Source organism: Brienomyrus brachyistius, unplaced genomic scaffold, assembly GCF_023856365.1.
Source record: "Brienomyrus brachyistius isolate T26 unplaced genomic scaffold, BBRACH_0.4 scaffold37, whole genome shotgun sequence".
In the NCBI taxonomy this organism is placed as follows: Eukaryota; Metazoa; Chordata; class Actinopteri; order Osteoglossiformes; family Mormyridae; genus Brienomyrus; species Brienomyrus brachyistius.
Window position 1 is genome coordinate 3,213,404 of NW_026042312.1, and position 144,179 is coordinate 3,357,582.

The 144,179-nt window shown below is 46.3% G+C and overlaps 3 protein-coding genes and 2 long non-coding RNA genes across 11 annotated transcripts; 1 reads left to right on the forward strand and 4 right to left on the reverse strand.

The window, feature by feature from the left end:
- Positions 1 to 8,100: 8,100 nt before the first annotated feature.
- On the reverse strand, positions 8,101 to 10,686 carry LOC125722192 (uncharacterized). Its single transcript, XM_048998377.1, has 2 exons — positions 10,577 to 10,686; positions 8,101 to 9,039 (listed from the first exon to the last, which is right to left on the reverse strand). Exons 1-2 carry the CDS (start codon positions 10,582 to 10,584, stop codon positions 8,274 to 8,276), a joined length of 774 nt encoding a protein of 257 aa, XP_048854334.1. The 5' UTR covers positions 10,585 to 10,686; the 3' UTR covers positions 8,101 to 8,273.
- Positions 10,687 to 13,411: 2,725 nt separating this feature from the next.
- On the reverse strand, positions 13,412 to 19,168 carry LOC125722202 (uncharacterized). 2 transcript variants are annotated; one of them, XR_007386195.1, is made up of 6 exons: positions 16,938 to 19,168; positions 16,133 to 16,192; positions 15,272 to 15,404; positions 14,862 to 15,117; positions 14,588 to 14,756; positions 13,412 to 14,084 (listed from the first exon to the last, which is right to left on the reverse strand). XR_007386195.1 is itself a non-coding variant. In XM_048998387.1 (6 exons), exons 4-6 carry the CDS (start codon positions 15,187 to 15,189, stop codon positions 13,958 to 13,960), a joined length of 624 nt encoding a protein of 207 aa, XP_048854344.1. In that variant the 5' UTR covers positions 15,190 to 15,404; positions 16,133 to 16,192; positions 16,938 to 17,181; positions 18,589 to 19,168; the 3' UTR covers positions 13,412 to 13,957. The 2 variants fall into 2 exon arrangements, 1 of the variants encoding a protein (XP_048854344.1); XM_048998387.1 differs by having other exon boundaries at positions 14,862 to 15,404; positions 16,938 to 17,181; positions 18,589 to 19,168.
- Positions 19,169 to 30,221: 11,053 nt separating this feature from the next.
- LOC125722213 (uncharacterized) lies at positions 30,222 to 32,823 on the reverse strand. The gene is made up of 4 exons (XR_007386211.1): positions 32,726 to 32,823; positions 31,989 to 32,179; positions 31,656 to 31,815; positions 30,222 to 30,325 (listed from the first exon to the last, which is right to left on the reverse strand). It is a non-coding gene; the product is annotated as an uncharacterized LOC125722213 (long non-coding RNA).
- A 513-nt stretch (positions 32,824 to 33,336) lies between these two features.
- On the reverse strand, positions 33,337 to 37,600 carry LOC125722216 (uncharacterized). Of its 2 annotated transcripts, XR_007386215.1 has the most exons (8): positions 37,192 to 37,600; positions 36,772 to 36,905; positions 36,504 to 36,572; positions 35,237 to 35,266; positions 34,249 to 34,534; positions 33,894 to 34,136; positions 33,604 to 33,684; positions 33,337 to 33,407 (listed from the first exon to the last, which is right to left on the reverse strand). It is a non-coding gene; the product is annotated as an uncharacterized LOC125722216 (long non-coding RNA). The 2 variants fall into 2 exon arrangements; XR_007386216.1 differs by lacking the exon at positions 35,237 to 35,266.
- Positions 37,601 to 52,073: 14,473 nt separating this feature from the next.
- Positions 52,074 to 121,202, forward strand: LOC125722163 (NACHT, LRR and PYD domains-containing protein 12-like). Of its 5 annotated transcripts, none has more exons than XM_048998324.1 (12): positions 52,074 to 52,316; positions 57,526 to 57,627; positions 58,157 to 58,270; positions 70,689 to 70,752; positions 70,936 to 71,164; positions 71,772 to 73,614; positions 107,736 to 107,909; positions 108,785 to 108,958; positions 109,232 to 109,405; positions 118,279 to 118,452; positions 118,567 to 118,613; positions 120,387 to 121,202. In XM_048998324.1, the coding sequence occupies exons 2-12, from the start codon at positions 57,566 to 57,568 to the stop codon at positions 120,914 to 120,916; spliced, it is 3,585 nt and encodes a 1,194-aa protein (XP_048854281.1). In that variant the 5' UTR covers positions 52,074 to 52,316; positions 57,526 to 57,565; the 3' UTR covers positions 120,917 to 121,202. The 5 variants fall into 5 exon arrangements, with proteins under 5 accessions (XP_048854281.1, XP_048854283.1, XP_048854285.1 ...); XM_048998325.1 differs by lacking the exon at positions 52,074 to 52,316 and adding an exon at positions 53,569 to 53,921; XM_048998326.1 differs by lacking the exon at positions 109,232 to 109,405 and having other exon boundaries at positions 52,075 to 52,316.
- Positions 121,203 to 144,179: the final 22,977 nt, after the last annotated feature.

Below are 144,179 nucleotides of genomic sequence, written 5' to 3' on the forward strand. Positions count from 1 at the left end.
CAGCAGAATATTATACATGGGGTCAGAAGATTGGCAACAGGAACCGTAAGTAGAAAACCAACATTAGTTTGAAGGTCAGAGGAAATACAGAGGATCTGGCAATACTAGGGCCTGCTACAGTAAGTGAGGGAGCTGGCCAGCTTACAGATGCGTTTCCAAGAGGGGAGCAAAGAAAATAACATGAGAGGTGGAGCAGATATTTTCAGTAGAACCTCCAGGAAGCTTCAATTTTGACAGGCCAAGCAGCTGGACTTAGTGCCTATGATGCTTTGAGTGATTTCGAGGAGCTTCAGGAATATCTGAACGGACTGAGGAAGACCATTCAACTCGCTGCTGTACATGACTGGGGAGAAAAGCAATGACACGCTGGTTTTGTCTGACGAACAGAAATAGTTTGCAGAGACATTTACATTTACATTTACAGTATTTGGCAGACGCCCTTAGCCAGAGCGACTTACATAAGTGCTTTAAGACGCTGCGATGAATTTTTCCAATACTAGCTCAATAAGGACCCAGGCTATGAATACCATCTATCTGAACACTGTTGAGAAAGTGCAACAATAATAATTTTTTTTTTTGTACACATACACACACACGGAAAAGAGCTGAGTAAGAATACAGAGTACTACTTCAGGTATTTCTGAAAAAGGAAAGCTTTGAGTTGTCGCTTGAAGACAGCCAAGGTTTCTGCTGTTCGGACATCAAGGGGGAGTTCATTCCACCAACTGGGTGCCAGGACAGAGAAGAGCCGAGATGTGTGTCGTCCTTGTGCCTTGAGGGGTGGTGGGACCAGTCTAACACTGCTGGAGGATCAGAGAGATGGGGGTGCAGTACGGGGTGTGATGAGGTCTTTTAGGTAGGATGGTGCCAGACCATTTTTGGCTTTGTATGTTTGCATCAGTGTTTTGAATTTGATGCGGGCAGCTACAGGAAGCCAGTGGAGAGAGCGTAGCAAAGGAATGGTGTGGGAACTTTGGAAGGTTGAAAACAAGTCGAGCAGCTGCATTCTGAAGCAGTTGGAGGGGACAGATGGCACGCAGTGGTAAACCCGCTAGAAGCGAGTTGCAGTAGTCCAGGCGTGAGATGACGAGGGACTGGACGAGTGTCTGGGTAGCCTGAGTGGAAAGAAATGGACGTATCCAAAACCAAAAGCCCTGGCTGAGTATTTTATTATTAAACACATTATAATATATGAGAGAGCAAATTTTAACAGCCAAAATCAACAGGCAGGTGAATCAGCAGGAAGTTGTATTATAAGACAGAGTTAGCTGAGGTGGCATCACCATATGCACTGTCAGCCCCTGGACATGGAGCTCTGTACACATGGAGGTGAGAGTCAGCTTGGCAGCAAAGGGCAGCCACCTGCAGTGGCACCTATGGAGCTGGGAGTTAAGGGCTCTGCTCAAGGGCCCAGAGACATGTGGCTATTCTGCCAAAGCCAGGCTTGATGGAGCAACCTTCCGATCTTCCGAGGCTTAGCCCACTCTGCCACATATTAGGATCTGTGTGGACCTAACAAGACTCAATGGAAGTGTCTGCTGAAAGAGGCACATACTCCCAGCTGTGGATGACACACTTGCCAAATTGGACGGAGCAGTAGTGATCTCCAAACCGGATGCCTGATCGGGATTCTGGCAGATACCCTCATATAAAGACTCCGAGCCCTTGATGACCTTCATTACACTCCTTCAGCAGGTACTGTTTAAACAGACTGCCTTATGGGATCTCCTCGGCACTCGAGCACTTCCAGCTGAGAATCTCTCAGATTGTTTCAGGCACACCTAGAACAATGTGCTATACCGATGACATTTTGGTAGTTGGCAAAGACCAGAGGGAACATGACGATAGGCTCTGCAAAGTTCCCCAGAAGTTTAAGAATGCAGACCTCACTCTAAATGAACACTGTGAGGTCAGAGTGAATGAAGTGAAGTTCCTGGGACATAAAATAAGCGCTAAAGGGACTGAGGTGAATCCCGACAACATTAAAGCCGTTATCAACATGCCCAAACCTCAGAGTACTGAAGGAGTGAGACGCATCGTGGGGATGGTGAACTACATTGGCAGGTTTTCTCCCTGCCTGCCCCCAGCCAGATGGAGAATACAGACCAGTGATGTACATGTCTGTGTAGGAGTCTGACTCCCAGTGAAACCCGATACGCACTGATCAAAAAAGAGGCCCTTGGTGTGACACGGGCCTGTAAGTGAATGATCATATGTCTCTTGGGATTGGACGTCACGGTGCATACAGACCACAAGCTCCTGATCTCCTTCATAGGTTCTTGACCACTTGATGACTTTCCTCGAGGAACTCAGACTCAGACTGAGGATGAAAAGATTCAAATAAAGAATCATACATGTTACAGGATAACAACAGGTGGCAGCTGGTGTGTGACCACAAGCTCCACTTGGATCCGAAAACACGAGGGAGAGTGACACACTGGAAAGGGAGAGTGACACACTGGGAAGGGAGAGTGACACACTGGAAAGGGAGAGTGACACACTGGAAAGGGAGTGTGGAGTCTATATCGATCATGTCATGGAGCACATTCCTGTGACAGAAAGAGGTTTTTGTCTCTTAATTCTTTTTTTACTTAATTCTATTTTACATTTTCTCAGCTCAGTGTTTTTCTTGGGAGGAAACATGTGCTGATTCCAAAGTTTTAATTTTCTGTTCTAGTTCTGTCTCGAGAGCTTTTTCCTTTTTCTTTTTGTATGCTAATTATTCTACCTCGAGTTATAGCCTTTGACGTCTCCCAGAGTCTGTAAGCAGAGATACCAGGCAGGTCATTTGTTTCAATAAATGTTGTCCAATCTTTTTTAATAACTTCTAGAGACTCTGAGTCCGTTAGTAATGATGTATTCAGTCTCCACCGTGTAAAAGGTGGTGCACTAACTTTTACAGTGACCACATTTTTCTTAAGACGCCTTAAGGCGACGGTTGTTGTGCTGAGCAGCAGAACATTTCATAAACATCTACATTAAGTGCTTTTGCAGGCTGGTTCTCAGTGCTGAGATCAGCTAGATTCCACAGACGCTCATCTGCCACGGCTGATCGCTGGTGATTTTTTACAAGTTTCAATGCTGAAAAGCTGCGCTCACAGCCTGCAGTCCTCACTGGCAAAACAACAGCAATCTGACACAGAGGATAAAGTCCAAAGAAGACGTCCTTAAAGGAGCCGGGATCCTCACTGACTCTGTCAGACTGCATGGCTTCACTTTACTATCTGCTCTGTTTCTTTCCAGTCTTTATATCTGCTGTATCTCACTTTCCAAGCCTTGCAGATCAGAGCCACCTGCCTCAGCCACTAACAAAAGCAGCTCCTCCTTTAAGAGTCGTTGTCTGATGGCTTAGTGCTTGTATGCTGCTCATTATGTTACAGCTGGAGTTTGAGAAGCACCTGTCCATCTCCCTCATCATGGACTCCATGCTGGGAATAAACGCTCCTTTTCTGAAGGCGTCTTTGCTGTTAACATGTCTTTGCTGTCCAGGTGTAGATGTGACAAGACGATCATATGGTCTGCTTGAGGTGTGTTTGGTTCTTTTTGGTTTGACAGTGGCAGAAATGCGGCGATCACTGCATGTTTCAGTCACTGTACCCCACAGCTCAGTAAAGCTGTCCTCTTTGCGATGTTCTCCAAAGGTCTGTCTGAGGGTGTCAGTGAGGTCGGCTGCTTAGCTAAGATCAGCCTTAGGTGACTGCAGCACGTCTGGCAGAAACTTTGCTTGACCGAGCACCTTTCTGAACACTACAAGGAGCCCTACAAAACTCAAGTCAATCTGAGACTGCAGTCCTCTGGCTTCTGCAGCTCTCTGGGGATCGGCATCATCTAAAATCTCACCCGGCAGCCTTAGTCCAGCACTCAGCCTCTCCGTAAGGTTTCTACACGCAGCACGGCAGCAGGCCCATCTAGTCTCACTGAGCCTTTGCAGTTCCCCTGGGCCCCACTGAACATATATTTCTGAACATCCAGCCATTTCTTGTGAACATATGAGCCTGACATGAACACATACAGTCTTTCCAGCAAAGAGAAGAAAACATGCAGCTACAGGGACATTTTTCACACAGTCAACAATGACAAGATGCAAACAGTGTGGGCTGCAGTGAACATAAAATGCATATCTGGCAACCTCTCTAACTCCTGTTTGGACCCCAGAGCATCTGCCACTCATGACCTTCACTGCTTTGGCCACCAGCTTCTCTCTGTATTCCAGCCCAAACTTATCCAGACATAGAAAAGAATAGAATAGAATAGAATGGCTACTTCATTGTCATTCAGAACATACACCGGTTAGTTCACATCAGAGCAAAATTACGTTGCATTGACTCATCATCGGCCCAGCAGAGTGAATTAAAAAAGAATATATACTGGAATTAACATAGAATATGCATAAAAATATATCAACAGCACTATAGCAGCAAACACCAGTGTACATCAGCGTTTCAGACATATTGCACTAGACAATTGAAAAAAAGCAGCTCTGGAAAGTGACGTGTGGATGGATGGAGAGAGGCGGAGTCTGGGGTGGGGGGGGCTGCCTTGAGGTATTGAGAGTTCAGGAGTGGCTTGAGGAATGAAACTCTTAGAGAATCTGACTGTCCTGGTCCTGATGCTGCAAAGCCTCTTCCCAGAGGGCAGCAGGGCGAACAGTCCATGGTGGGGGTGGGCGGAGTCTCTGATGATGTCACAGGCTCTGCTGAGACAGTGTTTGTGCGCAATGTCCTGGATGGATGGAAGAGAAGTCCCGATGATCCTCTCTGCAGGCCTCACCACTCTCTGCAGCCATTTCCTGTCTGAGGCTTTCGAGCTGCCAAACCAGATGGAGATACAGCTGGTCAGCACGCTCTCTATGGTGCCTCGGTAGAAGGTGCTGAGGATGGGAGAGGAAAGCTCTCTTCATCCGGAGGAGGAAGTACAAACGCTACTGAGCCCGTTTAACCGGTGATGTTGTGTTTGGTGACCAGTCCAGACTGTCAGTTATCTGCACCCCCAGGAATCTGACGCTGCTGACCACCTCTACAGCACTGTTGTCTGTTTGTCTGAGTTTTCACCAGGCGCTGTAGTTTCCTCCCACGGTCCAAAAGCATTCAAGAGGGGTTGAATGGTGAGTCTAAATTGGTCCTGTAGTTGTGTGTGCACCCTGTGGTGTGTTGGTGATTCCCCAGGGGTGGTTCCCACTTGTGCCCAGTGTTCTTGGGATAGGTTCCAGTCCCCAGGCAACCCCAGTTGGAATTAAGTGGCTTCAGAAAATGGATGGATGGACACTAAACCCCCTGTAGAAGCCCATGTAAACTGATATGGTTACTTTTTCCACGCTACATTTATCATATTGGGAAAAATTCAAATGCATAGCAGCGGCCCTTCTACCTCCGACGAGCTAAAAGGTGTGGCACAAGTCCCCTTATCCTCGGGACACTTTATAACTGTGTCATCAAGAGCATCCTAACTGGATGCGTCGCCGGCTGGTATGATAGCCACACCACCTACCCCAGCAAAGCTCTGCAAGAAGTAGCACGGTGTGGGGAATATCATTATGAGATGAGCTTCCTGTCAGGGTCAGCTCCTGTTGTCCCAGTCTTGCATCCATAGCTTCTGGCTTTGACCTTGAATAGGATAAGTGCTACAGCCAATGGATGGATATTCCATACTTACATGCACTTCACACATTAATGTCAAATGAGAGTATAATTTTCTTTACATGCACTATTAAGTATTAACATGGTCTATATGAGTAATTATGTAACTAATATTAAATAAATTTAAAGAATATATACCATGCAGTGTTGGCCTCCCATCTGCAGGGTAGGCCACACGAATCCCAGCCATAGTCTGTGCCTATGTGTATAGACTTTGCATGTCCTGAATATGTCACATTAGACATGGATTGATATCAAGCTTGGTACTTCATGATTAAAGCTAAATCAATAACGTAAAACATTCCCATTTAAATATTCAATTGCTTGGAAAAAGGCCTATTTACCAATTAAACCAGTAGCAATAGCACATAAATCCATTAAATACACAGCTTAAGTTTAATTTGGTCTCCGATATTACAAAACCTCATGAATAATACACTGACATTAGGTCTATATATTTGTGTGTTGTTTTCCCCATTAGCCTAGCCTACTTTTTGTCTCTGGGGAAAAGGATACGAATGAACTCGCATGTACGCTAAACATGACTTTATACACAAACACGGAATGTAGTGTCCAGTGTTCAAACTCATTGATTTCAGGTCATTTTCACCTGTTGAAATGATTGAAGACAACAAAAAGATCATTTAAAGCATAAATGCATTTATTTTCTAATTAGATGTCAGCAAAACATGAAACATTTGTATGTAGTAATTGCAAGAAAACAAAAAGAAAACAAAATGTACCATTTTAAGTTTCTGGTACTGTGACATAACACTGATATCAGCGCATTTAACAACGTTACACATGACACGCTAAACTATTCCTTCTAAGCTAGGTATCCTAAACTCAGTACGTCCAAACAAAAGCAAAAACAGAAATACTGTCACAGGTCCAGGGCGGATTGAGAGCGACAGCGTGTCATGGAGCAAGCAGAAACAGAGAGTGGACGACTCACTCAGGGATTCAAAGGAGGAAAGGGGAAAAACACTAGAGACACTAATAAAAACAAAAGCAGACCACGAGGGGTCAAAAACAAGACAAGGAACAACAGTAATCAAATAAGAAATCGGTCGGTGGGTCACAAGCTTTTTTTTTTTTTTTTTCCCTCCACCACCCCCCCTCTGCGGAGGACCACTTTATTGTGCCCGAGATGTTATTTCAGGTGGAGTCTAGGACCCAACCTGACACGTGTGTATAGACAAACAGGCACACACATATACAAGCATACGTTCCCACCCTCATGCAGACATAAACAAATATTTACACATTCACCCAACATTTAGACACACAGAAATGAACGCTGTACACATACTCTCACTCCCCATATATACTCTATGTGGACCCCTATTTTTCCTCTGGCGAGGAGACCAGAAGATCACCCCGGATCTCGCAGCAGCCGAGAAGCCCACCAGCCCAGACCCCGACCAGACGGCCAGCTCTTCCTCTCAGCCCCCAGCCCCAAATGGCGAACAGGGAACGGGGGTGTGAAAAGACCCCATGCCCCCCTTTGCCCGCTCAGATGTGGTGTTGGTGTGTGTTGTTCTAAAGTGCTTTTAAAACAGGTGAAGGGCATGGCACTAACCACCCCCTGCCGACCAACAGCTGGTGTTAGCTCCGCCTCTCCCCAGAGCCCTCAATGTCTGTGTGTGATTAAAATTGAGATGTGGGCCCTGGCACCAGAGGTAAGGCTGAATGAACAGACCGCCCTCTGGATGCCATTCTGTGTGCCCATCCCCAACGCCCTAAATGTATGTGTCATGAGAGAGTAAGTAATGAGAGTGTCTACGTTGTAGTGTATGAATGAGGTACAGGTGGTCGCGAAGGGACAGAGGAGGAATACCTACCCTGCATCCCAGCAACGCACCTACACCTCAAAGCCCTACATGTGTGGTGGTGTGATGGAGCGGGAGGAGGGAAGCATTTAGGGATGGGGAGGAAAGGAATGGGGGGGGGCAAAATACCTCCCCCCCCGGAGCCAGCTCCCCCGCTGACCCCCATAAGCACTCCCCGTTCCCCGAAATCCATCCAGGGAGGGGGGCCCAGGCCCATCCAGACCGGGGCCCAAAGCAGCAGCACCACCGGGCCCCACAGAGCCCAAGGCGCCCCACCGGACCCCACTACAAAGGAAAAGCTACCCCCACCCCAGCATTCAGTCAACTCCCAGACTGCACAAGACAAAAGACATCCAAAGACATTGTACCTCTCTGAAAGGTAGAAACGTTTCACCGCTCGTCCAGGCAGCTTTGCATGTGCAAATGCACAACCCCTCACTCAACAGAGGTAGAGGCATTAGGCACAACCTGTCTCCAATTTAACCTGCGGCCCTCTCATCATTTGCCAAAACAAAAATAATTCCCAGGAAAAAAACAGACCCAATTCACACCTCCACCAGGTGGACCACCCTTAACGACCCACTCTATTGGAGTAGGAGGGACTGGTTACATCTACCCGCAACTCCCCCCCCCCGCCACTTTGTTTCACTCAACGAGCCCCCTTATACTACTTACCCAGGAGGATAAATATGTGGACACTTACTACCTCCCTCAGGCTGAAGAAGCTGCTTGGATAAGCAGCGAAACGTTTCTAACTTTCAGAGACAAGTCCAGTTGCCACGAGTCAACCACCAGAGAGTATGGTCTAAGGTTGCCTGGTCTTTCTGTTCCTCTGTGGCGAAGGGTACCTTAAGGGTACCTTCACCACATTGCCATTTGATACTGACACCTTCACATTGCCTGCTTCTAAATCGCCAATGATCAGTTCTTCCAATAATAATTTGTCCACCTTAGTTTCAACAATATCCAAATTTATAGCATTCAGCTGGATTTCACTGTTTATAACTTTTACTGCCACATCCACAATTTCCAATTCAAATGCTTTTTCAAAAGCCTTTTCTCTAGTTTCCTCCACTTCAACTTCTCCAATTTGTACTTGCACAATTTCAAAATTAAATTTACTTTGATCTAAATATTCGAGATCAAACTGGCAGAGGTCTACCAGCACAGCTCCTATCTTCAGACTGTCTTGATGGTTGTCTACAGGCTTTATGGAGATTGTCCTGTTATTTATCACAAAAGCCTCCAACCCATGTACATCTATCCCTTTATCCCTCCCAAGCTGGCTAGTGGGTGGAGTTACTTGGGAGCACTCCTCTTCATCACCCCAGCAGATGATCTCTTCCCATTTGTCCCAGGCTGCCCAATAAGCATCATCCGTCCAGCTAACTGCCTTGGCAATTCGCCTTCGGGAATGTGACTCAGTGGAACTGTCAGCCTGGTCAGAAGGTGATTCTGCTGGGGAGCACAGCTCTTTCTCATCTCCCCAGTCAATCACCTCTCCCCACTTGTCCCAAGTTGCCCAGTATCTGTCGTCGCTCCAGCAAACAGCTTTCTCAAATCGTCTGATTCTGAATGAGGAAAAACAACATACAGGCAATGCAATGGAGCTGTCAGTCACTCCTGACATGTGGACTACACTTCTGCACTGACCCACACCTTCCCAATCAACAACCGCATTACTGCACAGGCAGAGCTGCTATCTTTGGTCAGCTGGCTGGCGTGAGATTCTCAATTCCAGACAAGTCTGCACATTCATCTCCATATGTGTAACAGTCTTACTAGCTTGTAAATAGTCTGGAGGGTTTGCAGACTACCCCAACACTTTTGATGGAGCTAATTTTAGGTTTATAATGGAACAAAACAGATTGACTACAAGACATCTTGAGTGAGGGTTGGCAACCCTGCATATGACACTAACTAACCTGCACATAAAATTTTAATATAATCCAAACAATATACTGAATTTTACACAAACATATTTCAATATACAGTCATACCTCGGCTCACGAACTTAGTTCCTGATGTGAAAAGTGTGTGACCTCAATCAATTTCTCCATTTCAATTAATGTAAATGTGTATTATGTTCAATATGTTTAAACTTCAGAAACGCTGCATTTCCTTCAATTTTTAATATTTTTCCGTGACCAAGAATCCATCCATCCATTTTCCAAACCGCTTATCCTACTGGGCTGCCTATCCCGGAAGCAATGGGCACGAGGCAGGGAAAAATCGAGGATGGGGGGGCCAGCCCATTGCAGGGCACACTCACACACCATTCACTCACACATGCACTCCTACGGGCAATTTAGCAAGTACCCGGAGGAAAGCCCACGACGACATGGGGAGAACGCGACCAAGAATATAGACTTAAATTAAAATAACCTTACCTGTAACAAATAATGCTGTTGGCACGTCAAACTGTCGGTGCAGCGGTAAGAAAATCGGGAGAAGACTAACAATAATAGAGGATTTATAAATGGAAAAATAAGTTCACACAACACGTTATTCACCATGAACTAGGACATATCGCCGTCTTTCTCTTTAGGTCACTCTATACATACATACATACATACACTTCGAGCACGCGCAGTACAACTCAACGCCCCCTACCATACAATCAAATTATGACAGACTGTGCACATATAACTGAGAGCATACATTTACATTTACATGCTAACAAATGCTAAATTAAATAAAACATTAAAACTGAGCATACGCTGGTCGCTCGAAAGACGCCAAAACACGGAAAAGAACCACAAAACATCCCCCCAAAAAACGAAACAATCAACATTAAAAGACTGAGTAACAGTCAAATGCAGTAATTTCGAAAATATGATTTTTTTTTATTATTATACTGGACATTTCTTCGCGTTTCGGGTGGTTCTTTGGGGAGCTTTCATTGGACCCTTTTCGGGACGTTTGTGGGTTCGCGGCCCGAAATACGGTTCGACAACCGGTACAAAACATTTTGGAACATTTGGTTCGTAACCCGATTTATTCGTGATCAGGACTGTTCGTGGGTCGAGGTACCACTGTGCATACAAAGACAGATAATAAATAATAAGATAAGTTATACGATAAAATTGGAGCAGAAATGCAACGTACCTTGCCATCTTGGTGCAGAAAAGCAAGTGAAGCCGCGTCTTTCAAACCGGTAGCTTCCCACGTGCGGAGGCATCAAATGTAACCAAGCAACAACATAACTAAATAATAACATCATAATACGTATAGTTGTTATATAATAATGACAGCTTTATAAGTTTTTTATTTACTTTTAGAAGTAAATAAGAAAAAATTGTGTAAGAACTGCAAAGCAAGAATATAGTAGTAAGCATGAATCACACATTCAGCTCTGGATAATATCAGACAATGACTTAAAGACACGTGAAATGAACTGCACTCTTGGAGTCTGTCTCTCCCCAAAGCACTATGCACGGTAACTTGTTTAATATGGGAATTATAAAATGACACTTTGGTAACATTTCAAACTGTTGTATCGCGATACATAGCGATCAGTATGTCGAACTGTCACGCCCAGCTCGTACGATCCTCATGTGTGCCACGCCCCCCTGATTATCCACGTGTGCTTCCCCATTATACCCAGCTGCGTCCAATTATTTTCGCCCAGTCCTGTCTATTTCAGTCCATGTCTTGCTTTCGTTCCTGGTCCGTCATTGATGTTAGTTAGTCGATGTTCGTGCTTCGTCCCATTTTAAGGCTAATAAATCCCAGTTTCCCCGTGTTCTGCCTGCCTGTTTCCTGCCCGTGCGATCGCGCTCGCAACCAGCCCAAAACCTGACATGAACAAGGTTATACATCACACAAGCTTCCCACAAGAACCTGTAATTAGACTAAGCGCGTACCACACTGGGCCCGGCTGCCTTATACGGCAACCGAGCACGATCGCATCCCGCCCCCCTCCCCAGTTCTGCCCCCCTGTTGCACTTACTGGTCCGGACGCGAGCACGTTTTGTCATCAACCTGCAATTTTTTGTGTGAAAGAAACATAAGAAGCAAAGCTGTGTACCACAGTAGGGTAGAATTCATGGTTAATTTCGTGGCTTATTTGGGGCGGTTTTGAGTATGATGACACACACAGATTTGTCAAGTATACAAAGCAGAGGTTTTTATTTATTCGTGCTGCACGTATAGGAAGATCCACACTTTATGAAATTTCTCAGGCAGACTGATGCTGCGCGGGATACCGGTGCCAAAAAGGTATTGCGGTACCGCATTTTTGAAAGCTGTTCGGTATTACATTACATTACATTTCTTTAGTACTTGTACTAATTACACTATTTTCGCTTCCGCTAACTATGGGATCATGACGATGGACTCTATATAGCAAAACCACTGCCGAAACTAAGTTATACACTAAGTTAGATCTGCACCCATCATGCTATATAAAATACTAAAACGTCAGCTAGTTAAGTATGATGTCCATAGCTTCACGTCAGTGATTTATGTCAGGGATATACATTGACGTCATCAAAGTTTGATGTTTGAATAATAAATAGATAATAAAGCATAATGTGCTGCGTGGGAAGTGTTTTATATGTGATCAGGTCATCAGAGCTGTATTATGGGATGTCACCAAGACAGGTAATGCTAATACTTAAAAGTAAATAGCATAATCATACAATGATAAGAAAGAGAATAAGGCAAAAATATTTCTTGAAATTTGGCCTGAGGGTGGCGCTAGAGTGATGGATGGATTGAACCCAAATTTGGTATGAATAGTTGGAACTGACCTCTATTGATGTGCCAAATTTCAAAAAAGCTGCCAATCAGCTCTATGGGCTGCCATAGACTCCCATGGCAAAAAGCATAATAATAGTGAAAACTACTAAAAACTATAGGTATCATAATAATAATAGACTGTCATCTCTAAATTGCTTAAAGTGTGTGAGTGAGTGCATTCCCTGCAATGGACTGGCATCCCATCCAAAAGTATACCATTGTGTCCTATGCTACCTGGGATAAGCTCCAGGCCCTCGTCTCCAGGATATGCGGTACGAGGATGGATGAATAATAATCATCCATCCACCCATCGATTTTCCAAATCGCTTATCCTATTCGGTCACGGGAGGTCCGGAGCCTATCCCGGAAGCAATGGGCACGAAGCATGGAACAACCCAGGATGGGGGGCCAGCCCATCGCAGGGCACACTCACACACCATTCACTCACATTTAGCAACTCCAATTAGCCTCAGCATGTTTTTGGACTGTGGGGGGAAACCGGAGTACCCGGAGGAAACCCCACGACGACATGGGGAGAACATGCAAACTCCACACACATGTAACCCAGGCGGAGACTCGAACCCACGTCCCAGAGGTGTGAGGCAACAGTGCTGACCACTGCACCACCATGCCGCCCCTACCTTCTTCCAATTTGAAACAAATGAAGCCTTTTCAGGTTACTGTAATCAGTTTTACACCACACATTTACAAATGCACTGTAAAAAAAAGTGCTGTTTTTACAGGAAAACACTGGCAGCTGGGGTTACCAGGGACTTCGTGTAAAAAATACAGCAGCACAATAGATCGCTTTACAGATGCAATATGTAAATTGATTTACAGTAAATGAAAAACACATTAAAAACTGTTAAATCTACAAAAAAAAACTTAATATCACACAATGATGTTATATATAAATAGACTATTTCCTGTATCTTTTACATGTAATAATTGCTTATTGTGGATCCATAAATTGTAAAATTAACAGGGAAATATCAAACAAAAAACTAATTTAAACTGGTAGAACAACGTCAAAACTGTGCATATTAAATGGAGCTGTTCTGTATATTATACATACATACATGCTGTATTTTATGTTTTAATGTAAAATTTTAGTCAAACCTAATTAACAAACTAATTACTGCTATTCCTATAGCTAAACATGCAAAAATACATCTTGAGAAAAGACAAGAGAGGAAAATATCACTTTTGGGAAATTTATTTTGCAGCCAATAAAGCAAATGACAACAGTTGGATGCATTTTTTCCAACTAACATAATATGCAAGGCGCACAGCAACTACACAATTGAATCAAAAGCTATAAAGCTGTTGAACATTCCTGCAAAGCAAGAACCATGTTCATGAAAAAAGCATTTGTACACTCTACCAGAAAAAGTTAAATAACCTGTTAAGATTTTAAAACAAAAATGACATATTGTGCCAAAATGATCATAATCACCATGCAATGCAACACGCACCCTGCTGTCACCACAACCATGGCCTTGGTCAAAGAACACATCAGGAAAACCACCTGTGGTGAAACAAACCTACACAGGTGGTCTAGAAACACTGCAGTAGCAGCATGGTTAAAAAAAACAAAACAAAACTGGAACATTCCTTCAAAGCAAGAACATCTTCATGAATTCATTCATGAATTGGCTTCATGCATTCGACCAGAAAAAGGTTTAAGTACACATTGTGGATTTAACAAAGTAAAACTAACAGTCCACAGAGAGTCAATACTTAGGCTTAGCGCCACTCGTGGTCGACGAGATCCTGAATCAGGGTGAGGACTCGAGGGTTCACACTGAGATGATGCTTCGAGTTTTTGTTCTCTACTTTGGTTCCTTTTTCTGGGTTCATGCAGAAGAAACACCTGTAGAATAAAAAGTATATTAAGCGTTTTGTAATTGATCAGTTAAAATATAAGTACAAAGTAAGTAAGTAAAAATTAAGTATATACGTATATATACACAGTCATGGCCAAACTGCAAACAACAATTGGTTTCACCACGTTCAAGACAAAATATAACCAAAATGCTGTGGGGAAGTGAACAATGCATGGTCAAAAGTATTGGCACCCTTCACGAGTATCTTTTGCAGTGATAAATCACACTTTTGCATTTTAAAATCCAAAGCAAAGGTTATAGGTAGTCAGACGTCAGCTGACCCTTGGTCTAGCCCTGAGTCTCGGCCAGGCTTGGACCCGGATTCAGACTTATTTTATTAAAAAAAAACACTCTGAATCTGGGTCCAAACCGAACCGAGACTCAGTGCCAGACCTGAACTCCAACCACATCAGAGCCAGACTCCAGATCCCAGAGTCTCAGTTATCAGTCCAGGTTATCAGTCCAGAAATAAGAAGCCTTATTTGCTCACCTCTGAAGAAACTCCAGAGTGGAAGCCAGCTCAGATGGATAACGGATGTTAAAATTGTAGTAGCTCCCGAACATGAGGCACAGTGCAGAAACGAAGGAGGATATGTTTGTGCTGACGAGGTTCCGATCAATGCTCAGCATGTATCTTCTTGAGGAATAGCAGGACTGTCCTGTGAACAAATTATTTAACAGGTTATATTAATAAGCACAGCAGTCACATGACTTTCTATAAAAAGTGCAATTAAAAAAAAGAGAGAGCTATGAATCAGACTTACCACACACAATAATAGTGGTTGTCAGAGGCACTTGCTCCAGTTGTACCTCATCTGCCAGACATGCATCTTCAACATGGAAAAGCATGTACTCCTCCTTCTCATCAAAGTAGCTGAGCAGAAGCAGGACCATCTCTTTCACATCATCTGAGCAGCCACTCTGCGGTCCCCATATCCTCTGAAGCCTTGCATAAGTCTGAAGGAACGTCTTGCTTTTGCTGACAGCAACTGTGGTCATGTAGTCCAGAAGCCTTTTCCCCTTCAAATCCAAATTTCGTGTGAATGTCTTTTTGAGGTCAATCCCAGTAAGTTCCTTCAAGTGGACCGACATGCCAAGTTCATCAAACCAAAATGGGATGGCCACTCCTCTGGGATACGTGAAAAGACTGAAGGGTATTGAAGATGGAGTTTACCTTTATTCCTCTAACGTCTTGGATAGTTTCAGCCTGGAGATCAGCAACAGCTGCGTCATATGTCTCCGGAGCGCTTGGAGGACCACAGGCATTCGGATCAGCATAAAACTCACTTCATGTTACTTCACAGTACCTGCAAAAATATTGAGAGCAGCTGAAGTTTTCTGTAAACCCTCCTATGCAATGAGAACCCAAGTTGTCCCCAGCAATACAGTAAAGACCCCCTTTTACTGTTTCTCCGTCTACATCTAATCCATCTGTTTCCAAAGATTTCAGATCTTCCAACAACTCAAAATTTTGGTTATTCCAAAACGCTTGAAGTCATTCTCAACACACAACAAGACTAAAAACATATTATCTGTATTTGAACGCAAATGAATGGGTAAATTTGCTAATGACAGATAGACTGCAAGAAGTTTGTGCATCTTTTTAGCAGAACCCAGGGGATTCACTACCTCAAATGAATCTTGGTACAAAATCAGTTTGAGGCTTTCAGGGTTTTCATTAAAGAACTGGTGACATTTTAAATTTTTATAAATCCTTAAAAATCTCTACATCAGGACCCCCAAACTGTTGTGACAGTGTATTCTTCTATAACTGTGACTCTAAAAAGCTCTTCAGAGTTTCTCCCACTGGTATGTAGTAAGCAAATTTTTCTGTCATGTTTTCATCCATTCCCAATGGCACTTTCTTGGGTTCTGTGTATTTAAACATTTTTTTGAATGTTTGATTTCTGGTGTGTCTTGTTCCTAATTGTCCCTGATGGCAAGCAGAGAACAAATCTGACTCTTTAATGCAGTCACAGATTTTAGTGACGGCTTCATCTGATAGGCTCATTTCATTTTTTAGTAAACAACTTACCTTATTTATTGTGTAGGCTTGACCCAATTCGTGCACATTCTGCATTTCTTCAGCAATAGTCTGTATAGTAGAGGCAGGAATTAGCAGCTGTCCTTGCAGTTTAAGGTAAAAGAGACACAGGTTTCTGAGAAAAGACTGACTATCATTTTCTGGCATATCACTGGCTGAACTAGCAGATGGCATGGCTTCATGTGTGTTTTCTGAATATTCTGTACCGTCACTTAGGGACTGAGGGCGAGATTTCTTGTACATGTCATCAATACCATCTGGGGAACATGCTTTATGCTTCCTACACATGTGAGAAGTAAATGATGACTTTTTTGTAAACACATGCTTACAACCACTTACTGGACATGACACAGACCTGCCCTCTGCAGTATGATCATTTAAGTGGGACACTAGCTCTTTCACTGTTTGAAAATGGCGGGCACATAATGAAACCGCACATTTTAAATCTGCAACAAGAGCTTTAGGAGCAGCTTGAAGTGCAGGTGCATTGTGCACACGATAAAAATGCCCCTTGAAAGCAGAGTAAGTGGTGAATGTTTGACTGCAATTGGCGCCAACACATTTAAAAAGACAAGGTTCATTCCTATGCACTCTGCAATGTAGTACATAGCCTCTTAATGTGACCAATATCTTTTTACAAAAGACGCAGGTGATCATTTTTAGTATTTCAAAAGTTTGCCCGTGCTTTTTCGCTGAACTAGCATGCTAGCGCTAAGTTATCAAGCATTGGTCTAAGTATCAACTGGTGCTTGTGATGTTTTTATCTCGAAAAAAGTCGCCAAAATATAAAACTTACCGTGCAAACTTTCTGATGAACAAACACAGATCATCAAAAGAAAATTCAAATCGTATGTTTGTAATTTGTCCTAAAGACTTCGACGTTTTCTGTCTTCTCCTTCTCCACTCTGCAAATGGTGCGTGCTCCCGCCCTCACGTCATTATCCAATCAGAGACGAGCTTCAGATGCACATTCAAAATTAGGCGCACTCAGTGCAGCAGAGTGACCTACAGCTCTGTGAAGAGGAGGCACCATAGAAATCCTATGGGTGGCATTGTAAGTTTGTTTAGCCTGTAATAATGAGACATTGCTAACATAACCCAAAACAGTAGTCTAGTCTAAGTATCACATTGTCATTAAAAGAAACATAAAGAATACAAGCATTATGACTGAACAGAAGCATTACTTAGGCGTTAAATGATAATTTCTTATAGGTTACTCAACAATAGGCTGCAAATAGCCCGGATGATTAAAAAAAACACATAATGTAAACAATTATAATTGGTATATTTTTATATAGCCTATAAATAGAGAGGCAACCTCTCAGGTTCACATCTTCTGTGAAAACATTTTTATTAGTCCTATACCTGAATTTGCATCATTTCATGATCATGTTAAAAGTAGGCCCCGTAAATGCCTACAGTATAAACTTGAAAAGTGACTTACATATAATTCTTGTATTTTTTAAAAACAACTGACTAAAACTATAATTTTTACAATATTTACACGTCAAATTAACAAAATTGTTTTGTTATAAGTATTAAAGTATTTCACTGTTTTTGTTCCCAGTATTTGTAGTTTTAACAAATAAATTTGATTATAATCACACATTGATGTTGTACATATAACAAAAACATTATATTTAATAGTTTACAAAAGTCCGCTGTGATTGAAGCAGGAAAATTGTGTTTTTGGGTTTACTATACTTTTCTGTAGTGATTTTACATGGTTTTTATGTCAATTTCACTGCCATTTCTTACAGTGTACATATGATCAGTAGCGCAAATAACTGCATGGTGCGCAAGTACGCATTCCCCGTACACGCATGGTAATTCCTTGTTGTACCAGCGCAAATGCGTATTTATTTTATGTGCATTCACGCTATGACAAGAAATTACCCTGCATCTTAACATTTATGTGGCTAATTTGTACTACTTCTGCGACATGAAGGCTAAAATACACAATGATTTCTTGTCCTAACATTGCGAATGCACATAAAATAAACACGTATTTGCGCTGCTACAAGACATTACCGCGCGTATTGGTTTAAACAGCGAATAAGTACTTTCATACCAGTTATGTGCCCCCTGCATATGATCATTTTTGCATATAAAATAAAGGGTCGATTTACGCTGGGTTGCCAACTTTGGTCAGCTGGTTGGCGTGAGATTTTCAATTCGAGACAAGTCTACACACGTATTCACATTTATATAACGGTTTTATTACCTTGTAAATAGTCTTCAGGATTTGCAAACTGCCCAAACACTTTTGATGTAGCCAGTTTTAGATTTTAAATGGATTAATAGAGATTCTCCATAAGATTTATTGCTGTGTGCGTTTGAGTCTGAAAGCCCAAGTCTCGCGCCAGATGCGTCAGAGTTGGCAACCTGCTTACGGCCGAATCGGACCTACGACCGGTCAGTCGGAGCCGAACGCGGCCGAAAGTCACCGACGAGCTGCAGAGGATCGCATCGTCTGTTATGTCGTCCGGTACGAATAGGCGTCCGTGACAACAGCTTGGTTACTTTTGAATCACATGTACTTATCTTCTCAAACTTTTTGAGCATCTGAACGACTGGTTGCATTCTGAAGGGTCTTGACGTCTAAAAAATGGAGAACAAAGAAATCAACGTAGTTAAGATCAAAATTAAAATAACAATTAAGGTTAAAATAACAATGAATGAAGGCGTGATTAAGAAGATGGATGACACGGACAAGCAGCCCCAATCGACACGGAGGGTGTCTGACATGCCGAAGGTAAAGCCCTGGCTTAAGTGACCTTATTAGAACACTTTAATTCGAGCTTAAAATGTGTTATATCAATCATCTTTCCTTGTTTTAACAATCGGCTGTCCCAGACTGGAACCGAAGAAAGTTTCCGTGGCCAGAGGAGTCGTCCATGGAGCGCGAGGGACAGGCCACCCCCCCTGGAGGAAGCAGGAGCGACCAGGAAGAGGCCCCAGCTGAAGTTCCTCCATCGGACAGACAGCAACGGCTCCTGCGCCCTGCGAGCAGAGAGAGGCCAGGGGCAGCGTCAGCCATCGGTGGAGCAGCAACTCCAGACAAGAATACATGGACTTATGGGTTATGGCCAGGGACGGAGGAAGGACAGAGACATTGTTCCTGACGGACTTGTGGGTTATGGCCGGGGTAGGAAGGATAATAGAGATACTGTTTAAGTATTATTATAGATGTCAGATAGGATAGGATAAGATAGGCTAAGTTAACATATGATAAGTTAAAATACAATAAGATAGACAATAAGTTAAAATATCATATGATAGGCTAAGTTAAAATAAGATAAGAGCTTTACAATAAAACATATACTTACTTTTCAAACGGTGTCTTTGTCATCTCTTCAGTGTTGTGTCTGTCTTGGTTTGAAAATTTTGCATCGTTAATTCATATCTGACACTCTCCTAAATATCAATAAGCAGAGACGGAGGAATGGGAGGAAGGTACGGTTAAGTAAAAAAAAAAAGAAAGAATCAAAATCACATACAACCGCATATAAAATAAAGGGCCGACTTACGCAGAGTTGCCAACCTTGGTCAGCTGGTTGGCATGAGATTTTCAATTTGAGACAAGCCTATACATGTATTTACATCTATATAACAGTTTTATAACCTTGTAAATAGCATGTATGGTTTGCAAACTGCCCCAACGCTTTTGATGTAGCTAATTTTAGGTTTAAAATGGATTAATAGCGATTTGCTGTAAGATTTCTTGCTGTGAGCGTTTGAGTCTGAAAGCCCGAGTCTCTCGCCAGATGCGTCAGAGTTGGCAACCTGCTTACGGCCGAATCGGACCTACGACCGGTTAGTCGGAGCCGAACGCGGCCGAAAGTCACCAACGAGCTGCATAGGATCGCATTGTCTGTTATGGTACGAATGGGCGTCCGTGACAACAGCTTGGTTACTTTTGAATCACATGTACTTATCTTCTCAAACTTCTTCTGAGCGACAGGTTGCATTTTGAAGAAAGTCTTGACAATGGAGAACAAAGAAAGCAACATGGTTAAGATTAAAATTAAAATTGAAGTAAAAATAACAACGAAGGAAGGTGTGATAAAGAAGGAAGAGACGGAAAAGCCTCGATTGACACGGAGGGTGCCTGACATGCCGAAGGTAAAGCCCTGGCTTAAGAGACTTTATTAGAGCACTTTAATTAGAGCATAAAATGTGTTATATCAATAACCTTTCCTTGTTTTAACAATCGGCTGTCCAGACTGGAACAGAAGAAAGTTTCCGTGGCCAGAGGGTTTGTCTGTGGAGCGGGAGGGACAGGCCACCCCCCCTGGAGGAAGAAAGAGCGACCAGGAAGAGGCCCCAGCTAAAGTACCTTCATCGAACCGACAGCAACGGCTCCTGCGATCAACGACCAGAGAGAGGCCAGGGGCAGCGTCAGCGATCGGCGGAGCAGCAACTCCTGACAAGGATAAATGGACTCATGGGTTATGGCCGGAAACGGAGGACTGACAGAGACATTACTGGTGACGGACTTGTGGGTTATGGCCGGGGACGGAGGGATAATAACGAAGTTGCTGATGGACTTGTGGGTTATGGCCGGGGACAGAGGGTTAATATTATTTAAATATTATAGATATAAGACAGGATAAGAGGCTAAGATGAGATAGGATAAGATAGGCTAAGTTAAAATAGAATGAGATAAGCTAATGTCCCACCACAGGGACCAATAATCAGAGATGATTTCTTGTAAAACAGGAGAAAGAACAGGAGAAACGACACTTTTCTATACTTGAAGAGCTTCGCTCAGTATTCTGAGGAAACAACGTCTGCTCACACTAAAAAGCAAAGCGTCACTCTGCCCTCTATTGGTAACTTCGAGGATACCTTACTCTTTTCCCCATTCCAAATTAAACATACATACATTATAAAGGCAACTTGTCCATTATAACTCAAATTGAAAACATTCCTTTAAATAAAATAACATTCCCTTTGTAACATAAACATGCCAAAATTACATAAAATTGTGACCACGCATTTTGTGGGTGTAACACGCTCCCTGACAAAATAAAAGTAGCCCCAGACACCTCTAAACCTTAAAACATTAACAAATTTAGTTTTACATAACCGTTTTTAATACACAAGGAAAGTTGTAAATAGAGGTATGTATGTGTGTGTTCATTAGTATACAGCTAGTGGTGTAGTGTATTGGATGTTTCTTGTGTAAGGGAGGATCTGGTATGATGTGGTGTATGATTGCAAATTGAAAGGCATGAATAATGCCATAGGGTATGTTTGCCTGTCCAGCATCGGCATTGGTGATGATGCATGGGCCCTCACTGTTTTACAGACTTCGAGGTTAGTAAGGTTGGCCTAATGATTTGTATGTCAGCATCTTTATAGGCCTTCTCTCATGAGGGGACCTCCAGCCCTGGGGCCGACTAGTCTGATTGTGATGAAGCTGCTCCTTAGGCTACGCAAATTTCACCATCCTTTGATTCTGCTGTGGGTCGTCACGACCCAATTTTAATAGTTTTATTAATATTTTTTTCAAAAATTTACGAATACACAAAATTTCATCCCTTATATGTAATGTAATGCTTTTTGTTATATGTAATGACATACACCGTGGAACGCCGGTCAAAGTAAGTGTGACACCTAGCGGCAATTACAATATTTATTGTTAAATCAATGTAAAAAAAAAAATTATAATAAAATGTAATGTCTTGTACTTTTTTATGAATTTGGATCTCTTTAGAGCAAACATGTTCATATGGTTTGCTTTTATAACACTCTAAGTAACTGCGCAAGCCCCTCAAAGTGCCTTATGCCTCCCACTTCCCATTCATTTCAATGGGCTTTCCCGACATTTGGGTAATTGTTTATTCCAAAGCCTCGAAAACACTCTGAACTGCAATTTTTTATGCAAAATGCATAATTTGTTGTATAAAATATGCTGACTTATGAAAAAATGTTTATTAAAAAAATAAAAGAGCATGCTATTGTCTTTGGTTGCTTTTTGCCGTTTTTCTGCTCTGTAACTGGTCCTTCCCTGCTGTGAAGCTATTTTTAGTACCTGTTGCTATCTTACCATTTAGTCACTAACAAAAGATAAGAGACCAAGCCGACCCGTCCACCCACACAGGCAGGCTCCCAGAGCAATTACTGCCATAAATTACTGCGAATGGGGAGGCAAGGGCGGGGAAGTGACCAATGACAGTTTGGTGATCGTTGCTGTAATTGGTCTTACTTTGTTGCCAAGCCGTTTCCTAAACAAAGAAGTGTGTGTTTATTATCTGGCGCAAACCCTGGGGAGAGGGTTACTTGGAATTCAGTCATGGCAAGGTACAGTGCTCTGGAGGTCTTCCATTTTGTTACGGGTGAGGAAAGCAGCAGCTCCGATGAGGACAGTGTACAGCCCAGCAGTACAACACAGGAGGTTGAAGAGATCTGCGCCGAGGACGAGATCTTTCCCTCCCGCAAAAGTGAAATAACATGGACAACCAGAGCAGAAGATCGTGCTGCAGGTAGACTGCCAGCACAACACATCCTGAGGACAACTCCAAGACCAACGAGGCAGTGCGTGTCACAGGCAGGGGACATTATATCTGCCTTCAAAGCTTTCCTGCCTAGCCAAATAGAGAGCATCGTTGTCAGCATGACAAACCTAGAAGGCAGAAAGAGGTTTACTAGCAGCTCGGTGGACATGACAACTGTTGAATTGGATGCCTTCATCGGCGTCTGCATTTTAGCAGGCGTATTCAAGTCCAAAGGGGAGTCCGTCACCAGCCTTTGGGAATTGAAATTTGGGAGACCAATCTTCCCAGCGATCATGAGCAGGGTGCGGTTTGAGCAGCTGACAGTGGCCCTAAGGTTTGACGACAAAGGATCGTGGGCAAGTAGAAGAACGGGTGACAAGCTTGCACTTATCAGAGACATCTGGGACCTGAGGTCAGGAAATCTCCCGGCGATGTACAATCTTGGCAAGTACGACAATCTTGGTACGACTTGACAGTGGACGAGCGCCTGGTACCATTCAAAGGTACGTAAAATGTGTTATTTTTTATTACTGATCTACAGTTATTGTATATACATTGCTTCAAGTTTATTGTTCAAATATAGATCTCATGTTCATTAGCAATGAATCGTAATGTTTCATTGATTTCGATCAGTTACCTTGTTCATGATTTGTGCCCAAGTAGTTACTTAGGAGTTAGATTGTAACGGATTACCTAAAAATGTGTACGTTGTATCCGATTGCTTCATTTGACATCAAATTGATATTCCCCCGATGCGTCCTTGCAGGACGCTGCTCCTTCAGGCAATATATGCCTCGCAAGCCCGGGAGGTACGGACTAAAAATCTGGGCGCTGTGCGACACCAGGACAAGCTACTGCTGGCGAGTGAAGCTGTACACACGGGAGGTCGATGTGGGTAAAAAAGTGGTGTTGGAACTGTCTGAGGGGCTGAGGGGGCACACCATCACTCTTGATAATCTTTTCACCTCCTTCAGTCTGGGACAGGAGCTCCTCAAGCGCCACATGATGGTAGGCACTGTGCGCTGAAATCGTCCAGAGCTGCCGCCTGCCCTGCTAGCAGCTAAGGGCAGGCTTGTACACTCTTCAAAGTTTGCATTTTCCCAAGGCACCACACTGGTGTCTTACATACCAAAACAAAACAAAAACGTGATTCTAATGAGCACGTTCCACACCAAGCCAAATATAAGCCAATGGCAAGACAAAAAGCCAGAAATAATAATGTATTACAACAAAACGAAGTCAGGGGTTGACACCATGGACCAGCTCATTTCCAAATATTCCTGCAAAAGGAAAACCCCTCGCTGGCCCCTTGCAATGTTTTACAATATGCTGGACATTTCGGCGCACAATGCCTACATTGTGTGGCGGGAGGTCAATCCTGGATGGAGGGCAGGATCAAAAAGGAGGCGCAGGGTGTTCCTGCAAGAGTTAGGCGAAGCCCTAATTGCTCCCACCGTTCTGCAGGGAAAGTGTCTTCCTCGAGGGCCCTTTGCTGCAGCGACGGTGAGATCGTTTAGGGACACCCAGCCCGGCCCAGTCCCGCCTCCCCCGGAAGGGAAATCTAAGAGAAAGAGGTGCAGCCTGTGCCATTATTCTGCTGACCGCAAAACGAACGCGCTGTGTCGCGAGTGTGGGGCACAAGTGTGCAAAGAACATTATAGCATTATCTGTAAAAAATGCAAACCATAAATAAACTGTAAATAATAATCACTGTAAATAGTTTAGTTTTATTATTCATAGTGTTATAGTGTATGTTGTAGTTGATGATTGTTTGCCGCACTTGTTTGTGTTTTGTGTTCCCCTGTGTTCCTCTTTTCCTGTTTTAAGAATTTAAACTTTTCCTGTTTGTTTCAAGAATTGTATTTACCTCTTTCTGTGTTCCCATTTTACCCGCAATTATGTCATCAATCTAATTTAGCACTTTTATGTAACCATACTTTTGTTCTGTGTTCCCGTTTTACCCGCAATTGTGTGTTCTCTAGTTCTGTAATTGTTTTTTTGTTTTCTAAAATGTATTTCACAAGGTTCATGTCTTTTTATAAAGTTTCATCCCTTTAGTACTGGCTGGCTCATTGTCTTCATTATTTACTAGGATGCAGGTGAAGTGAATGCTGCGACCCAGATTGTGTGTAAACTGTATTTTTTACATTTTACTTGTTTATTACAAATTTAGCTGTTTATTACTATCATTCTTTCATACCTTTAGCCCCATCCCTTCTGCATTGCCATAGTGCTTTGGTTTCATATCTGATTAGTATTTAGTTTTTTTTTTTTTTCCATGGTCCTTAAATGCAGGCTCCGCTCCTAATCCCACTAATTTGAATCCTAGGTCCTTAGGACGCAGAGCGTATTCACAGTGGGCGGTCTTTTCGGAGCCAGTTTTTTTTTCTGCTTTTTAGCTGTTTATTTATTACTAGCTATCATTTTTTCTAGGGTTCATACCTTTAGCCCCATCCCTTCTGCATTGCCATAGCCCTGTGGTTTCATATTTGATTAGGATTTAGTTTTTTTTCATGGGCGTTGAATGCAGGCTCTGCCCTAATCCCATTAAATTTGAATACTGGGTCCTTAGGACCTATACGTAGTCACAGGCGCCATTTTGTTGAAAGCAAACTTTTTTTTTTTCCGACATCCCGATATCCTACGGTCCTGAGGTATGCCCCGAAACACACAAAGTCAGCGCACTACAACTGAATCCCAACATGTTTAAAAAAATGCTTCTAAACCGCAAATTAAATTGAGTGCTTAGGACCCAGTAAAGAGCCTAAGGGTATCGTCTTGGAAGGCACTTCCCCAATCCTTTGCTGTACTTCATCTTCCTGCTCACACTCTATAGGTAATGGATTAACTGGTGAAAATTCCACTTCTGTCTGTTCCTCGCCATGTGTTTTCAGTCTAATTTCTTCATTCTTTACTACAAGACCACTCTCTCTTCTCCCACTGACGTGAATACCTCCACCAGCTCCCCTTTCTGGTAGAGGTGGTCTTACATTGTCGAATCTCTTAGAAACAACAACATGGTTGGAATGTTCTTTGGTTCCATGGCGATCCAAACCTGGTTGAACCTGGCGATCTTGAGCTAGTCCCAGGACTCTTTCGGTTCCCATGTGACCCGTATCACCACGAAGATGTTTCAGAACCATAGTCCGGTACTGGTCAGGCAGAACAAGCCGATCCCTCTGGCTGATTCTCCTATACAACAGCCCACTCATGTAAAAATTTACGTGCTAAACCAGTAACTGCCCTTTTCATATCGCCAAGCAGACTATTGCTAGTCTCTTTGAGCCTGATGACTTGATTGATGGCAGAATCATCTCGCTGAGATTTCAGTAGCTCTTCATGGCCTATGGTTAGGAGTGGCACTGTTGAATGTGTGGCTGAAACATTTTGTGACAAGTCCAGGACCGCAACATAGGCAACTTCATGGTGTTCCGCAGCCCTGCTGCCTTCCCATATTGGAATCTCTGGGTAGCTCTGTTGTGCACGAGTCAATGTAGCCATTAATGTCTAGTGGTAACCTGGACAACGTATCGGCATCCACATTTGTTCTCCCTGGTCAGTATTTCATGTCAAACCGAAAGTCAGCAAGCTCGATAACCCATCTATGTCCAACCACATTTAGCTTTGCAGTGCTCAAAACATATGTTAACAGGTTATCTTTATATACCGTAAAGTAGGGTGCGTAAAAGAGGTAATCTCAAAAATTTTCACTTATGGCCCACTTTAAAGACAGAAATTCGAGTTTGCCTGAGTGAAGGTTGTACTTTTGTTCTGCAGGCATCAGTTTTCTGGACCCATAAGCAATAAATTTGAGCTTCCCTTCCTGCCTTTGGTATAAAACAGCACCAAGCCCTTGTTCTGAAGCATCCATATGTAATACAAAATGGAGATCAAAGTTTGGGTAGGCTAGTATTAGTTGGTTAGACAGAATATGTATGAGCTGGTCTATGGCTCTTTGGTGCTCTGCTGTCCACTGTATTGCACCCCCTTTCCCTTCTTGGATAGAGGCCCCTGTGTGGCCGTGGTTCTCGTTTGCAACAGCTCATACACTGGCTTGGCATTCCGGGAGAAGTCTTGTATGTACGTCCGATAATAGCTGAGGAACCCTAAGAGGTTGCGTACCTCCCCAACTGTACCTGGTGTCCTCTCTCTCAAAGCCTGGATAGCTTCTACATCCTTGGCATCGACCCGTACCCTGTCAGCAGAGACCAGCCTTCCCACAAAACTGACCTCCTTCTTGAAGAGTTCACATTTGGTTGGCCTGAGCTTGACATCATGATGTTGGAGGGCCCTCAAGACACGCCTCAATACCTCAACATGATCTTCAAACATTCGGGCATAGCAGAGGACGTCATCTAAGTATGGGATACAGCATTCATCCGGCAGTGTATCCAGCATTTCCTCCATGCTTCTCTGGAACGCTGCAGGAGCATTAGAAAGTCCACAAGGAATGCGCACCCACTCATAAAGATCCCATGGGGTGGTGAATGCAGTCATGTGTCATGAGCCCTCTGCAATGAAGCCCTGATGTTAGGCCTTCCCTTGATCCAAAATCGAGAACCAGCTGAGCCCACTGAGTGTGTCAATTAGGTCTTGCATCCATGGAAGGGGGTGTCTGTCTGGTACAGTCTTCTGGTTTAGAATTCTGTAATCAACACACAACCTCATGCTTCCATCTTTCTTGTGGACACAGACCACTGGAGCAGAGTATGGGGAGCAAATTACAGGAACAGGTAATTTGAAAGTGTTAACCTCAATACTTTCTGTCTGATCTGTTTCCACAATCTTCTTCACTCACTGGATGCTACCCAGCACCATAAAACTATTCAATGCAACGTTCTACTGTGTGTAGTTACATACTGGGATTTCAACATAAGGTTGTCTGCAGTGGTGCACTTCTACCAGATAATCACTAAGATCTAACTGCTGCAGCCTCAGGTCAGAGTGGTTAGACTCAAACAAAGCCACAGGCTGGGTGAAATCAACAGGCACCTTACATCTGATGCGGGCCACCTGGCCAGGATGAATGATGACCTCATGTAGATCTGCGTCACTCTCTATTACGACTGTGGATAATCTCAGAAATCACGTTTTGAAACATAAGTAACTGTTACATGCCCTCATCCTCTAACTCTAGCAAATTTGTGCTGTCCACACAATTAATACAGCCTTCATCATCATGTTTGTTCAACTTAGCTGGGTCTTGGTCAGGTGTCTGTGGAATCTCCGTCGCAAGCTGGAACAACTCAAAAAGATGGAAAAGTCTTTTCTTCACAGTCCAAATCAGCTTCTTCCTCTCGCTGTCTGCCATCGTGGACATTTTTCAGATGCTCGAAGTCCCTAGCTCTGATAATATGTCATACACCGATGTTCTCCAATCACAGGCGTTGCTGATCCCGGACGAGCCCCCACAAACCTGTCTGTAAAACAGGAAAGACGACGCTTTTCTTTAGTTTAACAGCTTCGCTCAGTATACTTTATTTGCCAATCAGCTCATTTCAGGACAATTCCTGTGTCAATGTTGCGGAGTACAAAACTCAGACTTAATAATAAAATGTCTCGTTTTAAATATCTTTTCCAATACATTTTCCCTTTCCTTTTTTATTCTTACACTCTTAATAGCAACACGTTTCACCAGAAATCACAAACAACACGGTTCCATAACTTAAGATCATGTATATGATCTATTCTATAGTATATATTATTTTCAGACCCATAATGATTGTTATGATAATGACACAGTGCTTCAAACAATAATTACCACAGACACTGGCAGTACATTAATTTACACAAAAAAATAAAATTAAATGATTTACCCATGTGCCATTCTTTTTTTTCAAGCTTCTGGAACATAATGGACGTTAACAAAATGTCACGTGATTGCACAGTTCACACAGTTCGCAAATAGCAAAAAAACAAACAGCTTACTTAAATCGCCTTAACAAAAACGTAAAAAAAAACATGGTACAATACCAAAACGTAATGTACTGGAGCTGGAAACCGAACAAACCCGTATTAACGGAAAAGATTATGGCAGCCGCCATTTTGGATCGCATTGACATAAAAGAAATGGAGTACTTTAACAACTATTGAAGACACAATAATTGTCACAGATATTTCCCAGCATTTAGCTGAAATTATTAACATTACGTAGGTGTAAGTCTACATGTTTTTAAAGTGTCACTAACCTGTAAAACAAGAGAAAGAACAGGAGAAACGACATTTTTCTTTACTTGAACAGCTTCGCTCAGCATTGAGGAAACGACGTCTGCTCACAATAAAAAGCAGTGTCACTCTGCCGTCTACTGGCAACTTTGAGGATACCTTACTCTTTTTCCCCATTCCTAATTAAACATAAATACATTATAAAGGCAACACTTGTCCATTATAACTCAAATTAAAATCATTCCTTTAAATGAAATAGCATCCCCTTTGTGACATAAACGTCAAAAATTACATAAAATTTTTTTGTGGGCTTCACACTAAGATAGGATAGGCTAAGATAAAGCAAAATAAGAGCTTTACAATAAAACATATACTTACTATTCAAACTGTGTCTTTGTCACCTCTTCAGTGTTGTGTCTGTCATGGTTTGTTAATTTTGTATTGTTAATTTATATTTGGCATTCTCCTATCTGTCAATAATCAGAGACGGAGAAATGGAAGGTACGGTTAAGTAAAAAAAAAATTAAAAATAAAATATCATAATCACAGTGTTACTTTATTTTGATGAAAAAAAAATAATTTCAGTGTTACTACCACCTATGAATTAATGGCTGCAAATGTTGGTGTTAGAAGTGCCTGTAAATAACGCGGCCTAAGTTTAACTCTGGTCCCAGATAGCAAAATTATGCTGGCTCTGATGTGGGCCACATAGTGTAGTTTCTTCTGGCCCACAACCCGCCTGGGTCCTCGGCCCAGAATTGGTGTTTGTACAGCATCCCGACTTATTTTCAAAAGCTGGCCCAGATCTGGCTCACATACCGCACAACAATCATAATGAGAGTCTGGCCCAAGTGTGGCACAGGCACTACAGAATGACTTATTCTTTAAGGTACGGTCCAGATCTGGCCCCATACTGCACACCAGTCAGAATGGGGGTGTGGCCCAGACACTACAAAATGACGTTTTCTTAAAGGTACAGTACGGATCTGATTTCCACCCCCCCCCCCAGATCTGGGCCTTATGTAAGACATCATATTGTAAAGTAGCTTGGCCCAGGTCTGACCCACGTATTATGTAACGGTACAGCACAGAGCTGGCTGAAGTAATGATCAAACTACAAATTGCAGTACTTCGAATTACATAGAACTACACTTAGCATTACAGTGAAGAAAAGGCAAAACAATACATTTTCAATTGGTTTGAAATTCAGAAAATTCAGAACAGCAAAGCACATGGTAAGAAAAATATTTCACAAAATTGAAAATTTTGCATTTTTTTCATCCTAAATTTTAATGAATATTAGAAACAAAATGAATGACTAGTGTGTGAATATTTGCATAGACACATCTGGCACACATACTGGTGGGTGAAAGTGGGTGGGTGGTTGATTGAACAAGAGACATTTTATGAGTCCGTTTTTTGCCGCCGTCTCGATCTAAAGCAAGCTGCAGCCATCTTTTCATGACAGATTCCACATCATCATGTTGCTTTGGACATGTTGCTTTTCGAACTGCAGCTAAAATGGCAGAAAGTAACAGATATGTCTCAAAATACATACAATATTGAGATTTTAAAACAAATTTATGCTAGTTTAAAAATAATCCATGAATAGACATTAGTTTTAAGATGCATCTCTTCAATGCAGCAACACCAGTCAGGAAAATATGTAAAATTTAGTTTTTCAACATATCCAAAAATTCACCTAGTATTAAACTCTCATTTATTTAAAGATTTTTATACTTGGTGACAAAACAGTTAAGCACCCAGTTGGAGTGGTGGAAATAAATCTTCACATGGTGAAAGGTCATGTGACTATCACAATGATTATATCATACATTCAAACCAGGCCGTTATTTCTGGGTGCTTAACTTGTTTTTGTCACTGAGTGTATAGATGTTAAGTTATTAGCAATGTTAAGTCATATTTTATGGAACACCATAATACTCAAAATTAAATAAGTAAATGTATATGTGTATATAAATACATACATAAATATCTCAATAAATAAAATAATTACATCCTCCAAAGCTTTTCAAAGTATTTCCTATATCTGCTAGGCTGAATAATGGATCACATCCATCCATCCATTATCCAAACCGCTTATCCTATTGGGTCGCGGGGGGTCCGGAGCCTATCCCGGAAGCAATGGGCACGAGGCAGGGAACAACCCAGGATGGGGGGCCAGCCCATCGCAGGGCACACTCACACACCATTCACTCACACAGGCACTCCTATGGGCAATTTAGCGACTCCAATTAGCCTCAGCATGTTTTTGGACTGTGGGGGGAAACCGGAGTACCCGGAGGAAACCCCACGACGACATGGGGAGAACATGCAAACTCCACACACATGTGACCCAGGCGGAGACTCGAACCCGGGTCCCAGAGGTGTGAGGCAACAGTGCTAACCACTGCACCACCATGCCGCCCCTAATGGATCACATGGGATTAGCAAATCACAAGCTCAGTCCCGCCCCCCTCAAAGTGATTGACAGAGTGCACCATTATTCAGAAATACATCATTGTGAAGTCTAACTTTGTGAAATCGAATTTAAAATTATGTAAGCAATCACTTTTGCATATTATAAAATGTAATTCCATTTATTGAATTATTGTTAAATAATAAATTAAATGTGTCATTTTGAAATATTTATTTCCAAATATATGACCCGTCGCCACAAAATGAGTCTGAAGTCGCACTGATAGAACTGCACCCGTAAGACTCATTTTGTGGTGATGGGTCACATTTATTTCTTTGAGTGTTCTGGTGTTCCATATATTTTATCCTTCTCGACGACCACCTTGTCCAGCTAATGACCCATATGATATGTTTGCATATACATTTACCAATCATCACATCCTTCAATCACAGTGCTGCAAGTGATGTCTTCCCATTCAACCCCTTCCAATTCATGTTTCTAGCAAGGCTATTGGAAATTGTTTTCCTCATTAGCCGCCAGACTGCATCCTTTATGTCACATCCTCCAGTAAGACTTAAGTGATTCATCTACACACCAAAACATTTAGTCACAAATTACCAAATCTTTACGACTGATTGGAACAGGACATTCACTTTGCATTTTAAAAAAAGTTAATCATAAAGTCCAAAAGTGGCTGTTAAACTTTAAAAATAGTGACCACAGAAAGTGGTATTCCCCCCTAAGATATATAAAAACCTACCAATCTCTCTTTGAATTCTCCATTACTAAGTTGTACTTCCACGTTTTGTAGTGCTTCTATATCATGCACTGGCAGAAGCCCTTCTTCAATTTCACAATCCTGGGTGTTTTGCCGTGCTTGAAGAAGACGCAAAAGAAATGTCTGTTGCTCAAGGATCATTTCTTGCTTTGTTAGGACTTCCCGAATTAGTGCTGAAAGAGGCATTTGCAATGTTATAGTAAGTTTGATTTATAGCAAGATTTTATCAGATATTGACAATGAGAATTATTTTTCCAGTAGTTAGTAGTCATACCAGGTGATATTTGCCAGTGTCAGCTGCCTGCTAGAGTTCACCTTGTGATGTGATATTTAGTCAAATCATAAACCCTACTCTTTACTTTATAAAGAAAGTAAAATTAAATGTCCCGACCAGGTTTTGAAGGTATTCTCATGTATCTGAATCCTTTGCAAAGATACAGACAGCAACCGGTAAGAGAGTCAACAGGGTGCTAACAAATTAAATATTTACCGACACATGAAATCCACACTGGAAACACAAGAAAAGAATGAAGTACATATACTGTGCATGTATAAATGGGGCTGTGCAAAGGAAAGTAGTTTTGGACTAATTGACTATTTAGCTGGTTGTGTGCATGTATATTGAAAATAACATGCATATGCACGCACACACAATACCTTTTTTCAATGGAAAAAAAAAATCTATATAAATGATTAAATTACACATTTATGGAACTTACCTTCAGATGAAGTTTGATTGCTCCAAACTCTTGGTGGCTGTTGTAATGATTGTTGCTGGGTAAATGAATTAGCCCAACCTTGAGGAAATTGGGGTACTAGAGAGAAGAGGAAAAAGACCAGAAGATATTTTTAATGTATATTATTTTTGATTGATCCACATCAGTCAACTGCATGGCTAATGTTTAATTATTAGAAAGCTGCTACATTCAATTATTGTAGAAGACCGATTGATTAGCTTGTATTACAATGGCTGCAATCCAATCAAAGTACATCAACCTCAGAAACCCAATATACAACTTGCCATCAAGGACAACCATGATGTAAATGTTATTATTTCAGGTACCACAGCAACTCTTAAACACGTTTACCACTTCCACAATGCAAATTTAGTGATTTCTATACTTTATTATTAAAACCAGCAATTAGAAAAGTGTGTACTGCAGAGAATACCCACTAGTGTTATATTTATACTTAGAACAAGGTTCAGGAATGAGTACCAATGCAGTGTAGAAATGGCAACCAATGTAGAAATACTAATGTATTTTTACTGACAGTGCCTACCCTTAAAAAACTTTCATTTCTAATAGGAAATTGCTCAGGTGTTACTTGCCTTCAGCAAGAGTCCTTTGTAGCTGTGATGGTGGTGTCAAGTTTTTGAATGGTCTTGGTGAAACTGATTAACTAAAGGCAAAAACAATGGCCCTGTTACACAGCGTCAGCGATGGCAAATGAAAAGGTAACGTCACAGGACAATAAATGCTCCTTCTAATATAACACTGGCTAATTATGCTATTTTAAACACCAAATTTTAGTTTGCAGATAACAATAATCCTTTTGAGAAGTAACATTCATAAATAACGAAATATATGAATATTACCTTCAGATGGTATCCAGGACTTCTGAACTTTTGAAGGCTCTGGATGAGGTGGTGGTGGTGAGGAAAACAAGTCTGCACGGTCTTAAGAAGAACAAAGCACAAGGGGGGATGACAATTCCATACCTTAAATGACATAATGAACTGGTGGCAATTCTTCAATGTATACTTCTGGATAATCAAAAAAATCTGCTTAAGAAAATAAACAGAAAAGCAGGGGGAAATGCATCTGCATATGGCAAGTGCCGAGCCATACAGAGTCTTGTACTGGTCACTAAACTCCTGTCACTGACTTTTGTTTAGCTCATGCTCTCCATGTAGGGCATCAGTAGGTTGCCACATCATTTCCAGAGGGAGGGGTGGATTCCAGGGAAAAGTACTTTGACTTCCAGTATTAGCAGTCTGCAATGGTGTTAATTTTAACTTGGCTGGTTGGTGGGGCCTCAGGTAGACGTCTGTCACTCTGCTGCAGTCCTGCTTCTTCTTCACTCTCACTTGAAGCACCATTAGTGGCATCTAGAAGTCTGCTACTTGGCCTTAAGAAAAAAAACATTTTGAAGATCAACATTATAAAACATGAAATAAACCATTTTTTCTTGAAGTAATTAAAAAATTAAGAAACATAAACACTGAAAGACGCATACATACATTTTTCTCCTTTTCTTTTTCCCAGACCCTTCAGCTTCTGACTGGAGGTCAGAACGCTGTTCAGCTTCCCGTAATTTCCGTCTCCCTTCCTCATAACTCTCTGTTATAAACATCACTCTGACTTCCCACTGTATCCAGCTGTGCTCTGGAGTGACCTGATGCTTCATTGATGAATCCAACTGCTTTCCTTTATAGGGGGGCCAGTGGCAGACACCATCTTTCACCCACACACCAGGGACCAGTTCTACCTCATTTGTCTCCTTAAACTCCACAATTTTGAACATAGCTGTTGATGATAATAAACAAAATATACTCAGTGACAAAAAAAGTTAAGCACCCAGACGGAGTGGTGGACATGAATCTGGACGTGGTGAAAGGTCATGTGACTGTATTGCAATGATTATAATATCAGATCACACAGACAACAGAGTTGGCAGAATAGGCGTACTGCTGGTCCCATGGCTGGTCTGCACATGTACCAAATCACATCCAAATCAGACCATTACTTACATGTACTGTAACTTCAGACCACATCCTCTCCATTGTTTTGCCAAAGGTTTTTAAAATGCCAAAATAACAGTAATGACCACCAGCCACATTCTGCACACAATACCGGGTTTTTGTTTTGAGTAGGGTCCTGGCATCCTTGGGTAGATATGGGTGGTGTATTCTGAGAATTCCCAGAAGGGCAGACAAAGCAACTAAAGATACACCAAACCTGACAGCCCAGTCACTCAGTGCGCCCACCAATGACAAACTGCTCATATCACCCCCTGCATAATCACCCTCAAATTCCCCTGAGGTCTCCCCCTCACTCTCTGACTGGGATAGAAAGGATAGGCTTGATCTACACTGGTATCACCGATTGTATGATAACCTTCCATCACAGTCTCAGTGCCCTCTGTATTCTCACTCATAAGCGATACTAAAAACATGTTCACTTTCACAGCTTTTTTCCTAACCTTACGTCTATCCCTACTTAAAGTACCTTATATGGTGTGTGGGTTACTTCTGTGCACTCTGGGAAGAAAAGGAAAAATGAGGGGAAATAAAACACATTTGCCTTTAGATATTTTAATATTATATTTACCTGATTGGATTCAGATACAAAATTATGTGGATCACTTATCTCTACACAAATGAATCCAATCAGTCCTACACTACTACCATACTGCATTCGAGGACAATTTTGTGTCAAGATTCAGTGTGGCTGACTATGTGATCCTGCAATGCCATACTGGGAAGTGATATAAGTTCCATGTTTGCAAAAACCATTCTACGTCCCCACTGACAACTGCAACTACAGGTATCCCCTGTTTAATGTTAGCATTACGTTCTGTAAAACAGGACGTTAGACGATTTGGACGTCGATAGAATATTACCATAATCATTTAGAAAATGCAGTAATGTATACATAAGTGATTCACATACAAATTCGCAACAATTAATAATTAAGTAAAATATGGTTAACTGGAGTTCATTACAGTGCTATAGAGTGCAGTGTCTGTATTGGTCACCTAACGCCTGCCCGCGCGTTTTAAAAAAGCGGCCGTTAAAACGCAGATATAAATTTTTATTGCAATTTTTGGCTACAGTTAACGCGAATACCTGTTCCAAGAGCTACACTTCAGCCTTAATAATTTATTGTATATAATAATCTTAATCCATATATCCCAAAATAACGGTATATTGTTGGTTAATAGTTTAGTTGTAGATTTACTAACGTTTCGAGGCCGATAGAATACTTTTGCCTCGACACCAGGCCAGGGTTCCCAGCCTAGTCCTTAATATTACGTTTCTCATTCTATTAAGGTGACAAATCCGAGATACATCGAAAACTGTGATATTTGGATATACGGTTATCATGACGTGATTTTTTCATAATGTTGGAGCCCTACATATATGCGGCCAGTGCAATTAATATCACACAGACAAACACAAATAATTTGGGGTTCTTTATTTGCTAGCTGCCCAAAAGAAAATGGAAAGGCAATTGAGCGGAGTTTTCCCGTTCTTTCCTTTATAAGTTTTTACCGTGCGGTACAATGGCTACAACACACGGGTGCAAATCAGCTTTCCCCAGCAGCAAATGCTCTAAATAAAATAAATCTAACTTTGTTTTAACGTGTGTAAAATACGGCAGTGGACTGTAACTGCACAAGGAAATACAAAAATATATACAACCTTTGGTTGTGAATACTAAGTCATACAGTCATTTAACACAAAAATGAACAATAGTGCACTTTTAAACTCACATTTCAGTATCGCGCGTCTCCCCTCGTACGGTCCGCTCCCTTCAGAATGGCTTACACGAAAGCCCCAGGCTATTCATACCCCGTTCATGGATGACATACACGCAACGAAACAAAAAACTACGCATTAATGTAAATTAATAAAACATTTACATTGCATTGCATTCCGCTTTACTAATACACAAATGCAAACCCGACTATCACAAATCCCCTCTAAGACACATAAAACATTATTTTTAACATTACATTTAGATAATAGAGGGAAATGTACATTTATTCTGCGCGGATCACTGCGGCCTCGTTCCCCACATGCTCCATGACCATGCTTTCTCCAAAAAGAGCGGGGCAGGCGAATAACAAAAACACGACCTCCGGGGCGGTTCCCAACCCGGGCAAGACCACCACCTTAAAGGGAGAGAGTACACCTTTTACAAAACCAAAACAAAGTCTGTCCCCTCCCAGTGGCAACACACAAAACAAAACTACTTTCCCACCCGGTTACATATATACAGGGTGGCGCATAAGCAATGTACTAGCCCCGATAAATCACACTTAGTTGTAATCGGACGTACATATTTTTGTACTCGCCGGTGGTTGTGATTATACTCGCCTCAGGTACGTGGGCCACGGCAATTATTTCAGTTATATCGCATGATAAATTCATATTGACATGTTGAAATAAAATACTTACCGCTCCAGTCATGCGACTAAGATAGAATGAGAGCAAACTGTAGTTTCAGGACGTCTTGGCGGACTTTACAGCCAATCAGGATACTGGAAAATTAAGCTTATGACCAATGTCCCTGCGCTCCGTTTCATTCAAGGGTACTTAAGCGCACCGAGAAAATGGCGCTAAAACAGCAAACCGTCTGTCACGATCGCGTTCGCGGGAAGCGGCGATCGTGCGGGCAGGCGTGGAATGAGCAGGCAGACAGGCAAATACGGGGAAAAACTAGGGGTTTAATCAAGGGACTGGGAAAGGGAACCATAGGACGCCAACTAACATCAATGACAGACAAAGGCAGCAGGCAAGACGTGGACTTAAAAAGACAGGACTGGTTGAAAATAATCAGACACAGCTGGGCACGATCGGGAAAGCACACGTGGATAATTAGGGAGGCGTGGCACACAAGAGGATCGGACGAGCTGGGCGTGACACCGGCAACAGACATATTTAAATCTATATATAATTTTCAAATGTGTTTCTGCCCATTTATCGTTTACCTATCATTTAACTTGCCCCAGTTTTTTACATTGCAGTTTGAATATATATTTAAATATATGAATATTTCGTTTATATGTTCCTGAAAGAATGGAAAATTAAGCATATATGAAGACAAATTGACAATGTGTAAAAAAAAGTCATGTAGATAAAATAGTTATTGCAATATTTTTACAGCGCTAAACAGTACAATTAAATTAGAGAAAACCGTCCACCTGTAAGTCAAGAACTGGCATTGTTTTCCCCCCTTGTAAAAAATATTCAGGGGAGTTAGGTCAAGAAAAAAATAGCAATGGTATTAAGAGGAAACACAAATACGCTGGATTTAAAGGAACCTATAAAGAATGGGAAGTCTGATACATATTTCACGTAGGCAGATGCCGGGGCATGTATAAAACTGATTGCCAACTGCTGAGAAAAGAGTAAATGTAGGAAAATTAGATTCGTTGAGCGCCTCAAACCGACTCCGGCCCACATGAAGTCGCGCGTGTCAGCCAGAATCGGCTGTCGGGCTCGGCACTGTCCAGGTGTTGTGCCGAATTCTGCACCCCTGCCGTGAAATGCACCCCCTGTCGGGAGCGCGCACCGCTCTTTTCTTCCATTCAAAGTGGGAAAATACGTAGTTCCGTCAATCTAAATATGCAACAGAAATATTAAATTGCACATTTAGAAGACCACTGTCCCACTTCACGAAGGCTACATTTAACCCATATAAAACTGATAAACCGTGACATGTAAACAATGAGCTCCGAACGAGAACGTAGGTGATTTATTTTTCTCATCAGTTTACTAGTTTGAGAACAAGGAAGTCCTTCGCTTTAAGAATCAAAGCAAATTACACAATATTATTCCCTATACATATCTAGTAATTATCTTTTTCCACAATGAAGAGAGTGTTCTGGTACAGTGATCCGAAATACCTAAACAAAAAAGATATTTATCTTTATGACGGCTAACCTGGCAGGGAATTCATTTTCATTCTCCCATTTGATTCTATCACAAAATGCTGCTAGCAAGCGACATATTTAAAGAAATAGATAATAATTACTTAATTTCATGAATGCCATATCACGTGCAGGGTGGGGGGATGGGGCATTTTACGGCAGCTTACTTGTTTTGTATTTAAGAAACTGGCTCAGTACCTGTGCTATTAGTACCTTACAAAGTTCGCTCTGTTTATTGATCTTGTTCTATTGTGCAGGTTTATGAAAAGCATATTAGGAGGAGGTGAACTGACAGGAACATGCAGGGGTGGAAGGGGGTGTGTCCATTAGCATAAGGGTATGCACCCTTTTCAAATCTATCTGCTAAGATAACAACTTTAGGGCACCTGCCGGGAATTGCACCCCCTTTGAATTCTGGCTCTGTAGGTCCTACATAAATGAAATTTGCTCAGGTAGTATACTTTGCCACATAGAGTGTACTGTCCAAAGCATTTTGGGATATAATCACCAGAAATAGAGATACGGGGGGTGCCATTCACGGCAGGGCACCTGCTGGGAATTGCACCTACTTTGAATTCTGAAGGAAAATGGACATCAAATTTTAAATTACTTAGGTTCCCCTGAATCATGATGTTTTATGGAGTGACCCAGAGTTAGACAGATACAGAGGGCTCCTTTATGTCAGGATCCCTTTTTCAAGTAATGTAAATATCAGTTGCTAAACTTGTGTCATGACCTGCACGTGCAGTCCTCGTGTGTGCCACGCCCCCTGATCATCCACGTGTGCTTCCCTGATTGTGCCCCCCTTGTTTCCTCTTCTTTTTGGCTTGTCTTATGTATTTCAGTCTGCGTTCAAGTCAGTTTCCCGAGATCCGTCATTGACGTTTGTTGCTGTCTCCCCGATCCTTTTCGTCCCCCCCTTCATAATTCTGCCTATCTAGATTCCTGGCTCCTGGAGTTGCTTCCTCGCCCCCCATCCACGCACGGAATGTAACAACTTGCCATGTATGTTTTGGTACCAAGTTTGCATCATGATTTGTAGTTAAAATTACAGTTTGAACGCCAATGATCTTGAATGCCAAAAAATGAATATGTTGTCTCATGGCAACACATGTAATGCACTGTACTTACACAGATTATGAAACAGACCTTGCTGATGTCAAGTGGGCATGAAATGGGATATAATGTAGGAACTTAACTTAATGTTCTAGTTGTAATTATTCATTTCAACATTAAAGTTTTCCTATAGATATCATCTGAGATTCAATAGGCAAATTATTTGTGAAGGCATAGAAACTTTAATAACTTTAATAATACAATTAACAATTCGAACAATGACTACAAACTAAAGGCTTAACATCAAAAACGAACTTATTATTATGGATAATAATAATATTAGAAAACAAACAAGTAAGGCAATATGATTCAAATAAAAGCAATAAGCAAATAAATAAGCAAAATTTGTCACATTGTCAAATAAATAAATAATCCTACATGAAACACAAAACTAATAAACTGACAATTCCTTAGGTGCATGCTGGACAAATATAGTCCTGATCAACAGGAGGATTCTGCACGCAGTCATGGTGGTACCATCTGCTGCAAACATCACAGCAGATCTACAGGGAAGGGAGAGTGTTTCCAGTGTAGTATAGTTTACACTTTTCACATTTAATATTCATAGCAATTAATGTAATCATAATAGGAAATTCAGGGAAGATTGCTGTCTACAAATAATAGCAGTTGATGTCCTAAAACATCAGTATATAGAAAAATCAGATGAGCAGAATAAGGATGACAGGCCGTTGATATAACTGCTCAACTTAATGGCTGTAAACATTTTGCAAACACCAATACCAGCTGGTTCACTATCTGCCCTCATATCCTCACTGACTATCTGACAGGTAAATACTCTCTCAGTGACTCCTGTTGGAGTCAGTGTCCAGTGTTTCATCAAATTACTTGTACAGGTTACAGCTGGAAACTCATTTGCACTCACTTGAGAAATAGTGAATTTCTTATCTGTGTTATCTAGCAAAACACCCTTTTCATCCAAACAGCAGCCTGACTGATTAAGTTAAATCCATTTGCCTGTACATTTTTGACTGAAAGACAAAGTTTCTCTCCAAAAGGGAAAAAAACAATAAAAATAAATGATTCAGCAAATCTAGGAGGAAAGAGCACAGTGAGATGCTTTATAAATGCCCAGATCCACTCAGCATTGCTTATGGTTTAAAAAGGCAGCCACCAACTTGACAAATGTATACACCATTACACAAAACAGAACCAGAAATTTGCTAATAATAATGAAAAACACTAGACACGTACGTCAAGTTAGCGTTCTGCTCCTAGAGCTAGAACCAGCAGCTACTATGACCCCTGAATACTCAATCCACATCCATGAAAAGAAAAGCAATACCTTTTGTTTTACTATATTATTATCAAAGAAATGAATCTTATAAGTATGCTTATCACTAATGAATTGCAATATTGTAGAAATTACCCATAGTTTGCCAGACTCCTTCAACCCACAAAAATGGCAGAGGTTGCTGAGACTGTCTGTAAAGAAAGCAAACACTTCAGTTTAGTAAATACATCAATAACATATACAAACAAATGTGGTGTAAGGTTAAACATCCTGTACATAACAGGTACGGGGTTTTATACTGTCCTTTTAATAAGGAACACAGTTCAGAAGAAGAGTGACGCTGATCACGTACCAGATTCCTGGATGAGAGTCATGGCAATAACCAGCCTCAGCTTCTCAGCTGCCTTTTGGTCAGTACTGATATTAATGTCCTCCCCTTTTAAAATGCTCTCAGCAAACTGGAAAAGATTTTATTCAAATCAGACTTTCAGGACAAGATCTAGTGTTTTAGTACAAACACTTAAGTACTCCAACGTCAAGTACCATTTCGGTACAAAGTGCCCATGGAAACAACTATTCAATACTTACTTTCAAAGCCAAGACTCCACAGGATGTGCTGCCTTTCTGAAGTTTGTGAGGGAGGGTACTGCAGGTCCACCTAGGAAGACTGCAGCCTTTGCTGAGCAGGAATGCCCTTGAACAGCAAATTTAGGCCAGTCGATTTTATCATATGTTATTACATGAATAATAATTATTATTATTATGGAGAAAATGTTACAGCAGAAAGTACCTTGTCGATTCTAAGCATTTCCTCATTTTAATTGGAGACTCCCAAAGGATCCAAATAAAGGGACCGTTTCTCATGTGGGTACATGACCTGCGTAAGAAACACCAAGAATGCTGCTTTATTTTATACCTAAGTAACACTTTTCAACCCAAACAAGTTTTATTAAGTTATATATTTACCAAAGACATGTAACAGTGACTCAGTGAACAGTGAATTTTGAAGGCAATCATATCAGGAAGATTCTGATGGTATCAAGCAATCCTTGAGCTTTTGAAAGAGTTTTGGTAAAACGTATAATGCCCAGGTGAAGGGAGAGAAAGCAAAGGCTACAGAATGTACCATCCTCTACAGAATGCACCGTCCTCTACAGAATGCACCGTCCTCTACAGAATGTACCATCCTCTACAGAATGCACCGTCCTCTACAGAATGCACCGTCCTCTACAGAATGTACCATCCTCTACAGAATGCACCGTCCTCTACAGAATGTACCATCCTCTACAGAATGCACCATCCTCTACAGAATGCACCATCCTCTACAGAATGCACCGTCCTCTACAGAATGCACCATCCTCTACAGAATGCACCGTCCTCTACAGAATGCACCATCCTCTACAGAATGTACCATCCTCTACAGAATGTACCATCCTCTACAGAATGCACCATCCTCTACAGAATGTACCATCCTCTACAGAATGCACCATCCTCTACAGAATGCACCGTCCTCTACAGAATGTACCGTCCTCTACAGAATGCACCGTCCTCTACAGAATGCACCGTCCTCTACAGAATGTACCATCCTCTACAGAATGCACCGTCCTCTACAGAATGCACCCTCCTCTACAGAATTTCAGAAGCACATATTCCTACTGCTATAAACATCTCATCTCCATTTTCCAACGTTTCTAAAGAGAGTTTAACAGTTGAATGATGTTTATCTGAGGTTTAAACAGTATCTAAAACCTTTGATGGGTCATGAGCAACTCACTGTTAACATCCAGTGTTGATTGTCATTGACGATGCCTACAATTATATTAGAATCCATGGGACTGATCTGAAAAACATATAAACAAAGTACTTAACATTAGAAAATTTGAATAGTAAAAATGTACCTACAATACAATAAATTGTACACAGCAATCCAACTACAAACCTTTAGCCGTGATCTTTTACCCATCCATTGTATAGCTGTCAATCAAAGTGGCACATCCTGCATTTCTGCTGTTGTACTTTCTCACCAAAACTGTTAAATAACCATTGATGACCTGTGAAATATTAAAATCACAATATTAAACTTTGTGTTTGATACACCCCATCTCTATAAAGCAATTCTATTCATTTAAAGCAAATATTTACCGGAACATATGAAAACAATGTCCCAATAAAACAATTTATACTGTCCAATCCTTGACAGCAGAACATGGACGCCATTCCTTGTCCAGGCATCATGCACATCTGCAAAAAAAATAAACAGTGTATAAATCTCCTAATTACTTTAAATGAATATAAATCTTGAAAACAAGCTAGACACAACATTTATACAAATGTTTATTTGCATTGCATTTTAGAGAAACTAAAATGTACATTTCTCAATTGAATCCTTTGTATAGGCCGGTTGTGAGGCCACAGGCGAGGCTGGTTGTGAGGCCACATGCGAGGCGGGAGGTGAGGCCACAGGCGAGGCGGGAGGTGAGGCCACAGGCGAGATGGGAGGTGAGGCTACAGGCGAGGCGGGAGGTGAGGTCACAGGCGAGGCGGGAGGTGAGGTCACAGGCGAGGCGGGTGGTGAGGTCACAGGCGAGGCTGGTTGTGAGGCCACAGGCGAGATGGGAGGTGAGGCCACAGGCGAGGCCGGTGGTGAGGCCACAGGCGAGGCGGGAGGTGAGGCCACAGGCGAGATGGGAGGTGAGGCCACAGGCGAGATGGGAGGTGAGGCCACAGGCGAGGCGGGAGGTGAGGCCACAGGCGAGGCCGGTGGTGAGGCCAAAGGCGAGATGGGAGGTGAGGCCACAGGCGAGGCGGGAGGTGAGGCCACAGGCGAGATGGGAGGTGAGGCCACAGGCGAGGCGGGAGGTGAGGCCACAGGCGAGATGGGAGGTGAGGCCACAGGCGAGGCCAGTGGTGAGGCCACAGGCGAGGCGGGAGGTGAGGCCACAGGCGAGGCGGGAGGTGAGGCCACAGGCGAGGCGGGAGGTGAGGCCACAGGCGAGGCGGGTGGTGAGGTCACAGGCGAGGCTGGTTGTGAGGCCACAGGCGAGATGGGAGGTGAGGCCACAGGCGAGGCGGGAGGTGAGGCCACAGGCGAGGCGGGAGGTGAGGCCACAGGCGAGATGGGAGGTGAGGCCACAGGCGAGGCGGGAGGTGAGGCCACAGGCGAGGCTGGTTGTGAGGCCACAGGCGAGATGGGAGGTGAGGCCGCAGGCGAGGCTGGTTGTGAGGCCACAGGCGAGATGGGAGGTGAGGCCACAGGCGAGATGGGAGGTGAGGCTGAATCCAAACCTGCTGGTGAGGCAAAAGTGGCAGATGAGGATGGACCTGATAGCCCTTGAACTGTAGTCAAGTCAAGAGAGGCTGCATGAAATGGAGCAGAGATTTGGCTTGCTGGTGTGGGGGACAGACCTTTTATGTCAATCTTGTGAGGGATACGAGGTGTCTCCTCTTTGGCCAGTTTTAGATGATCCATATTAACATCATGGAAAACGGCACCCTTCTCCCCCAGCAGACTGGCATTCTTGCCTTGTATTTCTGTAATTATATAAGGTCCTAGACAGTTGGCATCCAGCTTGCCACCTTTCCTCTGCTGGCTCCTTATATTCTGCCTCCACAGTCGGTCACCAACTTTGAAATGGTGCCTTTGTGCACCAGACTTCAGCCTCTTCGCAGAATCTTGTGCCTTTTCAATATTTTCATGGATGGCATTTTTTAACTCATCCAGCCGTCTCACTCCCTCTGCCACTATCTCCTCACCAATACTTTGCTCCACTGCATTGTCCACCTATAAACCAAATAGTTGTGACAGTTTGAGTTGTCATTTAATAATGGACTTTGCATATATAGACAGTCTCAGAACACATCAGCTGAGCTATGTGACAAATAATTAATTATAATGAATTGAAAATGTATTAACATTTATAGCCTAACCTGGTATTGTTCTGGCACCTCAGAAGGGTAGCGGGTCTCCAAACATGAGGAAGTACGGTGAGAACTTAGTTGTGATTTGTTTTTTGTGCGCAATCCAAACATAATTGCATCCAGATATACGTCCCACGTATCTGGTCTCTCACCCACTAATTTGCTTAGAGTTCTGAAAAAGTATTTGGCAAAACCAGAAAGAGTTTTTGTTAAATCAAAAGCAAAAAATATCAGCTAATGTTTGAAACAAATGCTTTCTGAAAATATTTTGGAATACCTTAATAATGACAATTCATGTTACTCATAAACAACACTTGAAGTCACAAAGGTAAAAACTAGTAAGATGCATTTTCCCAACCTTTAGATTGTCCCATTCATCCGCTCCACCAAGCCATTGGTTTGCGGATGATAAGGAGAGCGTAAACTTCGTTCAATTGAAAGTTTTGTGCAGACTCGCTTGTTGATCTGTTAATAAAGATTAACATGTAATAAAGCTAAAAAAGTGTACAGACAGTATAATAAGGAATATGTTTGCAATTTAAGTATCATATTCTCTGTCCATTAAAGTCACTTATTTGATCAATCCAATTTACCGCATTGACGAATTCCCTTCCTTGTTTAGTCAGGATTCTTTTCGGAGCCCCAAACTGATAAACGAATTTCAAAATGCATGTGGTGACTTCCTCTGCACATTTTAGCGGGTAGGCTTGTGACCACTTGGTAAAATAATCCACAAGGACACATATATATTTATGGTCCTGTTTTGTTGTCACCAATTGCCCTATCAGGTCCATCCCCACCAGCTCAAATGGTTCCGTGACCTTAAAAAGAAGAGTAAAATTATATAACAAATAACGGAATGCGATTATTGTCTGTGGTGGTGGAATGCTTGGTTATGTTCACAAATGTCAGTAGTTAAACACTGGCTGTATCCTAACTTCACCATCATGTTGATCCTTGTGCTACAGGGAGTCAATTTAGAAATGAATCTGCTGAATTATGCAAATGTAAATACCTGTGCATTTGCTCACTGGGTGTCAGTAAAATCAGATGGAAATTTAATGTCATATTTGATGACGTGAGGCTCTCAGATTAGAGTTCATATTTCTCTGGCACATCTAGTGTTGCATTCAGAACATTCAGAAAAGCTAAACTAAACTAAAAAGGTAAACATTTGGCTTATCCAAATGAATGGAATATATCATAGTATACATACAGTATATTTCATTAATGAGCAACTTTGACTGTTGTGGTGGTGCATCTATTCTAGTTTGAGAACTATAAGTTAAAAGAACAAACTATACTTACCTTTATGGGTGTATATTGCACTTGTTGTTTTATTACATTCTGACTGGCCTGGCATGTCACACACTCTGACACCTATAAAGACATAGACATCAAATAGTTGAAATCAACTGCCACAATCAATTGACACTTATCAAATATATTGTTCTGCATTAAAGGTTGAATGAATTGACAAAGAATAGAGCAAAAACATTTAAAGCATCACTGTCAAAGAAAAAACACATATCTGCAAAAGTCTCCATTTCTTAAAACTGAAACAGAATGATTACAATTTGCTACATTACTAACATGAAAAAATGCTTTTAAAACCATTTTAATTCAGTTGTATCTTATTAAGATACCTTACTGGATCTTAATTTGTGATGACCAGAGAATGAATAAATATGAACCTATTATCTACCTATATTAATAGAAAAAGAACAGTGTCACATTTGAGAAACCTGCAAGAGAACACAGCTTGTGAAAATTACTCACCCATTTATCAATGTCAGCTGACATTCCAGGCCAGAAGAGTCTCTTAGAAATTGCATCTCTTGTTTTTTTTGGCCAGTGTGAGCTCCGGTGGAACCTGCATGGAAATCGATGAATATTGTATTCGCTTCTTCAGCACCACAGACCACCTTTATTTTGACTGGCCTTGCTTGTCCTTTGCTTTGTTTGCTTGTCCTTTTATATAGTATAGCGATCCACCTAAAAATATCAAATGAAATTATTTTTATTAAAAATAAGCACTTCACACCAATACAGCAACAAAGACATACCCGGAGATAGTAACAAAGGCACTGTTTCCTGTTGCGAAGTGTAGTGGACGAATATTGTCAAGGTTTTTCTTCCTCTGTGCTAATCAAGAATCAGCAGCTGCCTGTGCAGTTCTGCAGCTGTCAGTATTTATTGTGCCTTTTAGAAACATAACTGAGGCACAAGGTCCTCAATTGTTTATATACATATAAAAACAGACACACAGAAAGACACACGCATACGTACACATACACACCTATACACTTCAAAATGCATGTTCATAATACTTAAATAATAAGGGAGTCATTTTACAGCAGCCATCTATTCCTTTACATGCATGTCACACAATACTTACATGGTACACATACATACAATAATATTATATCATACCTTCAATAATTCACACTAAACAAAAGTATATTCATTATTGTATAATATAATAACTATATTTCTCCTAAGGAAGAATTTAAGATAAGATCTTTATTGTCACTATTACAGAAACAGTGAAAAAACAGTCCAGTGGCTCCCTGTTTAGCAACATAAGTTACACAAAAAGAGACAGACATCCTATTACAGTACGAGTGTCTGAGTGCAATGTGTACAATATGTCAGTCAAGGTAGTGTGTGCTTAATGACCTGCCCTATGCATAGTGCTGCTTAGAATTCTGGGGGGTGGATACTGTTTCACAGAAACAGTCATTCAGGGGGTGGGGGATGGGCGCATTTGGCTGCCTGTGGGTCAATCAATATGTTGCTGAATAATCCCAACTCTTTATCAGATTTTGATGTCCTGGCATGTTCTCCTCCAGGTTTGGTTCATTTGATTGCGAAACAGTACATCATTACAGTTAATCAGGTATTTTTTGTTGCATTTTAACAAATACTGCACATAGGATTGCTACACTGAAATATAGTAATCAAGAATGAAAACGAGGTGGTCACATTTATTTTTTTCACGTTCACGTTCACACCTTGTAGTCTTAATTGATTAACAGGTTTTACTTTAAAGTAGTTATATGGAGATGTATTTTAGTCACGCGAGTTGTGCGCACCAGTCACGGGCGAATGCGCATGTGACAAATTCTGGAGCGCACATTATGATGGTTGCGCATATAATAAGAAAAAAAGATGTAGAAAGGTACTTCGTACACAAAACGTCCGGAGGCAGTGTTTGGCTCAGCAAGTTAAACCTCAGTGCTCATGATCGGAAAGTCGCTGGTTCAAATTTACTCTCGGCATGTTTGTGGGTCCTTAAACAAGTCCCCTAGGTACTACAGCAGAAAGCCGTATTTTGCTCTCAGAGCGCAAAATGAGGGAGGTGAAAAGAGAATTTCCCAAGTATAACAAAGTATTCGGTGCCACTTTACAATAAGGCTACCCTTATAAAGGGGTTATGAATTGTTTATAAGCAGGTTATAAATTAGGTTGTACCACTTCGTAAATCATTAATAGACAATTATAAACAAGTTATACCACAGTTTTCTGTCATGCCCGGGTCGTCCGCTCCTCGTGTGTGCCACGCCCCCTGATTACCCATGTGTGATTACCTGATCGTCTCCTGCTGTGTCCGATTACTTTGATTAGTCCTGTCCTATTTTAAGTCCTGGTCTTACCTGTTTCCCTTGTCTGTCATTGATGTTAGTCGATGTTCGTGCTTCGTCTCCGAATAAACCCCTCGTTTGCCCTGATTTTCAGCTTCCAGCCTGTTTCTCGCTTGCCTGCCCGCACGATCGCCGTTCTGCTAGCCCTGATCGTGACATTTTCAATGCATTCCTACCAATTATAAGTGGTGAAGGGGGCCTTATTGCAAAGTGGTACCAAATATTCTAAGAATAACATTTAAATACGAATCAATAAAAATCAGCACGCAATCCTAAATCTTTTTGGACATTAATGTTGCTGCCAAATAGGCCTACCATATAAATCGCTTGGACCCCTAAAAATCACTCAGCTCTAAGGTCATAATCCACATATGCCTCAATTAAAAATTATTTATGGTTGTACATAATGAAATTCTGACTAAATGCCAATTTAGTGCACGCAACTTCATACTTACTTTCTACACAATATTTAGACGCTTTGCGTCGAAGATCACCTTTTTGGGCTTTCAAAAAACCTGGTGGGTATTGTCCTTTAGTTTTATAAATAAAAATCTTCTGATAAATTTCAGTATCCATGGCTAGATTATGCGATTTTATGTAGTTGAAATGTAACTAACCGGTTCTCTAGCACAGAGTCTCTGAGTCAAGGACCTTGTCTAATTGGCTGATGTTAAAGAGCGCCTTAAAGGTGTATGTGTAACATAAAAAAGTGAAATCTTTTTAAAAATTCAAAATGTCAGTATGAAATAGTTGATAAGTAATGTAATTCTGAAGCTATATTTTATAGACAAAAACATATATATGAATAATGAAGTAATGCCGAACAGTACTAACCCACGTATCCAGTTAATAATCTTTAGCACATCACAGGGAAACTGGGAACTTACACAGCCAATAGCCAGATTTGGAACATGATTATTATGCATTGTGTTGCAGTTATAGGTCTCATCTATTTAGATTTAGACACGGAGTCCTGATGATGAGTGCAAAAATAAAGGGCACAGCCTTGTAGACAACAATATTCCGTGTCATCACTTTTATTGATTCTAATTGATTTACAGTCAAAACATGAAAAAAATAAATCATACAGCTTTTAAAAAAAGTTCCGAGAAAAAAAGAAAAGAATACTTCTGACAGTAACAAATAGTACTACCTGAGCAAATTTCATTTATGTAGGACATTCAGACCCAGAATTCAAAGGGGGTGCAATTCCCGGCAGGTGCCCTAAAGTTGTTATCTTAGCAGATAGATTTGAAAAGGGTGCATACCGTTATGCTAAAGGACACACCCCCTTCCACCCCTGCATGTTCCTGTCAGTTCACCTCCTCATAATATGCTTTCCATAAACCTGCACAATAGCAAAAGATCAATAAACAGAGCGAACTTTGTAAGGTACTTATAACACAGGTACTGAGCCAGTTTCTTAAATACGAAACAAGTAAGCGGCCGTAAAATGCGCCCCCCCCCCACGCGCGCGCTGCACGTGATATGGCATTCATGAACTTATAATATCTATTTCTTTAAATATGTCGCTTGCTAGCAGCATTTCGTGATAGAATCAAAGGGGATAATGGAAATGAATTTCCTGCCAGGTTAGCCGTCATAAAGATAAATATCTTTTTTGTTTAGGTATTTCGGATCACTGTACCAGAACACTCTCTTCATTGTGGAGAAAGATAATTACTAGATATTTATAGGGAATAATATTGTGTAATTTGCTTTGATTCTTAAAGCGAAGGACTTCCTTGTTCTCAAACTAGTAAACTGACGACGAGACAAATAAATCACCTACGTTCTCGTTCGGGGCTCATCGTTTACATGTCAGTTTATCAGTTTTATATGGGTTAAATGCAGCCTTCGTGAAGTAGGACAGTGGTCTTCCAAATGTGCAAACGTAATTTAATATTTCTGTTGCATATTTAGAATGACGGAACAGCGTATTTTCCCACTTCGAATAGAAGAAAAGAGCGGTGCGCGCTCCCGACAGGGGGTGCATTTCACTGCAGGGGTGCAGAATTCGGCACAACACCTGTTAATATACCTTGGAAAAAGGTGTGGACTTTACCTTCTAAGTTATCAACAAATAAAGTAGAAGAAGTCACCTTTAAATTGACCAATAAAGTTTATCCTTCCAAATATTTTGCAATCTAAAAGGATCAGAGAGATTGACACCAGCTGTTCTTCCTGTGAATGTGACTGAAAAACTAATGTTCGTTTATTTTGGTCTTGCCCTTTTGCTGAAAAATTCTGCTCTGATATGCTTAACATGATACAAACAAATGTATGTCATAATTTTCAGTTTTCTTGTAAAGATGTTTTTTGCGGTTTTTTTTGTACCCGGAAGAATACATGTCACGACCGCCGTCGGGCGAGCAGGGAGCGGAGAATCAGGAGCTCCGGCTTATTAGGTAGAATAAACTGACGAGGCGGAGCACGACGTCAATGACGGAACTGGGGATACGTACTCTGACGTGGACTTAAATACACAGGACTGAATGAAACAACAAGAAACAGCCGATAACATCGGGCATCCACTTGAGGTTAACGAGGGGGGCGTGGCACACAGGAGGATCGTACAAGCCGGGCGCGACATCCATCCATCCATCCATTTTCCAAACCGCTTATCCTATTGGGTCGCGGGGGGTCCGGAGCCTATCCCGGAAGCAATGGGCACGAGGCTGGGAACAACCAAGGATGGGGGGGCAGCCCATCGCAGGGCACACTCACACACCATTCACTCTCACATGCATTCCTACGGGCAAGTTAGCAAGTCCAATTAGCCTCAGCATGTTTTTGGACTGTGGGGGGAAACCGGAGTACCCGGAGGAAACCCCACGACGACATGGGGAGAACATGCAAACTCCACACACATGTGACCCAGGTGGAGATTTGAACCCGGGTCCCAGAGGTGTGAAGCAACAGTGCTAACCACTGCACCACCATGCCCGGGCGCGACAATACGGATAAATTTAATACTGTTAATTTTATATTCATAAATATAAATACAATAAATCCAACCTTGTTCACAAATTAGACCTAATAAATTATATTAATCTAATCAGAAAGTCTAAAAATAAAAACAATCAGAACTGTATCCTGATTTGATGCTTTTTTTAACCTGATGTATAGACATAGTGCTAAAATGTTCTGTCATATTTGGTATTGAGATGGTATCTTTTACTTTGCAATAACTGTCTGAATATCTTTGTTCTTGTTTTGTTTAATGTTCTGTCTGTATAATGTTAGCTGTGCTTGTTGAGCATTGGAAATAAAAAAGTGTGATTCAAGTGTTTAGTCTGACCTTTACTTTGCTGCACCAGTTAATACATTTTGATGAAATTATAAAATTACACAGTTGTGTCTTTGACGCCTCATCCCCCAAATAGGTTTGATCCCATTTCTAAATTTCTCAAATCGCCACTGTTGATGATTTAAGTGTTACTGCAGTACCGCTTTTTACATGCACGATCATCCTGAATGTGTGTTATAACCGAATTACCTTTATTGTTACTAATTATTAAGTCACATAGATAATATCCCCCCAAAACCCTACGATGTGCCGCTGAGTCCGTGTCCATTTTTTGCATGAAACGGAGCTTATTTCCTGCCTGTAAACGAAAGTGAAATTAAGTGTCGGGATTTTAAAGGCAGCGTCGCTATTTTATCAAGAAACATTTTATCAGGATTCTGGAATAATTTAAAGATATTCTATGTTTCAAGGTAAGACTATATTATTATTATTATTATTATTATTATTATTATTATTATTATATAATAAAATGAATATGTTTTGCACAGCCTACATATATAGCGGGATTTAAAATAAATCAGCAGATTTGGCAAAAAGAGACAATGTCACGGTTTTTCGGTCTGGTGAGAACAGAATACTTAATCCTTGGCTTCTTATTATTCCAAATGTAATGAGAAATTTGAGTGTTCAATATAATTAAACATTAAATATACGTCCGTACAGCACAGTAGGTTACTGTACGTGTATCAGAAGAGTTTTCGAATTAAAATCAATAATATTTAATTACTTACGCTCAGCCATGAGTTCGCCTAATATACTGTGCTGCGTAAACATGGACCGGGGCGTAGGCTGTAATATTTTGAAGCTATATTAAGTTTTTCTTTTTTAAAGTGTTGGGGATTAATATGCTAGTGTGCCGAAACATCCGGGTTAAACTCAAGGCTTAACATTTTATTAAATCAAAGGTTTTACCACGGATCTGTTCTGTGTTCTCCAATCTGAAATTGTATTCATACTTTGCAGTCGTATTTAAACTGTTTAAAGCAAATAGTACGTAAGTCTGATGTGTGTGTGTGTGTGTGTGTGTGTGTGTGTGTGTGTGTGTGTGTGTGTGTGTGTGTGTGTGTGTGTGTGTGTGTGTGTGTGTGTGTGTGTGTGTGTGTGTGTGTGTGAGCTTTTTATTATCAGTGCCGAAAAGGGCGCAGCAGAGCCAACGAGCAGGAATGAATCACACATCGCGGACACCGAGCGGAGTAAATACGGAGGGGGGGAGTCACATTTTACCGGAAAATAAACACACGGTGTGATTTTAGAGACACAAACTTGACTTTTACACAGACGGTGGGTTTGCGCTTGTGGTAACGAAGCATTTTGAGCAACGCTTCCCCTTTTCCCCTGGGAGAAGCAAGGTAAGCGTCCCTTTCCCCAGAGAAAGACAAGACAAGACAAGACAGGTGTTCCAGCTCTTTCCGCGAGAAGTTATTCGTGAAAAACAAGTTATACAAGTGACCAATGAAAAACATGTTTGTGCAGTTCAACCTAGGCATAATAATATTATGAGTGAATCATGGACGACGTATATGAATCTCGGGATGATTAGTCCATACACGATCAGAATCAATGCATGCATCAATCACCTCATATGTATACGTCTGCTGGGGGCGGGGGTTGGGGGCACTCAGTCAAACCGTGAGTAGTGGAGCCAAACAGCCAAACAGAAATAGATCTCTCAGTGGAGGAGATTGATGATTTTATATCGTCAAAGGCGTCTAGGGATGTTTTAATACCATGGATACGCACCGCCCGCGTTAGAATGGGAGTCATCGTCTTCCTGTCTGTACTTGTCGAGCCGATTTTAATTTTTTTTCTTGTCAGTGCGAGAACGAGTGAAGGAAAAAAGGGAAAATCTTTGTGACTTCGACATGGTTAAAGTATATTTGGAACTGTTGTAATAGCGATTTGGAGGTTAAATGGTGGAGAAATTAAATAGTTGGGAGCTGAGCAAGACTCTAAGCCGTCGTCCTGAACGAGATCACGTGACTTCTTGGCTTCTGATGAGTCACACCTGTTCTCAGGTAAATATCCAGGTAGGATAGAAAAACGTACTGGACAGTAGCTCTGCAGGACCGGAGATGGAGACCCCTGCTGTACAGTGTTTGACATGGTTTTCAAATTATGATAAAATTCATTTTTATAAAAACACTTTGTAATGTTACAAACATACACAACCTACTGAAAATATACCATTAAATTCTATCCCCGAACTTGTCATACTTTTACGTCCCTTGGAAATCAGTCTCAGAATCAGAATCAGAAGGAATTAGATTCCGGTCGATGGTCTCAAGCACAACAGTGTAAAAACAACAACAATCTACAATATGAATATGTAATGTGGATTTATATTTATAAATATAGAGGAAAATATTAAAATGTATAAAAGTGTTGTTTTTATGTATAATATGTATAATATATATATAGGGGGTGGCATGGTGGTGCAGTGGTTAGCATTGTCACCTCACACCTCTGGGACCCGGGTTCGAGTCTCCGCCAGCAACTCCGCCCGAGTCAACTATTTAATTCTCCGGTCACATGTGTGTGGAGTTTGCATGTTCTCCCCATGTCGTCGTGGGGTTTCCTCCGGGTACTCCGGTTTCCCCCCACAGTCTAAAAACATGCTGAGGCTAATTCGAGTTGCTAAATTGCATGTGAGAGTGAATGGTGTGTAATTATGCCCTGCGATGGGCTGGCCCCCCATCCTGGGTTGTTCCCTGCCTCGTGCCCATTGATTCCGGGATAGGCTCCGGACCCCCCGCGACCCAGTAGGATAAGCGGTTTGGAAAATGGATGGATGGATGGATACATACATATATATATATATATACATACACACACATAAAGTGTGTAAATGAACAATACGATATAGTAAGCAACGTAAATCTTATATACAGAAAATACAAAGATTACAGAAATATATCCCACAGACTGTACATACAGTGCAGTTGCAGTGCTGTAGGTGTTTAGCAGTGTGACAGATCAGCTGTTTAGGAGGGAGATGGCGAGGGGAGAGAAGCTGTTCCTGTGTCGGGTGTCCTGGTCTGCAGGCTTCTATATCGTCTGCCAGAGGGCAGCAGCTCAGAAAGTCTGTGTCCAGGCTGTGTGGGATCTGTGATGATTTTCCTGCCCTTTTCCTGGATCTTGAGAGAGACAGGTCCTGGATGGAGGGCAGGGGGGCACCGATGATCTTTCTGCTGTCCGTACGGTCCGCTGCAGTCTCTCCCTGTCCTGTTTGGTGGCTGCTCCATACCAGACTGTGATGGAGGGCAGGGGGCACCGATGATCTTTCTGCTGTCCGTACGGTCCGCTGCAGTCTCTCCCTGTCCTGTTTGGTGGCTGCTCCATACCAGACTGTGATGGAGGGCAGGGGGGCACCGATGATCTTTCTGCTGTCCCTACGGTCCGCTGCAGTCTCTTCCTGTCCTGTTTGGTGGCTGCTCCATACCAGACTGTGATGGAGGGCAGGGGGCACCGATGATCTTTCTGCTGTCTGTACGGTCCGCTGCAGTCTCTTCCTGTCCTCTTTGGTGGCTGCTCCATACCAGACTGTGATGGAGGGCAGGGGGGCACCGATGATCTTTCTGCTGTCCCTACGGTCCGCTGCAGTCTCTTCCTGTCCTGTTTGGTGGCTGCTCCATACCAGACTGTGATGGAGGAGCAGAGGACAGACTCAGTGACTGCAGTGTAGAACTGGATCAGCAGCTCCTGTGGAAGACTGTACTTCCTCAGTTGTCTCAGGAAGTACATCCTCTGCTGGGCCTTTTTGAGGATGGAGGAGATGTTGGTCTCCCACTTCAGGTTCTGGGAGATGGTGGTACCCAGGTACTTGAAGAACTCCACAGTAGACACCGGGCTGTCTGATATGGTGAGGGGGAGCAATGATGACGGACGTCTCCTGAAGTCCACTGTCATCTCTACAGTCTTGTGCGTGTTCAGCTCCAGGTTGTACTGACTGCACCAGAGTACCAGCCGCTCCACTTCCTGCCGGTATGCAGACTCATCACCATCCTGAATGAGTCCAATGATGGTGTCGTCTGCAAACTTCAGGAGTTTTACAGCTGAGTTCCTGGAGGTGCAGTCATTGGTGTAGAGGGAGAAGAGCAGTGGGGAGAGGACACATCCTTCAGGGGCACCGATACTGAGGGACCGTGTTTCAGAAGTGACCCCCCCAGCCTTACTTGCTGCTTCCTCTTTGTCAGGAAGCTGGTGATCCACTGGCAGGTAGCTGGTGACACATTGAGCTGGGAGAGTTTGGAGGAGAGGAGATTAGGCACAATGGTGTCAAAAGCCGAACTAAAGTCCACAAACAGGATACTGGCATAAGTTCCTGGACGGTCGAGATGTTGCAGGATATAATGCAGCCCCATATTCACTGTATCATCCAGCGACCTGTTTGCCCGGTAGGCAAACTGCAGGGGGTCCAGCTGGTGTCCTGTAATGTCCTTCAAATGGGCTAAAACCAGGCGTTCAGAGGATTTCATGACCACAGACGTCAAGGCGACAGGTCTGTAGTCATTCAGTTCTGTGATGGTGGGTTTCTTGGGGACGGGATAATGGTGGAGCGTTTGAATCAGGAGGGAACTTCACACAGCTCCAGGGATCTATTGAAGATGCGGGTGAAGATGGGAGCCAGCTGATCAGCACAGGTTCTGAGGCAGGAGGGGGAGACACCGTCTGGTCTGGGGGCTTCTTGGATTTCTGTTTCTGGAACAGCCGGCTCACATCCGCTTCGTGTATTCTGAGTTCCAGGGGGGAGGGTAGGGGGGTGATAGGTGTGATGGAGGTCGTGGTTTTTGTACTGTACTGTGTAGATGGACTTTGTTTAAGTACATCTGCCCTCCCCTGGTCTGCTGGAATATCACTGCTGTATACATGCACCCACTGCAGTCACCGATCCGCCTGTCGATCTCCCGCTCCATCCTTCCCTCACTTGTGAACAAGACCTTGAGATACTTAAACTCCTCCACTTGGGGAAAGACCCCCTCCCCAACCCGGAGAGAGCACTCCACCCTTTTCCGGCTGAGGACCATGGTCTCGGATTTGGAGGTGCTGATTCTCATCCCAGCCGCTTCACACTGCGAACTGCTCCAGTGAGAGCCGAAGGTCACGGTCTGATGAGCCCAACAGAACCACATCATCTGCAAAAAGCAGAAACCCAATCCTGAGGTCACCAAACCGGACACCCTCAACTCCCTGGTTGTGCCTAGAAATTCCATCCATAAAAGTCTAGTGACCCCCGTCCAGGGGAGGGAGAACGTGAATCCATGTTTTTACTCATCATAAGGGGTCAAATGAGCCGCAGTTCGTCTGGTTCCTCACCCAGGACCTGTTTGCCATGGGTGACCCTACCAGGGGCATAAAGCCCCGGGCAGCTTAGCTCATGGGATCACTGGAACACGCAAACCCCTCCACCACGATAAGGTGTCGGCTCCAGGAGAGGATGTTTATACATATATTTATAAAAAAATGTGGCATTGAAATTTTGCACTAAACCTCTTTACTATGTGTAATTCTACACATGGAACATAACAGAATGGAGACACAATTCATCAGTTTGATGTAAAAATGCTGAGTACTCGATATTGTGTATTTATCTATGTATCTACTTACCCTTCATGTTCACAGAGGCCCCAGCAGGAATCATCTGGTCTGGATCAGCATAAAAATGGATGGATCTGCTTCTGAAATGTGCCCCCCTGTGGGGTGTAACAGAAAGAACCCTGAGAGGTAACAGTGTTACAGCCCACTAGCATGCATGTCTCTCTGGGTCTTTAGTCAGGCCAGAACATAAAAGTAAACTGGGCTCCTAGTTAGGGCTGGTCAGTGGGCAGCACTTTAATATGTGTAGCTTAATAAAAAGACCTCGCCATCTTCTGTCTTCACCGTCTTCTTCCACAATCAGCCAGTTCTTTTATACTAGAGGCGAGCAACAGACCATCCCTCCTGTACAAAATGGCCACATAACAAAACTAAACAAACAAACAAAAACATATATAAACAGGTAAAAAGGAACATCAGTCAAGTCTAGTTATGGAGGTTTTTAACGGTCATACTAAAAGTTTCATATAATATCTAAATTTTAGATGAGACAATTTCCTTAACAGCTGACTGTAAATAAGTCTGTTTACATCAAGAGCTTCACAGCGTATCAAAGTACATGAAGGCAGAGCAGAAGGCTAAACAGCAGTGTGATGTCGTCCCCATTGTATGAATTATATTTATACCATGAGGGTTTGTTTCCTCTCGCTGCCCACAGTGTCCTGATGAAGAGAGCAGACTCCCCTGTACCCAGCTGTGTTTCCCTGAAGAGTGACGTGTCAATGGACCCCCTACTCAACTTCAGAGAGGGACCTTTTCCTACAGATCAAAGGTAAATGTGCATTTAAACAAACACTGTTAATGACAATCAGACTCTCAGTCAAATGGCACAGAGACACATACAAGCTATGAGGAAATAACATATTTATTATGAATGCACCAATTTTTAGCTTTAACAGATTCCATCACCGTGAGAATTTAAACAAAGGTTTTGTCTGTATTCTATATAAATAACATCTGAGGTAAATGGATGAGGATTACTGTAATATCTGACTTTCTGCGAGCCGGAATTGGAAGTTATTTAATCGCAAAGTGGATTTTAAATTTCAGTCCTCAGCACAGAGCTGGAAAAAACTGGTTTGCCTGTTACCCCCCTGCATGTCCATTAAAGAATGACTCAACAATAGATTGTCGTCTCGTGAGATGTATGTTTCTGTTTTGATAACAAATAATTTCACTCTCATAAATTCATTAGATCATATTCAGACGAAGGCTTCAGTTTAACATGTTTAGTCAAACTGTGTGGCTTAAACAATAAACTACTATCATCAGACAAAATAGAGAAAGACTGTTAGTTTCTTTGCCAAAGGTGACGTTTAAATACTTGCTGATTCAGATCATAATTAACGTGACACTGTAGTGGTTCTCATCCCCTGAGTATAAAATAAGATGATTTGTTGATCCAAGAGGGGAAATTCTCTTGTGTTCAGCAGCAAAGTGTTATGTTATTTATATGATTAAAAACAGAGAGCAGCTTTTACCACATTAAAAATGGGACGTTAAGGCTGGCTGTGGGGGCTGCACATCGACAGCAGGCATTGTGGTGTCTAACGGCAGCAGGAAGGAAAGATCCCCAGTAGCGCTTCTTCGCTCACAGTGGGGGAATGAGCCGGTGGCTGAAGGTGCTCCAAGATAGCGCCCCCTGGAGCCTCGGCTGGGTTATGAACTGGGCCAGTGGGACCAGTGCCCTGGGGCCTCAGGACATTAGAAGCTGTGAGTCACAACATTTATAGAGCAAGCCATGAAATGTGCCCCCCTGTGGGGTGTAACAGAAAGAGCCCTGAGAGGTAACAGTGTTACAGCCCACTAGCATGAATGTCTCTCTGGATCTATAGTCAGACCATAGGGCACTTGGCACGGTTTTTCAAAAGTCTTGCTGGATGTGTTGTCATAGCAGCACATCCAAATCCTCAAACCTGCTCAGAGCAGGTTTGTTCTGCGTAAACTAGGATTAGCTCACAGACTTAATAGTGTCCGTGCATGGAAATGGGTTCAGTCATGGCCTCGCCATTCATATACGTAAAATCAACAAACACATACATACACACACAAACTCATACATACAAACATATATATATATATGAATGAAATGTTGTGTTTGTACTTTAACTTGTTCCCATGTCCTGCATGATTGTGCGTGTATTTGATCTGTAATTATGACAATAAAATAATGATGAAACACTGGAAACGTAATACTACATTCAAGTGATAAATACAATAACTAAAAATTACATTTAATTTGTCGGACACTTTTTGCCAGCCGTCTTTTCTGGTTTGGGTCGCTTTTGATGTGTTTCCTTTAGTAGATACTAAATCTTTGAATTCATCATACTCCTCTGTAGCATTCCCCTCGGATTGATGGCCGAAAAACTTGACTGATGGTTCACGATTTATTTAAAATAAATTAATTACCAAAAAAAAACGTAGCCAACGTAAGAGCTTGTGCCTTTACCGGGAGGGGGGGGGGGTTTAAACCATTTACAAAATATCATAAAGCAAAAGACAAACACGTTCTTCGCTTAGCTTAACTTAACGATGTTCTGGTAACGGAAGTCCCTCAAAAAAAGGGGTCCCACTAAATAAAACTACATAAGCATAAATGAATGTATACAAATGAATACAGAATACAAACGTGTTAAACAAAATCTGCAATACGCAACTCAATATGTTTTGCAACATTAATTAGTCTCGTGTCAAACCTTGGGGTTATTTACACTCCCACCAAAATTACGTCTGTTCCAAGCAATACCCACAAACACAAATATTTTTCAAATCTGTATCATTTGGAAAATAAAGCATAAACATCAGTGAAATGTACTTAAGTAGCTTCTCATAACAAGACTAACCTCTGCACTGGACGTTCTAGCACTGACAGCTTACCAAGGCGTTCCCCTTTCTCGCTAAGTCTCTTATCTCCTATACATATTTTACCCTTTCTTACCAGTCCATCTTCATCAGTGACAGTCTCTAAAATCCATCCAGTTTCCATTCACATCTGGGTAACCAGTCATCCACAAGCATCACTGTATCTCCCGCTTGTACATTTCTCTTCGGTGTGTGCCAACGCTGTCTTGCAATAATAATGTGGAGATGCTCCCTTTCCAGCGACTCCAAAATTGTTCCGCCAGATACTGTACTCTGCGCCATCTCCTTTGTCCATAAAGGTCCTCCCTAACAAACTTCCCTGGAGGAGGTAGAGCCATGTTGGACTTCATTGTAAGTAGATGATTGGCTGTGAGTGGTTCCATACTATCAGGGTTGCACAGGTTGTCCACAGTAAGTGGGCGACTGCTGACTATAGCCATGACTTCATAAAACAACGTTCGCAGAGAAGTACCGTTGAGTCTGCAAGAGGCCAATGATAATGTGGAGTTCAACACACTCCTTATGGTCCTTATCTGGCACTCCCACACACCTCCGGCGTGACAGGAGTGAGGTGCGTTGAAAACAAAATCACAATGGTTTTCGGATAGAAAGGTGGTGAGTCTGGGAGTGTCAAGTTCTTGTAAAGCTTTGTTCAATTCGTTCTTTGCCCCCACAAAGTTGGTGCCTTGATCACATTGGATTTGTCGAACAGCACCACGAATTGCAATGAAACATCTCAGACCATTTATAAAGGCACCAGTGGACATCCTCTAACATTTCACTATGGATCGCTCGTGAGCAGAAGCAAGTGAAAAGCAAACCATATCTTTTATGCTGCTTTCTTCCCTCTCTAGTGGTAAAGGGACCAAACAGTCCATGCCACACTATGAGAAAGGTGGGGAGGGCTCTACACCTTCCTTTGGAAGGTCACTCATTCTTTGACCTTCTGGAGATCTTCTGAGTCTCTGGCAAGTGACACACTGCCGGATAAAAGATGCAACTGCTCTGCTTATTCCAGGAGTCCAGTAGCCATTGGATCTGATTTCATTGATGGTAAAGCCCTCGCCTTGATGTCTTACTCTTTCATGATAATGACTAATTATCAGCTTAGTCACATGATGGTTTTTTGATAAGATCACTGGGTGTCTGAGTAAGTTGGAGAAGGATGATCGACTGAGCCTTCCTCCCACCCTGATCATGCCATCTGCATCTAAAAAGGCATCTACTGTAGGTGCTGCACCTTGGGATGATCTGGCAGCTGACCTCCCTTTTTCAGTAACTGTATTTCTTGCTTGTATACCTGCTTTTGGAGGTGTTTGACGATGACATGCCCTGCACTTTCCAATGCGCTTACATTAGCGGGGCCATTTATTTTTCCTTTAACTCCTCGCAAAAGGCAAGAAATGGCCTTAGTAGCCTGCAACCATGATGAGAACTCGGACAAGCGGTCAGCGACACCACACCCCTGTATGCAGCGTTCCAGTTCTTCTCACCTCTGGATCACCTATTAGAGGTTCCAATACTACATCTGTTATTATCGGTATTTCCTGTTTCCAGAGGAACACAGAACCACCAAACCAATTTGAGGAAACAACTCATTCATGGTTTTCCCTCTAGAGGCAGTGTCTGCTGGATTCTCTTCTGTTGAGACATAAAGCCATTGTTGAGGATTTGTACTGTGGCGAAATGTCTGAACCCTATTGGCTACAAACGTGTGAAAGCGTCATGCATCATTATTTATGTAGCCTGGAACTACTTTGGAGTCAGTCCAGAAGAACTCCTCCACATTCAAATAGCTAAGCTCTTCTCTAAGCATATTGCTGACTGTGACTGAGACTACTGCCGCTGATAATTCTAGCCTTGGTATGGTGGTCACCTTTGTGGGAGCTACACGGGACTTTGCTATGATGAGAGCACAGTGGACCTTTCCTTTCTCATTCTTGACTCTCGGATAGGAGCACTGACCATACCCTAAGGTGCTTGCGTCAAAGACGTGGTGTAACTCTCTCTTCACAACCCTTACAAAATTGAGAGGTAAGTAGCATCTATTTATGTTCATGGTCTTTAACTTGACAAGGTCCCTTTGCCAGCTCTCCAGCTCCTCTGGCAGTGGGTCGTCCCAGCCAGTACCTTGGCGACACATTTCCTGGAGGATCCTTTTCCCTTTAAGGAAATATGGAGCAAGGAACCCAAGAGGATCGAATATAGAAGCAATGGTAGACAGTATTCCCCGTCGTGTCATTGGTTGTTCCTTTAGAGTGATCTTAAACTTAAAGCAATCACTTTCTGTGTTCCACTGAATCCCCAGCGCTCGTTCCAGGGGGCTGTCATTGAAAGTGATTTCCTTTGCCTTACCATCTGCAGCACACTCTGATGAGGGTGTGCTCTGTGAAACAGCATGGGTGTTTGACACAAACTTGAGAAGACGAAGGCCACCCTTTGCACATACCTCTCTTGCCTCCTGTGCTAACTGAATGGCCTTCTCCACTTTCCATGCTTGTGACTCCATCATCCACGTAGAAGTCTCTTTCAATAAAGTGGGACCCTAATGGATGAGAGTGTCTGCTCTCATTAGCTAAACGTTTAAGTCCATAGTTTGCACAGCCAGGAGACGATACTGCTTCAAAAAGATGTTCCTTCATTCGGTATTCTTTTGGCTGTGGACTCATGTCTCCATCTTTCCACCACAGGAAGCGCAGATAGTTGCGGCCGTTCTCCTTGACATGGAACTGATGAAACATTTTCTCTATGTCACATGTCAGAGCAATGATTTTGCCGAAACCTTATGAGAACGCCAGTTAGATTATTAATTATGTCTGAACCTGGAAGTAGATGTTCATTTAGGCTAGTACCATTGTCCTTTGCAGAGCAGTCAAACACAACACGCAACTTATCTGGCTTTTTTGGATGGTAGACACCATGGTGGGGAATGAACCATCGTTCACCATGAGTGCCAAAACCATGGACCTCTTCAGCATCACCTCTCTCAATGATATCCTTCATGTTTGTAGTGTAATCTTGTTTATATTTCTCATCCTTGCAGAATATAAGCCCTAAATGTCTGAGCCTGACTTCAGCAAGCTGCCTGTTATCAGGTAAATGTGGCCGTTGTATAAAAGTAAGTGGCATTTCATAACGTCCTTGGTAGGTTTTCTTTATACCTTCCTTGAGCCTGTCCAGGATAATTAGATCCTCTTGAGAGTTTGCCTTAAACTCTCCTCTGACATCCTTGAAATCCAACTCCAGGACTTGAAGTATATCTGTTGGTGTTATTAGAGGCAGCTCCTGTACCGCAGCTCGGTGACATAAGACAAATTCTGCGGTTGTATCAAGCTAAGGTGTTGGGCAGCCAACGATACTCCATCCTAAGTCTGTTAGCACAGCATATGGTTCATTGTCTCTACCTAGTATCACCTGTCTAGGCGCCAGCGATCCTGAACAGTTGTACCCAATTAAGAGTCAAACATCACATGCGTTGGAATGTGATCACGATTGAGAGGTATGCAGTCTTTGGTGTATGCAGGAGAGAGAGCAATGTGCACCGATGAATTGTAACCCCTTACACAGAGTACTGATTCTCTCTCACTCTTCATCACCATATTCTCTCCCAACATGGTGGTGAGTTTCATCTGCACTGGGTAAGTGTCCATTTGTAATTCATTGCTCACCTCTTTGTCAGTGAAAGTGCTGTCACTGTGCGTGTCTAATAAAGCAAGTTGTTCCTTTGCTGGATCTTTGACCCAGGATACCCACACAGGTACAATCATGGAGGTGCTATGTGACTGTTCTTGACTGGTGGCATTAAGTGACATAGCAGCTGTAGTTTCCTTACATTGCTTGTAGCTGTGCTTATATCAGGCACAGGTTGGTCTCTACTTCCATTCTTCTCATAGCTGTAATCATGAAGACTAGTGGGGTGCCTTCTCCTGCATACCTCACAGCTATGGCGATGACGGCATTCCTTTGCACGGTGACCTGGTTTTAAACAAGCATAGCTCAGCTTATTGTCCTTTACATATGAACTTCGGTTCTCAGGAGACATTTTCATAAGACCAGGATATCTGTGGAGTTGATGCTTGTTACACTGGCATCAGATGCATGGAGCCCATACTCTGTCGTTAGTTGATGTCTCTTTATCCCTGCCAACAGTGGCTTGAGTGCTGAGAACATTAGCCCTGTTTCTTTTAGGTTCCCTTGTGATTATTTTATCCTGGTGTGAATCCACTGAGTGAAGTGCATGTAGGCAGGTGACAAGATTGCATGCAATTTCTGCCTCAATTGATATGAATCTGGCAAGGTCTTGGAAAGATGGGAATTCGCCATCTTCCATGAGGGCTACCGTAACCCGACGATTACAGCGCAATGCTACCCAGTCAGGTAGCTTCTGAATTAATGTTTGATTTTCCCCACAGTCACTCAGTATGTCTAGGCCCTTTGCATGAGGCATAGTTTGCAAACAGGCATTTAAAAATCAGAAAATGTCTGTAACCCTTCGGCATCTTTGGACCGTATTTGTGGCCATTTTGAGAGCCTCTCCGGAAATGCCCTTTGGATGATGAATGGCTGACCGTATGGCTGACCGTGTGGCTGACCGTATGGCTGACTGTATCACTGACCGTATCACTGACCGTATGGCTGACCGTATCGCTGACCATATGGCTGACTGTATCACTGACTGTATGGCTGACCCTATGGCTGACCGTATGGCTGACCGCATGGCTGACCGGATCCCCATTAAACATCGCAGGCTCTGGCATTGGGAGCCTGTTAACGGCTTTGCTGTTCTGAATAGCTTGAGCCAGGTAAGACACATCAGTGAGGGATGGTGTTGTGACATCATGCGAAGGTTGATGTCTGTTATACAGTAGGTGCTTTGAGTTTTGCAGTCAAACTTAAAGGTCTGGCCATCCATCCATCCATCCATTTTCCAAACCGCTTATCCTACTGGGTCGAGGAGGGTCCGGAGCCTATCCCGGAAGCAATGGGCATGAGGCAGGGAACAACCCTGGATGGGGGGCCAGCCCATCGCAGGGCACACTCACACACCATTGACTCTCACACGCACACCTATGGGCAATTTAGCAACTCCAATTAGCCTCAGCATGTTTTTGGACTGTGGGGGGAAACCGGAGTACCCGGAGGAAACCCCACGACGACATGGGGAGAACATGCAAACTCCACACACGTGACCCAGGCGGAGACTCGAACCCGCGTCCCAGAGGTGTGAGGCAACAGTGCTAACCACTGCACCACCATGCCGCCCCCTGGGTGCTTAAACCATTTAAAAAAATTTCATAAAGCAAAACACAAACACGTTCTCCGCTTACTTTAGCTTAACGATGTTCTGGTAACCGAAAAAAAGTCCCTCAAAAAATGGGGGTCCCACTAAATAAAACTACATAAGCATAAATGAATGCATACAAATGAATACAGAATACAAATGTATATTAAAAATATGCAATACGCAACTCAATATGTTTTGTAACATTAATTAGTCTCGTGTCAAACCTTATTATTTACATAATTATTTACACTTGTTATTTACATCCTCTAATAAAAGGTCCTGCTCGGATTGCGTGAAAAATTGCTCCCTGTTTTTTGACGTTTTGCAGAACCCAATGAGAGACTTGCCGATCAAGGTTTCTAGACTCGATGTATATGGGCTGTTCAAGCAGTGAAGGCACGTGCAATCATCTCGGACGGATGGATCCAGCTAGACTAATCTACTACACAGCTGCGTTTGAAAAACTGACTTATCCCGGATGAGTTTCACTGGCATTAACTCATCCAAGATGAGGCATCTGATCTCGGATGATTTAAGCGATGTACGGAAAATACCCCGAGGGCCTCAAGGGGGTATTCCATGAAAGTGAAGGGTCAGCCATACGGTCAGCGATATGGTCAGCCATGCGGTCAGCCATACGGTCAGCGATACGGTCAGCCATACGGTCAGCGATACGGTCAGCCATATGGTCAGCGATACGGTCAGTGATACAGTCAGCCATACGGTCAGCCATACGGTCAGCGATACGGTCAGCCATACGGTCAGTGATACGGTCAGCGATACGGTCAGTGATACGGTCAGCCATACGGTCAGCCATACAGTCAGTGATACGGTCAGTGATACAGTCAGCCATAGGGTCAGCCATACGGTCAGCCATACGGTCAGTGATACAGTCAGCCATAGGGTCAGCCATACGGTCAGCCATACAGTCAGCCATACGGTCAGCCATACGGTCAGCGATACGGTCAGCCATACGGTCAGCCATAAGGTCAGCGATACGGTCAGTGATACAGTCAGCCATACGGTCAGCCATACGGTCAGTGATACGGTCAGTGATACAGTCAGCCATACGGTCAGCCATACGGTCAGTGATACGGTCAGTGATACAGTCAGCCATAGGGTCAGCCATACGGTCAGCCATACGGTCAGCGATACGGTCAGTGATACAGTCAGCCATAGGGTCAGCCATACGGTCAGCCATACAGTCAGCCATACGGTCAGCCATACGGTCAGCGATACGGTCAGCCATACGGTCAGCCATAAGGTCAGCGATACGGTCAGTGATACAGTCAGCCATAGGGTCAGCCATACGGTCAGCCATACAGTCAGCCATACGGTCAGCCATACGGTCAGCGATACGGTCAGCCATACGGTCAGCCATAAGGTCAGCGATACGGTCAGTGATACAGTCAGCCATACGGTCAGCCATACGGTCAGTGATACAGTCAGCCATAGGGTCAGCCATACGGTCAGCCATACAGTCAGCCATACGGTCAGCCATACGGTCAGCGATACGGTCAGCCATACGGTCAGCCATAAGGTCAGCGATACGGTCAGTGATACAGTCAGCCATACGGTCAGCCATACGGTCAGTGATACGGTCAGTGATACAGTCAGCCATACGGTCAGCCATACGGTCAGTGATACGGTCAGTGATACAGTCAGCCATAGGGTCAGCCATACGGTCAGCCATACGGTCAGCGATACGGTCAGTGATACAGTCAGCCATAGGGTCAGCCATACGGTCAGCCATACAGTCAGCCATACGGTCAGCCATACGGTCAGCGATACGGTCAGCCATACGGTCAGCCATAAGGTCAGCGATACGGTCAGTGATACAGTCAGCCATACGGTCAGCCACACGGTCAGCCATTCATCATCCAAAGGGCATTTCCGGAGAGGCTCTCAAAATGGCCACAAATACGGTCCAAAGATGCCGAAGGGTTACAGACATTTTCTGATTTTTAAATGCCTGTTTGCAAACTATGCCTCATGCAAAGGGCCTAGACATACTGAGTGACTGTGGGGAAAATCAAACATTAATTCAGAAGCTACCTGACTGGGTAGCATTGCGCTACTAAAATGAGCCAGACTTGTCAAAATAGGTCAGACTTTCCCTTAATCCTGCTTCGTGTGACACCCCCCAGCAGGCGTGGCCCACAGCGTTATGGACGCGGATGGCGACCCAAAGTGTTCCGACTGAGGCTGTGCTGACGTTCACTAGCATCCGGTCCGAGTATGCAGACGGAGGGGGCTGCATGAGTTGGAACTCTGACCTGGAGGTAGCCATCGAGCTCCTAAAGCGCACAGCCCCACCAGGCCCTGTCAGGTCTCAGGCTGCCTGCCCTGCATGCGCAGCTGGGCCAGTTATGTGGCTGCAGATAAGAGGTCAGGTGTGTTCCTCTGCCAGACTCTGCCCCCCAGGCCCTGTCAGCTCTCAGGCTGCCTGCCCTGCATGCGCAGCTGGGCCAGTTATGCGGCTGCAGATAAGAGGTCAGGTGTGTTCCTCTGCCAGACTCTGCCCCCCCAGGCCCTGTCAGCTCTCAGGCTGTCTGCCCTGCATGCGCAGCTTCCCTCACTGCTGCTGGCTGACAGACAAAAGGTGATCCCTGAAGCAGTTAGTATTCTGTAATAAAGTAGGACATTCCAGAGGGAGTGGCGCACGCTGATGACATCATGCACATTATGTCCACTGGGATGGAGAACAGGTGCAGGATGATGATATCTATTGTTTCGTCATATTTAGACAGCAGTATCGCCCCAGCTAGTGGGGGCCTGGGGACCAGCTGGTACAGAAGCGGGGGGGCAGGGATGTGGGCAACAAGCTGATAGGCGCCCCCCCCCCCCCCCGTCTGACGCTCCCTGCTCACCCGCGAGTCCCAGGTCGGCGTGGCCGTGGGCCAGTCGCTCACAGAGCAGGCAGCTCCATTGATAAGAAGAGCAGAGCCTTATCGAGGGGTGGGGTAGCGGGGAGGGGGGGAATTCACTGTTTGCCGGTTGCATAGGAAGCTCTGTGCTCACTTGGGGGCGTGGGGGGAGTAGCCCTGTAGATGCTGAAGGACAGATTCGGCCCAGTAGCCCTGTAGGTGCTGAATTTAACCAACAAGCTACTTAACCAGTTTCTTGACTGAGGGTTGTGAATCACATGCTGGTATTTATCTCTGCTAATCAAGTGAATCACTCTAAATGTCACTGGGCACAAAGGTGCATAGAAAACTGTCCTTCCTGCCTGCTGTGTCTCTGTGTGCTGGAGCCTGATGTCACTGGTTCTCTTCTGCTGTCATGAGAAAATTAGGAAGCCGCCCCAGTGAATAAAGCGTAACATGGCAGATACATCTTTCCAAACTACAACCCCAATTCCAAAAATGTTGGGACGTTCTGCAAATTGTAAATAAAAACAGAATGCAGTGATATGGAAATCTGATAAACCTATATTTTATTCATAACAGAAAACAGAAAACATATCAAATGTTCAAACTGAGAAAATGCATCATCGTAAGGAAAAATTTTGAATGTTGCAGCAGCAATACATCTCAAAAAAGTTGGGACAAGGCCATGTTTACCACTGTGCGGCATCTCCTCTTCTTTTAACAACAGTCTGTAAATGTCTGGGCACTGAGGAGATCAGTTGTTTGAGTTTTGGGAGAGGAATGTTGTCCCATTCTTGTCTGATACAGGATTCTAGTTGCTCAACTGTCCTAGATCATCTCTGTCATATTTTTCGTTTTATGATGCATCAAATGTTCTCAATGGCTGAAAGATCTGGACCGCTGGCAGGCCAGTTCAGTACCCGGACCCTTCTTCTACGAATCCATCATGTTGTAATTGATGCAGTGTGTGGTTTGGCCTTGTCATGTTGGAAAATGCAAGGTCTTCACTGAAAGAAACGTCGTCTGGATGGGAGCATCTGTTGCTCTAGAACCTGCATATACCTTTCAGCACTGATGGTGCCTTTCCAGATATGCAGGCTGCCCCTGCCATATGTACTTATGCACCCCCACACCATCAGAGATGCTGCCTTTTGAACTGAGTGCTGATAACACGCTGGGTGGTCCTTCTCCTCTTTAGTCCGGATGACATGGTGTCCCTGGTTTTCAAAAAGAATTTCAAATTTAGATTCGACTGACCACAGAACAGTTTTCCACTCAGCCGCAGTCCATTTTAAATGAGCTTTGGCCCAGAGACGACGTCGGTGATTCTGGATCATCTTCATATTCGGCTTCTTCTTTGGATGATAGAGTTTTAACTGGCATCTGTGCCTGGCAGCGCGAATTGTGTCCACTGACAATGTTTTTGGGAAATATTCCTGAGCCTATTTAGTGATTCCATTACAGAATCATGCCTGTTTGTGATGTAGTGCCGCCTAAGGGCCAAAATATCACAGGCATCTAGTCTGGTTTTTCACAGAGATTTCTCCAGATTCTCAGAATCATTTGATTACATTAAGTACTCTGGATGATGAAATATTCAACCCCTGCAATTTCATACTGAGGAACTTCTTTCTGAAATTGCTCCACTATTTGTCAGTGCAGTATTAGGGGGATTGTGACCCTCTGCCCATCTTCACTTCAGAGAGACACTGCAACTCTAAGATGCTCTTTTTATACCCAGTCATGTTACTGACCTATTGCCAATTGACATAATTATTTGCAAATTATTCCTCCAGCTGTTGGGTTTTTGTACCACTAACTTTTCCAGCCTCCTATTGCCCCCATCTCAATTTTTTTGAGACGTGTTGCTGTCATGAAATTCACAATGAGCCAATGTTTTTCATGAAATAGCAATTTCTCAGTTTAAACATTTGATATGTTTTCTATGCTTTGTTATTAATATAATACAGGTTTATGAGATTTCCATATCATTGCATTCTGTTGTTATTTACAATTTGCACAATGTCCCAACTTTTTGGAATTGGTGTTGTAATATACCACAATGTTATTCTTTACCTGCAGTAACAGCAATTTTAATGGGGAGCTTTTCAGTCTTTCTGTTACATTTGTGTAGATGAATTGAGGTCTTTATGTTTCTGCCTAATTCACAGAGACCAAATGGAAGAATTCAGTTCAGATCTACATGATAAATTGGGTTTATCATCCATATTGAAGGTTTGTATTTATTGTTGATATATATTTTCCTGGCTGTTATGTGAATTATCTTATATTTTATACAGCCGTATAATGAGAAATTCATCATGATAAAGGAAATATGTTTTAAACTATGATTCACAAGTGAAATTCTGAAAAGGTTTGGAGTAAGTAGCAATAATTAACTGTGACTGTTTACTTTAGTCGCTAGAGGAAAAAGCCATGAAGTTCCTAAATGACGAGCTGAAGACGTTTGTGAGGTACCTAGATCAGAATTACCCAGAATGCTCTGAGCCTCAGCTGGAGGAGGACAATGACCTGGACTGTGATATTCAGATGCAGAAGACCAGTGTTAGAGAGGTAGCTCTGAAGATCACACTGTACATCCTGAGGACCATGAAGCAAAATGATCTTGCTGACATGCTGGAGAAGAGTAAGAGCTTTATAACATTATGTACATGTACAATATTGTGCAAAAGTCTTAGGCAGCCAGAGAAAAGGATGTTTAAATGGTCTTCATGTTGGTGTAGAACTACTATAATATGTATGTCAAAGTGTGTTTGCCATTTCAGAACCTCTCCCAACATCACCTTAATATTTGCTGATATCGTGCAGTATATCCATGTATTTTTTTACTTGACCACTAACACACCTCATGTTGTTTAAACTAATTTAATTAATTAGTGAAGTGAGCTGGTGGTGAAATTTAACAAATACATGGTCTGGCTGTGGTGCCCCTGAGGAGAGGTTTGGGAAATGAAAAGGGGTTTTGTGTTTTTTTGGTTCTGAGCAGATATACACTTACTACCCAGATAAATGGCTTTAAACATTTCCTTTGGCTGCCTAAGGCTTATTCACGGTCCTGTATGCGGTGTTCCAGTAAAATACGCATGATAAAACTTTCAGTTTCACATTCACAGTCACAGGGAAATATCTGGATGTGTATGTGTAAAAAAGTGTGTTTTTGGAAAATATTCTTCCTCTCATACTGGTCAGGATCACGGTGAGAATTAGTGCATTTTCCTCTCATTTCTTTTCAGGACAGCTCATGCTACAGGAATTCAAACGTAAACTTAAGAAGCAATGTGAGTGTGTATTTGAAGGGAAAGCTAAGGAAGGACAGCCAACACTTCTCAGTGAGATTTACACAGAACTCAACATAACTGAAGGCGGAACTGGAGCAGTCAATGATGAACATGAAGTGAGACAGATTGAAACAGCATCCAAGAAAAGGAGAAGAGAAGATACTACAGTCAAGTGCAATGATATATTTAAACCCTTATGTGGGCGTGAGACACCTATCAGAACTGTACTCACTAAAGGGGTGGCAGGTATCGGGAAAACAGTCTCTGTGCAGAAATTTATTCTCAATTGGGCAGAAGGAAAAGCAAACCAGGATGTTCACTTCATATTTGCTCTTCCTTTCCGGGACCTGAATTTCATTAAGGATGAATACAGTCTGATTGAACTGCTTCACCACTTTGTCCCAGAACTGAAATCATTTCAATCCACTGAGCTGTTTAGGTATAAAGTCTTGTTCATCTTTGATGGTCTCGATGAGTGTCGCCTTCCTCTGGATTTTCAGAACAATGAGAGCTGGTTTGATGTAACAAAGAAAATGTCACTGGATGTGCTGTTGACTAACCTCATTAAGGGGAATCTGCTGCCATCCGCTCTCCTCTGGATAACCTCCCGGCCAGCAGCAGCCAATCAGGTACCTCCTGAGTGTGTCCACCAGGTGACAGAGATACGAGGGTTCAGTGATGCCCAGAAGGAAGAGTATTTCAACAAGAGATTTAGTGATCAGAGCCTGGCCAGCAGGATTATCACACATGTGAAATCATCAAGGAGCCTCTTCATCATGTGCCACATACCTGTGTTCTGCTGGATTTCAGCCACTGTGCTTAAGAGGCTTTTTAGTGAGACTGACAGGGGAGAAATTCCAAGGACTCTGACTGAAATGTACACACACTTCCTGATCTTTCAGACAAGTTTAAAAAATGCCAAGTATATGAAAAAACATGAAACTAAGCTTAAAGAATACAGCAAAGAATTCCTTTTAAAACTTGGTAAACTGGCTTTTGACAACCTTGAGAAAGGCAATCTCATATTTTATGAGCAAGATCTGACAGAGAATGACATTGATGTCAGTGAAGCTTCAGTTTACTCTGGAGTGTGCACAGAAGTCTTTAAAGAGGAGTATGGGTTGTACCAGGAGAAGGTGTACTGCTTTGTGCATCTGAGCATCCAGGAGTATCTCGCTGCTTTATATGCGTTTCTGTCAAACTCATCAGCTGACCTGCTGGAGACTGCAGTGAATCAGGCATTAGAGAGCAAGAATGGACACTTGGACCTCTACCTCCGCTTCCTCCTGGGCCTCTCAACAGACTCCAGTAAGACTCTGTTACAAAAGCTACTGGGGCCGACAAGAATCAGCTCACATACCATTAAGGAAACAGCCCAATACATCCATCCATCCATTTTCCAAACCACTTATCCTACTGGGTTGCGGGGGGTCCAGAGCCTATTCCGGAAGCTATGGGGACAAGGCAAGGAACAACCCAGGATGGGGGGCCAGCCCATCACAGCAGCCCAATACATAAAGGAGAAAATACAGGAGAATTTATCTCCAGAAAGGACCATCAACCTGTTCCACTGTCTGATTGAACTGGGTGACAATTCCCTAGTAGAGGAAGTACAAAGATACCTGAATTCAGGAAACATTTCAGCAGATGACCTCTCACCTGCACAGTACTCAGCTCTGGCCTTTGTGATGCTGATGTCAGATGAGGAGCTGGATGTGTTTGATCTGAAGAAATACATCAGATCAGATGAAGAGCACTGCAGGCTGCTGCCTGTGGTCAAGAACTCCAGGACGGCTCTGTAAGTGACGTGGGGATGGGAAATCATGTCTGGTCTGGCAGGAATACATGAATATTGTTTGAAATGTGTAATATATATTATATATTTCTCCTCATGGATTAATAAGTGGGTTTTATTTTGATAATCACAGCTATAGCTGTTTGTATAACAGTAGCTAATCTTGACCACAGCCTTTATAATGACTGATGGTAGTGATGTCACTTTTTGTTTGTTACTACGTTTCCATTCCCGTCCAGTCTGCCTTCTGATCACAGGCACAGCATCCTAACCTGCTACAGAAACAGTGAGGTCTCTTTATCCACAGGGTGTATAAGTGGTATGTGAGTGTTATTGTCAGCAGGCGTGTTCATGTGATGGAGCCCAGAGCTGGGAGCTTCCGTATGACTGCTGTCTCTGGCTGCTCACTGGCGCCCTCTGCTGGCCTCAGCTGCACCTGGCTGAGGATGTGACAACACATCTAGTCCGGCAGACATAGAGAAACATTGCTTAAAATATGAAATAAATATGTATACATGTAATTTATTTCCCCTCTTTTATCAACAAGGTTCCTTTTTAATCTAGTTTATATTAACTGAAGGTAGTGATGTAGTAAAAACAAAAAAGACAAGATTTCCACGACCATCCTTTGTGAACCAAATAACCAAAGATACAGCATCATACAGAATGGTCCAGTTATCACTAATAGTGGGAAAACCACTCATATTCGTTTCAGTTCTGGATGCTGTAGGAAGCATTTCTGTAAATACTGGGTGTAGTGTGTGACTCTTTGGGTTCAGACTCTCTGTCCATGAGCAGAAGGTCGCTGGTTCAGATCTCTTGGCCGGCAGAGTGATGTCATCACTGAGTCCTTGACCTGCATGGGTGCTGGATGCTGGCCGATCCTGCGCTGCGACCCCCAAACTTCCTCTCACCTGTATATGTGTCAGTGTGTCTCTAGGAGAGCAAGATGGGAGGGGCGAAAAAGTCAATTTCCTCATGGGGGTGAATGAAGTATCATTATTCATAAATCATTCAAACAAACATTTTTTCTAAAAGCGTATTTCACAGGACTGATAGCTCTCCGATTAGTGTATTGTTGATTAGGGCTGGGTGATAAGTAAAAAAATGTGTGTGTGTCATTTAGTTTAAAAATATCGTAAGAAATTATGATTTTGAGTCCTCCCCCCAAACACTGAATGCAATTTCAGTTCAGTTCAGTTTTATTTGTATAGTGTGTTTTCACAACATTACATCATCTCAAAGCAGTTTACAGCATCCCTGCCCAAAGCCCCCAGTGAGCAAGTCAGAGGGGACAGTGGCAAGGAAAAACTCCCTAGAAGGAAGAAATCTTGGGAGGAACCAGATACAAAGGGGGAGCCCATCCTCCAGGGGGCAGCAGAGGAAGCCCTAACCCTAACCAGACTGAAAGGGGGAGCCCATCCTCCAGGGGGCAGCAGAGGAAGCCCTAACCCTAACCAGACCCAAAGGGGGAGCCCATCCTCCAGGGGGCAGCAGAGGAAGCCCTAACCCTAACCAGACCCAAAGGGGGAGCCCATCCTCTAGGGGGCAGCAGAGGAAGCCCTAACCCTAACCAGACCCAAAGGGGGAGCCCATCCTCCAGGGGGCAGCAGAGGAAGCCCTAACCCTAACCAGACTGAAAGGGGGAGCCCATCCTCCAGGGGGCAGCAGATGAAGCCTTAACCCTAACCAGACTCAAAGGGGGAGCCCATCCTCCAGGGGGCAGCAGAGGAAGCCCTAACCCTAACCAGATACTTAGGGGGAGCCCATCCTCCAGGGGGCAGCAGAGGAAGTCAAATGATCAAGATGGCAAAGTCCTAATTCACATTATCCCAATCTTAACATTTCAGTCACAAAGAAGGGGGCAGGGAGGTGATGACAGGCAAGTGCTGGAGCTGCTTCAGATGGCAGGGAGAACAGTAGTACGGCAGCAAGGTAAACAGGGAAGATGTCACAGGCAGAAGGGTGAGCAGGCCGGAAGTACGTCACAGGTAGTGGAGACGTCGCAGGCAGCAGGGTAGGCAGGACAACTTGAAAATTCGGGATCTCCAGGCAGTAGAGAGCAGAGGGAGTAGCGGAAATAAAATGTGCAATTAGTCAAAGTAGGGGAGACTAGAGGCAGTGCAAACAGTTAGGTGAGTGCAGTATGTAAGCTCCGGCAGATATGGCTATGGCAGCATAAGTAGGAGGGAGAGGCAGGTGGGAATGCAGGCATGGGGAGTCCCTGAATGTCAGCACTCCAATTCCACAAGGGGGTGTGAAGCTAAAGTGACAGACCGACTGTTCAGTTTATCCAAAGCTAATGGCACCGATCCCCACCCAGCTCTACACCTCACACTATAGGTCTGACTGGGAGTGAGCAGTTAGCTAGAGCTAGAACTATAGTCCCTACTGTATAAGCTAAAGTAAACAGGTGTGTTTTTAGTCTAGGCTTTTTATATTGTGAATATTGTGAGTCAGCCTGAATCCCGCACAGCCGCTGGAAGACTATTCCACAGCTGAAGAGCTCTATAAGAGAAAGCTCTGCAGTCTGCCGTAGCTCTTTCTACCCTGGGTACTAACACATATCCTGCTCCTTCAGATGGAAGAAAGCGTGGAGGGTTGTATAAGGTCAGCAGGTTACTAAGGTATTCAGTGTTTTGAAGGCCATTCAGTGTTTTATAAGTCAATAGCAGTATTTTGTAGTTAATCCGAGACTTAACTGGAAGCCAATGAAGGGAGCATAGAACAGGGCTAATATAATCACATTTATTAGTGTTTGTAAGAACTCTGGCTGCTGCATTTTGTACCAGCTGAAGTTTATGTGAGGATCCAGATGGGCACCCAGAAAGGAAGGCATTACAGTATCCAGCCTGGAAGTTATAAAGGTGTTAGTGTTTCCGCTTCATGAAAGGAGAGCATCTTCCGAAGCTTGGCGAGGTTCCGTACATGATAGAACACAGCTTTAGTGATGCTTTTTATGTGAGCATCGAAACATAAATCTGAATCAACCAGAACAGCAAGATCTCTGACCACTGTGTTAGGTTGGGTAGGAAGACCACCAAGGTTGAGGTTATCAAGCTTATTTTGAGCCGCCTTCGGACCAGTTAACAGTACTTCTGTTTTTCTGTGTTTAACATAAAGAAGTTATTTGCCATCCAGCACTGGATATCTAGTTGACAGTCTTCTAACTGAAAACTGTGATGCATCATCTGGCTTAACAGATTTATATAACTGTGTATCATCAGCAAAACAATGAAACCCAACATCATGATTTCTGATAATGTGACCAATATATACGGTGTACAGTAGCGGGCCCAGCACTGATCCCTGTGGGACACCATTGTAGGAATATTTAACTCAGGTAAATTTTAATATCTCCACGAATATGTTTTGAAACGAATTACATTTTAATGAATCATTATTTAATGATGTTTATTAACTTAATTGTTATGCCGAATGGTTGATTCCTCCAAACTCAATTGTGAAATCACCGTGAGTCGGTGGGTTAGAAGGCTCGTCCAGCGAGCTGCATCACCAGGTCATGTCAACGATCGGTAGTGAAGCACCCCTCATAGTCAAATATCGGAGAGTCTCGCGATATTTCAGGCGACTTTGAGGTTTCAGAGCTTAGTAGCCAGATCGCGTAGAGGCAGGGACTATTGTGAGCACTCAATGAACGGAGGCTGAAGTGGTATAAAAGACATGAATTTATTCCTAACTAACACTACAACTAACATAAGACAGACATTACACTTTGTAGCGTCCCCGGTTGAAATGATGGTCTCTCAAACTGATGGTTCACAATCCTTTATTTAACCTTGCCTTGTGAACTCACCGTAAGAACTATAAAGTGTACAGAAAATAATCACTATTAGTAGCTCAGACAGCAAGTTACCTTTAACACATTTCCTTATTCCAAAACATAAATGAATTCTTTCCTTTAAGTTCTAATATCCTTTTGTTAACGTTTTCTACATAGATTATCTTTTACACGTATATTCAATAAAACCATTTTAACAATGCTTTTAAACACCTTTGAATCACGAAATAAACTAAAGTAAATCATTATCAAATTGTCCGTGACCTTACATGACAAATAAAACAAAGCAGCTTGTAAATTATAACCCTTTAACACGCTTAATTTATCCGTGCTCTTTAGCACCTTGTAGTGAGCAAAAACGTAGTCCATCTTACTCGGCAAAACACCTTACAACAGATATATTAAACATATATACATTTACAAATCAACCTTCAAACCCACCTTGTTCCTCATCAACCAGGAGCTAAAACCATCACTGGTATTTAAGAAATTAACCAAAAAAGAATCGTAATATAACTATTCCTTTTCCACGGAACACACCTTGCTTCTACTTCCATGAAGTTTCCCGCTACTGTGCGGTTTGCAACACTGGTTTACGGCAGCTTGTTGCTCTATGTTCCTTCAAAATAAAAGCCGTTCTTTCACAATAAAAGGCATCACTCGTCTTATACAGTTAAACACGGAATAACATTTGTAACCAATAAATGTAATAAACGAAATATTAATACGGTCATTTACACACTTAACACAAATAACAAACACGAAATAACAGAATAGAACCAAACAGAATGTAACATGAAAATGCAGTGACCAGATTTAAAATGGGTTACCTTAAAAGGGAAATACTGTTCTGCAAAGCAAGCACAGTTTGTGGAAACTCGACCCTAAAGTCATAAAGCAGGTTAACAGAACAGCTTGGGTTGTTAGAATGAAAGGAAGCTGATTTACTTGTTTGCAGAGTGGAGGGGGTCTTGGCAGTAGGTCGCAGAGGTGATGAGCTGAGGGAATGGTAGCACCCAAGGAGGCGCGGCATCTGGAGCGGTTGTTGGAGTGGAGCCCCTTGGATTCTCTCTCCTTGTGAAGCTTTAAGGTGAAAGGCTCTGTCTTGGTTGCAGTTCTCTGTTGGGTAGCAGGCCTTCACCGGCAGGCTTCAGGAGGGCTTCTCGCGGGCTGCTCTTCTCCCGGGGCTTCTCTTCTCCTCCCTCTGTGGGGCTGATGTTCTCCTCTGCTCCTCTCTCTTCTTCCACCTGCTCTGTTCTGAGGTGCCATGTTTTATGGTCCAAAGTTCATGAATAGGGATGACCAGAAATTTGACACCTGAAGCAATGGCTGATCATCTAGTTGGCAGGTTTTCAGAGGGGTGTCTGTGGCAGTCCTTTTGGGATTTATGACTAGACTGGTATCACTTTACCGATGATTTTCATTAAACTGGTGTAACTTTTGATACATACAGTTTCATGGTAACCACTGACCAGATTTGGAATCAGAAGTGATTTTCCATCAGTTTTACACTAAACATGCCATATCAGCCTGGCGGGTCAAACCTCATACCATCTGTATTAATTAATTAACAATTTCTGATATTATGTATGTTAATAAATCCCATCCAGATACATTATTGATGTTTTGCGTTGCACATCAACAGAGGTTGCTACATTGGATCATTTGTATGGACATTACATTACATATTCACATTTAAATAGCACATCTTACCCTTAGACAGGCGTGACCGTTAGTTTGTTGCAATACCAATTTAAATTGCACATCTGGGAACAACATATTTTGCTTGGTGTGGCTTATCCCAATGACCTGCTCTCCAGAATTGATAATATACACATTAATTCAGTCTTTTATTTCAGAACAGTAGAGGACAAAGAAGTGCTAACGGACCACAAAGATCAGATAAGGGCCACAGGAATGTGGAAAAGGGGGGGTTGTTAAACAAAGACAGAAAGAACCTCTGATAGTTAGGAGCCACACTAAGATACCTGGTTACATTATTTAATTTTCAAGATTCCTCTGGGATAATCATGAGAGCATGTATGCAGGGGTAGCTAAACACTAAGATTGTCTAAGGACACACAAACATAACCTATCTGGATATCAAGACGAGTAGTCATGAGTAAATCAGTATATAGGGAATACAAAGGCTGAACTTAAAAGAAACTTTCTTTAGGGTGTTGGGTGAATGCGTGGTATGTAAGGCAGGATGTATGGGGAGGGGGTTGTGTGCCAAGTTGAGGGGCCCCTGTCCTTGAGGTCCACTCTGCTGTCCATTGGTCCCTAAATCTTTGGGCCATAAAAGATGGAATGCTGGCCTCCTTTATTATCTGTCTGTATCTGTGTGTGTGTGTGTGTGAGGGGTGGGGTCACTGACCCCCCTTTTGTGCCTAGGCCAGCGAGTACCTCTCATACCAGACTAGGCCTTGTCTCAGGCAGCCTGGAATCTCAGCCCTGTCGTATGTGTCTGTGATACTGCACCATATTTGACTTTAGTGATCTTGAAAGATTCATTGTTCACGTTGACAAACTGATAATGCTCAGTTAAATAGGAGCCAAACCAAGAGAGGGCTGTCTCCTTAATGCCAACCACAGATTCTAGCCAGTCCAAGAGGATATTATGGTCCACAGTATCGAATGCTGCACTTAAGTCTAGTAATACCAACACAGATATACAGCCACTGTCAGAAGCCATAAGCAAATCATTCACTACTTTGACTTTGGCTGTTTCTGTGCTGTGGTTTGGTCTAAAGTCAGACTGATATAATTCATCAGCATTATTTTTCTGTAGGAAAGAAGACAGCTGGCGAGCAACAGCTATTCCAGGATCTTTGAAATGAGCGGAAGATTTGAGATTGATTTATAATTTCCTAAATCACTAGGTTCAAGATTTTCAAGGTTTCTTTAGAACAGGTCTAATAACAGCTAGTTTAAAAGGTTTTGGATCATATCCAAGCCTAAGAGACGAGTCTAACACATTTAACAGGGTGGTGCTAATCAGTGGTCGAATCTCCTTCAGGAATTTTGTAGGAATTGAGTCTACGAGGCTTGTAGAGGATTTTCAGGAGGAAACTAAGCTCAAAATTTCTGATTGTTTTATAAGAAGGAAAGATTCAAAGGTGTCATTATCAGTACGCATAGGACTAGCAGGAGGCTGCCAGCTGTATGTAGCTACAGACGTGCACTGGATGGTCTGTCTAATCTTTATTTTACCATTACAAATGTAATAAAGTCATCACTCATAAAAGCTTGTGAGACTTGTGAGTTTGATGTTGAAGAATTCTGTGTTAACCTAGACAGAGATTAAAATATGAATTTAGGATTATTTTTTGTTGCAGGGTTTTGGAGGGTTCATGGGAGTTTGCCCAACCAGTCTACATGTGTTTTGTGGACTTGGAGAAGGCATTCGACCGTGTCCCTCGGGGGGTCCTGTGGGGAGTGCTCCAGGAGTATGGGGTACCGGGCTTCCTTTTAAGGGCGGTTCGGTCCCTGTATGACCGGTGCCAGAGTTTGGTCCGCATGGGTGGCAATAAGTCGGACTCGTTTCCGGTGAGGGTTGGACTCTGTCAGGGCTGCCCGTTGTCACCTATTCTGTTCATAGCTTTAATGGACAGAATTTCTAGGCGCAGCCAGAGCGTTGAAGGTGTCCGGTTCAGTGACCTCAGGATTAGGTCTCTGCTTTTTGCAGATGATGTGGTTCTGTTGGCCTCATCGGACCGTGACCTTCAGCTTTCACTGGAGCAGTTCGCAGCCGAGTGTGAGCCAGCTGGGATGAGAATCAGCACCTCCAAATCCGAGACCATGGTTCTCAGCCGGAAAAGGGTAGAATGCTCTCTCCGGGTTGGGGATGGGGTCCTCCCCCAAGTGGAGGAGTTTAAGTATCTCAGGGTCTTGTTCACAAGCGTGAAGCCTGTTTAAGTTACGCGTATGATCAGAGCACCAGGGGGCAGGTTTCTTATCTCTATGCTTTATCTTCTTAAGTGGAGCTACAAGATCTAGGTGCTGCGAAGCGATTTCTCCATGTGCACAGTTATCCGTTCAAGTTCATTTTCACACGGGGCTTCAGATGTAAGGCTGAAGGACTGTGGAAGTTGGTTGAGAAACGCTGTTGTAGTTAATGAGGCAATGGAAGGTCTGATACTGTACTTTGGACCTGGAGCCGAAGGGAGGCTATACTGTATATCAAACGTTAACAAGTAATGATGTGAAAGCAGAGGATTCTGAGGTATAATAGATATGTGATCCACCAGGACACCATGGCTAAGAATCAAATCCAGGGTGTGGTTATAGGCATGAGTAGCCCGACTACATTCTGACAAACACCTACAGAGTCTAGGATAGCAGAAAACGTAGTTAAAGGATCACTGTCATTCTCCATGTGAATATTAATTTCACGGCTTTGTCAGTAGTGACCACCAGGATTGTTGAAAAATCTGCAAACTCCAGGGACTAGGCGGTCTATACACAACAACTATGGTGATTGGAGGTTAGGTACCAGGAGGTCTATACACAATAACAATAGTGATTGGCGGTTAGGGACCAGGTAGTCTATACACAATAAAAATGGTGATTGGTGGTTAGTGACCAGGCAGTCTATACACAATAACAATGGTGACTGGAGGTTAGGGACCAGGCGGTGTATACACAACAACAATGGTGATTGGAGGTTAGAGACCAGGTGGTCTATACACAATAAAAATGGTGATTGTAGGTTAGGGACCTGGTGGTCTATACACAATAACAATAGTGATTGGAGGTTAGGAATCAGGCTGTCTATACAGAATAACAATGGTGATTGGAGGTTAGGAACCAGGCCGTCTATACACAATAACAATGGTGATTGGAGGTGAAAAACTACAAAGAGATGATCCCGCAAGACTAAGAAGAATTTCAAATGTGCTAAAGCTATAAGCACTTTGCTCAGACACTCCTAGGTCAGACTGAAATATTGCAGCAGCACCAGCACCATTGCCATCTGGTCGAGGGTTATGCTGTAATCAGCTGGAGTAGATTCATTTAGTGCCATGAATTCATTCGGTCTAAGTCAGGTCTCTGTAAGGCATAAGGACCAAGACTAAAATCAGTAATCATTTCATTTATTAGTAGCGCCTTAGGAGCCAGTCATCTTACATTCAAAAGTCCAAGTTTTAGCCTTGCATTACACCTATTATCTAATAATGGATTTGGTTTAATTATTATTAAGTTATTATGACATACACTATGGTGGAATAGACCTCCATGATTAAAAGTGTGGGGAACAGACACAGTCCCAATAACATGAACCCTAGGTGACGACTCTAAGCGACTAGCAGGCGGTCGGTTATGCCGGTTTGCCTGCTGCCTGGACTTGGCCCTGGCTAGTCAGCGATTTCCCTGGAGACTATGAGCTATGCTGTTGGACAGGAGATCGGCATCAGCCCATGAGGGGTGAATACCGTCCCTCTTCAAAAGCCCAGGCCTACCCCCAAACATTTGCCAATTGTCTGTATAACCCACAGCATTTTTTGGGCACCATTACGACAGCCAGCGATGCAGCGACGATAATCTGCTGTAGATTTCATCAGCACGTCTAGCAAGGATGGGGCCAGAGCGCGTTACTGACACACACATCTTCTTCACAAGGCTGCACACCTATATGAAGTTTGTCTATGTAACTATTGACTATGAATTGCAGAATCATGCACAGTCAATAGTTATAGCGCTACATTAGTTTTATCATTCTTTTTTTTTTTAAGATGTGAACAGAATGCTCAACCGTGTTGGGGTGTAACATCGGTTCCCTGACTATGAAGCTTGCCAAGGGCTGGGTGACCTATAATATATTTTGCCGAGCTCAGGGGTAGGAACGGACAACGGACAAGCTTTTAAAGCTAATTAATAATCAGGTCAAGTTCATTTAAAAACTGTTAATGGTTCTTTATATTTTACCTCAAGTTTTGATCGTAATGAAAGGATCTGCAAAGAAGGGATTCGTAGCTGGGTTTTCAAGGCTCTCTGCAATTTTATTACTTTGTACAGAAATTAACATTCGTAAGGGCTTGTCTTGTTCGTCCCTCCATATAAGTTATGGGGTCTGCTGTCATATGCTGGCTGGGGAAAAATAATACCTGCTTTTGTTTTTAGTACAATAGATTACTGTTACACCCTCTTCTCTAAGAGATTTATTTCACATCTACAATGGCCCCAGAATGCCACTGGCGGAGTGTTAACACGCACCAGTCACAGGGATCACATCTACAACGGACCCAGAATGCCACTGGAGGAGTGGTAACACGCACCAGACACAGGGATCACATCTACAACGGGCCCAGAATGCCGCTGGAGGAGTGTTAACACGCACCAGACACAGGGATCACATCTACAACGGGCCCAGAATGCCGCTGGCGGAGTGTTAACACGCACCTGTCACAGGGATCACATCTACAACGGGCCCAGAATGCCGCTGGCGGAGTGTTAACACGCACCAGTCACAGGCATCACATCTACAACGGGCCCAGAATGCTGCTGGGGGAGTGTTAACACGCACCAGTCACAGGCATCACATCTACAACGGGCCCAGAATGCCGCTGGCGGAGTGTTAACACGCACCTGTCACAGGGATCACATCTACAACGGGCCCAGAATGCCGCTGGCGGAGTGTTAACACACACCAGTCACAGGGATCACATCCACAACGGGCCCAGAATGCCGCTGGCGGAGTGTGAACACGCACCAGTCACAGGCATCACATCTACAACGGGCCCAGAATGCGGCTGGCGGAGTGATAACACGCACCAGTCACAGGGATCACATCTACAACGGGCCCAGAATGCGGCTGGCGGAATGTTAACACGCACCGGTCACAGGGATCACATCTACAACGGGCTCACAATACCGCTGGCGGAGTGTTAACACACACCGGTCATAGGCATTACATCTACAACGGGCCCAGAATGCCGCTGGCGGAGTGTTAACACGCACCAGTCACAGGGATCACATCTACAACGGGCCCAGAATGCCGCTGGCGGAGTGTTAACAGGCACCAGTCACAGGGATCACATCTACAACGGGCCCAGAATGCCGCTGGCGGAGTGTTAACACGCACCAGTCACAGGCATCACATCTACAACGGGCCCAGAATGCCGCTGGCGGAGTGTTAACACGCACCAGTCACAGGGATCACATCTACAACGGGCCCAGAATGCGGCTGGCGGAGTGTTAACACGCACCGGTCACAGGGATCACATCTACAACGGGCCCAAAATGCCGCTGGCGGAGTGTTAACACGCACCGGTCACAGGGATCACATCTACAACGGGCCCAGAATGCGGCTGGCAGAGTGTTAACACGCACCAGTCACAGGGATCACATCTACAACGGGCCCAGAATGCGGCTGGCGGAGTGTTAACACGCACCGGTCACAGGGATCACATCTACAACGGGCTCACAATACCGCTGGCGGAGTGTTAACACACACCGGTCACAGGCATCACATCTACAACGGGCTCACAATACCGCTGGCGGAGTGTTAACACGCACCGGTCACAGGCATCACATCTACAACGGGCCCAGAATGCCGCTGGCGGAGTGTTAACACGCACCGGTCACAGGGATCACATCTACAACGGGCCCAGAATGCCGCTGGCGGAGTGTTAACAGGCACCAGTCACAGGGATCACATCTACAACGGGCCCAGAATGCCGCTGGCGGAGTGTTAACACGCACCAGTCACAGGGATCACATCTACAACGGGCCCAGAATGCCGCTGGCGGAGTGTTAACACGCACCAGTCACAGGCATCACATCTACAACGGGCCCAGAATGCGGCTGGCGGAGTGTTAACACGCACCAGTCACAGGGATCACATCTACAACGGGCTCACAATACCGCTGGCGGAGTGTTAACACACACCGGTCACAGGCATCACATCTACAACGGGCTCACAATACCGCTGGCGGAGTGTTAACACACACCGGTCACAGGGATCACATCTACAACGGGCCCAGAATGCCGCTGGCGGAGTGTTAACAGGCACCAGTCACAGGGATCACATCTACAACGGGCCCAGAATGCCGCTGGCGGAGTGTTAACACGCACCAGTCACAGGGATCACATCTACAACGGGCTCACAATACCGCTGGCGGAGTGTTAACACGCACCGGTCACAGGCATCACATCTACAACGGGCTCACAATACCGCTGGCGGAGTGTTAACACGCACCGGTCACAGGCATCACATCTACAACGGGCCCAGAATGCCGCTGGCGGAGTGTTAACACGCACCAGTCACAGGGATCACATCTACAACGGGCCCAGAATGCCGCTGGCGGAGTGTTAACACGCACCAGTCACAGGGATCACATCTACAACGGGCCCAGAATGCGGCTGGCGGAGTGTTAACACGCACCGGTCACAGGGATCACATCTACAACGGGCCCAGAATGCCGCTGGCGGAGAGTTAACACGCACCGGTGAGAGGGATCACATCTACAACGGGCCCAGAATGCCGCTGGCGGAGTGTTAACACGCACCTGTCACAGGGATCACATCTACAACGGGCCCAGAATGCCGCTGGCGGAGTGTTAACACGCACCGGTCACAGGGATCACATCTACAACGGGCCCAGAATGCCGCTGGCGGAGTGTTAACACGCACCGGTCACAGGGATCACATCTACAACGGGCCCAGAATGCGGCTGGCGGAGTGTTAACACGCACCGGTCACAGGGATCACATCTACAACGGGCCCAGAATGCGGCTGGCGGAGTGTTAACACGCACCGGTCACAGGCATCACATCTACAACGGGCCCAGAATGCGGCTGGCGGAGTGTTAACACGCACCAGTCACAGGCATCACATCTACAACGGGCCAAGAATGCAGCTGGGGGAGTGTTAACACGCACCAGTCACAGGCATCACATCTACAACGGGCCCAGAATGCCGCTGGCGGAGTGTTAACACGCACCTGTCACAGGGATCACATCTACAACGGGCCCAGAATGCCGCTGGGGGAGTGTTAACACGCACCTGTCACAGGGATCACATCTACAACGGGCCCAGAATGCCGCTGGGGGAGTGTTAACACGCACCAGTCACAGGGATCACATCTACAACGGGCCCAGAATGCCGCTGGCGGAGTGTTAACACGCACCAGTCACAGGGATCACATCTACAACGGGCCCAGAATGCCGCTGGCGGAGTGTTAACACGCACCTGTCACAGGGATCACATCTACAACGGGCCCAGAATGCCGCTGGCGGAGTGTTAACACGCACCGGTCACAGGGATCACATCTACAACGGGCCCAGAATGCCGCTGGCGGAGTGTTAACACGCACCGGTCACAGGGATCACATCTACAACGGGCCCAGAATGCGGCTGGCGGAGTGTTAACACGCACCGGTCACAGGGATCACATCTACAACGGGCCCAGAATGCGGCTGGCGGAGTGTTAACACGCACCGGTCACAGGCATCACATCTACAACGGGCCCAGAATGCGGCTGGCGGAGTGTTAACACGCACCAGTCACAGGCATCACATCTACAACGGGCCAAGAATGCAGCTGGGGGAGTGTTAACACGCACCAGTCACAGGCATCACATCTACAACGGGCCCAGAATGCCGCTGGCGGAGTGTTAACACGCACCTGTCACAGGGATCACATCTACAACGGGCCCAGAATGCCGCTGGGGGAGTGTTAACACGCACCTGTCACAGGGATCACATCTACAACGGGCTCACAATACCGCTGGCGGAGTGTTAACACACACCGGTCACAGGCATCACATCTACAACGGGCTCACGATACCGCTGGCGGAGTGTTAACACACACCGGTCACAGGCATCACATCTACAACGGGCTCACAATACCGCTGGCGGAGTGTTAACACGCACCGGTCACAGGCATCACATCTACAACGGGCCCAGAATGCCGCTGGCGGAGTGTTAACACGCACCAGTCACAGGGATCACATCTACAACGGGCTCACAATACCGCTGGCGGAGTGTTAACACACACCGGTCACAGGCATCACATCTACAACGGGCCCAGAATGCGGCTGGCGGAGTGTTAACACGCACCAGTCACAGGGATCACATCTACAACGGGCCCAGAATGCGGCTGGCGGAGTGTTAACACGCACCAGTCACAGGGATCACATCTACAACGGGCCCAGAATGCCGCTGGCGGAGTGTTAACACGCACCAGTCACAGGGATCACATCTACAACGGGCCCAGAATGCGGCTGGCGGAGTGTTAACACGCACCAGTCACAGGGATCACATCTACAACGGGCCCAGAATGCGGCTGGCGGAGTGTTAACACGCACCAGTCACAGGGATCACATCTACAACGGGCCCAGAATGCCGCTGGCGGAGTGTTAACACACACCGGTCACAGGGATCACATCCACAACGGGCCCAGAATGCGGCTGGCGGAGTGTTAACACGCACCGGTCACAGGCATCACATCTACAACGGGCCCAGAATGCTGCTGGGGGAGTGTTAACACGCACCAGTCACAGGCATCACATCTACAACGGGCCCAGAATGCCGCTGACGGAGTGTTAACACGCACCTGTCACAGGGATCACATCTACAACGGGCCCAGAATGCCGCTGGCGGAGTGTTAACACGCACCGGTCACAGGGATCACATCTGCAACGGGCCCAGAATGCGGCTGGCGGAGTGTTAACACGCACCGGTCACAGGGATCACATCTACAACGGGCCCAGAATGCCGCTGGCGGAGTGTTAACACGCACCGGTCACAGGGATCACATCTGCAACGGGCCCAGAATGCGGCTGGCGGAGTGTTAACAGGCACCGGTCACAGGGATCACATCTACAACGGGCCCAGAATGCCGCTGGCGGAGTGTTAACACGCACCGGTCACAGGGATCACATCTACAACGGGCCCAGAATGCCGCTGGCGGAGTGTTAACACGCACCGGTCACAGGGATCACATCTACAACGGGCCCAGAATGCGGCTGGCGGAGTGTTAACACGCACCGGTCACAGGGATCACATCTACAACGGGCCCAGAATGCGGCTGGCGGAGTGTTAACACGCACCGGTCACAGGCATCACATCTACAACGGGCCCAGAATGCTGCTGGGGGAGTGTTAACACGCACCAGTCACAGGCATCACATCTACAACGGGCCCAGAATGCCGCTGACGGAGTGTTAACACGCACCTGTCACAGGGATCACATCTACAACGGGCCCAGAATGCCGCTGGCGGAGTGTTAACACGCACCGGTCACAGGGATCACATCTACAACGGGCCCAGAATGCCGCTGGCGGAGTGTTATCACGCACCGGTCACAGGGATCACATCCACAACGGGCCCAGAATGCGGCTGGCGGAGTGTTAACACGCACCGGTCACAGGGATCACATCTACAACGGGCTCACAATACCGCTGGCGGAGTGTTAACACGCACCGGTCACAGGCATCACATCTACAACGGGCCCAGAATGCCGCTGGCGGAGTGTTAACACGCACCGGTCACAGGGATCACATCTACAACGGGCCCAGAATGCCGCTGGCGGAGTGTTAACAGGCACCAGTCACAGGGAACACATCTACAACGGGCCCAGAATGCCGCTGGCGGAGTGTTAACACGCACCAGTCACAGGGATCACATCTACAACGGGCCCAGAATGCCGCTGGCAGAGTGTTAACACGCACCAGTCACAGGGATCACATCTACAACGGGCCCAGAATGCCGCTGGGGGAGTGTTAACACGCACCTGTCACAGGGATCACATTTACAACGGGCCCAGAATGCCGCTGGGGGAGTGTTAACACGCACCGGTCACAGGCATCACATCTACAACGGGCTCACAATACCGCTGGCGGAGTGTTAACACGCACCGGTCACAGGGATCACATCTACAACGGGCCCAGAATGACGCTGGCGGAGTGTTAACAGGCACCGGTCACAGGGATCACATCTACAACGGGCCCAGAATGCCGCTGGCGGAGTGTTAACACGCACCGGTCACAGGGATCACATCTACAACGGGCCCAGAATGCCGCTGGCGGAGTGTTAACACGCACCGGTCACAGGGATCACATCTACAACGGGCCCAGAATGCGGCTGGCGGAGTGTTAACACGCACCGGTCACAGGGATCACATCTACAACGGGCCCAGAATGCGGCTGGCGGAGTGTTAACACGCACCGGTCACAGGCATCACATCTACAACGGGCCCAGAATGCTGCTGGGGGAGTGTTAACACGCACCAGTCACAGGCATCACATCTACAACGGGCCCAGAATGCCGCTGACGGAGTGTTAACACGCACCTGTCACAGGGATCACATCTACAACGGGCCCAGAATGCCGCTGGCGGAGTGTTAACACGCACCGGTCACAGGGATCACATCTACAACGGGCCCAGAATGCCGCTGGCGGAGTGTTAACACGCACCGGTCACAGGGATCACATCTGCAACGGGGCCAGAATGCGGCTGGCGGAGTGTTAACACGCACCAGTCACAGGGATCACATCTACAACGGGCCCAGAATGCGGCTGGCGGAGTGTTAACACGCACCAGTCACAGGCATCACATCTACAACGGGCCCAGAATGCCGCTGGGGGAGTGTTAACACGCACCAGTCACAGGCATCACATCTACAACGGGCCCAGAATGCCGCTGGCGGAGTGTTAACACGCACCTGTCATAGGGATCACATCTACAACGGTCCCAGAATGCCGCTGGGGGAGTGTTAACACGCACCTGTCACAGGGATCACATCTACAACGGGCCCAGAATGCCGCTGGGGGAGTGTTAACACGCACCAGTCACAGGGATCACATCTACAACGGGCCCAGTATGCCGCTGGGGGAGTGTTAACACGCACCGGTCACAGGGATCACATCTACAACGGGCTCACAATACCGCTGGCGGAGTGTTAACACACACCGGTCACAGGCATCACATCTACAACGGGCTCACAATACCGCTGGCGGAGTGTTAACACACACCGGTCACAGGCATCACATCTACAACGGGCCCAGAATGCCGCTGGGGGAGTGTTAACACGCACCAGTCACAGGCATCACATCTACAACGGGCCCAGAATGCCGCTGGCGGAGTGTTAACACGCACCAGTCACAGGGATCACATCTACAACGGGCCCAGAATGCCGCTGGCGGAGTGTTAACACGCACCTGTCACAGGGATCACATCTACAACGGGCCCAGAATGCCGCTGGGGGAGTGTTAACACGCACCTGTCACAGGGATCACATCTACAACGGTCCCAGAATGCCGCTGGGGGAGTGTTAACACGCACCAGTCACAGGGATCACATCTACAACGGGCCCAGAATGCCGCTGGGGGAGTGTTAACACGCACCGGTCACAGGGATCACATCTACAACGGGCCCAGAATGCCGCTGGGGGAGTGTTAACACGCACCGGTCACAGGGATCACATCTACAACGGGCTCACAATACCGCTGGCGGAGTGTTAACACGCACCGGTCATAGGCATCACATCTACAACGGGCTCACAATACCGCTGGCGGAGTGTTAACACACACCGGTCACAGGCATCACATCTACAACGGGCCCAGAATGCCGCTGGCGGAGTGTTAACACGCACCAGTCACAGGGATCACATCTACAACGGGCCCAGAATGCCGCTGGCGGAGTGTTAACAGGCACCGGTCACAGGGATCACATCTACAACGGGCCCAGAATGCCGCTGGCGGAGTGTTAACACGCACCGGTCACAGGGATCACATCTACAACGGGCCCAGAATGCCGCTGGCGGAGTGTTAACACGCACCGGTCACAGGGATCACATCTACAACGGGCCCAGAATGCGGCTGGCGGAGTGTTAACACGCACCGGTCACAGGGATCACATCTACAACGGGCCCAGAATGCGGCTGGCGGAGTGTTAACACGCACCAGTCACAGGCATCACATCTACAACGGGCCCAGAATGCCGCTGGGGGAGTGTTAACACGCACCAGTCTCAGGCATCACATCTACAACGGGCCCAGAATGCCGCTGGCGGAGTGTTAACACGCACCTGTCACAGGGATCACATCTACAACGGGCCCAGAATGCCGCTGGGGGAGTGTTAACACGCACCAGTTACAGGGATCACATCTACAACGGGCCCAGAATGCGGCTGGCGGAGTGTTAACACGCACCAGTCACAGGGATCACATATACAACGGGCCCAGAATGCCGCTGGCGGAGTGTTAACACACACCAGTCACAGGGATCACATCCACAACGGGCCCAGAATGCCGCTGGCGGAGTGTTAACACGCACCAGTCACAGGCATCACATCTACAACGGGCCCAGAATGCGGCTGGCGGAGTGTTAACACGCACCAGTCACAGGGATCACATCTACAACGGGCCCAGAATGCGGCTGGCGGAGTGTTAACACGCACCGGTCACAGGGATCACATCTACAACGGGCTCACAATACCGCTGGCGGAGTGTTAACACACACCGGTCACAGGCATCACATCTACAACGGGCCCAGAATGCCGCTGGCGGAGTGTTAACACGCACCAGTCACAGGGATCACATCTACAACGGGCCCAGAATGCCGCTGGCGGAGTGTTAACAGGCATCAGTCACAGGGATCACATCTACAACGGGCCCAGAATGCCGCTGGCGGAGTGTTAACACGCACCAGTCACAGGGATCACATCTACAACGGGCCCAGAATGCCGCTGGCGGAGTGTTAACACGCACCAGTCACAGGCATCACATCTACAACGGGCCCAGAATGCGGCTGGCGGAGTGTTAACACGCACCAGTCACAGGGATCACATCTACAACGGGCTCACAATACCGCTGGCGGAGTGTTAACACACACCGGTCACAGGCATCACATCTACAACGGGCTCACAATACCGCTGGCGGAGTGTTAACACACACCGGTCACAGGCATCACATCTACAACGGGCCCAGAATGCCGCTGGCGGAGTGTTAACAGGCACCGGTCACAGGGATCACATCTACAACGGGCCCAGAATACCGCTGGCGGAGTGTTAACACGCACCGGTCACAGGGATCACATCTACAACGGGCCCAGAATGCCGCTGGCGGAGTGTTAACAGGCACCAGTCACAGGGATCACATCTACAACGGGCCCAGAATGCCGCTGGCAGAGTGTTAACACGCACCAGTCACAGGGATCACATCTACAACGGGCCCAGAATGCCGCTGGCGGAGTGTTAACACGCACCAGTCACAGGCATCACATCGACAACGGGCTCACAATACCGCTGGTGGAGTGTTAACACACACCGGTCACAGGCATCACATCTACAACGGGCTCACAATACCGCTGGCGGAGTGTTAACACACACCGGTCACAGGCATCACATCTACAACGGGCCCAGAATGCCGCTGGCGGAGTGTTAACACGCACCAGTCACAGGGATCACATCTACAACGGGCCCAGAATGCCGCTGGCGGAGTGTTAACACGCACCGGTCACAGGGATCACATCTACAACGGGCCCAGAATGCGGCTGGCGGAGTGTTAACACGCACCGGTCACAGGGATCACATCTACAACGGGCCCCGAATGCCGCTGGCGGAGTGTTAACACGCACCGGTCAGAGGGATCACATCTACAACGGGCCCAGAATGCCGCTGGCGGAGTGTTAACACGCACCTGTCACAGGGATCACATCTACAACGGGCCCATAATGCGGCTGGCGGAGTGTTAACACGCACCAGTCACAGGGATCACATCTACAACGGGCCCAGAATGCGGCTGGCGGAGTGTTAACACGCACCAGTCACAGGCATCACATCTACAACGGGCCCAGAATGCCGCTGGGGGAGTGGTAACACGCACCAGTCACAGGCATCACATCTACAACGGGCCCAGAATGCCGCTGGCGGAGTGTTAACAAGCACCTGTCACAGGGATCACATCTACAACGGGCCCAGAATGCCGCTGGGGGAGTGTTAACACGCACCAGTTACAGGGATCACATCTACAACGGGCCCAGAATGCGGCTGGCGGAGTGTTAACACGCACCAGTCACAGGGATCACATCTACAACGGGCCCAGAATGCCGCTGGCGGAGTGTTAACACACACCAGTCACAGGGATCACATCCACAACGGGCCCAGAATGCCGCTGGCGGAGTGTTAACACGCACCAGTCACAGGCATCACATCTACAACGGGCCCAGAATGCCGCTGGCGGAGTGTTAACAGACACCAGTCACAGGGATCACATCTACAACGGGCCCAGAATGCCGCTGGCAGAGTGTTAACACGCACCAGTCACAGGGATCACATCTAGAACGGGCCCAGAATGCCGCTGGCGGAGTGTTAACACGCACCGGTCACAGGCATCACATCTACAACGGGCCCAGAATGCGGCTGGCGGAGTGTTAACACGCACCAGTCACAGGGATCACATCTACAACGGGCTCACAATACCGCTGGCGGAGTGTTAACACGCACCGGTCACAGGCATCACATCTACAACGGGCCCAGAATGCCGCTGGCGGAGTGTTAACACGCACCAGTCACAGGGATCACATCTACAACGGGCCCAGAATGCCGCTGGCGGAGTGTTAACACGCACCAGTCACAGGGATCACATCTACAACGGGCCCAGAATGCCGCTGGCGGAGTGTTAACAGGCACCAGTCACAGGGATCACTTCTACAACGGGCCCAGAATGCCGCTGGCGGAGTGTTAACAGGCACCAGTCACAGGGATCACATCTACAACGGGCCCAGAATGCCGCTGGCAGAGTGTTAACACGCACCAGTCACAGGGATCACATCTACAACGGGCCCAGAATGCCGCTGGCGGAGTGTTAACACGCACCGGTCACAGGCATCACATCTACAACGGGCCCAGAATGCGGCTGGCGGAGTGTTAACACGCACCGGTCACAGGTATCACATCTACAACGGGCTCACAATACCGCTGGCGGAGTGTTAACACGCACCGGTCACAGGGATCACATCTACAACGGGCCCAGAATGCCGCTGGGGGAGTGTTAACACGCACCAGTCACAGGGATCACATCTACAACGGGCACCGAATGCCGCTGGCGGAGTGTTAACACGTCCCGGTCAGAGGGATCACATCTACAACGGGCCCAGAATGCCGCTGGCGGAGTGTTAACACGCACCTGTCACAGTGATCACATCTACAACGGGCCCAGAATGCCGCTGGCGGAGTGTTAACACGCACCGGTCACAGGGATCACATCTACAACGGGCCCAGAATGCCGCTGGCGGAGTGTTAACACGCACCGGTCACAGGGATCACATCTACAACGGGCCCAGAATGCGGCTGGCGGAGTGTTAACACGCACCGGTCACAGGGATCACATCTACAACGGGCCCAGAATGCGGCTGGCGGAGTGTTAACACGCACCGGTCACAGGCATCACATCTACAACGGGCCCAGAATGCTGCTGGGGGAGTGTTAACACGCACCAGTCACAGGCATCACATCTACAACGGGCCCAGAATGCCGCTGGCGGAGTGTTAACACGCACCAGTCACAGGGATCACATCTACAACGGGCCCAGAATGCCGCTGGCGGAGTGTTAACAGGCACCAGTCACAGGGATCACATCTACAACGGGCCCAGAATGCCGCTGGCAGAGTGTTAACACGCACCAGTCACAGGGATCACATCTACAACGGGCCCAGAATGCCGCTGGCGGAGTGTTAACACGCACCAGTCACAGGCATCACATCTACAATGGGCCCAGAATGCGGCTGGCGGAGTGTTAACACGCACCGGTCACAGGTATCACATCTACAACGGGCTCACAATACCGCTGGCGGAGTGTTAACACACACCGGTCACAGGGATCACATCTACAACGGGCCCAGAATGCCGCTGGGGGAGTGTTAACACGCACCTGTCACAGGCATCACATCTACAACGGGCCCAGAATGCCGCTGGCGGAGTGTTAACACGCACCAGTCACAGGGATCACATCTACAACGGGCCCAGAATGCCGCTGGGGGAGTGTTAACACGCACCAGTCACAGGCATCACATCTACAACGGGCCCAGAATGCCGCTGGCGGAGTGTTAACACGCACCTGTCACAGGGATCACATCTACAACGGGCCCAGAATGCCGCTGGGGGAGTGTTAACACGCACCTGTCACAGGGATCACATCTACAACGGGCCCAGAATGCGGCTGGCGGAGTGTTAACACGCACCGGTCACAGGGATCACATCTACAACGGGCCCAGAATGCGGCTGGCGGAGTGTTAACACGCACCGGTCACAGGCATCACATCTACAACGGGCCCAGAATGCTGCTGGGGGAGTGTTAACACGCACCAGTCACAGGCATCACATCTACAACGGGCCCAGAATGCCGCTGGCGGAGTGTTAACACGCACCAGTCACAGGGATCACATCTACAACGGGCCCAGAATGCCGCTGGCGGAGTGTTAACAGGCACCAGTCACAGGGATCACATCTACAACGGGCCCAGAATGCCGCTGGCAGAGTGTTAACACGCACCAGTCACAGGGATCACATCTACAACGGGCCCAGAATGCCGCTGGCGGAGTGTTAACACGCACCAGTCACAGGCATCACATCTACAATGGGCCCAGAATGCGGCTGGCGGAGTGTTAACACGCACCGGTCACAGGTATCACATCTACAACGGGCTCACAATACCGCTGGCGGAGTGTTAACACACACCGGTCACAGGGATCACATCTACAACGGGCCCAGAATGCCGCTGGGGGAGTGTTAACACGCACCTGTCACAGGCATCACATCTACAACGGGCCCAGAATGCCGCTGGCGGAGTGTTAACACGCACCAGTCACAGGGATCACATCTACAACGGGCCCAGAATGCCGCTGGGGGAGTGTTAACACGCACCAGTCACAGGCATCACATCTACAACGGGCCCAGAATGCCGCTGGCGGAGTGTTAACACGCACCTGTCACAGGGATCACATCTACAACGGGCCCAGAATGCCGCTGGGGGAGTGTTAACACGCACCTGTCACAGGGATCACATCTACAACGGGCCCAGAATGCCGCTGGCGGAGTGTTAACACGCACCAGTCACAGGGATCACATCTACAACGGGCCCCGAATGCCGCTGGCGGAGTGTTAACACGTCCCGGTCAGAGGGATCACATCTACAACGGGCCCAGAATGCCGCTGGCGGAGTGTTAACACGCACCTGTCACAGGGATCACATCTACAACGGGCCCAGAATGCCGCTGGGGGAGTGTTAACACGCACCTGTCACAGGGATCACATCTACAACGGTCCCAGAATGCCGCTGGGGGAGTGTTAACACGCACCAGTCACAGGGATCACATCTACAACGGGCCCAGAATGCCGCTGGGGGAGTGTTAACACGCACCAGTCACAGGGATCACATCTACAACGGGCCCAGAATGCCGCTGGGGGAGTGTTAACACGCACCGGTCACAGGGATCACATCTACAACGGGCCCACAATACCGCTGGCGGAGTGTTAACACGCACCGGTCACAGGCATCACATCTACAACGGGCTCACAATACCGCTGGCGGAGTGTTAACACACACCGGTCACAGGCATCACATCTACAACGGGCCCAGAATGCCGCTGGCGGAGTGTTAACACGCACCAGTCACAGGGATCACATCTACAACGGGCCCAGAATGCCGCTGGCGGAGTGTTAACAGGCACCGGTCACAGGGATCACATCTACAACGGGCCCAGAATGCCGCTGGCGGAGTGTTAACACGCACCGGTCACAGGGATCACATCTACAACGGGCCCAGAATGCCGCTGGCGGAGTGTTAACACGCACCGGTCACAGGGATCACATCTACAACGGGCCCAGAATGCGGCTGGCGGAGTGTTAACACGCACCAGTCACAGGGATCACATCTACAACGGGCCCAGAATGCGGCTGGCGGAGTGTTAACACGCACCGGTCACAGGGATCACATCTACAACGGGCTCACAATACCGCTGGCGGAGTGTTAACACACACCGGTCACAGGCATCACATCTACAACGGGCCCAGAATGCCGCTGGCGGAGTGTTAACACGCACCAGTCACAGGGATCACATCTACAACGGGCCCAGAATGCCGCTGGCGGAGTGTTAACAGGCACCAGTCACAGGGATCACATCTACAACGGGCCCAGAATGCCGCTGGCGGAGTGTTAACACGCACCAGTCACAGGGATCACATCTACAACGGGCCCAGAATGCCGCTGGCGGAGTGTTAACACGCCCCAGTCACAGGGATCACATCTACAACGGGCTCACAATACCGCTGGCGGAGTGTTAACACGCACCGGTCACAGGGATCACATCTACAACGGGCTCACAATACCGCTGGCGGAGTGTTAACACACACCGGTCACAGGCATCACATCTACAACGGGCTCACAATACCGCTGGCGGAGTGTTAACACACACCGGTCACAGGCATCACATCTACAACGGGCCCAGAATGCCGCTGGCGGAGTGTTAACAGGCACCGGTCACAGGGATCACATCTACAACGGGCCCAGAATGCCGCTGGCGGAGTGTTAACACGCACCGGTCACAGGGATCACATCTACAACGGGCCCAGAATGCCGCTGGCGGAGTTTTAACAGGCACCAGTCACAGGGATCACATCTACAACGGGCCCAGAATGCCGCTGGCGGAGTGTTAACACGCACCAGTCACAGGGATCACATCGACAACGGGCCCAGAATGCCGCTGGCGGAGTGTTAACACGCACCAGTCACAGGCATCACATCGACAACGGGCCCAGAATGCGGCTGGCGGAGTGTTAACACGCACCGGTCACAGGGATCACATCTACAACGGGCTCACAATACCGCTGGTGGAGTGTTAACACACACCGGTCACAGGCATCACATCTACAACGGGCTCACAATACCGCTGGCGGAGTGTTAACACACACCGGTCACAGGCATCACATCTACAACGGGCCCAGAATGCCGCTGGCGGAGTGTTAACACGCACCGGTCACAGGGATCACATCTACAACGGGCCCAGAATGCCGCTGGCGGAGTGTTAACACGCACCGGTCACAGGGATCACATCTACAACGGGCCCAGAATGCGGCTGGCGGAGTGTTAACACGCACCGGTCACAGGGATCACATCTACAACGGGCCCCGAATGCCGCTGGCGGAGTGTTAACACGCACCGGTCAGAGGGATCACATCTACAACGGGCCCAGAATGCCGCTGGCGGAGTGTTAACACGCACCTGTCACAGGGATCACATCTACAACGGGCCCATAATGCGGCTGGCGGAGTGTTAACACGCACCAGTCACAGGGATCACATCTACAACGGGCCCAGAATGCCGCTGGCGGAGTGTTAACACGCACCGGTCACAGGGATCACATCTACAACGGGCCCAGAATGCGGCTGGCGGAGTGTTAACACGCACCGGTCACAGGGATCACATCTACAACGGGCCCCGAATGCCGCTGGCGGAGTGTTAACACGCACCGGTCAGAGGGATCACATCTACAACGGGCCCAGAATGCCGCTGGCGGAGTGTTAACACGCACCTGTCACAGGGATCACATCTACAACGGGCCCATAATGCGGCTGGCGGAGTGTTAACACGCACCAGTCACAGGGATCACATCTACAACGGGCCCAGAATGCGGCTGGCGGAGTGTTAACACGCACCAGTCACAGGCATCACATCTACAACGGGCCCAGAATGCCGCTGGGGGAGTGGTAACACGCACCAGTCACAGGCATCACATCTACAACGGGCCCAGAATGCCGCTGGCGGAGTGTTAACACGCACCTGTCACAGGGATCACATCTACAACGGGCCCAGAATGCCGCTGGGGGAGTGTTAACACGCACCAGTTACAGGGATCACATCTACAACGGGCCCAGAATGCGGCTGGCGGAGTGTTAACACGCACCAGTCACAGGGATCACATCTACAACGGGCCCAGAATGCCGCTGGCGGAGTGTTAACACACACCAGTCACAGGGATCACATCCACAACGGGCCCAGAATGCCGCTGGCGGAGTGCTAACACGCACCAGTCACAGGCATCACATCTACAACGGGCTCACAATACCGCTGGCGGAGTGTTAACACACACCGGTCACAGGCATCACATCTACAACGGGCCCAGAATGCCGCTGGCGGAGTGTTAACAGGCACCGGTCACAGGGATCACATCTACAACGGGCCCAGAATGCCGCTGGCGGAGTGTTAACACGCACCGGTCACAGGGATCACATCTACAACGGGCCCAGAATGCCGCTGGCGGAGTGTTAACACGCACCGGTCACAGGGATCACATCTACAACGGGCCCAGAATGCCGCTGGCGGAGTGTTAACAGGCACCGGTCACAGGGATCACATCTACAACGGGCCCAGAATGCCGCTGGCGGAGTGTTAACACGCACCAGTCACAGGGATCACATCTACAACGGGCCCAGAATGCCGCTGGCGGAGTGTTAACACGCACCAGTCACAGGCATCACATCGACAACGGGCCCAGAATGCGGCTGGCGGAGTGTTAACACGCACCGGTCACAGGGATCACATCTACAACGGGCTCACAATACCGCTGGTGGAGTGTTAACACACACCGGTCACAGGCATCACATCTACAACGGGCTCACAATACCGCTGGCGGAGTGTTAACACACACCGGTCACAGGCATCACATCTACAACGGGCCCAGAATGCCGCTGGCGGAGTGTTAACACGCACCAGTCACAGGGATCACATCTACAACGGGCCCAGAATGCCGCTGGCGGAGTGTTAACACGCACCGGTCACAGGGATCACATCTACAACGGGCCCAGAATGCGGCTGGCGGAGTGTTAACACGCACCGGTCACAGGGATCACATCTACAACGGGCCCCGAATGCCGCTGGCGGAGTGTTAACACGCACCGGTCAGAGGGATCACATCTACAACGGGCCCAGAATGCCGCTGGCGGAGTGTTAACACGCACCTGTCACAGGGATCACATCTACAACGGGCCCATAATGCGGCTGGCGGAGTGTTAACACGCACCAGTCACAGGGATCACATCTACAACGGGCCCAGAATGCGGCTGGCGGAGTGTTAACACGCACCAGTCACAGGCATCACATCTACAACGGGCCCAGAATGCCGCTGGGGGAGTGGTAACACGCACCAGTCACAGGCATCACATCTACAACGGGCCCAGAATGCCGCTGGCGGAGTGTTAACACGCACCTGTCACAGGGATCACATCTACAACGGGCCCAGAATGCCGCTGGGGGAGTGTTAACACGCACCAGTTACAGGGATCACATCTACAACGGGCCCAGAATGCGGCTGGCGGAGTGTTAACACGCACCAGTCACAGGGATCACATCTACAACGGGCCCAGAATGCCGCTGGCGGAGTGTTAACACGCACCAGTCACAGGGATCACATCCACAACGGGCCCAGAATGCCGCTGGCGGAGTGTTAACACGCACCAGTCACAGGCATCACATCTACAACGGGCCCAGAATGCCGCTGGCGGAGTGTTAACAGGCACCAGTCACAGGGATCACATCTACAACGGGCCCAGAATGCCGCTGGCAGAGTGTTAACACGCACCAGTCACAGGGATCACATCTACAACGGGCCCAGAATGCCGCTGGCGGAGTGTTAACACGCACCAGTCACAGGCATCACATCTACAACGGGCCCAGAATGCGGCTGGCGGAGTGTTAACACGCACCAGTCACAGGGATCACATCTACAACGGGCTCACAATACCGCTGGCGGAGTGTTAACACACACCGGTCACAGGCATCACATCTACAACGGGCCCAGAATGCCGCTGGCGGAGTGTTAACACGCACCAGTCACAGGGATCACATCTACAACGGGCCCAGAATGCCGCTGGCGGAGTGTTAACACGCACCAGTCACAGGGATCACATCTACAACGGGCCCAGAATGCCGCTGGCGGAGTGTTAACAGGCACCAGTCACAGGGATCACATCTACAACGGGCCCAGAATGCCGCTGGCGGAGTGTTAACAGGCACCAGTCACAGGGATCACATCTACAACGGGCCCAGAATGCCGCTGGCAGAGTGTTAACACGCACCAGTCACAGGGATCACATCTACAACGGGCCCAGAATGCCGCTGGCGGAGTGTTAACACGCACCAGTCACAGGCATCACATCTACAACGGGCCCAGAATGCGGCTGGCGGAGTGTTAACACGCACCGGTCACAGGTATCACATCTACAACGGGCTCACAATACCGCTGGCGGAGTGTTAACACACACCGGTCACAGGGATCACATCTACAACGGGCCCAGAATGCCGCTGGGGGAGTGTTAACACGCACCTGTCACAGGCATCACATCTACAACGGGCCCAGAATGCCGCTGGCGGAGTGTTAACACGCACCAGTCACAGGGATCACATCTACAACGGGCCCCGAATGCCGCTGGCGGAGTGTTAACATGTCCCGGTCAGAGGGATCACATCTACAACGGGCCCAGAATGCCGCTGGCGGAGTGTTAACACGCACCTGTCACAGTGATCACATCTACAACGGGCCCAGAATGCCGCTGGCGGAGTGTTAACACGCACCGGTCACAGGGATCACAACTACAACGGGCCCAGAATGCCGCTGGCGGAGTGTTAACACGCACCGGTCACAGGGATCACATCTACAACGGGCCCAGAATGCGGCTGGCGGAGTGTTAACACGCACCAGTCACAGGCATCACATCTACAACGGGCCCAGAATGCTGCTGGGGGAGTGTTAACACGCACCAGTCACAGGCATCACATCTACAACGGGCCCAGAATGCCGCTGGCGGAGTGTTAACACGCACCAGTCACAGGGATCACATCTACAACGGGCCCAGAATGCCGCTGGGGGAGTGTTAACACGCACCAGTCACAGGGATCACATCTACAACGGGCCCAGAATGCCGCTGGCGGAGTGTTAACAGGCACCAGTCACAGGGATCACATCTACAACGGGCCCAGAATGCCGCTGGCAGAGTGTTAACACGCACCAGTCACAGGGATCACATCTACAACGGGCCCAGAATGCCGCTGGCGGAGTGTTAACACGCACCAGTCACAGGCATCACATCTACAACGGGCCCAGAATGCGGCTGGCGGAGTGTTAACACGCACCGGTCACAGGTATCACATCTACAACGGGCTCACAATACCGCTGGCGGAGTGTTAACACACACCGGTCACAGGGATCACATCTACAACGGGCCCAGAATGCCGCTGGGGGAGTGTTAACACGCACCTGTCACAGGCATCACATCTACAACGGGCCCAGAATGCCGCTGGCGGAGTGTTAACACGCACCAGTCACAGGGATCACATCTACAACGGGCTCACAATACCGCTGGCGGAGTGTTAACACACACCGGTCACAGGCATCACATCTACAACGGGCCCAGAATGCCGCTGGCGGAGTGTTAACACGCACCAGTCACAGGGATCACATCTACAACGGGCCCAGAATGCCGCTGGCGGAGTGTTAACACGCACCAGTCACAGGGATCACATCTACAACGGGCCCAGAATGCGGCTGGCGGAGTGTTAACACGCACCGGTCACAGGGATCACATCTACAACGGGCCCCGAATGCCGCTGGCGGAGTGTTAACACGCACCGGTCAGAGGGATCACATCTACAACGGGCCCAGAATGCCGCTGGCGGAGTGTTAACACGCACCTGTCACAGGGATCACATCTACAACGGGCCCATAATGCGGCTGGCGGAGTGTTAACACGCACCAGTCACAGGGATCACATCTACAACGGGCCCAGAATGCGGCTGGCGGAGTGTTAACACGCACCAGTCACAGGCATCACATCTACAACGGGCCCAGAATGCCGCTGGGGGAGTGGTAACACGCACCAGTCACAGGCATCACATCTACAACGGGCCCAGAATGCCGCTGGCGGAGTGTTAACACGCACCTGTCACAGGGATCACATCTACAACGGGCCCAGAATGCCGCTGGGGGAGTGTTAACACGCACCAGTTACAGGGATCACATCTACAACGGGCCCAGAATGCGGCTGGCGGAGTGTTAACACGCACCAGTCACAGGGATCACATCTACAACGGGCCCAGAATGCCGCTGGCGGAGTGTTAACACGCACCAGTCACAGGGATCACATCCACAACGGGCCCAGAATGCCGCTGGCGGAGTGTTAACACGCACCAGTCACAGGCATCACATCTACAACGGGCCCAGAATGCCGCTGGCGGAGTGTTAACAGGCACCAGTCACAGGGATCACATCTACAACGGGCCCAGAATGCCGCTGGCAGAGTGTTAACACGCACCAGTCACAGGGATCACATCTACAACGGGCCCAGAATGCCGCTGGCGGAGTGTTAACACGCACCAGTCACAGGCATCACATCTACAACGGGCCCAGAATGCGGCTGGCGGAGTGTTAACACGCACCAGTCACAGGGATCACATCTACAACGGGCTCACAATACCGCTGGCGGAGTGTTAACACACACCGGTCACAGGCATCACATCTACAACGGGCCCAGAATGCCGCTGGCGGAGTGTTAACACGCACCAGTCACAGGGATCACATCTACAACGGGCCCAGAATGCCGCTGGCGGAGTGTTAACACGCACCAGTCACAGGGATCACATCTACAACGGGCCCAGAATGCCGCTGGCGGAGTGTTAACAGGCACCAGTCACAGGGATCACATCTACAACGGGCCCAGAATGCCGCTGGCGGAGTGTTAACAGGCACCAGTCACAGGGATCACATCTACAACGGGCCCAGAATGCCGCTGGCAGAGTGTTAACACGCACCAGTCACAGGGATCACATCTACAACGGGCCCAGAATGCCGCTGGCGGAGTGTTAACACGCACCAGTCACAGGCATCACATCTACAACGGGCCCAGAATGCGGCTGGCGGAGTGTTAACACGCACCGGTCACAGGTATCACATCTACAACGGGCTCACAATACCGCTGGCGGAGTGTTAACACACACCGGTCACAGGGATCACATCTACAACGGGCCCAGAATGCCGCTGGGGGAGTGTTAACACGCACCTGTCACAGGCATCACATCTACAACGGGCCCAGAATGCCGCTGGCGGAGTGTTAACACGCACCAGTCACAGGGATCACATCTACAACGGGCCCCGAATGCCGCTGGCGGAGTGTTAACATGTCCCGGTCAGAGGGATCACATCTACAACGGGCCCAGAATGCCGCTGGCGGAGTGTTAACACGCACCTGTCACAGTGATCACATCTACAACGGGCCCAGAATGCCGCTGGCGGAGTGTTAACACGCACCGGTCACAGGGATCACAACTACAACGGGCCCAGAATGCCGCTGGCGGAGTGTTAATACGCACCGGTCACAGGGATCACATCTACAACGGGCCCAGAATGCGGCTGGCGGAGTGTTAACACGCACCAGTCACAGGCATCACATCTACAACGGGCCCAGAATGCTGCTGGGGGAGTGTTAACACGCACCAGTCACAGGCATCACATCTACAACGGGCCCAGAATGCCGCTGGCGGAGTGTTAACACGCACCAGTCACAGGGATCACATCTACAACGGGCCCAGAATGCCGCTGGGGGAGTGTTAACACGCACCAGTCACAGGGATCACATCTACAACGGGCCCAGAATGCCGCTGGCGGAGTGTTAACAGGCACCAGTCACAGGGATCACATCTACAACGGGCCCAGAATGCCGCTGGCAGAGTGTTAACACGCACCAGTCACAGGGATCACATCTACAACGGGCCCAGAATGCCGCTGGCGGAGTGTTAACACGCACCAGTCACAGGCATCACATCTACAACGGGCCCAGAATGCGGCTGGCGGAGTGTTAACACGCACCGGTCACAGGTATCACATCTACAACGGGCTCACAATACCGCTGGCGGAGTGTTAACACACACCGGTCACAGGGATCACATCTACAACGGGCCCAGAATGCCGCTGGGGGAGTGTTAACACGCACCTGTCACAGGCATCACATCTACAACGGGCCCAGAATGCCGCTGGCGGAGTGTTAACACGCACCAGTCACAGGGATCACATCTACAACGGGCCCCGAATGCCGCTGGCGGAGTGTTAACACGTCCCGGTCAGAGGGATCACATCTACAACGGGCCCAGAATGCCGCTGGCGGAGTGTTAACACGCACCTGTCACAGTGATCACATCTACAACGGGCCCAGAATGCCGCTGGCGGAGTGTTAACACGCACCGGTCACAGGGATCACATCTACAACGGGCCCAGAATGCCGCTGGCGGAGTGTTAACACGCACCGGTCACAGGGATCACATCTACAACGGGCCCAGAATGCGGCTGGCGGAGTGTTAACACGCACCGGTCACAGGGATCACATCTACAACGGGCCCAGAATGCGGCTGGCGGAGTGTTAACACGCACCAGTCACAGGCATCACATCTACAACGGGCCCAGAATGCTGCTGGGGGAGTGTTAACACGCACCAGTCACAGGCATCACATCTACAACGGGCCCAGAATGCCGCTGGCGGAGTGTTAACACGCACCAGTCACAGGGATCACATCTACAACGGGCCCAGAATGCCGCTGGGGGACTGTTAACACGCACCTGTCACAGGGATCACATCTACAACGGGCCCAGAATGCCGCTGGGGGAGTGTTAACACGCACCGGTCACAGGCATCACATCTACAACGGGCTCACAATACCGCTGGCGGAGTGTTAACACACACCGGTCACAGGCATCACATCTACAACGGGCCCAGAATGCCGCTGGCGGAGTGTTAACAGGCACCGGTCACAGGGATCACATCTACAACGGGCCCAGAATGCCGCTGGCGGAGTGTTAACACGCACCTGTCACAGGGATCACATCTACAACGGGCCCAGAATGCTGCTGGGGGAGTGTTAACACGCACCAGTCACAGGCATCACATCTACAACGGGCCCAGAATGCCGCTGGCGGAGTGTTAACACGCACCTGTCACAGGGATCACATCTACAACGGGCCCAGAATGCCGCTGGGGGAGTGTTAACACGCACCTGTCACAGGGATCACATCTACAACGGGCCCAGAATGCCGCTGGGGGAGTGTTAACACGCACCAGTCACAGGGATCACATCTACAACGGGCCCAGAATGCCGCTGGGGGAGTGTTAACACGCACCAGTTACAGGGATCACATCTACAACGGGCCCAGAATGCGGCTGGCGGAGCGTTAACACGCACCAGTCACAGGGATCACATCTACAACGGGCCCAGAATGCCGCTGGCGGAGTGTTAACACGCACCAGTCACAGGGATCACATCTACAACGGGCCTAGAATGCCGCTGGCGGAGTGTTAACAGGCACCAGTCACAGGGATCACATCTACAACGGGCCCAGAATGCCGCTGGCGGAATGTTAACAGGCACCAGTCACAGGGATCACATCTACAACGGGCCCAGAATGCCGCTGGCGGAGTGTTAACACGCACCAGTCACAGGGATCACATCTACAACGGGCCCAGAATGCCGCTGGCGGAGTGTTAACACGCTCAAGTTACAGGGATCACATCACACCTGCTCTCACATCCCTGCACTGGCTTCCTCTGGCTTCTAGGATTGATTTTAAAGTTCATTTGCTAATTTGTAAATATTTACGTGGTTTAGCTCTGTCCTGCCTCAGTAACATGACTGTAAGGTATGTCCCAGGCAGATCAGGCAGATCATCCGGCAGTAATTTACTGATTATTCCTAAAACCCGGCTGGGGAGGGAGGGGGCAGCTTTTAGTCACTATGGGCCCAAACTCTGGAACTCTCTCCCAGAAAACCTGAGAGCTACTGAATGTCTCAGTACTTTCAAAACTAGGCTGAAAATGCATCTTTTCACCACAGCATATAATAATCTATGATAATCAGTTTTATTATTTTATGCATTTATTATTATCAGTAATTGTGGGTGTCATGCTCGGCTCGTCCGATCCTCGTGTGTGCCACGCCCCCTGATTATCCACGTGTGCTTCCCCGATCTTACCCAGCTGTGTCCTATTATTTTCACCCAGTCTTGTCTATTTGAGTCTACGTCTTGCCCTGCCTGTTGTCGGTCATTGATGTTTGATGTTAGTTCTGATGTTTGCTTTGTTGAGCAAAGGTGCACTGACTCACAATTAGTGATCATATGACTGCAGCAGATTGTCAGTACGCACAGAACACTCTGCAGACTATAATTCATTTTGAAGTGTAAGCTGTGCTGCTAATTATACTGAAAACAAATGCTTATTGTAATGCTTTGTATTTTACTAATGTGTAGGATGTGTATATGTCTGTGTCTTAAAGTGTTTTCTGTTTCAGGCTGAACAGCTGTCATCTCATAGATAAACACTGTGAAGTGCTGTCTTCAGCTCTAAGATCAAACTCTTCCCCCCTGAGAGAGCTGGACCTGAGTGACAATAACCTGAAGGATTCAGGAGTGAAGCTGCTCTCTGCTGCACTGGGGGATTTACACTGTAAACTGGAGATATTAAGGTCAGTATTACTGGGTATTCCACACTGTAAACTGGGGATACTGAGGCCAGTATTGTGGGGTATTCCACACTGCAATGTAGGGGTACTGAGGTCAGTATTACTGAGTATTCCACGCTGTAAACTGGGGATACTGAGGTCAGTATTAATGGGTATTCCACACTGTAAACTGGGGATACTGAGGTCAGTATTACTGAGTATTCCACACTGTAAACTGGGGATACTGAGGTCAGTATTACTGGGTATTCCACACTGTAAGCTGGAGATACTGAGGTCAGTATTAATGGGTATTCCACACTGTAAACTGGGGATATTGAGGTCAGTATTACTGGGTATTCCACACTGTAAACTGGGGATACTGAGGCCAGTATTGTGGGGTATTCCACACTGCAATGTAGGGGTACTGAGGTCAGTATTACTGAGTATTCCACGCTGTAAACTGGGGATACTGAGGTCAGTATTACTGGTTATTCCACACTGTAAGCTGGAGATACTGAGGTCAGTATTAATGGGTATTCCACACTGTAAACTGGGGATACTGAGGTCAGTATTACTGAGTATTCCACACTGTAAACTGGGGATACTGAGGTCAGTATTACTGGGTATTCCACACTGTAAACTGGAGATACTGAGGTCAGTATTATTGGGTATTTTCCCACTGTACGCTGGAGATACTGAGGTCAGTCTTACTGGGTATTCCACACTATAAAGAGGAGATAGTGAGCAGTTAGATAGGGGAAAGGGAGGAGGGGGCCTGCCTTATCTTAGACACTGAACTGTAATTCTTGAAATATTTATTAGAAGAGTCACATTTATTTCATAATTGTAATGGTGAGGTGATATTATTTATTGGGGAGTTTCTCTCTGTCTCTCTGCAGACTGTCAGGATGTAGAGTCGCAGAAGAAGGCTGTTCTTCCCTGGCTTCAGCTCTGAGGATAAACCCCTCACACCTGAGAGAGCTGGATCTGAGCTACAATCACCCAGGAGACTCAGGAGTGAAGCTGCTCTCTGCTCTACTGGAAGATCCCAGCTGTAAACTGGAGAAGCTGCAGTGAGTACAGAATATGCATTTTACACAAAAGTAACTGGAGACCAAGAAAACCCACAATGCTGTAACCGCACTGTTACAGATAAACATGCGGACTTTAACGTGTTATGGACAAAAAAATAATGGACACCAAACAGAATCGGGATGATTGTTAGAATGATTTTTAGTAATTTAATTGTTTTGTGAAAATCCATTCTGTCATGGTCCCTATTCTTCTCATTTGAATACAGTGCTGCAGTTTAAAAAGTGGATTTAAAAGTGTTTAATTTTTTTAAGGGTGGATCGGTGTGAACTCACAGAGAAATGCTGTGAGGCACTGGCTTCAGCTCTCAGATCAAACTCCTCACCCCTGAGTGAGCTTGACCTGAGTGACAATGACCTGCAGGACTCAGGAGTGAAGCTGCTCTCTGCTGGACTGGGGGACTTACACTGTGAACTGGAGATACTGAGGTCAGTCTTACTGGGTATTCCACATTGTAAACTGTGGGTAGTGAGGTAAGTATGACTGGGTATTTCACACTGTACGCTGGAGATACTAAGGTAGAAAATAACTAATGATTTCAAAATAAAGCAGGAGTATTTAAGTCTACAGGTTGACTTAAAAAATAACAGTAGACTCGCTGAGTGGAATGTCGAAAGGAAGATTGCATTGGAGGCTAATTAACCTTAAAAGTAATGTTTAATTAACATTAAAAGTTTCTTCCAATATTTTAACTCCAAATAAGCTCTAAAAGCTGAAATCACTCGTCTGCAGGATAGTAAGGGCCTTATAATTGAAAATGAAAATTGATATAGTGAATTGTCATGCCCGGCTCGTACGATCCTCGTGTGTGCCATGCCCCTCTGATTATCCACATGTAATTCCCCGATCGTACCCAGCTGCGTCTTGTTATTTTGATTAATCCTGTCTTTTTAAGTCTAAGTCTTGCCTGTGTCCGTTGTCTGTCATTGATGTTGTCCATGCTAGTGTTCCGTCCTGCCCTAGTCTGCCAAATAAACCCCTGTTTGCCCGACTTTTGCCTACCTTGCCTGCTCCATGCCCGCCTGCCCGAGTGATCGCCCGCTTAATTAATGGCGATCGTGACAGAATGACGGACCAACGAAGCAAGGCACCTTCCGTAACCAAAGAGGAATACATCAGTTACATGGAACAGGTGCTTTTCTGGAAAGCCCGGCCCGGCATCCGAAATGATTCCCCAGCGTGGAACCTCGTTAGTCGGAGCAGGGACATCCTCGAGGAGCTATCCCTCGACGAGGATGCGCACCTGGCTGAGGAAGTGCGCGAGAACCTCCCAGCGAGCCGGGGCTCGTTCTTCCGCCGTCCATTTTTGCGGACGTAGCGCCGCCTCCCACCGCCACCATGCGCCGGAGGAGGAGAAAGAGAAGACAGGCAATCGCTCCAATGATCGCCCTGGGGACGTGCACCCTCGTCCCGGCGTCTCTCCCGGAAGAGGATCGGGAAGGTTTCCCGATCATCCCGAAGGCCCCCAGCTCTGCTAAGCTGCATCCCTGGGCAGCTTCTCCAGTCCGGAGAACACACCGGGCCGCGGAGTAGCCTGTGCAGCCGCCTCCACTGCTAGCTGCGACCGCCGGGCCTGAGGAGCTCCCTCCGCTCCTGCCGCCTGCGCATTCCGTGCAGCCGCCCGCGCCGGAGCAGCTACCATTACCGGCGAACCCTCTTCCGGAGCGACCGCCGCTGCCGGCGAACCCTCTTCCGGAGCAGCCGCCTCCGCTGCCGTCTGCACTTAAAGAGCAGCCGCCTCCGCTTCCGCCTGCGTAGCTAGAGCAGCCGCCTCCGCTGCCGCCTCCGCAGCCAGAGCAGCCGCCTCCTCTGCCGCCTGCGCATCCCGAGCAGCCGCCTCCGCTGCCACCTCTGCGCATCCCGAACAGCCGCCTCCGCTGCCACCGGGTCCTGCGCAGTCCGAGCAGCGGCCTCTGCCTGCGGCTCCAGCGCCCGCGCAGCCGCCTCTGCCTGCGGCTCCAGAGCCCGAGCTGCCGCCCCTGCCTGCCACTCCAGAGCCCGAGCTGCCGCCCCTGCCTGCCACTCCAGAGCCCGAGCTGCCGCCCCTGCCTGCCACTCCAGAGCCCGAGCTACCGCCTCCGCTGCCTGCTGTCCCTGCGCAGCAAGAGGCGCTCCCTCTGCCTGCGCATCCCAAGCAGGCGCTCCCTCTGCCGACTACGCAGCCGCCTGCAGTTCCCGAGGAGGCGCTCCCTCTGCCTGCAGCTCCCGAGCTGGGTGCTTAGGATCACCATCCTGCTGGAAGATCCAGTGAAGTTTTTGTTTCCTGGCAGCAATTTTGATATAAAATGTCCTGGTATTTCATGGACCCCATAGTGCCATGTACCCTAACGAGGTTTCCAGGGTTTTTGGAGGAAAAACAGCTCCACAACATCACAGAACCTCCACCATATTTTACAGTTGGGATAAGGTTCATTTCATTATAGCCATCTTTCTTTTTACGCCAAACCCACCTTGAATGTTTATTGCGAAAAAGCTCCATCTTTATTTCATCAGACTATTGAATTTGATTCCAGTCAAACTTGTAGTAATGTTTTGCTAACATTTTAAGTAACTAACAGAAAAAGCTTCTTTCTGTCATACATTTCAAAAAATCTGTTAGTCTGATGGTTTTTTGGAGACGTGGTAACCCCAAGATTTTACTTTGTCTGGTAATTGACCAACAGTCATTCTTGGGGATTTTTGTCTCTCTTACGATCCTCCTCAGTGTATGTGGGGGCAAAATAAACTTGGGTCCTCTTTCAGGCAGATTTCTAACAGTTCAATTTGTTGTCCACTGTTTAATTATTGCCCTAACAGTAGAAATGGGCATTTTAAGGCGAGTAGCTATTTTTAATACCCATTCCCTGACTTATGAAGGTCAGCACACTTCTCCCTCATTTGGTCTGTGTGTCTCTTATCTTTCCCATGTTGATGGATGACTAAGGGAATTTGGCCTCTGTGTCTCCTCATGTTTGTACCCCAGTTACTCAGGAAGTCATGGATTACAGCTTGAAGGTTCCTATTCAATCCAATCAACTCAAAGATGTATAATTTACATGGGAAACATGCTTCAGTTACATTGTCCATCCATCCATCCATTTTCCAAACCGCTTATCCTACTGGGTCGCGGGGGGTCCGGAGCCTATCCTGGAAGCAATGGGCACGAGGCAGGGAACAACCCAAGATGGGGGGCCAGCCCATCGCAGCAGTTACATTGTGTTCACTATAATTTGTAGAGCTACCAATAATCGTGGCTCATGTGTTTTTGTTAAAAATAATTATTCTTGATGAAGGATTTTAATTAAAGGTTGGATTTTTCTCATTTTTTCTGTGTGAGATGAAGCAGCTTCACCAGAAGGTGGATTTTTTCTTACCCCTTGAACAAAGGGGTGCCAATAATTGCGGATTACTGGAAAAGTAATGGAAGCTACAATCTAAGTGAAAATGGTATTGTCACGATCGCGGCGATTAAAAGCGTGCGATCGAGCGTGCAGGCGAGTGAACAGGAAGCAGGCAGGCAGAATAAGGGGTAAACGAGGTTTAATCAGTAGACGGGGACCAGGATACATCAGAAACCAACTAACATCAATCACAGACACTGAATTGAGGCAAGACGGGGACTGAAATAGACCAGACAACAGGGTACAGCTGGGTACAATCAGGGAAGCACACGTGGATAATCAGGGGGGCGTGGCACACACGAGGATCATATGAGCCGGGTTTGACAGGTATATTTCCTGGATACAAATGACATTCTGAGGGGTAGCCAACATGGATTTTGGAGAAGTAGGTCCTGTTTAACTAATCTACTTGAGTTCTTTGAGGAAGCTACAAGAGAAATTGATCACAAAAAGTACTTAGATTTGCAGAAGGCCTTTGATGTTGTCCCCCTCAAACAGCTCTTGCTTAAGCTCAAAACTGCAGGGATTTTAGGAACTGTAGCAGCTTTTTGGAGACCTGGTAAAGATTTGTAAAAAGGGTTCAGTGGGGATCACCGCGTGCACATCGGAGGCGGTGCCTCTGGATTTGAAAACCGGGTTGGTGGTCCCCCTCTTCAAGATGGGGGACTGGAGGGTGTGTTCCAACTATAGGGGGATCACACTCCTCAGCCTCCCAGGTAAGGTCTATTCGGGGGTCCTGGAGAGGAGGGTCCATCGGATAGTTGAACCTCGGATTCAGGAGGAGCAGTGTGGTTTTCACCCTGGCCGTGGAACAGTGGACCAGCTATACTCTCGGCAGGGTCCTGGAGGGTGCCTGGGAGTTTACCCAACCAGTCTACATGTGCTTTGTAGACTTGGAGAAGGCATTCCGTGTCCCTCGGGGAGTCCTATGGAGAGTGCTCCGGGAGTATGGGGTTCCGGGCCCCCTTTTAAGGGCGGTTCGGTCCCTGTATGACCGGTGTCAGAACTTGGTCCGCATGGGCGGCAATAAGTCGAACTCGTTTCCGGTGGGGGTTGGACTCCACCAGGGCTGCCCTTTGTCACCAATTCTGTTCATAACTTTTATGGACAGAATTTCTAGGTGCAGCCAGGGTGCTGAGGGTGTCCAGTTCGGTGACCTCAGGATTAGGTTTGGAGCTTTTTTCAGATGATGTGGTTTTGTTGGCCTCACCAGACCGTGATCTTCGGCTCTCACTGGAGCAGTTCGCAGCTGAATGTGAAGCGGCTGAGATGAGAATCAGCACCTCCAAATCCGAGATCATGATCCTCAGCCTGAAAAGGGTGGAGTGCTCACTCCAGGTCGGGGAGGGGGTCCTTCCCTAAATGGAGGAGTTTAGGTATCTCACAAGGGGAAGATGGAGTGGGAGATCGACAGGCAGATCAGTGCGACGTCAGCAGTGATTCGGGCACTGCATCAGTCCGTCATGGTGAAGAAGGAGCTGAGCCAAAAGGCAAAGCTCTCAATTTACCAGTCGATCTACATTCCTACCCTCACCTATGGTCACGAGCTATGGGTAGTGACCGAAAGAACGAGGTCGCGAATACAAGTGGCTGAAATGAGTTTCCTCTACAGGGTGGTCAGACTCTCCCTTAGGGTGAGGAGCTTGGTCATTCAGGAGGGACTCAGAGTAGAGCCGCTGCTCCTCCGCATCGAGACGAGCCAGATGAGGTGGCTCCAGTATCTTGTCAGGATGCATCCTGGACGTCTCCCTGGTGAGGTGTTCTGGGCATGTCCCACTGGGAAGAGGCCCCAGGGAAGACCCAGTAGATGCTGGAGTGACTGTGTCTCTCGCTGGCCTGGGAATGCCTCAGAATTCCCCCAGAGGAGCTGGATGAAGTGGCCAGGAAGAGGGAAGTCTGGGTTTCCCTGCTTAGACTGCTGGAACCATGACCCGACCCAGAAAAGCGGTAGATAATGAATGGATGGATGGATGGATGTAGCAGCTTGGATTGAAAACTGCTTAACAGACAGGAAGCAGCGGGTAGTTATCAGAGGCACAATGTCACAGTGGGCCTGCGTTCATAGTGGAGTACTGCAGGGTTCAATTTTAGGACCACTATTGTTCCCAATTTACATTAATGATATTGACACCTATACATACAGTAAACTAGTTAAATTTGCAGACGACACCAAGGTGGGTGGTGCAGCAGATACTGAACTAGCAGCACAGAGGCTACAACGGGATCTTGATTTAATTAGCGACTGGGCTGATACCTGGCAGACTAAATTTAAGGTAGATAAATGTAAGGTAATCCATGTCTGGAGCAGAAATATAAAGTACAGATATTTTATCGGTTCCACTGAAATAAAGGCAGCTGATTATGAGATAGACCTCGGTGTGTATGTTGATGCTTCCATGTCCCATTCTCGCCAGTGTGGGGAAGCAATTAAAAAGGCCAATAGGATGTTGGGTTATATCTCTAGGTGTGTGAAGTTTAAGTTAAATGAGGTGATGAAGATTATACAATTCCTTGGTAAGAACCCACCTAGAATATTGTTTTAATGTGAGAGGGGGATATGGGGCTGTCGAAGGTACAAACAGGTTCGCTTTGGTCCGTTCAGAAATATTTATTAAAATATACACAGAATTATGATATATTTCATAAGCATTGATAGGTTATCCCATTAATTAATAAAATGGAAAAGTAGCCGCAAGCCATCTACACTCAGACGTGCTATAATCACCCACCTTCACACATGGACCGGGAAATAATGCTGTAAATGAGCTCATTTCAAATTTGATGCCTGCTACATGTCCCAAAAAGGTTGGTACAGGGGCAACAAATGGCTGAAAAAGCAAGAAAGTTTAAAAAGATTCAGCTGGGAGAAGATCTAGCAACTAATTAAGTTAATTGATATGAGGTCTGTAGCCTGATTAACTATAAAAGGGATGTCAGAGAGGCAGAGTCTCTCAGAAGTAAAGATGGGCAGAGGCTCTCCAATCTGTGAAAGAGTGAAAAAAAAATATTGTGGAATACTTTAAAAACAATGTTCCTCAATGTGAAATAGCAAAGGATTTGCAAATCTCATCGTCTACAGTGCATAACATCGTCAAAAGATTGCGAGAAACTGGATATATCTCTACCATTCTAACTAGATATATCTATACCACCTGTATTGGATGCCTGTGGTCTTCGGGCCCTCAGACGACTCTGCATCACTCATGGGCATGATTGTGTCAATGACATTAATAAATGGGCCCAGGAATACTTCCAGAAAGCACAGTCGGTAAACACAATCCACCGTGCCATCTGCAGATGGCAGCTAAAGCTCTATCATGCAAAAAGGAAGCCATATCTGAACACGGTCCAGAAATGCCGTCGTGTCCTGTGGGCCAAGACTCATTTGAAATGGACTGTTTCAAAGTGGGAAAGTGTTCTATGGTCAGACGAGTCCAAATGTGACATTCTTGTTGGTAATGAAGGGCGCCGTGTCCTCCGGGCTAAAGAGGAGGGAGACCTTCCAGCGTGTTATCAGCGTTCAGTTCAGAAGCCAGCATCTCTGATGGTATGGGGGTGCATAAGTGCATAATTATCTGTGACACCCATGGTGCACTGTGAGCAGGTATCAGTACTGACTACTTTTTATATTGAGTCACATGTTTTATATGAATCACTTTGTACTAAACTGAAGACCAGTATTTGTCACTGTGAATATGTTGTTGCAGACGTCCATCCAGAAATCAGAGCTGGGGGAAAAGATAAGGTCCTTATTCCAATAAATTTTTGGTACAAATATCTGTCTACCACAGATGGAGGATTATATATTCTAGAGGTTAGTTTCTTTTTATTTTTAAGTTGGAGAATGTTGTCTCATTTGAGGAGGATTCAGTGTATTATGTCTGAGGTTCATTTTGGTTTTGATGCTGGATTCAGTTAGTAAATATTAGAAAAATTGCCTATTCTCAACTCGTATTTATGGATTAAGTCTTCGAATGTCATGAAATGACTGTTACTGAGAAGGAGGTGGAGATGTGTAATCCCTTTCTGTCCCCGTGAGTGATAGTGAATGGTGATATTGTGAAGTAGGAAGTCCAGATTATTCCAGATTGGCGTGTATTTACAGGGTCTGAGAGTACAGTTAGTGATTTTAATGGCTTTCCACTGGGCTGTCAGTGTTGTGGAAATGGCAGCACTGTGTTGTTAAAGCAGTTTTGTTTCTTTAATGACATTTTGTGTAAGTCTGCATGTCTGAGATTTTTACAGTACAGCTGCTCCTGCTGTAACCATGAGCTCCTGTTACTGCTGTAGTGTGACCATTTAGTTAAGTCTTGCAGTTGATTTGCAATAATAATAATGAAGAAAAAATGAGTTTGTAATCCACCTTGAGATTTATTTTTCTGTAATGTGTAATGTTTGATTTTGCATTTTTGTTTTTCATCTATTGTTTTGAATAAGGGGGTGTAGTTGAGGGTAACCAAGTCAGACAGCCTGTGGGAGATGTAGATACCCAAGTACTGGATATTTACAGTGTGAAATGGACCATCCTGATCAGCTGAATCCCAGGCATCTTCAGACAGTGAGAATATTATGGGTTTTTCCAGTTTATTGTGTAGTTTGATGAATATGAAAAGGTATTAATAAATAAAAAATTCATATATTGAGGGTTTTGTAAAAACAGCAAGATATCATCTGCATAGAGACAAATTTTGTGTTGACTTATTAGTATGAATTCCATTCATTTCACTGTTCTGTCATATTGCTGCTGCAAGTGTTTCTATGAAGATGGCAAACAGTGAAGGAGAGAGTGGGCATGCAGGCCATCTTCCCCGTCGGAGTGTGAATGCAGGTGATGTCATCCCATCTGTGACACTGTAGCTTTGGCTGAGGTGTACAGTATTTTATCCCAGTGGGTGAACGACTCTCCGAAGCCAAATCTATGCAATGTATTAAAGAGGAATGTCCAACTGACTGTCAGATGCCGTTTCTGCATCTAATGATGTAATCATGGTTTTAGTGTGGGTATGCTGAGCAGCATTGACTAAATTAAATAATCTATGGATGTTGTCTGAGGCATGTCTTGTCTTGATGAAATCTGTCTGATCAGGATGGATTATAGTAGGAATGACTGTCTGTAACTGAGTGGCGAGAGCTTTTGTAATGATTTTCAACTCTGTATTCATTGAGAGTGGCGGGTAACTGGAGGGTTGTGTTGGGTCTTTATCAGGTTTCAATAACACCGTAATGGCCGGTAACTGGAGGTTACCTCCCCTCAAGGCACAAGGAAGACAAACATCTCGGATCTTCTCTGTCCTGGCACCTAGTTGGTGGAATGAACTCCCCCTAGATGTCCGAACAGCTGAATCCTTGAAAGTCTTCAAGCGACAACTTAAAACATTCCTTTTTCAGAAATACCTGAAGTAGTACTTCTGGCTTCTTACTCTGAGCTCTTTTCCTTATTTAAAAAAAAAATAAAAATGCACTTTCCCAACAGAGTATTCAGATAGCCTGGGTCTTTATTGAGCTAGTATCTGAAGAATTCATTGCGGAGTCTTAACGCACTTACATAAGTCTCTCTGTCTAAGGGCGTCTGCCAAATGCTGTAAATGTAAATGAGGCTTCATAGTCAACTGGTTGGTTGAAACAAAATCTTGGTCTGGATTTGTACTCTCTGGACCTGAAAGCTCCACCTCTGGCGTCAAGGGCATCTGCTGTTTCATTGGTTAATATGGGTAAGTCTAGATTATTTAAAAATGATTCTATATCAACTGGATCTGGTTCTTGTTTTGAGAAGTATAGGTTCTTATAAAATGTTTAAAAAATGTTGTTAATTTTTCGTGATTATTGAAATATTTATTAGAGGAATCACTTTTACTTAAAAGTAATGCTTGTAATGGTGAGGTGATCTTATTTATTGGGGATTTTTGTCTGTCTCTCTGCAGGCTGTCAGGCTGTAGAGTCACAGAAGAAGGCTGTTCTTCCCTGGCTTCAGCTCTGAGGTCAAACCCCTCACACCTGAGAGAACTGGACCTGAGCTACAATCACCCAGGACACTCAGGAGTGAAGTTGCTCTCTGCTGTACTGGAGGATCCCAGCTGTAAACTGGAGAAGCTGCAGTGAGTACAGAGTGTGTGTCTGACATGCTACAGATACTTATGCATGTATGTGAAGAAGAGGCACCAATAAATAAATAGATACAGCAGTACTATGTCATTCTGCTTCTCCTGTAGTGTGGATCATGGTGGAGAGTGCAGGACCAGACCAGGCTTACAGAAATGTAAGTGTCTTTGCATGTTTTTATTAATAATACCATTAATACTATGTTATGGTTGTATTCACACAATTGTTGTGATGAGTGTGGCTTTTTACACTGTGTGTAGATGGATTTCCATGTTTGTGTTTAGGTGAGTTTCATGTCATTTTAGACAAACATCCAAACGAGAAACAAAATATCAGAATCATCACCAAAAACACTATCAATTCATTTAATCATATTAAAAAATATTTTTTACAAATGCTTTATAGCTGCTTGTATTATCTTCGTGTTTGTGTGGGAGTGTAGGATGGTTAAAATATATTCTGAATTAGTTATACATCTTTAATTTCACAAAAAAAAGAATCCTTTGCATTTGTTCTTTTTGCGGATGTCGTGAGTGTATGTGTTTTCTGTGTGAGATTCGTTAGTATTGTCCTAAGGCAGCACCAGTAGACAGTGACACCGTACTCTCGCTTCAAATGCAAAATGTGAATTTTTACAGGGTGGTTCTGGAACATTCATTAATATTCATGAGAGAATACTATTGATTTGTCACTGAGTCCCTTAAACCAGGGGAGCCCAAATCCAGTCCTGGAGGGCCAGAGTCCTGCACATTTTTGGGTTTCCCCTCATTTAACACACCTGATTCAACTCCTTGTGCTAATAACCACACAGCTCTTGAGCTGAATCATTTATGGTGGAACAGGGAAAAAAACTTTGCTACACAGGGCACCGGCCCCCCAGGACTGGATTTGGAGACCCCTGTTTTAGGCAGAAGAAACAGGCAGGACATGTCGATGTTAACTGGCCAATCAGGTAGTGTCCCTCTCATAAATATTAATCAGCCAGCCAATCATGTAGGTCTTCGCTCATAAATATTAAAAAGTTCTCCTGATCCACGGTGCTAAAAGAAATTAGCGTCCGGGACACACTGGATGTGCGGCGGAAAATATCAAATTTAATTTCGGCGCCCATGTTAACAGATTAGAGCGGCCGCGTGCGTGCGCGAGATGCGGGGCTCACGCCTCGCGGCAGCGGCGCAGCATCTACAGTCACGCGCGCGGTAAGCGGTTCTCTATGGAAGCGTATTGCATTCATCTGAAAAAAAAATCTGTTCTGTTTTTCCAAATTAACGTAATAATCATCCTGTTTTTCTGAACAATATTTTTCTGATTTGTTTAATTAATGAGAACTTTGCGCGGCACCTATTCCGCCCCGGAATAGTTTCTCCCGGATCAGTAGATACAGTCTGACATGCTTCACGGAAATAAGATGATGCATGTGAAATGCATTCAGACCAGCTTTGCTGTGACTAAAGACCATGTCAGACAATCGCTACAAATACTGGATCCTCATGGAGCGCAACTCCGGCGCCGGAATCATCGTTTGTATCAGAATCCAGGTCCAAACTTTTATTAAATATCACGTTACATATGTAATAATATTACTTAAATATTCTGTTATTGATGGCCATTTTCAAGCCGCACGCGCCGGAATTAGCGGTTAGAAGGAAAGACACTGACTTCAGTATTGATCTCTGGTGCCATTTTGTGGTAAATATGCTTGTGATGAATATGTCTGAATGTCGCTGCTTTGTAATTTTATTTACCCGTAATTAAGCTGTTAGTTTAGCTCGTGCCGCATTTTGGCGGCTCTTCCCAACGACATTTCCTGAGCTGTTTCATAAGCTTCAGTTCCTGCTTCGTTAGGGGAAGTTGTGCTGTTTTTATATCGTACAGAAACATAAAGTACAGGCGGCCTGATGGTATTAATAATTCTTCCTCCTGCCTACAGACTCCTGCCAGGTGACGCTGGACCCCAACACAGCAAACAGACTCCTGTCTCTGTCAGGGGGGAACAGGAAGGTGACACATGAGTGGGGGGCAGAGCAGCCATATCCTGATCATCCAGAGAGATTTGATGGCTGGTGCCTCCAAGTTCTGTGCAGAGAGAGTCTGACTGGCCGCTGTTACTGGGAGGCTGAGTGGGATGGAGTTGTAGCCCTGATAGGAGTGACTTATAAAGGGATCGGGAGGAAAGGAGGGAGGGATGACTGTCGGCTTGGAGACAATGACAAGTCATGGAGTCTGAGATGTAATACTGACGGTTACTCTGTCCGGCACAATAATAAAGAGACTCTCATACCCATACGGCCCTCAGAGTCTCGCAGAGTAGGAGTATATCTGGACTGGGGGGCTGGTGCTCTGTCCTTCTACAGAGTCTCCTATAATGGACTGACCTTCCTGTACAGATTCACCTCCTCATTCACTGAGTCCCTTTATCCAGCGTTTCGGGTTTATAGTGACTCCTTAGTGTCACTGTGACGTGTTGTTGGTTCTCCTGGCAAAATGGTAAAATCTCTGCTTTTTAACCTTTATTATCATTTTTACTCTGAAGTGTATATTTGACAAAAATAAATGCCTGTGTTCAGTGAGAAACATGAATAAACATGAAAAATATAGTTTTATAGTTCTCTCTGACTAAAATGTAATCCTGATTGGGGGGGGGGCGCTTTCCCCCTCCCCTGTATATGTACATTTTATATATTTATGTCTATTTACTGTATTTCTTCCCTGTACAATGACAATAAAGGCTTTCTGTTCTGTCCTATTAATGTCCTGCTTCAGCGTCACCCAAAACACAACTGAGTGACATAATGAAACCACAGTCTGCTGGATTAAGTTAAATTCACTGTATTACTGCAGCTGAACATAACTAACACAATGACACTCAATCAATGTGTATAATAATCATTTAACTGGAGACTTAACAGACACAAAAAACACTGGAAAATATAATAATGTCCTGTTACTGTCACAATCGCTGCGAAGTACGCGGGCGATCGTCAGGCAGGCGAGCGAGCAAAGAAGCAGGCAGGCAGAATACGGGAAAAAATGAGGGTTTAATAAGGAAACTACGTGCGGGAAACATCAGACACTGACTAACATCAATGACGGACAAGGGGAACAGGTCAGACCAGGACTTAAATACACAGAGACTAATCAAAGTAACTGGACAAAGCTGGAGACGATCAGGGAAGCACACGTGGGTAATCAGGGGGCGTGGCACACACGAGGAGCGGACAAGCTGGGCATGACAGAACCCCCCACCAAAGGCGCGCTACTCCGGGCGCACCCAGGAAGGGGCGACGGATGGGACGAGGCAAAACAGGACCTGAAAAACAAGAACAGAATGGTCAACGCAAGACGGGAAACAAGACAGAGGCACAGAACACAGCAAGGGACAAGACAAAGGACAAAACCTGACAGAGGGTCGGGAAAACGGACAGGCAAACCAGGAAGGGTGACACAGAAGGAATGGGCTGAACAAAGGGGCCAGGAGTGCAAGGCAGGTACACCGGGGCACAAGGAACAGAGACGGGCAGAACAAAAGGGCGAGCAGAAAACAGAGGGACAAAGACAGGTGGGACAAAGGCAGGGGCATAGGGAGACAAGGAGGGGGAACCAAGGGGAGCCTGAGGGAGACCCAGCGGGCGACGGGAGGCGGCCGGGAGGCCGGAGCAAGAGGGGACCGTGGAGGGGCAGAGGAGGCAGGGCGAGGGACCAACGGACGGGCCAAGGTGGGAGCAGGAGGGGGCACCGGGGAAGGGGACGAGGGAGCCGGAGGGGACCCTGGCAAGGGCAAGGCGAGGGGGGGAGCCGCCACAGGCTCCGACGTCGACCGCCACGTATGAGCGGGTGGACCCGCAGGCGATGAAGGAACCGCCGTCAGGGAGCCCGCAGGCGACCGACCAGGCACCCGAGGGGGGAGCGAGGCCAGGCGACGAGGCCGCGGAGGGGGACCCACAGGCGACGTCCGACCCGGAGGGCCAGGACCCGCAGGCACCCTCCGAGCCCCAGCGCAGGCAAGTGAGGGCGAGCCAGGGGGCAGGGCGGGAGGGACCCTAGCCCGGCGTCTGTGTCCCCTCCCCTTATGGGACACAGACAGGAAGCCCCATGGCCGGGGCCGGGCTCGCCGGGGCGAGGGCACCAGAGTCACCAGCAGGGTCCCCGAGGGGTCCCACTCAAGCTCCTCCACCTCCGAAGAGGGAGGAGCTTCAGTGGAGTCCTCAGGGACCACCTCGGGAACTGGGGCCGAAGGGATTAGAGGGGGGTCGGGAGCTGGATTCACAAAGGGAGTGGGATCAGGAACGGGGCCAGGGACTGGAGCTGCAGGCTGCTGCAGTGGGGGCGCCTGCCCGGGAGCTGCCGGCTGGGGGAGCGCCTCGGGCGTGGGCGCTGGTGGCAGCGGCGGCGGCGGCTGCTCTGGCTGCGGTGGCGGCAGCATGGGAGCGGGGTCTGCGGGCGGTGGCGGCTGCTCTGGCTGTGGCGGCGGCTGCATGGGAGCGGGGTCCGCGGGCGGCGGCGAGCTGCTCTGGCTGCGGTGGCGGCTGCACAGGAGCGGGGTCTGCGGGCGGCGGCGGCTGCTCGGAAGGCGCAGCCAGGGCCGGTGCTCTCCGGAGCTTGATCAGCCTCCGGAGGTCCTCAGCCAGTCTCTCCAGGTAGCTCAGAGGTGAGGCAGGGGAGAATGCGACGAAATCCTGCCCCAGCTGCGCGGCAAGCCGTTCCCCCTCCGGGGAGCCCCTTGTGGCCAGTTCCCCCATCACCCTCCAGTAAAGTCCCTGGAGGGTGAAGAACCGATTGGCGATGGCCAGGGGCTCACCCGGGACCTCCAGCGGGGGCGCAGCGCATGGGGAAGGCAGAGGCAAAGGGGGTGCCTTGGGCTGGGGGGCTGCAGCAGGTAGAGGCAAAGGGAGCGCCTCCGGGGTTGCTGCTGCAGACAGCGGAACTGGCAGGTCCTGCGCCAGCGAGACTGGCGTGGCCCCTTTAAGACGCCAGGGCACACGTGGCATGGCGTCTCTCACCGCTCTCCTCCCTCCCCGATTTGTCAGCCGCTCGGGCCGGCGATCACACCGCTCGAGGGGCGGCAGCTGTTCCTACGGGGAGGGGCTCCAGGTCCGGGAATACAAAGGGCTCGTCCTCTTCGTCTTCACTCGGAGCCCAGAGCCTTGCCAAGGAGCAGGGTCCCAGACGAACGGTCCCAGGTCTGAACCCAGGACGAGCTCCTCCTCCTCTCCCACCTGAGGGAGCCAGGGGCTGGAGAGCGAGCAGGCGCCCAGATAGATCGGTGACGCCTCCGGGATAAGCCTTCCTCTGCGTCTCTTCTTCTTTGTTATGGGGTCCGTCATTCTGTCACGATCGCTGCGAAGTTTGCGGGTGATCGTCGGGCAGGTGAGTGAGCAAAGAAGCAGGCAGGCAGAATACGGGAAAAAACGAGGGTTTAATAAGGAAGCTACGTGCGGGAAACATCAGACACTGACTAACATCAATGACGGACAAGGGGAACAGGTCAGACCAGGACTTAAATACACAGAGACTAATCAAAGTAAGCGGACAAAGCTGAAGACGATCAGGGAAGCACACGTGGGTAATCAGGGGGCGTGGCACACACGAGGAGTGGACGAGCCGGGCATGACAGTTACTGTCCTGGTTCAGTGGATTAAAGTAAATATAATTATTATTGATATATTTAAATAAATAATGAAGTTTGTTTTGTTAAATAATTAACCTCCCCACCCCACTGTAAAAGGTCTGGTTATACCCCCGTCGGACAGAACGAACAGGTGCCCAGGCACCCTTGCCACCCCCACCCCACTGTAAAAGGTCTGGTTATGCCCCCGTCGGACAGAACAGGTGGGTGCCCAGGCAGCCTTGCCACCCCCACCCCACTGTAAAAGGTCTGGTTACTCCCCCGTCGGACAGAACGGGCAGGTGCCCAGGCAGCCTTGCCACCCCCAACCCACTGTAAAAGGTCTGGTTGCTCCCCCGTCGGACAGAACGGGCAGGTGCCCAGGCAGCCTTGCCACCCCCACCCAACTGTAAAAGGTCTGGTTTCTCCCCCGTCGGACAGAACGGGCAGGTGCCCAGGCAGCCTTGCCACCCCCCCTTATCTGTCTGACCCATATAAATTGATGCATGGATAGATATTGAATCCTTTGCCCCCTCTCACCCCCGACTGTAAAAAGCCACTAAATTTATCTACATGCATTATTATTAATAACAGACGTGTAAGAATATACCAGACATCCATTAACAATCCATCATTGGATTCATTATTTGTTGCAGATTAACATTCTATACAGTGATTGTAGTCAGTTATAATGTCTCTCTATCAAGCCGCTGCCGTATTTCTTACATCCACTGGACACGTCAGTTCACAGAACAAGCGATCCTTCCGGAAACAATGTGTACTTTTCAGGGACGCCAGTAGGTGGAGACAAAACATGTTATTGATATGATATTAAATCGCATGATTACTCCATTTGAACGGGACACTTCTGTCACGATCACGGCAGAAGCGAGTGGCGATTGTGCGGGCAGGCATGCAAAGAGCAGGCGAGACAGGCAAAATCGGGCAAACTACGGGTTTTAATCAGGGAACGGAGAGCAGGAGACATGAATCACAACTAACCACACAAACCACAATGACAGACGGGGGAAACAGGTAAGACCAGGACTTAAATAAGACAAGACTAAGCAAAGAAATCAGACAAAGCTGGAGACAATCAAGGAAGCACACGTGGGTAATCAGGGGGCGTGGCACACACGAGGAGCCGACGAGCCGGGTCATGACAACTTCTTTTTATGAAAGTTTGTAATTAGCAGTTATTTGCGTTCTTTGGCAATAAAAAACAAGAATACTATTAGGAATAAATCATCCATATATTTTGCAGGAACAGACATCGCGCCGCTGAAGTTCAGCACTTTCCCGTTTTAGATGAACGTGATGTTGCCGTTTCCTGCCGGTGACCTTTAAAAATCCACGACAGCAGCAGTTAGATGCAGCGTGTGCAGCGGCCATAATTACGGACAAAATCAAGCTGCTGACTAAGACTTAGTTTGTGGTTAATTAATACAAAAGTAACAGCATAATACTACATTATTTGTGCTTATAAAGTGTTACCGATGAGAGAACACTTTGAAAATCAGTAAATAACATTTTCTCTTGCCTTGACTGTAAATCAGACATAGACGTGTTTGAGTAGATTACCAGGTTTCCTCTGGTTATTGCACTTACCGCACACAATATGAAGAAAATGTAAGTGAACCGAAATCTCCATGCAATGAATTAGCATCCTGTGAGTATCAAGTGCTGCACGCCATACATTAGCAATGGCATCGGATCACTGTATTCAATGGGGTGAGGGGTTATTCAGAAAGGACGCGTGTATTATTATAAAACAGATTGATAAATGATAAGTGTTTTGAGAAGCTGCCTCCCACTTGGCTTTGACCCCTATCAGTTCCACAGGTCCACCGAGGATGCAATTTCCATTGCCCTTGTAGGAATTATTAGCTCAGGTAAATTTTAATATCTTCACCAATATGTTTTGAAATTAATTAACGTTTAATTAATTATTATTTAATGCTGATTATTAACCAATTGTTATGTCGAATGGTCGGCTCCTCCAAACTCAATTGCGAATCCCCGCTATCTGTTAATGTGAGACTTAAATGGGATTCATTAATAACCAGTATCGCTTAATAACCTGGGTTAGTAGGCTCGTCCAGCGAGCTGCGTCACCAGGTAATGTAAACGATCGGTAGCGAAGCTCCCCTCACGGCCGATGAGAGAGAGTCTCGCGATATTTCAGGCGAGTTTTGAGGTTTCAGAGCGTAGTAGCCAGATCGCACAGAGGCAGGGACTATTGTGAGCACTCAATGACGGAGGCTGAAGTTGTGTAAAAGACATGCATTTATTCCTACAACTAACATAAGACAGACATTACACCTAACAAACAATAAACATGAAATGACGGAATAGACACAAACGATGTAATCATGAAAATGTAATGACCAGATTTAAAATGATTAACCTAAAAAGGGAAAAACTGTTCTGCAAAGCAAGCAGTTTGTAGGAATATAAACCTAAAGGAATATAGCAGGTGAATAGGACAGTTTAGGTTGTTAGAAAGGAAAGGAAGTTGGTTTACTTGGATGCAGGAAAGAGGGAGGTCTTTGCAGTTGGTTGCAGTGGCTGATGAGCTGATGGGTGATGGCTCTCAGGGAGGCGCGGTGTTTGCAGCGGTTGTTGGAGTGGAGTCCCTCCGGTTCTTTCTTCTGGTGAAGCTTGGGCTGAGTTTCAGTTCTTTGTCCAGTTGGGTCTTCACTGATAGGCTTCAGGAGGGCTGCTTGTGGGCTTCTCTTCTCCTGGGCTGATGGTCTTTGTTTCCTCTCCTCCGCTCTCCTCTGCTCCGCTCTCCACCGCTCTGCTGATGTTCTACACTTCTCTCTCCTTTTCTCCCCTTTGTTCTGAGGTGCCAGGTTTTATAGCATAAGGTTCGTGATTAGGAGTGACCAGGAATTCGAGTCCTGGACCAATGGCTGACCATCCATTTGGCGGGCTTTCGGAAGGGGGTCGGTATCAGTCCTTTTGGGATTTATGACCAGACTGACTTCTCTAGTAATGGTGATTTTCATTAGGCTGGTGTAACTTTTGATATATCCACTTTTGTGGTAACCACTGACCAGATTTGGAAACTGGAGTGATTTCCCGTCGGTTTGATACCAAACATGCCATACCAGCCTAGCGGTTCACACCAAATACCATCTGTGATGATTAATTAATGATTACTTATTTTATGCTATTATGTTATGTTCTATTACTCACACCAGTATGTGGTATATATGGTATACAGTATAGGTTACACCTTAACAGATGTATACCCTTTATACAGACATTATATGACATTCTCTTGTCATCAGCGCATCTTACCCTTAGATAGGCTTGGTGAAATACAAAGATCAGATAAGGGTTGCTGAGGAATGTGGCAAAGCAAAAAGGGGGGGAAGGTTTGTCAGACAAAGGAAAAGAATCTTCGAAAGTTAGGGCACACTAAGATCCCTGGTTAGACTATTCAATTTCCAAGATTATTCTGGTATAACATATATGCAGTGGTAGCTATACCTATTTATTTATTCAAATTTATACAAGTGTTTAAGTGTGAGGGGTAAAATAATTGATACTCTGTGAACATGGTTATAAGGGTGGCACACAAAACTGAGACTGTCTAAGGACACACACACAAACATGATTTGCATATTGAGACATAAGCATCATACTACACAGGGTATACAAAACCAAACTTAACAGAAACTTTCTGTGGGGTGCTGGGTGAGTGGTATGTAAGGCAGGATGTCGGGTGATGGGGTTGTGTGCCAAGTCGAGGGGCCCCTGTCCCTGGGGATCCACTCTGCTATCTGTAGGTCATTAAAACTTTGAGCAATAAAAGTTGGAGTGCTGGCCTCCCTGGTTATCTATGTGTGTGGGGTCACAAACCCCAAAATTTTAATTCAGCTTTTAATACCATCATCCCAGACATCCTTATAGCCAAGCTGGTTAACATGGACCCCCTGCTACATGTGCATGGATAAAAAAACTTTCTTACTGACTGGCAACAATATGTCAAAGTTGGTAACCGGAGATTATTCACCCTGTCACTCAGCACTGGCTCAACACAGGGATGTGTGCTGAGCCCTCTGTTGTTCACCGTCTACACCAGTGACTGCATCCCCACACACTTCTGCAACACTATTATCAGATTCGCAGATGACACCACCCTGGTTGAGCTCATCACTAACGATGATGACACCGCCTACAGAGATGAGGTCCAGCGTCTGACAGAATGGTGTGACTACAGCAACCTAACCCTCAACACTGGGAAAACCAAGGAAGTGGTCATGGACCTCCGTAAGGCAAAAGCTGACCCCCCCCCCCTCCATAAAAGGTGACTGAGTGGATAGAGTATCATCCTTCAAGTTCCTCGGGACTTACTTCTCCGAGGACCTGTCATGGACCACAAACACAACCGCCCTGTTGAAGAAAGCCCAGCAGCGCCTCCATTTTCTGAGGGTCCTGAGATGGAATAGGCTGCAGACCAACCTGCTGGTGTCCTTCTATCGAGCCACGATCGAGAGTGTGCTGATGCACGCCATCCCCGTGTGGTACGCTGGGTGTACAGTAGCCAATAAGAAGAGACTCCAGAGGGTCACCAGTACAGCAGAGAAGGTGATCGGCTCCCCACTCCCCTCCTTGGATTCCATTGCCAGCTCTAGATGTCTCTCTAGAGCCAGGGTGATTATAAAAGACAATCGACATCGAAATCATCACCTATTCAACAAACTGCCCTCTGGAAAAAGGTTCAGATCCATTAGGTGCAAAACCAACAGATTAAAGAATAGCTTCTACCCGTGGGCTGTCAGAACTGTAAATGCACCAGATCACTGACATCATTCCTCCCCATTACTGCTATCTCTGAGAACTTATGGTGATCATAAGTGTATGTGGGTATGTGAGTGTGTGTGTGGGCGTATGTGTAGATCCTCTCCATATAGCCATCTTAACTGCTGCTATTGACTATGGCCCTGTGTAATATCTTGGCAAAAGTGCAATTACCAACCGACTCAATAGTTTCACTTACTTTTACTGACTAAAACCCTTCCTTCCTTATTATTATTGTTTTTATACTGTTTTTATATCTTGAAATGTCACTGTTACTTTTCTTGCATCTATGTGGTCTTGTCAGCTAATTTTGTTAAAGTCCTGAAGTCATCGTCTCCTGTCCCCAGTGGCCTGCAGTATGGCGTGGCTGTGACTAAGTATGACCGGAGAGGCTACCGCCCACGCCAACACCAGCTCTTGCTTGACCCTGGAGCCACACTGACCACGCCAACAGCCAGACAGCAGAGCTCAGCAGTGAGGGGCGGGGCCAAATGGGTCAGACCACAGCCATACAGCAGAGCTCAGCAGTGAGGGGCGGGGCCAAACGGGTCAGACCACAGCCAGACAGCAGAGCTCTGCAGTGAGGGGCGGGGCCAAATGGGTCAGACCACAGCCATACAGCAGAGCTCAGCAGTGAGGGGTGGGGCCAAACGGGTCAGACCACAGCCATACAGCAGAGCTCAGCAGTGAGGGGTGGGGCCACACTGATCTGGCCACAGCTAGGCAGCAGAGATCAGCAGTGAGGGGCGGGGCCACAAAGGCCAGGCTGATGGGCTTGTCTCCATTGGCATCTCCGTCAGCTCCCTAAGCGATGGCATTTTTGTTCTGCATTTGCCCTATGAGGAGAAAAAGAAGGTAAGAGTCGACCTCATACCTGATCATGTGGCACATTCTGATCATGTGACCATATAGTTATGTGTCTTCACTCTAGGCCTGCTGTGTGTGGTAAGTGTTGATGTGTAAGTGTGTAGAAGTGGTGCCGTGTGGACACGAAGGCATGTATACATGCAGGCCTATAGATGTGTACAGATGCAGATGTGTACAAGTGCAGATTCGTACAGATGAAGACACGTAGACGTGCATACGTGTAGATGTACAGACTTGTAGATGTGCAATCATGTATGGGTATGTTGATATGTAGAGATACAGGCATGTAGATATGAAGGCATGTGCAGGGGTGTAGACATGCATGTGTACGGCCATGTAGGTATGAAGACATGTAGATGTGCAGGCATGTAGATGTTCAGACATTCTTTGCATTCCAGGGTGATGTGGTCCTGCAGACTGAACATGTTACTGAGGCAGTGACCAAGCTGGCCATCTGCACTGACAAGGTCCACAGTGTCAATGTCAGCCAGGACAGGTAAGGGAGTGCCAGATTGTCTGTGACCTCCTGGGACTGCATGTCTGCACCCTAAATCTGCTTGTGTATCTGGTGTGCTGTGATTGGCTGATGTTTGTATTCCTAACCCTGCTTTTGCATCACAAAGTGCCATGATTGGTTCAGGTGCACTGTGATTTGTTCAGGTTAAAAAAATATTATGTGGTACCTTGGGCGGAGCTTAATGCTCCCCCTCTGATGTCATAAGAGGAAGGGGCGTATCCTTTATTCTGATTGGTCGAGGGCTTATGTCCATATATGGTATCAATACATGCTTACATTTACATTTACAGGATTTGGCAGACGCCCTTAGCCAGAGCGACTTACATAAGTGCTTTGAGACTCTGCGATGAATTTCCATTGCTAGCTCAATAAGGACCAAAGCTATGAATACCATCTGTCTGAAAACTCCGTTGAGAAGTGCAGAATTTTTTTATTTATTTTTTTTTTACACACACACACACACACCAGAGAAGAGCCGAGTAAGAGTACAGAAGTACTACATCAGGTATTTCTGAAAAAGGAATGTTTTGAGTCGTCGCTTGAAGACATTCAAGGATTCAGCTGTTCGGACATCTACGGGGAGTTCATTCCACCAATTAGGTGCCAGGACAGAGAAGAGCCGAGATGCGTGTCTTCCTTGTGCCTTGAGGGGAGTTGGGACCAGTCGAGCAGTGCTGGAGGATCGGAGAGATCGTGGTGCAGTGCGGGGTGTGATGAGGTCCTTTAGGTAGGATGGTGCCAGAGAATTTTTGGCTTTGTATGTGAGCATCAGTGTTTTGAATTTGATGCGGACAGCTACAGGAAGCCAGTGGAGAGAGCGTAGCAAAGGAGTGGTGTGGGAACTTTGGAAGGTTGAAAACAAGTCGAGCAGCTGCATTCTGAATCAGTTGGAGGGGACAGATGGCGCTCAGTGGTAAACCCGCTAGAAGCGAGTTGCAGTAGTGAAGGCGTGAGATGACGAGGGACTGGACGAGTATCTGGGTAGCCTGAGTGGAAAGAAATGGACGTATCCAAAACCAAAAATTTTATTATTAAACACATTATAATATATGAGAGAGCAAATTTTAACAGCCAAAATCAACAGGCAGGTGAATCAGCAGGAAGTTGTATTATAATATAGCGTTAGCTGAGGTGGCAACACCATATGCACTGTCAGCCCCTGGACATGGAGCTCTGTACACATGGAGGTGAGAGTCAGCTTGGCAGCAAAGGGCAGCCACCTGCAGTGGCACCTATGGAGCTGGGAGTTAAGGGCTCTGCTCAAGGGCCCAGAGACATGTGGCTGTTCTGCCAAAGCCAGGCTTGATCGAGCAACCTTCCGATCTTCCCAGGCTTAGCCCACTCTGCCACATATTAGGATCTGTGTGGACCTAACAAGACTCAATGGAAGTGTCTGCTGAACGAGGCACATACTCCCAGCTGTGGATGACACACTTGCCAAACTGGACGGGGCAGTAGCGATCTCCAAACGGGATGCCTGATCGGGATTCTGGCAGATACCCTCATATAAAGACTCCCAGCCTTTGATGACCTTCATTACTCTCCTTCAGCAGGTACCGTTTTAACAGACTGCCTTTTGGGATCTCCTCGGCACTCGAGCACTTCCAGCTGAGAATCACTCAGATTGTTTCAGGCACACCTAGAACAATGTGCTATACTGATGACATTTTGGTAATTGGCAAAGACCAGAGGGAGCATGACGATAGGCTATGCAAAGTTCCCCAGAAGTTTGAGAATGCAGACCTCACTCTAAATGAACACTGTGAGTTCAGAGTGAATGAGTGAAGTTCCTGGGACATAAAATAAGCGCTAAAGGGACTGAGGTGAATCCCGACAACATTAAAGCCATTATCAACATGCCCAAACCTGAGTACTGAAGGAGTGAGACGCATCGTGGGGATGATGAACTACATTGGCAGGTTTTCTCCCTGCCTGCCCCCAGCCAGATGGAGAATACAGACCAGTGATGTACATATCTATGTAGGAGTCTGACTCCCAGTGAAACCCGATACGCACTGATCAAAAAAGAGGCCCTTGGTGTGACACGGGCCTGTAAGTGAATGATCATATGTCTCTTGGGATTGGACGTCACGGTGCATACAGACCACAAGCTCCTCATCTCCTTGATAGGTTCTTGACCACTTGATGACTTTCCTCGAGGAACTCAGACTCAGATTGTGGACAAAGAGATTCTAATACAGAATCATTCATGTTGCAGGATAACAACTGGTGGCAGCTGGTGTGTAACCACAAGCTCCACTTGGATCCGAAAACACAAGGGAGAGTGACACACTGGAAAGGGAGAGTGACACACTGGAAAGGGAGAGTGACACACTGGAAAGAGAGAGTGACACACTGGAAAGGGAGAGTGACACACTGGAAAGGGAGAGTGACACACTGGAAAGGGAGTGTGGAGTCTATATCGATTATGTCATGGAGCACATTCCTGTGACACTAAACTAGGTCAGATTAGAGACGTGCTGAATAAAGAACCACAGGGCAACTAAGACAGTTCGCAGACAGAGTTTAGCCTGTACACAGGAAAGCCGTCCCAGGGAATCTCTCACCTTACTGGTCGTTCAGATTGGACACACATGTAGCAGAGGATGTCCTGCTAAAGGGAGAACAAATCCTTATTCTGACCAGAGACCTCAGAGAAATGGTGGAACAGTGTGACATAATCTGCCAGCATTCTGGCCAAGTAACAGAACCTCTCCTCACAGCACCTTTGCCTGCAAGACCATGGTAGAGAGCGGCTGCAGATATTTTCCCGTGGGAAAAAGGTCACTACTTAGCTGCAGTGATCACTTCTCCAGATACATAGAAGTAGCCAATCTGCCAACTCTCACAACTTGAACATGTCACTAGTAGCCCCTGAGTTTTCCCAGTGCAGCAGAGAGTCAGAGAGCTGTTAGAGCAGTCAAACAGATACTGAATACAAATTAGGATCAGAAAGCTCTCCTGGCTTACAGAACAACTCCATTAGGACATGGAGTCTCACCAGCAGAACTGTGATGTGGAGAAGGTTAAGGTCTACAGTTCCATTCCCTCCTCAAACACTCAGATCGGAGTGACCAGACCTCTAGGTCATTAGAATGAAGGACATGAAGATAAAATGAATCAAGGAAAGCTTACGGAGAAAGAGGCAGAGCAGGAGAGCAAAAAATTCAGGCAATTTACCCTTTCCCTCACCTTATAAACCCTGATCATGGACTCCGTGGTGGGAATAAATGCTTTTCTGAAGGCGTCTTTGCTGTTAACATGTCTTTGCTGTCCAGGTGTAGATGTGACAAGACTATCATGTGGTCTGCTTGAGGTGTGTTAGGTTCTTTTTGGTTTGACAGTGGCAAAAATGTGCCGATCACTGCATGTTTCAGTCACTGTACCCACAGCTCAGTAAAGCTGTCCTCTTTGCGATGTTCTTCAAAGGTCTGTCTGAGGGTGTCAGTGAGGTCGGCTGCTTTGCTAAGATCAGCCTTAGGTGACTGGAGCACGTCTGGCAGAAACTTTGCTTGACCGAGCACCTTTCTGAACACTACAAGGAGCCCTACAAGAGAGATGGAGGATACCGATTCCATCAAATTGACAGGTCGGGTCAAAAGGTCACTTGGGGGCGGGGCTTGGTTGTGGTGGTACGATGTGACGTCACGGGAGTTGCATTAATTTATTTAATTATTTATTTATTATTATTTAAAATTATTATTTATTATTATTTAAAATTATTTATTATTTATTTTTTATTTATTTTTTTGAAATTATATTGAGGAGAGTGCTTATGAGTGTGTGTTATTTTAATAAGTTATTATTTTGTCGGGCGCTGCCGGGGCTGAGCGAGGTGGGTTACCTGATGGAGTGTGAGCGTACGCTGTGTCTGGTGTTGCGGTACTGTGGTAAGGTCCCGGGCTTTGGAGAATCAGCAAAGGACTGCCGTGCTGCGCGAGTCTGAGAGAAACTCTGAGAGACTGAGACTTTGGGAGAAAATTATAAAGTTGGAGCAAAGAATAAGAGGAGGAGGCGGAGGGTCTGACGTCCAATAAAAACGCTTGGCGGTAGTTTTGACAGTGTATGTGTGTTTTTTCCTCACGCAAGCGTTTGTATTACATCAGCGTATGGGGCCACACTTTTGAAGGTCATCTCTAATAACTCGGGCCATACATCAAGTTGGACATTTTGTCTCCCAGTAAATCCTGTTTTTCATATATGACCTCGCACAAGTACAGATATGGGTTAATAGAGAAACGATATGAGTGCACCTGGTTAATAGCAATTAAATTTTATTACGTCGAGTGGGGGGCCTTTTCCTCCTAGGGTAGAGGCACGAGGCCTTATCACCCGTACCACGCCCCCACCAGCAGGCCGTGGAGAATATAGGGAGCTTTGCGCTGTAGGGCCAACACAAATTTTTTAAAAGTACAGACAAAAATACAGACTCCCGAAATGAAAGATTCAACCTCACCTTCTAAGACTCAGCAGGAGCAGGAGGCCGTTATGCGGCCTCCGGGGGCTCCCAGGAAGATTCGTACGCCATGTAGACAGGTACCTATGATGCGAGTGTTGGAAGACCCGAGGGCTACCTGGGAGCTGCCCAACGGGGATAAACTGGTCTGCCTCTTTGACAATGCTGCGGAGGAACTGCGCGTCTTTCAGGTCACCGGAGACAGCCCAGACCCCACGAAAGACGACCCGCATCTGGTGAATTTTTCTGAAACGGAATGGGGAAACTTGAAGACTGTCGTTACCCCGATAATGGAGGAGAGCACCGACCCCGACTTTCAGCCGGACATTGGTAGAATGGAGATGCACTATAGAGATGCTGGCAATGGTAAACAATGTAGCACCTTTATGAAGTGGGATGCGACCGGGGAGCTGGACAAGAGAATGCTGAATATATGGCAGCGGCCTAAATGCGACTGTTTTGGGCTGAGAATACCGTTCGTGATTTGGATGCGGATGATTAAAGAAAAGTCCGGTTACTTCCAAGCGCTGTTTAAGGAGAGTCGGGGGCGTAAGGAGATGCAAGAGTTGAAAAAACTTATAATGTAATATCCATGTCTGGGGTGAGCAAAAGATCGGAATGCTAGTAATGGGGAAGAACGGACAACCATTATCAAGTAGTGTAACATTTTCCAGATATTACACCAAATGTATGCATTTATCAAACGTGTTGTTGTTAATTTAACTTGAACATAGTTGTACATTGTTTATTTTTCAAACATGTTACGCAAATTGTATACATTATTCAGATGAGGTTTTTTTTTTTGGCAATATAACTTGACCATAGTTTTTTAGTCGCACAGATGTTTTAAGAAGTAACATGAAAGTTTTTCAAAGTAAGATGTACAAATGTTTTAAAATGTAACATGAAAGTTTTTCAAAGTAAGATGTACAGATGTTTTAAGATGTAAGATGTTTGGGTGTTTTACAAAAACATTTTGTTATGTGTATGCAGCCCAAGCGTATTTTTAAAATGTACAAAGTTTTATGCATTCATTTTGTGAATTAGTTTTGAAATCTAATATTAACATGGCTTTTATTTTACAAAAGCAAAGTTGTAAAAAGCCCCTCCTGGAGCTGACACCTTATCGTGGTGGAGGGGTTTGCGTGTTACAATGATCCCAGGAGCTATGTTGTCTGGGACTTTATGCCCCTGGTAGGGTCACCCAAGGGAAACAGGTCCTGGGTGAGGAACCAGACGAAGTACGGCTCAAAAGGCCCTTATGATGAAGAAAATTTTGGAACCACGTTTTCCCTTGCCCGGACGCGGGTCACCGGGGCCCCCCCCTGGAGCCAGGCCTGGGGGTGGGGCTCGATGGCGAGCGCCTGGTGGCCAGGCCTACACCATGGGGCCTGGTCGGGCGCAGCCCGAACAAGGCACGTGGGTCCCCCCTCCAATGGGCTCACCACCCATGGGAGGGGCCATAGGGGTCGGGTGCGAGGTGATCTGGGCGGCGGCCAAAGGCGGGGACCTTGGCGGTCCGATCCTCGGCTGCAGAAGCTAGCTCTAGGGACATGAAATGTCACCTCTCTGATGGGGAAAGAGCCTGAGCTGGTGCGCGAAGTTGTGAAGTTCCGGCAAGATATAGTCGGACTCACCTCGACGCACGGCTTGGGCTCTGGAACCAGTCTCCTTGAGGGGGGTTGGACCCTTTTCCACTCTGGAGTTGCCCGCGGGGAGAGGCGCCGAGCGGGCGTGGGCATACCTATTGCCCCCAGGCTGGGTACCTGTACATTGGGGTTTACCGCAGTGGACGAGAGGGTAGCCTCCCTCCGCCTTCGGGTGGGGGGACGGGTCCTGACTGTTGTTTGCGCTTATGCGCCAAACAGCAGTTCAGAATACCCACCCTTTTTGGAGTCCTTGGAAGGGGTGTTGGAGAGCGCTCCCCCTGGGGACTCCCTTGTTCTGCTGGGGGACTTCAATGCTCACGTGGGCAGCGACAGTGAGACCTGGAGGGGCGTGATTGGGAGGAACGGCCCCCCCGATCTGAACCCGAGCGGTGTTTTGTTATTGGACTTCTGTGCTCGTCATGGACTGTCCATAATGAACACCATGTTCAGGCATAAGGGTGTCCATATGTGCACTTGGCACCAGGACACCCTAGGCCGCAGTTCGATGATCGACTTGGTAGTCGTGTCGTCGGACTTGCGGCCGCATGTTTTGGACACTCGGGTGAAGAGAGGGGCGGAGCTGTCGACCGATCACTACCTGGTGGTGGGTTGGCTCCGGTGGTGGGGGAGGAAGCCGGCCAGGCCTGGCAGGCCCATGCGTATAGTGAGGGTCTGCTGGGAACGTCTGGCAGAATCCCCTGTCAGGGAGAGTTTCAATTCCTACCTCCAGCAGAACTTCTCCCATATCCCGGGGGAGGCGGGGGACATTGAGTCCGAATGGGCCATGTTCCGTGCCTCCATTGTGGAGGCGGCTGACCGGAGCTGCGGCCATAAGGTGGTCGGTGCCTGTCGCGGCGGCAATCCCCGAACCCGCTGGTGGACACCGGTGGTAAGGGATGCCGTCAAGCTGAAGAAGGAGTCTTATCGGGCCTTTCTGGCCTGTGGGACTCCAGACGCAGCTGACGGCTACCGGCAGGCCAAGCGGGATACGGCTTTGGCGGTCGCTGAGGCAAAAACTCGGGTGTGGGAGGAGTTTGGTGAGGCCATGGAGAACGACTTCCGGACGGCTTCGAGGAGATTCTGGTCCACCATCCGGCGGCTCCGGGCGGGAAAGCGGTGCAGCATCAACACTATTTATGGTGGGGATGGTGCGCTGCTAACCTCAGCTCGGGACGTTTTGGGTCGGTGGAGGGAGTACTTCGAAGACCTCCTCAATCCCACCGACACGCCTTCCGATATGGAAGCAGAGTGTGGGGACTTGGGGGTGGACTCGCCTATCTCGGAGGTGGAGGTCGCTGAGGTGGTCAAAAAGCTCCTCGGTGGCCGGGCCCCGGGGGTGGACGAGATTCGCCCAGAGTTCCTCAAGGCTCTGGATGCTGCGGGGCTGTCCTGGCTGACACGCATCTGCAGCATCGCGTGGACATCGGGGGCAGTGCTTCTGGATTGGCAGATCCTCTTTAAGAAGGGGGACCGGAGGGTGTGCTCCAACTACAGGGGGATCACACTCCTCAGCCTCCCTGGCAAGGTCTATTCGGGGGTCCTGGAATGGAGGGTCCGCCGGATTGTCGAACCTCGGATTCAGGAGGAGCAGTGTGGTTTTCGCCCTGGCCGTGGAACCGTGGACCAGCTCTATACTCTCAGCAGGGTTCTGGAGGGTTCATGGGAGTTTGCCCGACCAGTCTACATGTGTTTTGTGGACTTGGAGAAGGCATTCGACCGTGTCCCTCGGGGGGTCCTGTGGGGAGTGCTCTGGGAGTATGGGGTACCGGGCTCCCTTTTAAGGGCGGTTCGGTCCCTGTATGACCGGTGCCAGAGTTTGGTCCGCATGGGCGGCAATAAGTCGGACTCGTTTCCGGTGAGGGTTGGACTCCGTCAGGGCTGCCCTTTGTTACCGATTCTGTTCATAGTTTTTATGGACAGAATTTCTAGGCGCAGCCAGGGCGTTGAGGGCGTCCAGTTCGGTGACCTCAGGATTAGGTCTCTGCTTTTTGCGGATGATGTGGTTCTGTTGACCTCATCGAGCCGTGACCTTCAGCTCTCACTGGAGCAGTTCGCAGCCGAGTGCGAAGCGGCTGGGATGAGAATCAGCACCTCCAAGTCCGAGACCATGGTTCTCAGCCGGAAAAGGGTAGAATGCTCTCTCCGGGTTGGGGATGGGGTCCTCCCCCAAGTGGAGGAGTTTAAGTATCTCGGGATCTTGTTCACGAGTGGGGGAACGATGGAGCGGGAGATCGACAGGCGGATCGGTGCGGCGTCAGCAGTCATGTGGGCGCTGCATCGGTCTGTCATGGTGAAGAGAGAGCTGAGCCAAAAGGGGAAGCTCTCGATTTACCAGTCGATCTACGTTCCTACCCTCACCTATGGTCATGAGCTTTAGGTAGTGACCGAAAGAACGAGATCGCGGGTACAAGCGGCCGAAATGAGTTTCCTCCGCAGGGTGGCTGGGCTCTCCCTTAGAGATAGGGTGAGGAGCTCAGTCATTCGGGAGGGACTCAGAGTAGAGCCGCTGCTCCTCCGCATCGAGAGGAGCCAGATGAGGTGGCTCGGGCATCTGATCAGGATGCCTCCGGGACGCCTCCCTGGGGAGGTATTCCAGGCATGTCCCACTGGGAGGAGACCCCGGGGAAGACCCAGGACACGCTGGAGAGACTATGTCTCTCGGCTGGCCTGGAAACGCCTCGGGATCCCCCCAGAGGAGCTGGACGAAGTGGCCGGGGAGAGGGAAGTCTGGGTCTCCCTGCTGAGGCTGCTGCCCCCGCGACCCGACCCCGGATTAAGCAGGAGATGATGGATGGATGGATGGATGAAGTTGTAAAAAGTTTGTAGGGTTTTTATCAAAGGAGAATTTGTTAATGTAACATGAAGTTTTTTTATTTTCAAAGTTGCACAAGTGTTTTAAAATGTATCATGTATACGTGTGTTGTATTTTTCAAGCTTGTACAAAAATGTTTATGTACATTTATCAAATGAGTTTTTAAAATGTACCATGACTGGGTGTTTTATTATTCAAAATAAAAGTTGTACATATCTTTTGTTATATGTATGCAGCACGGTTGTGTTTTTAAAATGTACTAATTTTGTGAGGTGGTGGGAATAAAGCGTATTTAAAGGGGTACCTCTCATGGAATCCACCAATCTTTAACAGACTGGGGGTTTTAACCGTGAGACTCGACACCTAGGCATTAGATCCTTATGTCAACAATGGTCCCCATGCATGTACACAGTGTAGGGTCAGGTCCAGAGAAAGCTGTAACTACGAGTGCAGCTGATTAATAGCATTTAATTTATAACAGTAGGAGCTAGTAAACTGCATTTAGCAGTCGCATTAAAACACGTTAAAGACTTTAAAGAATAAAGCCTTAGTTATTTTTTAATAAAGATGGCTTTTCAGTAAATGTTGGCTTTCCTACAAGGTGACCCCCGAGGCCTATGCTTATAGCATCCGGGTGCCTGATTTGAGATGCTTACTGAGGATGCCATGTTAACACCGGTAACTGAGCTGCACCATGTGTCACACTTAATGAAACTTAGTCCTAATTCAACAGAACCAGTCGTCATACACTTTGCAGTGAGATTTCTGAGCGAAAAGTGAGCGAAGTTTCATTTTCTTACTTTACCACCTATCGGTTAATAAGGGAAATGGAGGCGGTAATATGTCGGACACGTCAATGGCACTGAGCGCGAGGGAGTGTGCGGTGTGGCGCGAGCTGCTAGCTGATGTAACGCTGCGAACAGTGGGGCTCTTACGTTTTTAAGATGCGGCTAACTATCCCCGAGACACTTTAGCCAGGTTCGTGTATATTTGCTCTTAATGCTGCGGTCAACGCCAGGAGGGAGCTGGCTACCAATAACATCTTTAGCTGGTCTTAAAGCTTGCTGTATTTTTCAATCAGTACATACACGGTTTAGAAGAAAACATAATCGACATTTAAATAAATAAAAAATAAACGTACAAAACTATTGAAATCCACCAGAAGCATGTGCATATTTCTCTGGTTCGCATTGTAGGATCACACATGCACATATTACAAAGCTTAAATTCCAGGTGGCCTGAGACAAGGCCTACCCTGGTACGAGAAGGCACACATCGACCTAGGCCCCAAAGGGAGGCCAGCACTCCAACTTTTATTGCCCAAAGCTTTAACGACCTACAGATAGCAGAGTGGATCCCCAGGGACAGGGGCCCCTCGACTTGGCACACAACCCCATCCCCCGACATCCTGCCTTACATACCACTCACCCAGCACCCCACAGAAAGTTTCTGTTAAGTTTGGTTTTGTATACCCTGTGTAGTATGATGCTTATGTCTCAATATGCAAATCATGTTTGTGTGAGTGTCCTTAGACAGTCTTAGGTTTGTGTGCCACCCTTATAACCATGTTCACAGTGTGTCTATTATTTTACCCCTCACACTTAAACACTTGTATAAATTTGAATAAATAAATAGGTTTAACTACCACTGCATATATGTTATACCAGAATAATCTTGGAAATTGAATAGTCTAACCAGGGACCTTATTGTGCCCTAACTTTCGAAGATTCTTTTCCTTTGTCTGACAAACCTTCCCCCCCCCTTTTTGCTTTGCCACATTCCTCAGCAGCCCTTATCTGATCTTTGTATTTCACCAAGCCTATCTAAGGGTAAGATGCGCTGATGACAAGAGAATGTCATATAATGTCTGTATAAAGGGTATACATCTGTTAAGGTGTAACCTATACTGTATACCATATATACCACATACTGGTGTGAGTAATAGAACATAACATAATAGCATAAAATAAGTAATCATTAATTAATCATCACAGATGGTATTTGGTGTGAACCGCTAGGCTGGTACGGCATGTTTGGTATCAAACCGAAGGAAACTCACTCCAGTTTCCAAATCTGGTCAGTGGTTACCACAAAAGTGGACATATCAAAAGTTACACCAGCCTAATGAAAATCACCATTACCAGAGAAGTCAGTCTGGTCATAAATCCCAAAAAGACTGATACCGACCCCCTTCCGAAGCCCGCCAAATGGATGGTCAGCCATTGGTCCAGGACTCGAATTCCTGGTCACTCCTAATCACGAACCTTATGCTATAAAACCTGGCACCTCAGAACAAAGCAGGGGAGAAAGGCAGAGAAAAAGGAGAAACAAGCAGCGTTCTTAAAGCCCGTCGGTGAAGACCCAAAGAACTGCAACTCAGCCCAAGCTTCACCAGAAGAAAGAATCGGAGGGACTCCACGCCAACAACCGCTGCAAACACCGCGCCTCCCTGAGAGCCATCACCCATCAGCTCATCAGCCACTGCAACCAACTGCAAAGACCTCCCTCTTTCCTGCATCCAAGTAAACCAACTTCCTTTCCTTTCTAACAACCTAAACTGTCCTATTCACCTGCTATATTCCTTTAGGTTTATATTCCTACAAACTGCTTGCTTTGCAGAACAGTTTTTCCCTTTTTAGGTTAATCATTTTAAATCTGGTCATTGCATTTTCATGATTACATCGTTTGTGTCTTTTCTGTTATTTCATGTTTATTGTTTGTTAGGTGTAATGTCTGTCTTATGTTAGTTGTAGGAATAAATGCATGTCTTTTACACAACTTCAGCCTCCGTCATTGAGTGCTCACAATAGTCCCTGCCTCTGTGCGATCTGGCTACTACGCTCTGAAACCTCTAAACTCGCCTGAAATATCGCGAGACTCTCTCTCATCGGCCGTGAGGGGAGTTTCGCTACCGATCGTTTACATTACCTGGTGACGCAGCTCGCTGGACGAGCCTACTAACTCAGGTTATTAAGCGATACTGGTTATTAATGAATCCCATTTAAGTCTCACATTAACAGATAGCGGGGATTCGCAATTGAGTTTGGAGGAGCCGACCATTCGGCATAACAATTGGTTAATAATCAGCATTAAATAATAATTAATTAAAAGTTAATTAATTTCAAAATATATTGGTGGAGATATTAAAATTTACCTGAGCTAATAATTCCTACAGTATGTTAAAACAATGTCACTGAAATGTCACCACATGTCAAAGCTAACAAGGTAACATGATTGTATCAGCGGAACAAAAAGCCGTCACCTGGATATGTATAGACAGATCATGTATTGCTCAGCAAATCGACAGCATTATGAAATCTATTTGTATTTAGACAAATATATTGGGAATGAAGCGTCGCATTTTAAGAGGCAGACATTGAGGCCGAATTTAAGTTGGTCACAAATGTATTTTTCTTCTGCAGCTAGAAGCGTCGTCTGAGCCTGATTTTAGCTGGTATGTAGGTGTGGGATTCTTATAGTAGAAGTTATGTGAATTGCGGTACTCTGAAATTAAGTGATATGTGTATTAGAATCGTGAAGTGTCATCTTCCTTTTGTTTTAGGTTCCCCCTTGGCATTTTTATGAACTGTATTGCTTTTTGTTCCGCTGATACAATCATGTTACCTTGTTAGCTTTGACATGTGGTTCATCAGCTGGTAAAGATTGGTAGATTCCATGAGAGGTACCCCTTTAAATACGCTTTATTCCCACCACCTCACAAAATTAGTACATTTTAAAAACACAACCGTGCTGCATACATATAACAAAAGATATGTACAACTTTTATTTTGAATAATAAAACAGCCGGTCATGGTACATTTTAAAAACTCATTTGATAAATGTACATAAACATTTTTGTACAAGCTTGAAAAATACAACACACGTATACATGATACATTTTAAAACACTTGTTCAACTTTGAAAATAAAAAAACTTCATGTTACATTAACAAAATCTCCTTTGATAAAAACCCTACAAAATTTTTACAACTTTGCTTTTGTAAAATAAAAGCCATGTTCATATTAGATTTCAAAACTAATTCACAAAATGAATGCATAAAACTTTGTACATTTTAAAAATACGTTTGGGCTGCAAACACATAACAAAATGTTTTTGTAAAACACCCCAAACATCATACATCTTAAAACATCTGTACATCTTACTTTGAAAAACTTTCATGTCACATTTTAAAACATTTGTACATCTTACTTTGAAAAACTTTCATGTTACGTCTTAAAATATTTGTGTAACTAAAAACTATGGTGAAGTTATATTACCATTCTTTAAAGTTTTTAATGTGTTTTTGCGTTTAATGTGTGAATGCAGCTTACTGGTTGCTATTAAATGTAATTAAATAATCATGTACACCTTCTTTAAAATAACAAGACTATATCCTAAATTCTTACACCCCTGCCTGATTCCACAGTTCCTACCCCACACTTATGTGTCCCCCATCCCACCCTTCCATGACTTGTGAGATAAGAAAAGCAGACTTCTGCCTGCCTGGTCGGTCATTTCTAGCCGCTATTTATTAACAAAATCTCCTTTGATAAAAACCCTACAAAATTTTTACAACTTTCCTTTTGTAAAATAAAAGCCATGTTCATATTAGATTTCAAAACTAATTCACAAAATGAATGCATAAAACTTTGTACATTTTAAAAATATGCTTGGGCTGCATACACATAACAAAATGTTTTTGTAAAACACCCAAACATCTTACATCTTAAAACATCTGTACATCTTACTTTGAAAAACTTTCATGTTACGTTTTAAAACAGTTGTACATCTTACTTTGAAAAACTTTCATGTCACATTTTAAAACATTTGTACATCTTACTCTGAAAAACTTTCATGTCACATTTTAAAACATTTGTACATCTTACTTTGAAAAACTTTCATGTTACATTTTAAAAAATTTTTACATCTTACTCTGAAAAACTTTCATGTCACATTTTAAAACATTTTTACATCTTACTTTGAAAAACTTTCATGTTACATTTTA

What these genes read in the sequence shown, in the direction of transcription:
- LOC125722202 (XM_048998387.1), bottom strand. Translation starts at nt 15,189, where the DNA reads ATGTCGGTCCACTTGAAGGAACTTACTGGGATTGACCTCAAAAAGACA. An exon ending in AACCACTATTATTGTGTGTG is followed by an intron (nt 14,757 to 14,861) that starts GTAAGTCTGATT and finishes ATTTGTTCACAG; the next exon opens with GACAGTCCTGCTATTCCTCA. An exon ending in ACTCTGGAGTTTCTTCAGAG is followed by an intron (nt 14,085 to 14,587) that starts GTGAGCAAATAA and finishes TTTATTCTACAG; the next exon opens with GTGTTTCTTCTGCATGAACC.
- LOC125722163 (XM_048998324.1), top strand. Translation starts at nt 57,566, where the DNA reads ATGGATGGATCTGCTTCTGAAATGTGCCCCCCTGTGGGGTGTAACAGA. An exon ending in AACAGAAAGAACCCTGAGAG is followed by an intron (nt 57,628 to 58,156) that starts GTAACAGTGTTA and finishes CGCTGCCCACAG; the next exon opens with TGTCCTGATGAAGAGAGCAG. An exon ending in CCTTTTCCTACAGATCAAAG is followed by an intron (nt 58,271 to 70,688) that starts GTAAATGTGCAT and finishes CCTAATTCACAG; the next exon opens with AGACCAAATGGAAGAATTCA.